The sequence below is a fragment of the Balaenoptera physalus genome (assembly GCF_965194825.1).
Source record: "Balaenoptera physalus genome assembly, chromosome: 17".
Lineage (NCBI taxonomy): Eukaryota > Metazoa > Chordata > Mammalia > Artiodactyla > Balaenopteridae > Balaenoptera > Balaenoptera physalus.
Window position 1 is genome coordinate 45,143,884 of NC_138895.1, and position 144,179 is coordinate 45,288,062.

At 36.9% G+C, this 144,179-nt stretch overlaps 2 pseudogenes across 2 annotated transcripts; both read right to left on the reverse strand.

Annotated features, from left to right (window-relative positions):
* Window positions 1–16,490: 16,490 nt before the first annotated feature.
* On the reverse strand, window positions 16,491–56,149 carry LOC309646738 (small ribosomal subunit protein uS10 pseudogene; annotated as a pseudogene). Its single transcript has 2 exons — window positions 56,070–56,149; window positions 16,491–20,589 (listed from the first exon to the last, which is right to left on the reverse strand). The product of its transcript is annotated as a small ribosomal subunit protein uS10 pseudogene (transcript).
* An 8,094-nt stretch (window positions 56,150–64,243) lies between these two features.
* On the reverse strand, window positions 64,244–92,551 carry LOC309646739 (protein Z-dependent protease inhibitor-like; annotated as a pseudogene). The gene is made up of 4 exons: window positions 92,490–92,551; window positions 92,309–92,375; window positions 65,975–66,449; window positions 64,244–65,391 (listed from the first exon to the last, which is right to left on the reverse strand). The product of its transcript is annotated as a protein Z-dependent protease inhibitor-like (transcript).
* Between the last annotated feature and the right edge of the window lie 51,628 nt (window positions 92,552–144,179).

Below are 144,179 nucleotides of genomic sequence, written 5' to 3' on the forward strand. Positions count from 1 at the left end.
CACAGTAATAGTGTGCCATAATATGTTATGACTGCATTACCCACATTATTTAATCCTGGATTAAAAAACATCATTTAAACTGATATGTACCCGTTAATTTTTCTGACACTGCCTTGGCTCGCTGGCACTTGTTATGACCATTCATGTGCCTTAGAAACAGCAGATCCCAGAGGGACTTCATATGTGAAAGGATTTTCCAAGGCCAAACTAATGGCATTTAGTCTTTATCCCAGATGAAGGAATGACTTTGATCTGTCAACTGTGAAAAGTAAACTGGGCATGACCTTCACTCATCACCAATCATCTCACTTAATGACATTTGTTAACTTTATTCTGATATTAGATCACGGTCTTTCTTTGTTCTGTCAGGGTTTTTTTTTTTTTTCATCCAAAGTCTAATTATTTCCATTTATATGTAAATGGAAAGCTCGGAAGTCTGAGTAGTGAATGTGGAGTTTATCTCTGTGTGGCTCAAACTTTGAAGACAATTCGTTGTATTTGCTAATATTTGCCCAATTAAGGGCAGAAAATAAAGAGATAAGCTTTAAAGTCAAATATACTTTAAAGTATTCACTTCATTGCCCTTGAGACCTTGAGCATTTCTTTTGTTGTGCAGATTATATGTTCTAGCTCCTTTGGTTCTGTTGTGCCTTTTCACCCGGAAGGCCCCCCAAATGACAATTATTGCTTCTTAGAGGATGCAACTTCAGAGAAGCTGTCACAGTGAATCAGGCTGAACCTGACTTGAAGAAACCTTCTGGGATGTGAAATGTTGCAAATGTTTTATGTGATTGAAACTCTTATTTGATTAAAAGATATCAGAGCACCAAAAGCAGGTTAATCTTTTCACAGCATGACAGAAGATAGGCTAATCAGTTTTCTCACGATCATTCTGAAATAAGATAAATATAATTAGTGGTGTAGCATTTTATAGTAATTCTCAAGTATCTCAGTACTTCTTAAAATACTTTCCTTTAAATTAATATTTAAATTTTATAATCCAAACTGATAGTTTATTTAAACATATTTGTACCATACATAGATAAGAACTAGAATAAATTAATCTTGAAAATATTTGTTCAAAATCATTGGTCTAGGTAAGAAAATTGTGTCTACCATAAAACTGAGATTGACTCCCTACTCATCCGCTGATTGTTGCCCTTGAATTCTGAGCCACATCGGTCAACCTCTGTCCCATCTCACATCAGAAGGCTGAAATAACTCGGACAGAGAGTACATGTAAAATTCCTTATTTCTCTTCTTTCTCCCAGGCTTCTCTGAATGAGTAGTGAAAGGGAACAAAAAGAGAAACAGTATGTGTTAAGTTTATTTTTTAAATTTATTAAAAAAATTCTTTGCCTCAGAGGGGTAAGAGGGCAGGTGATTATTTTCATAGCTACATTCCTGTTCATTGAATTAATTGAATCATTAAAGGAGAGTATAAATCAAATTAAGGTTTCTAATCAATTTTATTCCATTAAAGTATAAAATTATATTTAAAAAATTTAACAAAGGACTTGAAAGACCTGTACTCTGGAAACTATAAGACGTTGATGAAAGAAATTAAAGATGACACATATAAATGGAAAGTTGCATTGTATTTATGCATTGGAAAAATTAATAAATGTCCATACTCCCAAAGCAATCTACAAATTCAGTGCAATCCCTATCAAAAATTGTTAATATCCAAATAATTATAAAGAACTCACAACTCAATATCGAAAAAACCAAACTACCCAATTAAAAAAATGGGCAGAGGACCTGAATAGACACTTTTCAGAGGAAGACATATAGATGGCCAACAGACACATGAAAAGATGCTCAGTATCACTAGTCATCAGGAAAATGCAAATCAAAACCACAGTGAGATATCACCTCACACCTATGAGAATGGCTATTATCAAAAAGACAAGAAATAACAAGTGTTCTTGAGGATGTGGAGAAAAGGAAATCCTTGTGCACTGTTGTCAGTAGTGTCAATTGACACAGTCACTATGGAAAACAATATGGAGGTTCCTCAAAAAATTAAAAGTAGAACTACCATATGATCTAGAAATTCCACTTCTGGGTAGTTATCTGAAGAAAATGAAAACACTAACTTGAAAAGATATATGCATCTCCATGTTCATTGCTGCATTATTTACAAAGCCAAGATATGGAAATGACCTAAGTGTCCATTGATGGATGAATGGATAAAAAAAACTGTGGTATATACACACACACACACAAAATGGAATGTTACTCAGCCATAAAAAGAATGAAATCTTTCCATTTGCAACAACATGAATGAACCTAAAGGGTTTTATGCTAAGTGAAATTAGAGAAAGACAAATACCATATGGTTTCACTTATACGTAGAATCTAAAAAACAATAAATGGAACAAACAAAACAATGCATAGATAAAGAGAACAAACTGGTGGTCACTAAATAGGCAGGGTGTGGGGGGGTTGGGTGAAGTGGGTGAAGGGGATTAAGAGGTACAAACTTCCAGTTGTAAAAAAAAAAATCATAGGGATGTAATATACAGCATAAGGAATATAGTCAGAAATACTGTAATAATTTTGTATGGTGACAAAGGGTTACTAGACTTATCATGGTGATCAGTTCATAATGTATTTAAATGTCGAATCACTAAGTTGTACCTAAAACTAAAATAATATTGTGCATCAACTATACTGCAACAAAAAAGAAATGTAATGCCTATCAAATTGCTTTTGTTAGAATGTCTTTGAGAGTAAGTCCCTTTTATTTAATAAACATAAATTCAAATAAACTGCTAGAATTATTATCAGTTATATGCTAGAAATAATGATCTTCAGGGTTGGAGTTAATAACCTGTGGAAGTGACTGGATTTGATACCTCAGTTCTTAAATCCTCCCAGCATGTCACCAAGAATGACAACCATTTTAGACATTTTGACTTGAAATTAGGCTTGAAAATAGCTACTCTCTAGGGGTGAGTTAACGTTTAATGTTGGGCAAGTAGAAATGACTGCTGATTTTCATTCTTTGTATTAATTCCATGGGGAGGGTGAGCTAGTAAAACATTTGTGTGAGCTGGTCATTATTTGAAATTTATTTACCAAAGTGGCTTACGTAATAATCATCTCTGTGCTAAATCAGTCAGTCAACAAGTTTTTACTGAGTCCCCACTGGATTAGAGTAATGTACAGTAATGATGTATTCAGTAGTATACAGATGTTTGAAGCAAAGATTAGACATGAGCTCGACCCCCAAGGCCTTACAAGCCATTAGAGGAGACAAACAGACACATATCATCAACTGAAATGTAACCAGATGACTTAACTCCCAGAGCATGGAGGAGGAATGGCTGGGCTGGGATTGTTCTGGTGGGTGATGGGATGGCTTAAGTGTGGGAAACTTCCATGATGTAGGTGCCTTGGTCTGGGTTAGGTAAAAAACGGTTAGTGGCTTGGTAGATGAGAAAAGCAGTTTGGCTTAGTGAATACAGTATAATTCAGACAAAGACTGAAGTAGAGAATGGAAGTCTTTTTAATTTATCTGGAGGTATAGCAAGATAGACAAGCATACAAATAAGAGAGGTAATGGATAAAGTTATTTGAAACCAAAGTTTGAGCAGGGATGAGATTGGAAAGGTGTGAGTTGCATATCACAATGATAAGCTCCATTTTAACTTTGTTAAACTCAGGGCCCTTCATGAAAAGAAAAGTAATTAAACGAGAGGCTTTTATCTGGGGATTGCTCATGTGGGAATCCTCCCCGTGCTTACCATGTCTGGCTAATTTAAGACAGACCCAAACTTGATGAGCATCACAGAATGAAAAATTTGCTATCTGGAAGTTTCTGAACAAATGTCCCTTGCTCAAGCAAATATTCTGGTTTCTGACTGATCACCATCATTCAGCATCATGTGAACATTGTTGGTTGACTTTCCCTTTTATTATTAGTTCCTTCCCACACTTAAATACTGTCACCATAGCAGTATGTTCAGTTAGATTCCATTTTTCCTGGCATTCTACCTTTTATTATAATTTTAAGGAAATAGTCAATTTTAGTTAAGAATACATTCTAACTTGTTCAATTATGGAATGAATGATGACAGCTGCTCCTTTAGACAGCACAGGCTTCTCAGCACACTTTATGGTAAGGTCACCCAACCAAGGAGGGCAGGGTCAGCAACAAATACTACTTGTGGTAATGACAAATTTGCACTGATAACTGAGCCAGGCAACTCTAATCTGAGCCTCATGTCCTAACAAGGTTCAATAATCGCTATGCCTCTTTTTCTTTATTAGGTGTAAAATGGATATCAGTATGGCCCATGACAGTGCTAGTAAAATCATTCTCCAACTTCTTAATCTTCAATTCAGAGACTCTCTTCTGACTCTTAATGAGATCTATGATTTATGGGTCACTTAATATTAACAGGCAGCTTTCCTGGGCTTTACGTTTATTATCTCATTTAAACTACACAACAGGCCTATGAGGTATTATACATACTGTTAGCTCTGTCTTAGGATGAGAAAACTGAGGCTCAAAAGAGACGTGGGGGCTTCCCTGGTGGCGCAGTGGTTGAGAATCTGCCTGCCAATGCAGGGGACACGGGTTCGAGCCCTGGTCTGGGAAGATCCCACATGCCGCGGAGCAACTAGGCCCGTGAGCCACAACTACTGAGCCTGCGCGTCTGGAGCCTGTGCTCCGCAACAAGAGAGGCCGCGATAATGAGAGGCCCACGCACCGCGATGAAGAGTGGCCCCCGCTTGCCGCAACTAGAGAAAGCCCTCGCACAGAAACGAAGACCCAACACAGCCATAAATAAATAAATAAATAAACCCAAAGTTTAAAAAAAAAAAAAAAAAAGAGATGTGGTATTTCTGTGGTCACAGAGCTGGGCTTCAAACCCAGATTGGTTTGACTGCAGAGCTTACGCTCTTTCTGTTATGCCACAAGAGCTGTCCAGATTTTTATAAATGGTGGTCCTCATTCAACCACACCTGCCTATTCTAGCCCTGCTCTTGTCAATCTGAGTATGAGGACCAGAGAACATTACTGTCCCTTCTTGCTTATGATATTTATTCTAGTCTAATAAGCAATTATTTAGTGACAGTTAAATCACATGTGTTGAGAAGTGTGTACTGGAAGAGTGTAAATATTAAGGAAATAAGATCCTTGCTGTAGGAAGTTCCTAACTGGCACTGACATCCTCTAGTCACGTAGAACACATTCCCTTGGATCCTTAGCTGCTCCCTGTGCTTGGAGCCCCCTTTCCCACTTCTTTACCTAGTTAGTTTCCAAACTTTCTTCAGATACAGCTGGGGAGAAAACAAGTAAACCTCATCTTCCTGGGATATTTTCTCTGATTCCTCAGATTTATTGGGATGTCTATCTTCCAAGAACCAGCAATACTCAGTGCATAGTTCTGTTGCACCAAGTATGTTGTCATCGGTTTTTTTACTTCTCTGTCTTCCTCTCCACACTAAGTACCCATAAGCTAGTCTTATTCATCTTTGTATTCTTATCACTTATCAGAGCATTGAGTGAACAAGAGAAGGAGCCAAGACGATGCTGTCATTTGGGGGAGATGGTGAAGTAGAGGCTTCTAGATGGGAGAAGTCATTGAATTTCAGTCTTGCTGGAGAAGGAAGCATCTCCAAGGAGCTAGAACTTGTTCTGGACTTTGAAAGATGCTCTGGATTGGGAGGTGGTGAGGAAGGAGGAGGGCACAATCAGTGGGAGAGATGGAGAGTGCCTGTTCTCTCTAACTCTGAACCCAAATCTGCTTCTCTGTGGCTTCTACTTGTTGTTCCTGGCTGAATACCTACAGATCACACATAACCAATCTAATCCCCTTCCCTAAACAGCCTTGCAATGTCTGAAAATGTTAGGTTTCCATGAGGCTTCTTTTTCTATGGCAGGACTTCTCCAACACTCTAACCATGACCCACATCCTTTTCTGAGCTGCTCACCATTCAGGTGCCCACAGCATTGGGCAACACAGGAGGTCAGGACTAATACTTCCATGCTGAGATGGAGGCTTCTGTAAATACAGGCTGTACTGTACCACAGCTGGTAGGTGGTCACATCTACTCACTTGCTCATGTCAACCTTAGTGTCAATGAGGACCACTGAGTCTTCATACACGTGAAACCATGTCTGCCCTTCTATTAGTGTCACTTACCATTCATTCACTCTCTCCCTCAGTCATTCCACAAACATTTATTAAGCATTTACTATGTGCTGAGGACATAAGTTCTAGAAGAGTTCCTGACGTAAATGTAGGAGCTTACCTTTGCCGCTGCTTAATATTATCTTGTCACATTGCATCTGGCGCATCAATCTTTCTTTTTTCTCTCTCTCTACCTCTCTGTCTGCCCCCTACCCTTACCCTTGCATAGATAGATACATATATAGATAGATAATATATATAGAGAGAGATATAAAGTATATGTAGTATATATGTATGTGTGTGTATCAAGTGTTTGTGATGCTTTCCAGTTGTATATTGGTGAGGCTGATTATGGTATAGGGAAGAAAGCTTACAATGGACGTAAATTGTGGAGTATAATCTTAGATAACATTAAAAATCACAACTGCTCCAAGATGCTGAGATAGAGGAAAACAGTATATGTGGGGGGGGGGGGAAGAGGTGGGACCTGGGTAACAAATCTATGAAAAGTGTGGGCTTTGAATCAGACTCTCTGAGGTCAAATGTGGACTCCATCACTTAGCAGCTTCATGATTGACTGCAAAAAAGTTTAATTTCTCCATGTCTCAGTTCCTTCTGCATATATATCAGTATACTCAGGCATAAATAATAGTTTCTATTCAAAGGGTTATTGTGATAACTAAACAAGACGATGTATTTAAAGTTGTTGTGCCTGAGGCATATCAAAGACTCAATAGATGATAGAAAAAATATAGAAGAAAAATAGTTCTTTATATTGCCTGAAAAATATCAACCTTCAAGGAAGCAAAATGGGACACAATAATGTCAGAGTCCATTATAACCAAGTTTAGAGGTCGTTTGAACGCAAATTCTACTGGAATGTGACATTGAATTTTACTGGGCTTTAGCCAGTGTTGAGAAGTATTTTTAACAGAGTGAAATGGTTGTTGTAATAGCACTTGCTGCCATAGGATTTGACTTGGATTACTAAGTAGTTCAATTAAGAGTGAAAAAAATAATTAAGAATCTCTGAGTCTTACATATACATAAAAAAATACCATGAATCTTTTTCTCTAGGGTAAGATTAGAAAAAGAAAATATTATACATCTGCAAATTTTCCAGGACTAGGTGATTTAAAATTCGAGTTTAATATTAAAAAAAATTAATATTTAAAAGTTGAAAATTTATTAAGATTTAATTTTTCAGATTTATTTTCTAAACTCAAAACAGAACCAAAAGTGGACCTGGTATTTAATAAGCAGATTTGTCTCAGTAGCTACATGGTTAAGATATTACTAGTACCTACTCTAAGAAAAACTAGAAAGTAAGACACTTAGGTCCTTTAACAAATATTTTCAAGGACTGTAATGAAATTTGATTGCAAAGTATGCTGACAGAACACAAAACAGAATAAAATAAATCCAGACTTTCACTGAAAAAGCAAAACCAAACCAAACCAAACCAAAACAACAACAACAACAAAAAATCTCTGAGTCTTAAATGTATCTTCTTTACCTACTTTTTACACATTTCACTTTCCACACTAATTCAAAATAGAGGGCATTAGTTTTCTACAATATCTAAGAGGCTTATGCTTCTACCATATTATTCAAGTTAGTTAAATAGCTGTGCATAACTTGTAGATTATTGAAAATGGTTTGATTTGTTCTTGTATGCTCATTTGAAGGACTTTTAAATAAGCCATGGGAACAACAATTACTGGAAAATAACTGGCTGCCTCATCTTTGGCTCAGGTGGTTTCAGTATTGTCACTTTCTAGTCTGTTTCAGACTAAACCAAGGGAGAAATAACCGGCTGCCTCATCTTTGGCTCAGGTGGTTTCAGTATTGTCACTTTCTAGTCTGTTTCAGAGTAAACCAAGGGAGTCTACTGGAAATTAACTGGCTGCCTCATCTTTGGCTCAGGTGGTTTCAGTATTGTCAATTTCCAGTCTGTTTCAGAGTAAACCAAAGGAGTCTACCATTGATGCAAGATTTAAGGATATTGCCAAATTTGGTTTTGAAGGTGCTTGGGATATTATTTATAATTTCTTAATGAATTCCAGCAGCTCTTTTTGATAATTAGAGAATAAGCAAAGCCCTCAGCAGCATGCCAGTACAGTGGAGTAATGGCCGTTAAAGACATGAGCTTTGGGACTATTTGGAAACAAATGGTCATTTCACCAGAAAAGTAAAACAAACTGAGCAGTTTTACTCAGCTTTCCTTCTTCGGCTCCATGCCATATCTATAGGTCAACTCCAGCTAGTCAGTCCAGGTGAGTTTTTTATTTGTCAGCTGTAGGAACTTTCTCTATGGCAGAACCTAGCTCTGTTCTAACTCTCTACCCTGATATCAGGGACATGTTTATTTTCTTTACTTGAAGAAAGTGCCCCACTAATTTCTTTTATATAAGATAAAATTCAAACACAATTATGTAGAATCAAAGATAGTCAACTCCAGCTCACCCTGGATGAAGACGGCAAATAAACTCATGTGGATTTGTGTCTCCCTGTTTTGCCTTTTAAGTTTTAGTAGCATTTTGATCTAACACATTTATTTCATACTAAAGGAAGCATTGTAAGTAATTTTAAGTGATAGATATTAGTTCCTCTTCCTCATTCAGAACATCGCTTTCTGACTATTTTATAAAATTGATTGTCTCATGGTTCCATAAGAAAAAAGACTCATTTAATATCCCTCATAATAACCTACAAGATGTTGAAGGGTGATGAAAACAAAACAAGAAGGGGAAAAAAAATCTCAGTAAAAAAGACCTTTTTTCAGTTGAACAATTAGAGTGAATCTTTTTGCCTTTGTTGAAAATATGCTGAGTAATGAAATAATAAAGCTTTGACTAAAGAATTGGTGTGTGAGGAGGCAGGGAAAATAGAAAGTAGGTGGGCTGTGTCTGTGTTAGGTTTATACACTGAGATTGGTGAAATTAGTTTTCTTTTTTTGTGGGCTGTCTTAAATTGCTATTGCAATTTTTGGTTAACTCTAGCTGTTCTCAGTTACATAACTGCTCTTTTTGGCCTCTAAAAAGAAAGGACAGTCTAAGGTCAAGAAAGAATCATGGTGAAAAGAACAGAGCATGAAGTGACTAGGTTTAAAGATTCAGGTGATGGCAATACTCCAGGCACTGGTGCTAAGCCTGGGTCGGAAAACATCAAGAAAGGTGGCTGGAAAGAGGTCAAGAACTTGAATTAGGCATGCTTCCTTCATCATATTCTCATAGACCCTTAGGCTCATGAAACTGTGAAGAGTAAGGACCTTAGAGGTCCTCTTCATTTTGGAGATGAAGAAATTGAGTCTGCACATGAAAATGCTCAAGGCCAGAGGGGTGACATGAAGGCCATCCAGCAATTTAGGGAGAAAGCTGGTGTTACAATGTAGGTCTGAGCCTGGCTTTCTCACCATCACAGTGTAATAGCTGACATTTTAACTCCTACCACAGTGGGGTCCAGGAATACCTGTAGAGTTGTAGAGGCTGATGGTAAAAGAGACAAAACACAGACCACTGGACTTGGCAACAGAACACCTAGGTCAAAGTTGTTTCCCTGAATCTCTGGATAAGTCATCAATGCTCTAAACATCAGTTTTCTCATTTACAAACTGGGCACATGACTATTTTCCCAGTTACCTCAATGGATCAAGTGAAATGTTGTTTGTCTAAGTGCTATAAATTGGGAGATTGGGATTGACATATACACACTACTATATATAAAATAGATAACTAATAAGGACCTAATGTATAGCACAGGGGACTCTACTCAATATTCTGTAATGACCTACATGGGAAAAGAGTCTAAAAAAGAGCGGATATATGTATATGTATAACTGATTCACTTTGCTGTTCAGCAAAAACTAACACAACATTGTAAATCAACTGTACTCTAATAAAAATTAAAAAACAAAAAGTGCTATGACAACTAATGGCAATTCACATGTAAGGCATTACAGAATACCATTGGCCATTCTTTCCCTACAGACTTCTCAACAGCTACCCAGGGCTACCAAAATATCCCAATTGACTACCACCCAGAGGACATAGGGAATCACAAAAACTTATCTGGCATCTCATATGAACCTGCAGCTCACCCAGAGTGAAATCTCCAAGAAGCCGGCTTTTAACTCAGCAAGTTGTGAGCATTCATTTCATTTATTTATTCATGAACTCATTTACTGGATAAACGAGGCATATTTAGAATATTAGATGTAGTCCTCACCTTTCTCTAAAGGGGTCAACAGACAGATAAATAAAAGTGATTCAATATGGAAAATGTATTTTGAGGACTGGGGAAGACTAAAAGAGGAAGTAAAGGATTATGAAGAGGTTTTAAAAAAGAAGTGGTTTGAAGGTTGAGTAATACTGGGACCTGCTGAGAACATGAGGACATGCTGAGAAGATTTTTACAGGGGGAGGGACCTCAATGAAGTCATAAGAATGTGACAAAAGAGACATGTGTGGGAAATGTTGTGCTGTCAAGTGAACCAGAGGGTAGGGAATATGGGGAGACTGTTGAGAAATGGGTCTAGACAGGTAGGATGAGGTCAGATCATGAATGTCCTTGGTTAGCAGGCTAAGGAGATTGTTCTTTGTTCAAAAGACACAGGAGACACTAACATTTATTTTATAACTATTTTATTCCAGTTAAAAATGAGACAAGGTAATTATTGAAATATTCAAACAATTTGCACCTATACAAAGAAAGTTAAAAAAATCAATGAATCTGAATTTCTGGAAATAACAATCATTACCATCAGGTGAACATTGTTCTAGACTGCTTTCTATGCACACATACAAATAGTTTAAAAGAGAGAAATACTTTTTAACTAACAAACTCCACCCACTCTTCAATTCCACAGTTATGAAACCGTGAACATGCTAGATACAATGTATAAGAATAAAATCTAAATATATAAATTGATTTGTAAAAACATAATTTCTGGCATGATGACATGTCAGAAATAAAGGCAGTGTTAGGTTTGAGCAGTAAACTTTTGAGCAGACACTGTGATGGTTTTGGAAGATATTAGATTGGATAAGGGGATTAGAGACTGAGGTTTTATTGCCCATGTAAACATGGGAAATATGGCATTGGGCCCGAGTGAGGCAGAGATCTTTACTTAAAGCTGGAATCCTGGAAAGAAAAGGCTGCTTCCTTGGTAAAAGGAGCAAAAACCTACTTACTTGTTCAAGTAGGGTGACTAGAAAGTTTGTTATTTTTTGGAATTTTCGTTGGGAAGATAAGAGAGGAATTAAAGCCCTTGGCCACCAAAAATCATGTGAAGTTGGAATTTACATCACTGATTTAATGCTGGAATGTCCAAGCTGAGAAACAAATATCAAAACTAATTTCAGACCAAAAGCAAAAGTAAAATGATTTTGTAGCAAGACTTTTACACCTCAGAGTGCACAGGTATTTTGGGGGTAGAAGAAGGAAGGTGGGGGAAACAATTAAACCTTATAATTCGATGGGGAAATAATCTATCACAAGACAGTCAGTAGACATTATAAATAGGAAAACTACTATTCCCATGAACTTGATGTAATAGAGCAATCTAACAAAGAGTATAAAATAACTATGCTTCAAATGGCTAAAGTGATACAAGAAAAACTGGAAATTATAAGGAGAGAACAGCACACTGTGAAGAGATAGATTTGAAGAACAAATAGAGCTTCTAGAAATGTAGACATGTTATTGATATCTCTATGGATGAGTTAAACACTGGATTATATTATATACAGCTGAAGAAATAATTAGTGACTTTGAAGATAGAGCTGAGAAAATTACCTAGAATGCAGCAGAGAGAGAGATACACAGAGGTGGAAAAAATGGACAAGAGTTTAAGAGATATAGAAGACAGAAGAGAGAGAATGGAGAAGGGGAAATACTTGAAGAGATAATGGCTTTAAATTTTCCAAACAGATAAAAAAAACCACACCAGCTCTTAATTTGAAGAACTATATACTCATTGGTATACTGATAAATGTTTCACAACCAGTTGCCATGATAAAGTTAGCACTGATTTATAGTGTTTACTGGCTGCTGTGCTGTAAAAACAGTCATCATGGCTGCTTTCAGGTTACCAGCTGAATTTAGGTGAATTACCAGCTGAATTCAGGTTTCTTCATTGAATGTGGTATTGGGAAGAAATATGCATAACCGGCTTTTGTGAGCTGGTCTGAGCTGACTCCAGCACACAACTGCATATGCTGAATCCTTGTGATATATAAATAAAAATAAATCAGTACATAGGTGCATTGTACTGAAAATTCAAAATACTCATGAATAATATAATACCTTACTTATGAACACAGAAGACAGGTTCTCTTCCAAGAAAAAAATGTCTGACAGCAGACCTATTGGCAATGATAGCTGGAGGACAGTGGAATACCATCGTCAAAGTACTGACTCAAAAAATCAACCTAAAATTCTATACTTATGTTTATAATTTTTTAAGAAGTGAGGTTAAAGTAAAGAAAAATTTCAGGCAATGGTGTGAGAATTTACCAAGTACTTATCCTTAATGAAAGATCTAATTAAGGGATGTATTTAAGGAAAAGAACCAAACTCAGAAGGAAAGGTCTGGATGCCAGAGCAATGAAAAACAAAGAAACTCATATTCATGGGTAAATATAAATAAGCATTTTCTTACTTTATTATCTATAAAGTAAATAACCTGTTAAAATAATAATAATAATAATAATAATGACTAATTTGGAAGGAGATTTAACAACAAAGGTAGAATTTAAATATTATACTACAATTAAATGAAAGATGAGGAGATCATTGGAAAGCATTGTAATGATTGGTTGGAGTGCAGTCTAACAGAAAGCAGGAAAAGAGAAATAGGTGAAAACACCGATTTAAAATAGAAAAGGAAAGTAAATATAAAACAAAATAAGATACTAGAAATAAATTCAAATGTATCAGTAATCCCAATAAATGAAAACACTTTGAATTCACCAGAGATTCTCATATTGGATTTAAAATATCCAGCTATATGTAGCTTACAGAAAAATACAAATATATAACACAGATTTGAAAGCAAAGGGATAGGGAAAGATATACTACTATCTAATACTAAACATTAAAAACACAACATACACTCTCACAAACACAAAGCAACATTATAGTAGTAATATTGCTGTCAGACAAAATAAATATCAAGACACAAAGCATTATTATGAAAAAAGAGGTCCTTATACAATGGTAAAGGTATAAGGAACAATTCACTAGGAAAATATAACAATACTGAACCTGTATCCCCTTAATAACTCTGTGTTGCATAAAGCAAATTGAATGAACTGTATTTACCATTAATAACATGGATAAAATTTTTTTAAAGATGATTTAAAAAGACAGAGAAAGACAATAATAGTGACATGAGATTATATATATGTAAAAAATTTTTAATGCAAAAAATAACACTAAATTTTACTGTGGGTGATCAATTTATTGCCCCTTAGCTCCAAATTCATTCTTTTAGATTGTTCTGTGAAAATTGATCTGGACCCTTTAAACATTTTCCTTTGCCAGCTGGTCCTAAAGCTTTGTCAGTAGATGGTCTGGGCAGTCACTGGAGGAGAAGAGTTTTGCTTCCTGGTTCTGGTGGTCTCTTTGGCAGACTTTCTCTGGCACTGAGCTGTTGCAGTGCTGGTAGCTTCTCCAGGGCCCTACTCCTGCAGTGCTGGGTGGCAGCAGCACCCAGCTACCAGCAGCTATTCCACATACTCCCACCCTGCACAGCCACCTTGAGAAGTCTTGCAGTGGAGTGCTGTCAGTGTTACACCTACCTGTGAATAGCTTTCTCTGATATCCTAGAGCATGGATTTCCAGCAAGTTCCAAAAATATTTTGAAATATAAAGATTTAATTTAACATATACTAAATTTATCAGGAGAGAAAGTGAAGTGAAATGAAAGAATTGCTGTATATATTAATATATGTACATACATATGTATATATATGTATGTATATATATACATACACACACATTTATGGTAGATCTCACTGTAAGAAATATTTCTAAAAGTTCTCTCTAAAGTTCATATTCCCTGATATATAGAGTAATTTTTCTTCAACATTCCAAGCAAAAATCCTAAAATTTACCTGATTTGACGTATTTAGTTCCCATGCCCAGGCCTGAATCAACACCTGAGGCCAGGGCAGTGGAATTTGCAAGATTGGTCTAAACCAATCAGAACCGACCCTTGGCATTGGACACCAAAGCACAGGAGTCATGTGGAGGAAGGGTGGATATCTAAATGAAAACTTGTTATTCTTAGGAAGGGGGAAGGGAAATGGATATCGGATGGACATACTAGGTATATCCACAACATGGTGTATGTTTCTTAATCTGCAGACTCAAGGTTTTCTTCATTTGGGGGGAAATTTTTCTTCTCATAATCTTTGAGTGATCTTCTCTTCCATATTTTGGATTCTATACCTAAGGGACACCAAAAACTTGTCTTTATTCTGGGTTATCTTTGTCATTTTTATATATTTTACTGTTATTGTTTTAATCTCTGCCCTTTTCCTCTACATTGCCTGGGATTACCCAAAGCTTTTTATTTTTTGGCTAGTAATTTGATATTCAGCTGAATTGGTCTTCAATTTATTTTCTTAACCTTGCAGTCTCCCTTTCATCTTATTCACCTTGCCTTATTGAATTATCACACCTATGAAATTATTATATAGACTAAAGTGCTCATGGGGAACTCTCTTCTCTTCCATGGTTATGTTTTTGTGCAAGCTAGGCTCTTCACCTATCTTGCCTGTTGTGTTTCTTCCTTTCATTTCTTTCCTCTTTGTAATATGTTTGCATGGTTACCACACCATGTTTTCATCTTGATCATGTTCAACATAGGGAGTTCAGTTCAGATTTTTTTGCACTGATATATTATAGATGAATTATTTTGATTCATTCTTTTTTCATCACTCTATTCATTGTATCTAGTTGTAGGTGTATCCTCCTTCATTGAGGAAATACCCTTGGTCTTTGGAATATTTCCCCCAATCTAGTATAGAGCCCTAGAGTCTTCATTCCCACCAAAGAGAGCCAGCCTTGTTTATTTACTTCTTACCATTATCTCCCCAACAAGCACTTTTCCTCCTCACATCAGGAGTATCAGTAGAAATTCCTTTCCTCCTCACATCAGCAGTATCAGTAGAAATTTCCTACTCACATCAGGAGTATCAGTAGAAATTTTCAAGATTTTATTAAATCACCAGTACTATCTCTGGGAGACTTGGGCACATTTTGTGTCAGAATATTGTTGCTTCAACTTTTAGTTTTTGATAATTATAGCAGTAAGTTTTCCCCCTTTGTTTGCTTGGTTGGTGTTGATGTTTACCTTACACACTGGCCCTCATTATTGTTCATTTTTGTTAAGAGTTAGAGAATCGTGTGATCAGCTTTAGTACCCTCATTTTTAATCAGAAATCCATTGAAGGGTTTTAATCAGGGGAGACTCATGTTTTAAATCATGATGGCAGGCATATGGAGATTATTAGAAATGTTCATGAAATAATGAATGAATGAATGAACAGTAGAGGTACATAAATGAAAATGTGGGTGGAGTGGGAAGAGAAGACATAATGGGTGGGATGGGGAAAGAAATTGGTAACTTGACTTTGGAACTCTTTCCAGCTAGATGACATTCATTTAATCTGATCTCTACCTTTGGGTAGATAGTAATGATTTGCAGAAATTTGAGTCTTAACCCACAGAGCCAGTTGTTAGAGAAGGGAAACAACTAGTAATATAAATGGAAGCTCATGGACCTAGTCACACTTTCATTTTGTTAGTTGTATGATAGACCAAGTTCTGGCTTTGAGCAGGGCCCTTGGTTATGCCTTGCCTCCTCTCTCCCCACCCCGCATCCTTTCCTGTCCGACTGTCAGCACATGGACCTTGATTGACAGATCCACTCTGCACAGAAAAGAGCCTTAGGTTCTAATAAATTGCTCCCATAAATTTGGTGCTATGAATCTGACAAACCATAAAGAAATTAATTGGCTAGAAGTAGGCTTCGTTGAGTTGGAGAATCTTGTTCCCTCTCATCCTCCTGGATATTATTTGAATTTACTTGATGTCCAGCAGGTTGTAAAAATGCAGCCTTCAGAGTAGGTAGTGAATTGATCAGAACTCTTTTCCTTGAAAGTGTCAGAAATCCAATTTGAACTAGCATAAACAAAGTAAAACATAAAAGAGAGATGCCCTAGTTTATGCACTGAAATGATGGGCTGAGCAGAGGAGAGATTGGCCTCTACATGATTTGGTCTATCAGGCAAACCAGGGTTCCCTCATCTGCTTCTCTCTTTTAGCCTTTTTCTCTCCAGCTGATGGACTTCATGAGACTCCAGGAATCCAAGATCCTATATTCTTACAGTCTAGTGACCTGAGAGGAAGGGAAGCCCTTTCCCTCCAGATCTTGTGAGAAATCTGGAGGAAGATTCTGATTGGCTCGTATTGGTCATGTGTCCAACTGTGGGGTGAGATTGAGGGATAGTAAATTGGCAGCTCCCACCAGAAATAGATGTTCTCTAAGAAAGCAAGGGAGGAGGTGATAGTCTGAGCACATAAAATAACACATTTTCATTGAGGGGAGGAATTAAAGCCTCCGTATGCTTTACAGGAACTAAATTCACCCTTGCCGAGCTGTGAGGGGATATGACCCTTCAATCATGTCCAAATATATGAGTGCCATTTGATACCTTTACATTGCTCTCCTTTGCCAAGCCCAGAAAATGGCACCTGTTGAGTTTTAAATCTCAAATAAAAATGAACCCCAGGATGTTTCCAGATTCAGCTTAATTCCAACCAGTTGTCACTTCCTCAGCCCAGGAGCTGATATGGAAGTAGGTATTAGGCATCTGCTGCTTTGTGTTATGGCTAATGCATGAGAGAGATGCTTTTCTAGAACCAAAGAGCCCTAGCTACACCACTGAGGATGAAGGAAGTTTGCAGGGGACCAACTGGTTTTCGTTTGGACCATGATTAAGAGAAGGCTCACTTGCTCTAATGCTTTTAAAATCAGCTCCCCTCCAGAGCACTTGCGTTACGTATATGCCATCTTGCAGAAAGACTCAGCATTTGAGATTCAAACCAAATGCTTTTCAGCCCACTTAAAAAAGACACTGCTGCCTTGGGCCCTGCTGGCTGCAGGGGCTGACTGGGCTGGAAGCCAGCTTTGAGACTGACCATCATAGCTCTTGCCACTTAATACGAAGGGAAGATTGGTGACGTGGTTTATATTAGTAGCAATGCTAACCATTTACTGGATACCTTACACATGGCCCAGGCACTTTTTTTAAAAGCCAACTTTCTCTCATTATTAAATAGTAAAATCTGACATTTTAAAAGGCACAATTGCTTATATTATTTTGCTATTGAAAAAGTTGGTATGTAGCATATTGTTCTCCCAGATTCATAGATTAAAAATCAATGTCTGAGAGAAAATGTAACAAAATTATAATTGGGAAGATAGGGAGTGACTAATTCGGTGACTTTAAGTTTCATGAGGGAAGAACACTGTTTTCTTGTTTTATTTAATTTTGTTTTTCTATTTTCTGTCTAGTGTTAAACACAGTGCCTGGTGCATAGTAGGCACTCATCAGATATTTATTGAATGAATGAATAAGTGAATGAATATATGAAACCTTTTAGGAGGAAGAACTGACCAAACATTAAAATGAAAACTTCGGTAACACCAAGTGTAAATATGAGCTTCCTTACAACAACAGTTGATAACATGAGAGGAAAATCTATCTAGTTTTCTTTATACCCTATTTTAACTAGAGTAGAAAATGGATGTCCCAAAGTCTCAGACAAATGAATTGTCCTTCCAACATGTCTATCTTACCAGAAGTTCCTAGACATTGTATGACCTCAACTTGCCAGTTTTCCAGCTGTAGGTTCTTAAGTAAAGTGTTTCAAGATAAATTTGGTTAGTTTTTTGTCAAATGCATGACCCAAGTGACACTATGTAAAGAGTAACTTAGAATCCTCATGTCAGTTTTGGTATTTATAAAGTTGGACCAGTTACATAATTTGCGAGGACCAGTACAAACTGACAATGTGGGGCCCTTGTTCAAAAATTACTAAGAATTTCCAGACAGCAATAGCAGAGCATCACACCAAATGTAGGTCCTTCTAAACTGGGGACCTGTGTGACTACCTAAGTAGCATGCCCATGAAACCAATTCTATACAGATTGCTTGTCTTTTGGCGACTCCTGAAGCATTGGTGAGTTCATATTTGCAGCAAGAACGCATGGAAATTACAGGGTTATTTGATTATTTCAAACATGGAGATGAGAAGTAGGGAAAATGTAATGTATAGGTGGAACTAAAACCTAGGGCAGAGATTATGACAAAAAATTCCACATATGTAATTTGCTCCCATTCACTATTAAAATAATGTTCTTAGATCTTACAATATATTTTTAGCATTTTGCTTTTGAGTAACCTGAGAGTTATGATATCTAGGCAACTTAAAATGTCTTTGATAAGTTTCATTCATTCTAAGTGTAGTAATTACAGTCTTTGTAATATTGCCGTACTGTATGGCTTTACTTTCTAATATTAAACAACTCTACCATTATGGACCAGCTGAAACTAAGCTTGAAGTTACTTTTCTTAGATTTGGTCTCATTTGATCCTACCTTATAAAAGTTTATTGAAGAAGACTGAAGCATATCCTATTGGCCCAGAACTGAAGAGAAATGAGTTTTTTTAGGCCTGTAGGCTAGTAACACTCAAGAAATGTTTCTTGCATAATGAATGCTAATGTGTCACAGGCAATTACCATAGATGCTGATCAATGACAGTAATACTAAATGATGCCTCTCCTTTTAACAACTGTGGTGAATACTTTAGAAGTATGTATTCTATTAATCTGAAAATTTATCACTAAAACATTTCAAAAATTCAAATAATGCACTGAATTTTGCCCTGATTCAATTTGAGTAATTTCATTAAAATAATGATTCACAAGATGATTTATATGCCATTAATTTTGGATTTATTGTGGTGCTTGTTCTTTTGGTTTATTGAGATATAATTTACATATAGTAAAATTCACCCTTCTTTGGTGTACAGTTCAATGAATTTTGCCAAACTTACATAGTCATGTAATTGCCTCTACAATTAAGATAGAGAACATCTCCATCATCCCAAAAGTTTCCTTCAACTCCCTTTGTAGATAATTCCTTCTCTCCACTCCAGTCCCTACACACCACTGATATGATTTCTGTCCTTCTAGTTTTGCGTTTTATAGAATGTCATATAAAAGAAATGATTTGTATTATTTAAATTATTTTGAGTTTGTCTTCTTTTACTTATCATTATGCTTTCCTTGCTCCAGCAGTATTTGGTAATTATCTTTTTTTTAAAGCTCATCTAATAAGTATGTAGTGGTATCTCACTGTGGTTTTGGTATTAATTTCCCTAATAACGAATGATATTAAGCATTTTTTTCGTGTATTTGCTCCACGTATCTTCTTTGGTAAAGTATCTTGTTCAAATCTTTTCCTTGATAAATGGAGTATTTGTAAATGGAATGGAATATTTATAAATGGAATATTTCCTGCCGTATCAATAAACAAAGGATGCCATAGTCACCAATGATTGCAGCCCTCCAACGTGAGCTGGTGAGTCCTGAGGAAACTCAGGGCTGAAAAGAATACCTGCCACCTAGCAGCCATCAGACTGCAGCCACTCCCTGCGGCGAGCCCTGCAGCAACTCAGGGTGTGAAAATACAGGCCCCAGATAGCTAAGGTGCATATCAAAGGAATGATTTCAGTGAGCCTAGACTCTTGCATCTTCCCATACATAGAAAAGCACTAAATTCCTTAACCTGAGATATCTGGTTTTCTTTATTTAATAGTCATCTTTTTTTTTTTTTTTGACAACTGATTATCAGTTTATTAAAAATGTTGATTTAAGCCTCTGCAATGGTGACTTCAACCTCGATTCCTGGCTCAATACTGGTAGAAGTGATGTGCTTGACAATCTCAGAGGACTGTGCAGGTCAGTAAGTCGCTTGTGGATCCTCATCTGGAAACGATCCCAAATCTTAGAACCTTCACCACAAGGAGTTTTCCTTGCAGTTATTCTCAGAGTCTTGGTAGGCATCCGAACCTGTCCTTTCACCTTGAGATTCTTTTCCTTTGCGCCTCTGATGAGGTCAGCACATACCTTCTCCAAAGACTTCACGTTGCGGCTGATGAGGGTGATTCTAATCCGGTGAATCGCCACCTCGGGCTCCACGGGAGTCTTTCCAGTATCTGTAAAGCCATGGCTGCGGCACGGCTTCCTGACCGACTTGTTCCTCAGCGAGGGCGAACAGCAGTGAGTCAGGGGCAGGAGCGGGTGGCCCGAGGCTCCGCTGCAGCGGCGACCGCGTCTTCCTCCAAGAGCTAATAATAATCTTTTGACTTCCGATTACCTTGCTCTTTGCTGCAAAACTCCTATATATCCTGGCTCCTCCCCTCGCCTCCTCAGAGCAGTTTCTCAGAGTTATCTGATACGCTGTCTCCCAGGCTGCAGTCCTCATTTTGCCCCCAATGAAACTTAACTCGCAACTCTCATGTTGTGCATTTTCTTTAAGTCAACATCCTGTTACTTTCTTTTTATTTATTTATTAAAAATATTTTTTGAGTTTAAAATTTTTTTCCAGCTTTATTGAGAAGTTTAAGGTGTACAATATAAATAAATAATTGATATATAGCATTATATAAGTTTAAGGTATACAACATAATGATTTGATATACGTGCGTATTGCAGAATGATCACCACAATAAGTTTAATTACCATTCATTATCTCACACAGTTACAAAATTTTTTTTCCTATGATGAGAACTTTCAAGATCTACTCGCTTAGCAACTTTCAAATGTACAATACAGTACTGTTAGCGATAGTCATCACACTGTACATAACCTCATAACTGGAAGTTTGTACCTTTTGATCGCCTTCACTCAATTCTCCCACTCCCCACTCCTTGCCTCTGTTTTCTTTATTTCTGTGAAAAATGATATTGGAGTCTTGTTAGGGCTTGCATTGAATCTATAGGTGGCTTCAGGTTGTATGAACATTTTAACAATATCAATTGTTTCAATACATGAATATAGGATATCTTTTATTTGTGTCTTCAATTTCTTTCATTAACATCTTATAGTTATTAATGTAGAGATCTTTCACCTCCTTAGTTAAATTTATTCCTAGGTATTTTATTGTTTTTGATGCTATTGGGATTTTTAAAAATTTCTTTTTTAGCTAATTCGTTGTTAATGTATAGAAACACAACTGATTTTTGTATGTTGATTTTGCATCTTGCAACTTTACTAAATTCATTTATTAGTTTTAACAGTTTTCTTTTTGTAATGTCTTTAGGATTTTCTACATGTAAAATCATGTCATCTGAAAATAGAGATAATTCTGCTTATTTCCAATTGTGATGCTCTTTATTTTATTTATTTTATTTTATTTTTTGCCTGATTTTTCTGGCTAGGACTTCCAGTACTTGTTGAATAGGAGTGGTGAGAGTGGGTAACCTTGTCTTCTTCCCAATCTTAGAGGAAAAGGTTTCAGCCTTCACCAACTCTATGTTAGTTGTGGACATGTCATATATGGCCTTTATTATGTCGAGGCATGTTTCTTCTATATCAATTTGTTGAGAGAATTTTTCTTTTTTATCATGAGCAGATGTTGAATTTTGTCAAATGCTTTTTCTGAAACTATTGAGATGACCTTATGATTTTTATCTTTCATTTGATTAATGTGATGTATTACATTTATTGATTTGTGTATCTTGAACCATTCCTGCATCTCAAGGATCAATCCCTCTTAATCATGGTATGTGATCTTTTTAATCTGCTATTGAATTTGGTTAACTGGTATTTTGTTGAGAATTTTTGGATCTATATTCATCAGGGATATTGGCTGTCATTTTCTTTTCTTGTAGTATTCTTGTCTGGTTTTGGTATCAGGGTGATGGTGGCTTCATAGAATGACTTTGGGAATGTTGCCTCCTCTTCAGTTTTTTGGCAGAGTCTGAGAAGAATTGACATTAATTCTTCTGTAAATGTTTGGTAGAATTCACCAGTGAAACCATCTTGTCCTGGGCTTTTTCTTTTGTGAGCGTTTTGATTGCTATTTCACTCTCCTTACTCATTATTGGTCTGTTTGAATTTTCTATTCCTTCATGATTCAGACTTGGCATATTGTACGTTTCCAGGAATTTAGCCATTTCTTCTAGGTAGTCCAGTTTGTTGGCATATAGTTTTTCATAATAGTCTCTCATGATCCTTTGTATTTCTGTGGTATCAGTTATAATTTTATTTATCTTTCATTTATTATTTTATTTATTTTGGTCCTCTCTCTTTTTTTCTTGCTTAGTCTAGCTAAAGGTTTGTTTATTTTTTTAATCTTTCCAAAGAGCCAACTCTTGGTTTTGTTTTCCTTTTCTATTGTTTTCACATTCTCTATCTTTTTATTTCTGCTCTAATCTTTATTATTTCCTTCCTTCTGCTAACTTTGGGCTTAGTTGGTTCTTCTATTTCTAGTACCTTGAGGTGTAAAGTTAGCTTGTTTATTTGAGAACTCTCTTTTTTCTTAATGTATGTGTTTATCACTATAAATGTTCTTATTTCTGCTTTTGCTTCATCCAGTAAGTTTTGGTATATTGTGTTTCAATTTTTTAAAGTCTCAAGATGCTTTAAAATTTTTCCTTTTAATTTCTTCCTTGAGCTATTGGCTTTTCAAGAGTGTGTTAATTTCCATATTTTGTGATTTTTCCAGTTTTCCTCCTGTTATTGATCTCTAGGTTCATATTACTGTGGTCAGAAAAGATACTTGGTATGATTTCAGTATTCTTAAATTTGCTAAGATTTGATTGTGGCCTACCATGATCTATTCTAGAAAATATTCCACATATGCTTGAGAAGAATGTGTATTCTGCTGTTTGTAAGGTGGAATGTTCTGGATAGGTCCATTTGGTCTATAACATTGCTCAAATATACTGTTTCCTTATTGATTCTCCATCAGGATAATATATCCATTGTTGAGAGTGGGGTATTAAGGCCCCCAACTATTATTGTATTGCTGTTTATGTCTTCTTTTAGGTCTGTTTAATATTTGCTTTATATATTTAGGTGCTCCAATGTTGAGTGCTTAAATATTTAAAATTGTCATATATTCTTAATAAATTGGCCCCTTTTTCATTATATAATGATCTTCTTTGTCTCTTTTCACCATTTTTAGCTTAAAGTCTATTTTGTCTAATGGTGAATATAGCTACCCCTGCTTTCTTTTGGTTACCATTTGCTTGAAATATCATTTCAATCCCTTCACTCTCATGCTGTGTCTTAAAGCTAAAGTGTATCTTCAGTAGGAAACATATTGTTGGTTTTTTTAAAAAAATTATTCATCCATTCTATGTCTTTTGATGGCATAATTTAGTCCATTTACATTTAAAGTAACAATTGATAGCTAAGGATTTACTATTGTCATTTTGTTAATTGTTTTCTGAATGTTTTGTAGATCCTTTGTTCCTTGCTTCCTATTTGCTCTCTTCTTTTGTGATTTGATGATACCTTGTAGCAGTATGCTTTGACACCTTTATCATAATCTTTTGTGTAACTACTATAGGTTTTTCCTTTGTGGTGCTATGAGGCTCACATAAAATATATAACATCCTATTTTAAGCTGATAACAACTTAACTTTAATAGCATTTCTAAACTTTACATTTTTCTTTCCCCACCCTACTCACATTTTAGGTTAGTGTAGTTACAGTTTACACATTTTTATTTTGCATATCCAATGCAAAATTATTGCAGTTATGGTTATTTTTACATTTGTTTTTCTAACTCTTCAACTAGAGTTGCAAGTGAATTATGCACCACCATCATAGTATTAGAGAATCTGACTTTGAGTATATATTTACTATTACCAGTGAGTTTTACACCTGCATTCATATATTTTTATGTTAATTAGTATCCTTTTATGTCTGCCTGAAGAACTCCTTTTAGCATTTCTTTTGAGGCAGGTCTAGTGGTGATAAATTCCCTCAGCTTTTGTCTGTTTGGAAAAGTCTTTATCTCTCCTTAATTTCTGAAGGATAGCTTTGCCAGGTATTGTATTCTTGGTTGACAGTTTTTTATTTCAATATTTTGAATATATCCTTTCATTCTCTCCTGACCTGAAAATTTTCTGCTGAGAAATCCACACAGTCTTATTTGGGCTGGGGGGATGGGGATTGGTTTGTGGAATTTCTCTTGTATGTGACATGTCACTTTTCTCTTATACTTTCATATTTCTCTCTTTGTCTTTGACCTTTGACAATTTAATATGTCTTCCTATAGCCATCTTCAAGTTCAACCTATTTGGGGTTCTCTGGACCTCATGTATCTGGATGTCTATTACTCCCCCCAGGTTTGGAAAGTTTTCAGCCATTATTGATTTAAATATCTTTTTTGGTCCCTTTCTCTTACTCTTGTCCTTCTGGGATTCCCAAAATATGTATATTGTTTTCCTGATAGTGTTCCACAAGTCTCATAGGCTTGCATCACTCTTTTTCATTCTTTTTTCTCCTCTGACTGGATAATTTCAAATGATCTCTCTTCTAGTTCTCTGATTATTTCTTCTGCTTGGTCAATCTATTGTTGAAGCTCTCTATTCAAGTCTTCAAGTCAGTCATTGTATTTTTCAGCTCTTGTAGTTCACTAAACTTCTTAAGAGGATTTTTTGAATTCTTCATCAGACAGTTTATAGATCTTCATCTTTAGGGTCTGTTATTGGTGCTTTATTAGTTTCTTTTGGTGGTGTCATGTTTACCTGATTCTTTGTCATCCTTGATTCCTTGCATTGGTATCTGGGCATTTGGGTAAGTGCACCCCTTCTCCAGACCTTACAGGTTCACTTTGGCAGAGACAATCCTTCACTAGTCAGTTCTGCTTGGGGTTCTGGACTAGTCAGCTGGCAGTGTCTTTGGGTAGACGGGGCTTGCTATTGGTGGGGGGTGTCTCTATTTGGTGAGGTCACTGCCCACGCACTAAAGTCCAGGGAAGTGCTGCTGGCTGGGAATAGCTGGATAGGACTACTTTCTTAGTTCTCTGTCTTAGCTAGGCTATATGATGGACTCCATGGTTGCACGGATTCTCTGGTTGGGCTTCCTAGTCAGGTAGGACTGGATACTATACTTGGCAGTTGGGCAGGGCTATGAACTTGCTTTCCTGTGCAAGCAGGGCTGTAGAATATATTCCACGGATATTACTGCTCAATGGCTGGGGACCTGAATCTGACAGGGCTGCCCACCAAACTTTCTGGCAAGATGGGACCACTGGCTCAGCTCCGCCAATGGGTAGGGCCATTGGCTGGGCTCTCTGCTCAAGTGACAATGTTGGTGAGGCTATAGAGGGCTATACAGCTTCCAGGTGCTCTGGTTAGGATTTGTGGCCAGGTGGGACTGGAGGATATATTTAGCCCTAGGCAGAGCTTCAGATTTGTTTCCCAGCTCGAGTGGAGCCATGTAACAGATTCCATGGCTGGCGTGGCTCACTGGCTGGGGAACAGAATTAGGTAGAACTGTTCACTGGTCAGATAGGGCCAACAGCTAAGCTCTGCAGATGGGAAGAGCTTCTGGCTGGGCTCTCTGCTTGGGTGACTCTGCAGCTGGTTATAGGGTGCAGCCTCCTGGGTACCTGGTAAGGCTTCCTCATTGGGTGAGACTGAGGGCTATATTTAAAAGTAGGTAGGGCCATGAACCTAATTCTCTGCCTGGGCGGGGCAACAGAACATGCTCCAAGCCCAGCATGGCTTGCTGGCCAGGAACCCAAATCATGCAGAACTGTGCATTGAGCTCCCTGGCCAGACAGGGCCACCAGCTGAGCTCTGCAGACAGGCAGAACCACTGGCTGGGCTCTCTGCTCAAGTGCTGCTGGGCTACATTGCTTCCCAAGTTCCCCCCCAAGGTTTCCTGGTCAGTCAGGGTGAAGTCTGCACCTAGGGATGTGTGGGGCTATGAATTAGCTTCCTTGCCTGGGTGGTGTGACAGCATAGGCTCCAAGCCCAGATAGGCTCATTGTTTTGGATCCTGAATCAGACAGAACTGCACACCAATTTTCCTGGCCAAATGGGACCACTGGCTTGGCTCTGTAGATGAGCAGTTGGCTGGGATCTCTAATTGGGCACTGCTGTGAGAGGGAACTTGATCTACCAAGATCTGAGCCCTGGTTGCTGTAAGCCCTGCCCTCTAGTTCATCACAGTCTGATCTCCAGTGGTGAAGCCCTGCAGATTTCCCCTGTGATTCCTGTGAAGTGACACCCAAATGGGCCTCCTGGGAAAGGACCCACAACACATGGGGAGATGAATGTCCATCTTGGGCTCTCCTTTTCCCACTGGAGAAACCTTAGGCCTGGGGGGGGTCCTGTCAGTGAGTGCTATTCTGGCCTGGGTGAGGGGCAATGCAGTCAGAGTGTAGCTGCTCCTCCTACCCTTCTCAGTCTCTGTGGTCCAAGGGGGTGCTTCAGCCTCACTTCCATGGTCTGGGAGTTTTACAGTGGTGTCTTGTCTATGGACAGTTGCTAGTTGGTCTTCTTATGAGGGAGACTGAAGTTGGGAATAATCTGTGTTGCCATCTTGGTAATGTTACTCCTTTTTTAAAGAAATGGGACTGTTTTCTTCTTATTGAATTTTCTTATTAAGAATTCTTATATATTCTTATTATTAGTCCTTTATCAGACATATGTTTTGCAAATATTTTCTCCTAGTTTATGTCATTTTTTTTCATTTTCTTAACTTTATCTTTCAAAGAGAAGATGTTTTTGTTGGTGGTAATGTTAAGTTGGTGCAGCCACTGTGGAGAACAGTATGGATGTTGCTTTAAAAACTAAAAATAGAGCTACCATATGATCCAGCAATCCCACTCCTGGGTAAATATCCAGAAAAGATGAAAACTCTATTTAGAAAAGGTACATGCACCCCAATGTTCATAGCAGCGCTCTTTACAATAGCCAAGACATGGAAGCAACCTAAATGTCCATTGACAGATGAATGGATAAAGAAGATGTGTGTGTGTGTGTGTGTGTATATATATATATATATATATACACATACACACACACACTCATACATAATGGAATATCATGCAGTCATAAAAAAGAATGAAATAATGCCATTTGCAGCAACATGGATGGACCTAGAGATTATCATACTAAGTGAAGTATGTCAGGCAAAGACAAATATATATGATATCAATTATTTGTGGAATCCCCAAAAAATGATACAAATGAACTTATTTACAAAACTGAAATAGACTCACAGACATAGAAAACAATCTTATGGTTACCAAAGGGGAAAAGGGTGGCGTGGGGTGGGATAAATTAGGAGTTTGGGAGTAACATATACACACTATTATGTATAAAATAGGTAAAAAAACAAGGACCTACTGTATAGAACAGGGAACTATATTCAATATCTTGTAGTAACCTGTAATGGAAAAGAATCTGAAAAAGAATATATATATGTATGTGTGTGTGTGTATATATATATATATATATATATATATATATATATACATATATATATATATATATATATATATACATATATATATATATATATATACATATATACTCTCCTTAGCTGTACACCTGAAGCTACACAAATTGTAAATCAAATATAGGTCAATAAAAAAATTTAAAAAAACACAGAGTAGATGTTTTTAATTTTGATGAAAGCCAATTTATTAGTTTTTTTCTTCTTTTATGATTCATGGTTTTATTTTTATTTTTGGTTCTATGTAAGAAATCTTACATAAACCAAGGTCATAAATATTTTCCCTATGTTATCTCCTAGAAGTTGTATAGTCTCATGTTTTACACTTAAGCCTATGAATTTTTTTTTAAACATCTTTATTGTAGTATAATTGCTTTACAATGGTGTGTTAGTTTCTGCTTTATAACAAAGTGAATCAGTTATACATATACATATGTTCCCATATCTCTTCCTTCTTGCATCTCCCTCCCTCCCACCCCCTATGAATTTTTAAAGTTAATTTTTGTACATGGAGCAAAGTATGGGTCAAAGTTTATTTCTTTGCACTTGGATATCCGATTGTGCCAGGGCTGTTTGTTGAAGAGAGTGTTGTTTATCTACCAACACTTTGTAAAAACCAGTTGTCCATATATGTATGGGTCTATAGCTGGACTCTATTTTGTTCCATTGACCTATGTGTTCATCTTTTTTTTTTTTTTTTAACATCTTTATTGGAGTATAATTGCTTTACAACGGTGTGTTAGTTTGTGCTTTATAACAAAGTGAATCAGCTATACATATACATATATCCCCATATCCCCTCCCTCTTACGTCTCCCTCCTACCCTCCCTATTCCACCCCTCTAGGTGGTCACAGAGCACCGAGCTGATCTCCCTGTGCTATGTGGCTGCTTCCCACTAGCTATCTATTTTACATTTGGTAGTGTATATATGTCCATGCCACTCTCACTTCGTCCCAGCTTACCCTTCCTCCTCCCCATGTCCTCAAGTCCATTCTCTACATCTGCATCTTTATTCCTGTCCTGCCCCTAGGTTCTTCAGAACCTTTTTGGGGTTTTTTAGATTCCATATATATGTGTTAGCATACGGTATTTGTTTTTCACTTTCTGACTTACTTCACTCTGTATGACAGTCTCTAGGTCCATCCACCTCACTACAAATAACTCAACTTCAGTTCTTTTTATGGCTGAGTAATATTCCATTGTATATATGTGCCACATCTTCTTTATTATGTGTTTATCTTTTCACAAATATCATGATATCTTGGCTATTGTACCTTTATAGTAAGTCTTGAAATTAGGTCCTACAAGTCTCCCAACTTTGTTCTTCTTTTCCAAAATTATTTTGGCTGTACTAGGTCCTTTTGCTTTTCCTGACACATTTTTTTTTGGAATTAGTTTTGATTTCTAAAACATTCTGTTGAGATTTTGATTAGGATTGCTGAAATTCTTATTAGTTAGAGAAATTGTGTTGCCTCTCTTAAGAGACATTTTTGCAATTATTCCCTAGTGTTTGCTTCTTTTTCCCATTTATATTTACCCCTATACCCTGAAGCTAAAGCATAGTTGAGCCAGAATGACATTCAGCCTACAAAAGTAGCATGAAGGTCTTGCAATTGGGATTGTGGTCTCAGGACTCAGGCTGCCTTTAAATGTGGGGGAGTTAGTGCTGAATGGTAATTCTGGAGGCAGCCAGAGGTGGGAATGTGCAGGAGGGAAACCAACTTTGTGTTGTTTCTTTGAGCCTTGAGTAGATTGGAGCTAACTTCTTTGGCTTGTGCTACACTCCTCAGAGGAAAAGAATGACTGAAATGTGAGAAAGAGTAATAGTTTCTTTGATTATTTTAAAGTCTTCTCTTCTCCTTGTTTGTTGCTATTTTGGAAATCTCACTCATTCATCATTTATTCCAGTTGTCTCTTATTCTATCCCCTTTATCTTTTCCTTCCCTCACTCCAAATTCTTCCTTAAATTTCTGATGCTCGTTAAAAAGATGATCCTCCAGAGATTAGTAATGTAAAGTAAACATATTTTGGTAGAAATTTTGAGATAAAAAATTAAGCATAAAATTAATCAAAGTTATTGGGATGTGCTGATTATGATTAATTGTTGGATAAAATGTTCTGACAACCTAGGAATGTTTCCCCTGGTTTGACTCCAGTGTTAATCCACAACTTCATCCCCAAATAACAGTGTCTCTGTAGTGTATCTTTTACAACTTAGTGGAATTACTGAGTTTCAGATTTTCTTTCTTCTTCATGCCTGGCAGCCATGGACCAATTAATCTGAAAATATGAACATTTGAGGAGGATATTTTTCAGTGACTCAGCAAGGCAACAGATGGTAAAATGTTTAATGTTTATTTCAAATCCATTTCCATATTGGATTCACATCCAAGAGTGCTTAAAAACATTTTTATTTGGATAGAGACTGTTGTTCACTGTCAGACAACAATCTCTGTTGAAAAAACCATCATTTGAATTACAACTTATTTGATAAGTATGAGGCAGACATTGCAGCTTCAATGATTATGAATGTGGCACTCTATCTTTCCTACCTCACACTGTATTTTACTTACCATGGATATATTTACAAATGTTGGTTTTTAATAGCATTCATTAATTCATGTATTTGTTCATTCATTAATTTACAAAACTTGTATTGAGCACTTACTATATTATATGGGTATTTATCTACAGATGAAAAAACACAATAAAATGGTCTATAATCAAAGACTCTAAAGTCTATTGGGTTTAGTAGCTTCATCAATAAGATTTAATTCTATTAAAACATTTATTTTGCTAGATAACCCTGCTTTTGTTTTGTTGGGCATACCTTTCATTCTAGAGTGTCTTGAAGATTGTTTAGGGAAGCTGGTTTGGTGACTAACTGCCAGAGACAGATGTACCTAGAAGGGTATAAAACTTATATTTGAGTCCCTCTTGCTTGCACAGACCACTTCCAGGGCTCTGAGAGGGGACCTATAAGTGTGTTTATATGGTCATAGTTTTTGTAAAATTTGCAAAGGTAAGATATTTTAACTGCAATTGGTTAAGACGACTGCCTCTTTCCATTCTGAATTTCCCTCTGTCCTTCTTCTCACACTAGATGGTAATGGAGGGGCAATGGGCATTTTTTGGGATCCAGCTAAGCAGAAGTTGAGTTAAGGTTCACTTAGTTGGGGTTTTGTAAGATATGTTTATGGTTTGTAATCTATTCCATGAACAGTTTTCTAGCTGTCCCATGTAGGAATAACATAGAAATACTGCTCACTGAAATGATTCCCCCAGTGTTTTAACTTGAACCTGCAAGAAGAAAGTCATAGTGCCCAGCACTGCCTAACATGTTAGGCGGAGGAGGAGCAGTTTAAAATGTGAACAGCTAGAAGCTAGGGTGGAAAATTCTTTCACACTGTAGATGTGCAAAATCGTAAACCATAAATTTAATTCTCATCAATGCTTAAACAAAATGGAAGTTTTCTTTCTTGATGAAATTATATTCCTAAATGCAGTACCTGCAATTGTAAAAGCACTATACAACCTCTTCTTTTTATTAATGAGAACTACATGAAATAGAATTCATCAGAATTTCTATATTTGTAGGGCACAAGCTGAAGCTGTACTATAGACAACATTTATGTAGCATTGTACGTGCTATGCATTCTAGCATACTGAATAGCATCTTAGCATATCATTACCAGTAATAGTTATTAAGCCCAAATAAACTATATTAAGCTATCAAGTATGAAAAATAAATTTTGAACTATTATTCTAGTGGAATTTAAATTTTTTCTGAATTAAAAAAGTTTTATATAGAAAATAATATTACAATATTTTTGTCATATGAAGAGACAATCAAACTAACAGCCAAAAGATGTAGGACAAAAAGTATTGTACAGATGTGTGCAGCTCCATTTTTCTTTCTCAAGATTGCTTTGGCTATTCAGGGTCTTCTGTGTTTCCATACAAATTGTGAAATTTTTTGTTCTAGTTCTGTGAAAAATGCCATTGGTAGTTTGATAGAGATTGCGTTGAATCTGTAGATTGCTTTGGGTGGTAGAGTCATTTTCACAATGTTGATTCTTCCAATCCAAGAACATGGTATATCTCTCCATCTGTTTGTATCATCTTTAATTTCTTTCATCAGTGTCTTATAGTTTTCTGCATACAGGTCTTTTGTCTCCTTAGGTAAGTTTATTCCTAGGTATTTTATTCTTTTTGTTGCTGTGGTACATGGGAGTGTTTCCTTAATTTCTCTTTCAGATTTTTCATCATTAGTGTATAGGAATGCAAGAGATTTCTGTGCGTTAATTTTGTATCCTGCTACTTTACCAAATCCATTGATTAGCTCTAGTAGTTTTCTGGTAGCATCTTTAGGATTCTCTATGTATAGTATCATGTCATCTGCAAACAGTGACAGCTTTGCTTCTTCTTTTCTGATTTGGCTTCCTTTTATTTCTTTTTCTTCTCTGATTGCTGTGGCTAAAATTTCCAAAACTATGTTGAATAATAATGGTGAGAGTGGGCAACCTTGTCTTGTTCCTGATCTTAGAGGAAATGGTTTCAGTTTTTCACATTGAGAACGATGTTAGCTGTAGGTTTGTTATATATGGCCTTTATTATGTTGAGGTAAGTTCCCACTATGCCTGCTTTCTGGAGGGTCAGTTTCTTAGTTAATAAAAATATTATGTTGAATTTCTGGATTTTGTGATTTTTCCTAGCTTTGTAAATTTGTAGCTTGTTGTAATTTCTTTTCTCATTTTAAATAAATACTTATATGTCTGCCTAATTTTATATTAGTAATTTTGCATTATTTCTTTTAAAGATATCTCTCAGAATATATATGCTTCAGGCTTCCCCAAACCTGGGTCTGCTCTCTATCTGCTCCAGATTTAATTTTGTTCGTCCAGTGATTCCTCAAGGAAGAGTAAATTTGGGGAACTGAATTATCCCTATGGGAGGAAATGAAGAAAGGATTTGGGGAGGGGTTCAGTGAAGGGGAAAGTAGGATAAAAATGAAGAAAAAGGAAAGTTAATGTACTGAACACTTACATGGTTGACAAGATTGGTAGTGAATTGAGAGAAGGGGAACATGGGAAGAAGAATGGAAACAGGGACATAAGAGAAGACAAATGGGATAGCAAGTCTCTTTAGTTTAATAGCAATAACACAGAAATTGGAATCAAAAACAGTTTCCTTAATCTGTCCAGCTGTAGGTGTGACCTTGATCAATTCCCTTATTTCCTCTGGGCTTTCTGCTCCTTCTTTGTAAAGCAGAGATAATAATACATATCCTGCGGGTTATCAGGATTAAAAACAACTACATCAAACCCCCAGCTCACAGCAGGGTCTCATAGCTATTATCACTGTTGTTGATTCAATCAAACGTTGTGAAGGAGGCTCAGCAAAATCCCAGATCTCAAGAAAAACCTGAGGGATGAATGTGTAGGCATTGCCTGCTTATGAAGGGAAATATCAGGAAAGCTAAAGCATGAAAAGAGACACAGATTAAAGGAGGCAGAAGAATGATTTGGGATATATGAGGTTGAAAGAGGGGGACTGAGAAAACAGATTCCTCATAATCTAATCCCTACCTGATGGCAAGAAAAGAAAAACAGATGGCTCCTTGATGGAAGTGGTAGAAGAGGCACAGGAAGAAAATGGGCAAAGTCTTACAGGGCTCTTAGTTTAAAAAGTTTGAAATTGGTACTGACAGGTATGTGGCCACTTGGCCAAAATTGTGTTGTCAATGTATCTGCGTCTATTAGGCTGATGAATGGTCAACTCCAGGGCTCTTGGACCCTTACTGGGAATATCTATGGGACCAGGTCTAAAGGAAAACCCAGAGACTCCGTTCAGAAAATGAAGACTCTGGGTTACTATGGAATTTTCAATGAAATAATGGAGTTGGCAAATAAAAATTTCAGTTTGTATCTGATCAACTGTCATTTTGCTGGGTTAGGGGAAATAATACTAGACTTTAAAATAGTGAAAAAGAAAAAGAAAGAAGTTCATTACAGAAAAACAACACATGATCTTTGGAATTAAAAAAAATGTACTCCAGGTGGCTTCCACTTTAAGGAAAATTAAGTTTGAAATGTCGACTTCTCAGTCTATAAATTAGAACCTACATATTTACATGTTCCATTTACAAAGACATGGAAGGCTGAATTCCATCTTGCTTACAATGCTTAAAATGTCATTCAAATTCTGAAATTTCAGTTCATGGTTGGCTCTCTGGGTGACATGTGTTGCCTAAACTAGGGCCCAGGAAACATATATATATATATATATTTAAAGGGGGGTGGTGAGAAGTGACACAAGTATGGCCAAAAATAGACACCTGAGGAGAGCCACAGGCTAAAGCTGAGTGTTAGTTAGTAATGTGACAAAGACCCTCTCCTTGTCCAAATTTTAGTTGACGCCTCTGAACCCTATTCTCCATTAGACCTCAACTTTGGGCCCTGTCCCTATCCCTATCCCAGTCCTTCCTGGTCCTGTATAGCCCAGTTTTAGCAAGAATCCTGTTAAGTCAGTTTAGAGAGAATCCCCCATCTTCGATACCTTATCACCCTGACCTGCCTGCAGCAAGAATCCCCTTGGGTCAGTTAAGCAAGAATTCCCCCTATCCTTGATGTCTTCCCTTAGTAATTTTCCATCCATCAACCCTCCCAACCCTCTCCTTGGCTATAAATCCTCACTTGTTCTTGTTTTGGGAATTGAGCCCAGTTCTATACTGAGGTCTCTTTTCCTCTATTGCAATAGTTCCTGAATGAAATGTGTCTTTACCGCTTTAACTACTGTCTGGTTCTGGTTTTCTTTAACAGACATAAGATTGTGACTGGAAACCATCATTCTGCGCTGGTAACCACTGGGTGGGCAAGCAATCCGCTGTGTTCAGCAGTAAGTACACCCTACCTGAATAATTTTAGTAACACTCATAATTGCCACTTGTATACAACTAAGATTTTCAAAGGCTTTCACATATGTTATTTTAGTTTTTCCCTCACAGTGGCCCTTGTGAAATAGGCAGGGATCTTATGGAAGAGGAAACTGAGGCTCAGAGCAGTTGCTTACCTGGCAGGGGGTCACTCAACAAGCAGAACTAGAACTGAAGCTTTCAGAATCCTCACTCAGTGCTCTGAGTTCAGTTAGAATTTAAAACTTCAAAGAGAAATAGAGTACATTGTTCTAGCAGAAAATGGATTGTTATGAAGATAAAGAGTTTGCTGACTTTTAAGCAGGACAATTAAAGAATCAGGTGGTGAATAAATAACTTGTCTTAGACATTAGAATGAATAACCATTTCAAGGATATCTTTGAACAATTTACTTCTTTCATGTAGAGCCAGAGTTTCAATAGATGTAAACTATAGCAGAAAATACTTAGACACACCAGGAACAAATCTTGGCTGTAAAGCTGATTATAGGCTCAATGTACGGTATATTCATTATTCAACAAACTCATTGAAATATCCACGATTCTCAGACACTGGGTAAAATGCTAGAGGGAAAATGATGGCCAAGACGTGGTCCCTGCCATCTGAAGCTCTTGGCTAGTTTGTGTAGGAGAGACATGGTCAGACATCTAGTTACAGAACAGCGAGGAAAGGTGAGCTATTCCCGAGGGTGGAGCATGCTGATTGAAAGCAGTCCTTGGTCTGCTTAGCTGTATACCTGTCTATGACAGGAGGCTGGACCTGCAGTTCCCTGAAGTTCTTTTCAGTTCTTTTCTTTCAGTGAATCGTGAATCCTGTTTTCACAATGGCTGCTGTTTCTATTGCTATGGAAATGACAGTGATGTATATCACAAATTCAAATATGACATGACTACAGGACTCAAGAGGAGGAAAAGATGAGCTTTAAGGGGCACAGTTTTCCTCCAAGCCAAATAACTTTGCTAATGAGCAAGTATGTTAACAGAAAAAAAATTTGAAAAACCTGTGAGAAGGCCATCGGCTGGGAGAATAGGATATGTGAGTGAGGTTCTTCAACAGATGTGCCTGGGGTGAGCTCAGTAGATAAATCTTAACACCTCCACTGGAACATTTCTCAAGCCAAAATGCTACTCCCTGGACAATCCAACAGCTGCAGTCTCCTGTTCTGATGTAGGAGGCTGATAAGTCTCTCCCTGGATAAAGAGGGAGATTAGTTACCCTTTGCCCCCGGGCCATCTTCCCTCCAGGTGGAAGGTGATACCTAACTTTAGGAGAGGCTGAGTTGGCATCAAGACAAATGCTGGTGTGATGAGAAAGACCACCCTCTCTCTTAAGCATTTTCAGATGCATCCTCCTTGGCCTAGGTTTGGGGGGAAAACTGTCCAAGTACCACTGTGACCTGCTCTATCTTTGCCTGTCCCCTGTGAGAGAGTTTCAACCCCATTTCTGGAACCCCCCCCTTCCCCTGCCTGTGCAGAGAAATTCCCACGTGACTTGACTTTCTGTCTGAGATGGGTTTTGGGAGGTGGCCTGGGGATGAGGCTCTAAGGTCAGCAGCAGAGCTTTCACCGTGAAGCAGCAGCCTCTCTTTTGAGCAGAGTTGGCTGTACACTTTCATCTTCCCCACCCTCTGGCCTGGTCTTTGAGGATGTCATGGTAAAAGTAAAGGAAACTTTGTTTAGTCTGCACCACAGCCTTGAATAGGCCATAAAAACTCCCCAGGCTGTGACCGACCAGACTTGGAACGCAGACCTCCACTCGTCACTTATGCACCTTCTTTGTCACTTTGTATTTTGTGTGTTGTCTCTCTCTCCACCCTGGTGGCCTGTAAACACACACATACCCGCCATCTGGAAGTTGCTGTGCTGATGTTGTGTTCTCCAAAACCCCATGCACGTGTTGATGAAATTACAAGATATATGCTGTTACTTATATGGGATTAATATGGACATTTGGAACTCAAGAAATCAGGTGAAACATTTCTAAGATAAAATCCCCTCTCCTGAAAACTCACCCCTTCAAAAATGCTAGTGGCTGCTTCTACATCTTTATTATGATTCCAAGGACTGTGACACAGGCCTTGATTAGAAAAATCTTGATTTCTAATAGCTTCTGAAAAAAACCTCTCAATACCTGAGCATTAAAAAATGTGCTTCAATATGAAGTGGCTGGAAGGTTCCCTATGTGCAAGTCCTCCTTTAATTTAATTAATGTAGAGCAATGTTTTTAAAAAAACATTTTCACCATGGGAAGAAGAAGGAGAAGGAGGAAGAGGAGGAGATGATGGTGGCGGCAGACAGGAGAGGATGGAGATGGAGAAGATGGAGAAGGAAAAGGAAAAGGAGAAGAAGAAAAAAAAGAGTTTGCTGCTGAGCTGAGAATTCAACTACAAAGCCAAGGCCCAGCTTGGAGCAGAGTTTTATGGCTGAGTTATAAACTCTGAAAATAGGGCTTTATAATGGAAATGTTGACAGACTCTCTCCTATAACTGGGCTAGCGGATGCCCGCTGTAATGTACTGTGTAATTTATAGGAGTCACCTGTTAAGCCATCTGGGAGAGAAAATTTCCCTTCTTTTAAAATGTTAATAACTTGATTAACCTTTTGAACTTCATCATTATTCCAAGTGGAGTCCATGCAAGTCAATTGCTGCTAGCCATCCAATTTATATTTGTAGATAAAATTTGGGATAAAAAGATCCATACCAAGTGACTTTCTTATTTTTACCCTGTAGGAAAATGAGTTGTTAAGAGAGAAGCTGCAGCTTGATGGACTGGATTCTGCAAACTAAAGCCTGCCCCAAGTTAAAGCAACCATTGGGTCTCTTTGTACCTGAATCCATATATGTGTTTATCTTCCCTCCTTACCTTCCTCTCCCATTGGTTTTTCAGGCAAGAAACGAGGAACTGAGATCTCTCCTGCCCTTGGGGAGAATAGATATTATTCACTATGGGAACCTTGACTCTATAACTTTAAATGGTTGCTAAATGGCTTGTATATATGGTTTTATGTCTTCTACATTTGTAGAGTTGTAGGTCCCCATACATCAGCTCCCCTGTTTTTCTATTTCTTTCACTTTTAGTATTGCTCTTATTCCTTATCAAAACATTCTTATGGAATCTCTCTGTTCTCAACATTCATTCCACAAATGACCAGCGCCCAGGTTGGGCTCTACTAGCTTGCCTCTGTTATTCTTGGGATCTATCCACTGGGCTTTTGACCCTTTTGGAACAAATTATCTCACTGAACAAATCTAATAGGGTTAGAATTCCTTTAAACAGCAATGGGACACTTTAATGAATGCTAGATCTGTCTTTGTTGTAGGAAGATTCAGTACTTTCTGAAGATGAAATTGCTCAGTTGGAATTCTCTGATTTGAGAATGTCATTTTAAATATAGACCAAGGCCCTTGTATATATGTTTTTCCTGTTTAATTTCTCTGGACTGATTATTTTACTGTTAACCTGGATTACAAGTGCTTTTGTATGAGGGACACATCGTTGTCTATAACACATTGTACTCCCATGTGATTCTCATTGATTAAATCAGGAGATCCTTTTCTGTATTTCCCGAAGAACACTAAAGCAGTCGTACCCAAAGTAAGTCAAATAAAAATGATTATCCTAAGAAATGTAATCCTGGAGGAGCCAATCATGTTAAGCCACAATTTCCTCCAACCCTTTGATCTGAGAGACAATGCTTACCGAAAGGATATACTGCCCAAGAAGTTAGTTGTCTGATGGGAGAGTAAATATATGAAAACCTTTTGCACTTTCTGGTAAGTTCATCTCTATTTGTTCTTAATTAAGGCAACCAATCATCCTGGTTTTCCTGTGATGCTCCTGGTTTTAGCACCAAAAGCCCTGCATCCCAGGAGACCTTCAGTTCCAGGCAAACTACGACAGTTGGTCATCCTATTCTTACTGAACAATTTTTTAAAGTTTCCTTTATTACCAGATAGTAATAGCACGAAGAGAAGCTAGAACTGTGTAAGACTTCGTATAAAGAACCATTTTTTAATTGCTACAGTATTCACAAATGATTGGGCTTCCTAGAAATATAGTAAGCTCTCTGTCACTCAGAATGTTCATGCAGAAGTGGAATGGCTACCTGCAAGGAGTTTGTGGGGAGGATTCCTACTTTGGCAGGAAGACTGGACTTTATGATCTCTAAGCGTGTTTCCAACTCTAAATTTTAAAAATTCTAGATGGCTTCAAAAGACAGAAACATGACAGCTACAGGTAGACATCAGGAATCTTGAATTCTGGTGTCTTTATGTACTCTGTATAGCTTTTACATTTTTATGTTAACCTGGTTTTGTATCTTGCCTGATACAAAACTCTACTGTATGGGTGTGCATAATACTATTCTATTTTGTAACACAGTACACACCACTTGGATTCTAATGGTCTCTTCTGTGATTTTCAAACACTCACCCCTTGATGGGATGGAGCCTAAGTTCTTCGTTGGAATATAATGTTCATTAATTCCTTGAGCATTTCTCCACTGGAAACATGGTTCCTGCTTGCAGTTTGATGTCATCCACCCTTCACACGCTCTGACACTCATATACATTTCACAGATGTGTCAAGAGAGGTCTCAAGATGTTGAGAGGAAAAGTTTGCCAAGGCTATAGTGAGATTATGTGGCACAGCCAAAAATGAAAAAGTCAAAAGTCTGGCTCTGAGTACTGTTTTCTAATGACTAGACACCACTCCCTCTTTGGAACAGATTTGATTTTAATGCTTTAAAGGGGCATAGAGAGCTGGCTGGTTTACAAAACTGAGAAATATTCTTCTTGCTGAAGCAACACAGCTTTCCCTGCCACCATCTTGAGGGAGTTTTGACCTCCCATAATAGACAAAAAGTCCCTATCCTCCCCTGTACTTTCTTCCCATACCTCTTCCTCCCTAAATTCCTCCTGAATTCTCTAGATGGAAGCTTATTCTGATACTGGTTGTTTAAGAGCAACAGAAAATTCTAAAGTACACAAAAATGTTTACAAGTACATAGAATGGTACAGAATCTAGATTAGGAGGTGATTCTTAGGAGTTCATATCGCCTTGATGTCTCTATTGAGATCTCAGAGAAAAAGATCTGGAAACAAAATACTTTTATTCTTTCTATGTTTAAGTTGAGCTTGCCCTCCTTGAATTGTCAGAGGAATCTCTTGCTTTACTGAACCTAAAACTTCCTAAACTCAATTCTTTCTCTTTTTTCTCTTTGTCACCCTTTGTCTTCCCACCCTAGATCATGGGTTCTCTTTGATATTAGCGTAATCACTTTCATTTATTCATTAAGTATTTATTGAGCACCTACTACATTCTGTGTAGTATGCTGGTTTGAGAGAGTGAAATAAGTCATGTCCCTATTCTATCCTTGAAGAGCTCACTTTGTGTATAATGATGGTGAGAGATAGAAAAACCTCTCCAAACAACTAACAATAATATAATTAGATAAGTGTTCAAAGCTTTAAACTGAAAGGCATTTAGACTTTTCTAAAACAGGTGGAGAGGCAGCTGTTGTTTGTCCATTAACATGATCTACTGGTCTTTTAATATGTTGCATTGATGATACAAACTAAATTATGCAGTAGATGAGCACATTCAAGCTCATATCTGCCCTTCAACAAACCAGATCATCGGAAACACTTGTACTGGACTGTATCAGTATTGGCTTTCTTTTTTTTTAAACAATCACTTTTGTTATTTATTTATTTATGGCTGTGTTGGGTCTTCGTTCCTGTGCGAGGGCTTTCTCTAGTTGCAGCAAGCAGGGGCCACTCTTCATCGCGGTGCGCGGGGTCTCTCATTATCGCGGCCTCTCTTGTTGTGGAGCACAGGCTCCAGACGCGCAGGCTCAGCAGTTGTGGCTCACGGGCCCAGCTGCTCCGCGGCATGTGGGATCCTCCCAGACCAGGGCTCGAACCCGTGTCCCCTGCATTAGCAGGCAGACTCTCAACCACTGCGCCACCAGGGAAACCCAGTATTGGCTTTCTTTAGACCTGATTTTTGACCTTTGCTTTGGTGTGATGCCATGAGCTCATATTTTGGGACATCATTTTAAAAATCCCATGAAACTTGTCAGTGTGCTTAGTGTAATAAGGTCTTAAAAATACTTTATATAGTGTTTCTTCTATCAGAACCCATGGGAGAATGTTTTTCCAGGCTCAGGATTAGAAATAGTTACGTATTTTTTGAGAACTGATTTCTTTTTAGCTTATGGAGATTATGACCCTTTTAACAGACTGTTTTCCTTTTTGGGCTAGGTCTTAATAGTCATATAGTTCAATCACTCCTATCTGATTACATCCCCTCTGCTAGATGTCTAAGGCAGTGTTTTTCAACCTTTTAGACTGTAGCCCAGGCTAAAAACATGTTTTGCGTTGTGACCTAGTGCACACACATAATTAAAAATAAAGTTTCACAAAACAGTACTAATTTCTATTGCAATGCCCTATCTTTAATTTCTATTCTTTTCTGTTCCATCCTATTCCATCCCATTCCATTCCAATCCATTCCAATTTTTTAAAAAATGCTGGTTACAACTCACTAAATTGATTTCATAACTCTTTAGTGAGTTGTAACCCAGAGTTTAAGAAAGACTGATTCATTCCTTTCCTTGAACAATTCCAGCTACAGAAAACAATGCTTCCCGAGGAAGTCGATTTTATCATTGGAAAATTTGGAGAACCTCCTTCAACTGAGCTTAACCCTGACTTGTTGGTAGATCTTGCCAGTATCCTCCTAATTCTATTTTTCAGTTTCATGAAGAATAGTCCAATCCTTCTTATTCCTGACCACCTTTCCAATAGTTGAAGAGAATATGTCCCCCTGAAAACTCCTTACCCATTTATATTTGGTTGTGGCTCCTGCAAAAAGCTTGGTGGCCAGATGTCAACAGCTGAAGAAAAGTGTTAGGCTAGGGCAATTAGAAATGTTCCCTGAAGCGTCTGAGTAATTTGAAGGAAAGTGTTGCTTTTTAAAAATGTTCTCAATTTAACTGAACAATTGCCCCAATTCCCTATTTTACTTCAGCTTTGGAAAACCTGGCCCAACTTCTGCTGCACATTGATTTTGCTCAAAGGTGGCAAGTGACAACACAGCCATTACATAAATGACATGAGAAAACAGCCTTCTTCCCCTAAGGTATTTAGCACACTCCACAGATGGCGACGAGCTAATTCAGTCCAAAGAAGAAACAAGTGAAATCATTCACTCAATTACCTTCATTGGATAGAGGCAGTGTGGCTCTCTCAACTCCCCCAGAAGAAAAAAAAAACCTTCTGAAACTGCCATGCACGGGCAATTTCATTACAACAGAGTTCCAGTCACCTCTTGTTTTCTTAAACTTGTATTATTGAATGATTAGTCTTCTGCTTATGGTTACATTGCCAAGTATCCAAAGCAGAACTCTCTCCTTCATTCGAAGTTAATCGAACTGAAATGGACATGGCATTACCAAGGCCCATGGCCCTATGAGATCAGAAGAATTACTCAATCTGTACCACTTAGGATAGAAATTTTTGAAAGACATTAGGATAAATTGACAAAGATTACTTACCTCAGAATACAGAGTTCAAAATGCAATTCAGAAAGACTTTATTATAATTACATGCTGTAATGGGAAAGATTAAAATGTTGTGTGGCTGGATAATAGTACTCACTTAAGTGATGGCTAAATCCACAGTTGAGAGGTGATCAAGGGTAATCACTTTGTTCTTGATTCCTATGTACAAAAGTAAAGAGCAAATCTGTGTCCTTGAAGGGAAGCCTTGGAGTAATTGATTCCCTAAATTGATGGCAAATTCCTTAAAATCTGTTGATATTGAGAGGAACATCGTTGTCCTGTACAGTTGTTTAGCTAGATTTCATAACTAAAACTCAAGAATAAAGCATAAATATTTAAGCAAACTGATGAGGATGACCTAAGTTAAGAATTAGCCTATATTTTCTGTTTTCATAAGATTTCAGTTCTGTGATAGTTCTTTGGTATTTTCAGATGGCTTTATTTTAAGTTATTTTCATTCAGAAAACATGCTGAAAGAAAGAGCAATCATCCCATGAAAAATCTTTTCTTAGTAGTTCTCTGTTTCTCTTTCTCATTTCTAGTTTGCATCATATTTTAGTCTTTCTCAGTTTAGTCTATTCTTGGCTAAGATTTCCTATATTTAATTTCTTTATTAATTTGAATTTAGGCATTTCAACTTGGAGCTCTTGTGAAGAGTGGCAACCAAGAGCCTTGCTGAAGTCTTGCCTAAGGTCTAAGGCTTTTGACAGCAGAAGGCCAAGGAAGTGGGGGAAAGGTAGTAACTGGGAAAAGAATCAAAATATATGTTCTTTCCCTGATATTATTTAACATAGGGGAATGGTGTTCCTGGGAATGGCAACAGATGACTACCTTAGAAGGGGAGATACTGCTATTTGAACATAGAAGGTACAGTCAACTGCATGGCACTTTCAATAAACATGAAGGATAAAACCATATGGTAATTTAGGAAGGGTAATGAATATTATTAGCTTCCTCTGCAGTTACTAGCTTCTTTCATTCCATCTTCCCCTCTTGCTTTGAAATGGTTGGGAAAAATCAAGATTTGGACAAGATCGTTGTAGGGGTTGCAAGATGCTGACCTGGAAGCTGAAAATATCCTACAGATGGATTTTGTTTGTCATATGCAATGTTAAAAAAATAAATACACTCATTCCTAAAGTGTTTTTGTACATAAAGAACATGTACAAAAACCTACAGCTAACATTATACTTAATGGTGAAAGACTGAATGCTTTGCTCTTCAGATCAGGAAAAAGACAAGGATGTCCACTCTTACCACTGTTATTCAAGGGAGAACTGGGAGTTCTGGCTAGTTGAACAAGGCAAGAAAAGAAAATCAAAGACATACAGATTGGAAAGAAGAAGTAACACTGCCCCTATTTGCAGATGATGTGACTGTCTATGTAGAAAATCTAGAGAAATCTACTAAAGAACTCTTAGAACTAAGTTTACTTAGGTGATAGGATACAGGATAAACATACAGTAGCAGTGGACATGTGGATACTGAAATTAAAATACCTTTTACAATTGCTAAAAACTACTTAGGTGTAAATCCAACAAAACATAAACAGGACTTATAGGTTGAAAAGTAAAAAACATTGATGAAAGAAATATAATAAGGCCTAAATAAATGGAGATATAGTGTGTTCATGGATTGGAAGACTTAACATACTAACCATACCAGTTCTCCTCAAATTGACATACAGTTTTAATGCAATTCAAAATGCCAGCTTTATTTTTTTTTAAATATTTCACAAAAAATTTATTAGAACTAATAAACCAACTTAGCAAAGTTTGTTTGCAGAATATAAAATCAACATATACACATCACTTGCATTTCTATACATTAACAATGAACAATCTGAAAAAAGAAATTAGGAGAACAACTCCATTTACAATAGCATCAAAAAGAATAAAATACTTAGGAATAAGCTTAACCAAAGACAGCATTATTTTTTGAAGATGTAGAAAACATTATTTTAAAATTTTATGGAAAGGCAAATTGACTAGAATAGCTTAAATTCCTTGAAAAGAACACCACAGTAGGAGGAATCAGTCTACCCAATTTCAAGACTTATTGTATAGTGACAGTAATCATGACTGTGTGCTATTAGTTGTGGGATAGATACATCAATAAATGGAATAAAATATAGAACCTGGAAATAGACCCACATAGATATTCCCCAGTAAGTTTTTGACAAAGATGCAAAAACAAATGGTGCCAGAGCAAGTAGATATCCAGACACACAGAAATAAACCTCACCCTAAGACTCACAGTTTATATAAGAATTAACTCAAAAAGACTTAACTGTAACATATAAACATCCAATAAGCTTAGAAACAATATAGAAGAAATCGCTGGAGACTAAAGCTAGGCAAAAAGTTCTTAGACTTGACATCAAAAGCATGATCCTTAAAAGGCAAATTGGATAAATTGGACTTCATCAAAACTAAAACCTTATGCTCTGTGAAAGACTGTTAGGAGGATGAAAGATAAGCTAAAAATTGGCTGAAAAATATCTTCAAACTACATTTCTGACAAAGAACTAGTATCTAGAATATATTTTTTAAAATCTCAAAACTCAATATTTGTAGTGAGGTGGATGGACCTAGAGTCTGTCATACAGAGTGAAGTAAGTCAGAAAGAGAAAAACAAAATACGCTGTGCTAACACATATATATGGAATCTAAAAAAAAAAAAAAAAAAAGGTTCTAACAAACCTAGGGACAGGACAGGAATACAGACGCAGATGTAGAGAATGAACTTGAGGGCACGGGGAGGGAGAAAGGTAAGCTGGGACAAAGTGAGAGAGTAGCATTGCTATATATATATACACTACCAAATGTAAAATAGATAGCTAGTGGGAAGCAGCTGCATCACACAGGGAGATCAGCTCGGTGCTATGTGACCACCTAGAGGGGTGTGATAGGGAGGGTGGGAGGGAGATCCAAGAGGGAGGGGATATGGAAATATATGTATGCATATAGCTGATTCACTTTGTTATAGAGCAGAAACTAACACACCATCGTAAAGCAATTATACTCCAATAAAGATGTTATAAAAAAAAAAAGCATGGTGAATAAAAGTACAAAATAAAGTTGCAAAAAAAAAAAAACAAAACTCAAAACTCAACAGTCACAAAACAAAACACCAAAAGATCCAGCTGGAAAATGAGCAAAAGACACAAAGAGACATTTACCAAAGAGGATATACAGATATCAAAGAAGCACATTGAAAGATGTTCAACATCATTAGCCATTAGGGAAATGTAAATTAAAATTACAATGAGGTATCTCTACTTGTCAAAGTGGCTAAAATAAAAAATAGTGACATCAAATACTGACAGGATTACAGAGAAACTGGATCACTCATACATTGATGGTGGGAATGTAAAATGGTACAGCCATTCTGAAAAATAGTTTGGCAGTTTCTTAAAAATATAACCATACAACTAACATATAACCTGGCAATTGCACTCCTGGGCATTTATTCCAGAGAAATAAAAAATTTTGATCATACAAAAACCTGTACATGAATGTTTATGTAAGCTTTATTCAAACTTTAAATGGATGAATGGTTAAGCAAACTGTGGTACATCCATATCATGGAATACTACTCAGTAATAAAAAGAAACAAAAATATTGATAAATACAGTAACCTGGATAAATCTCCAGAGAATAATCCAGAGGTTTAAAAGAAACAATCCTAAAAGCTCATATGCTCTGATTCTATTTCTATAACATTTGTGACATGACAACATTATAGAAATGGAGAACAAAGTAAGAATTGCCAGGCATTCAGGAGAGAGTGGGAGCAGGAGGTGTGTGTGACTATAACAGGGTAACATGAGGGATCCTTGTGGAGATGGAAATGTAGTGTATTCTGACTATATCAATGAAACTATCCTGGTTGTGATGTGAAAAACCTTGTTTTTCAAGGTTACCTTTGTGGGAATCTAGGTAAAGGGTACATGGGATCTTTGTATCATTTCTTACAACTGTAAATGAATATATAATTGTCTCAAAAGAAAAAGAAAGCCTTTAGACAGGATATTCAGTTCACCAGAGACTCTACTATTTTCAGTTTAATCTATTAAATTAAATTAGCCCCCATTAACTTCAACTTAATTTCAACTATTTTCAATTTAATTTCAAATTTAATAGTTTGCTTTACATAGTTTTGTTTTCTGTCTGGCACATATAGGCATGAGAGAGAAAGAAAAAGAGAAAAGGATCTTGCTAACAAAATACACAGAAGAAATGTCATGTGGTATTCCTCTATTGGGGACAGATGAAAATTGGGTGGGCTTTAGCATTTGAAGACATTGTGTTCTTACACTAGTTCAAAGACCCACAGTAGATAATAGGACCCATTGTGCTATAAGGATCTCTTCGTGTCTCTCTCCTCCATTAAATTCCTTGAAGGCAGGGACCATGACTTGCTTGTTCTTTTTACTCCCTTCCCCTCTCCTTTCTTCCCTCCACCTAGCATAGAGACTTAATCTAGAATTTAATAGGGGAGAGAATAGATTTCTAAGTTGATTAGTAACACAGAATGATCACAATACTAACCACATATACCCATGATCTGGTAACTACCTTTCTAACCTTAATTTACTTCCCTCCAGGTGCCTAATGATTTAGCCAGCCTGAACTGCTCCAGCCTGCATACATGTTGGGGAGTTTTCACTGCCTTTGCCCACACCACTTCTTTTGTATGGTGTTCCCTCTTCCATCCCCACAGGTCCAAATCATATTGATCTTTTACTGTTCAGTCTAAAGGATGCCTATTCCAAAAAGTCTTCTGTGCTGCAAATATGATTTCACAGTTTGTCTGTACCTCTTGTCACTTTCAACCTTGTAAGAGTATTGGGCTTGCTCTATGCTACTGCAAGACACTTGGGACCCAGTATGTCCTGGTCCTTCTAGAACTTCCCACAGAAATGGGTTCAGTGAACTGCGTACAGCAGACCCAATAGGTGTGCATTAAAGGAGCAAAGAAAAGAAAAGTAAATAAAAGAAAAGCAAGAATTTGGAATGCTCAGGCTAATGTAAGGAGGCTCTTGGGGTAGCCAAATAAAAATGATAGGAAACTAGAAAGGAAACTTGAGAGTGCATCAGAAGCAATAGCAGACAATGCTAAAATGTTGCAAGACTGATTTTACATGGCATTGGTAGAGATTAGGCTGCTCACCACAGCCAGTTTCACTGTAAATCATGTAACAGACCTTGTAGAAATGCCAAGATAGTAGAAGTCCGCTTAAAATGCTGAGCTCCAAGACACACTCGACTTGAAACGTTGTTTACTTTCTTCATTAGGAACTAAAGGGAAGAAAGTACAAGGCAGCGGGTAGCAATTACCTAATATCTTTGCAGAAAGAGAGATTTTTCAAAATGTGCTTTTCTCACTAATCCTTGAGGGGAAATGAGGTTTATTTATGGTGTCAGGAGAGAACAAGGCATTAACAGTAAAAGATTTTATATGACTTCATGTTTTTAGGAAAGTCATTTGTTTACAAATCCGACTCAATCAAACCAAAAGGTATTTAATATAGTCCAGATTTGAATGTCACCTAATTTTGCACCCAAATTTCAGACTAAAGGAAGTAATTATGATAGAGCGTATACATTGATGTAAGAAGATATAGATTATAAATATTTCCTTACCATAGATGAAAACCTTAGAGTTAGACCATCCTATAGTCCAGGGAAAGAATGGAATAATTGAGTACAATTTCTTCCCTCTCTAGCTTTAAATAAAATTGTATGGGGTTAATGGAGATGTCTAAAGTTACTTAAGTACTTTGTTTGATAGTTCATGTCTTTTGACCAAGAAATAATTATGTAAATAATACAAGTGGTTTGAAGTCCAGTTATATGAAAATAATTATGGCCATGGACAACCTAGAAAAAAATGGATAAATTCGTAGAAACATACAATTGTCCAAAACTAAATCAGGAAGAAATAGATAATCTGAACAGACTGATTACTAGTAATGAAATTGAATCAGTAATCAAAAAAAAAAAAAAAAACCCCAAAGAAATTCTGGACTAGACAGTTTCACAGGGGAATTCTACCAAACATTTAAAAAAGAATTAATACCTGTCCTTCTCAAACTATTCCAAAAAATTGAAGAGGAGTGAACACTTCCAAATTCATTCTATGTGGTCAGCATCACCCTGATACCCAAACCAAACAAAGACACTACAAAAAAGGAAAATTACAGGCCAATATTCCTGATGATCATAATTGACAGAATCCTCAATAAAATATTAGCAAACTGAATTCATCAATACATAAAAAGGATCATACGTCATGTTCAAGTGGGATTTATTCTAGGGATGAAAGGATGGTTCAATATCCACAAATCAGTCAACATGATACACCACATTAACAATACAAAGAATTAAAAAATCACATGATCCTCTCAATAGATGCAGGAAAAGCATTTGACAAAATTCAACATCCATTCATGATAAAAACTCTCAACAAAGTGAGTATAGAGGGAACATAACATTAAAAAGGTCATTTATGACAAATCCACAGCTAACATCATACTCAATGGTGAAAAGCTGAAAGCTTTTCCTCTAAGATCAAGAACAAGACAAGGATGTCAACTTTCACCATTTCTATTTAACATAGTTTTGGAGTCCTAACCACAGCAATCAGAAAGGAAAAAGAAATGAAAGGCATTTAAATTGGAAGGGAAGAAGTAAAATTCACTATCTGTAGATGACATGATACTATATATAGAACACCCTAAAGACTCCACCAAAAAACTATTAGAGCTAATAAATGAATTCAGTAAGTTTGGAGGATACAAGATTAATATACAGAAACCTGTAGCATATCTATACGCTAATGATGAAAGAGAAATCAAGAAAACAATCCCATTTACAATAGAATCAAAAATAATTAAAATCCCTAGAAATAATATTAGCCAAGGAAGTGAAAGACCTGTACTTTGAAAACTATAAAGCACTGATGAAGGAAAGTGAAGATGTATAGATAACCAAGAAGGACCTACTATATAGCACAGGGAAATCTGCTCAATATTATGTAATAACCTAAATGGGAAAAGAATTTGAAGAAGAATAGATATATGTATATGTATAACTGAATTGTTTGCTGTACACTTGAAACTAACACAACATTGTAAATCAACTATAGTCTAATATAAAATAAAAATTGTAAAAAGTTAAGAAAAAAAAAGGAAATTGAAGATGATACAAATCGATGGAAAGATATCCCATGCTCAAGAATTGGAAGAATTAATATTGTTAAAATGTCCATACCACCCAAGGAAATCTACAGAGTCAATGTAATCCCATGACATTTTTCACAGAATTAGAGCAAAAAATCTTAAAATTTGTATGAAACCACAAAAGATCCTAAATAGCCAAAGCAGTCCTGAGAAAAATGAACAAAGCTGGAGATATCAAGCTGTCTTCAGACTATGCTACAATACAAAGCTACAGTAATCAAAATGATATGGTACTGGTACAAAAACAGACACATAGATAATGGAACAGAAGAGAGATTGCAGAAATGAACCCACACTAATATGGTAAATTAATCTATGACAAAAAGGCAAGGATATACAATGGGGTAAAAACAGTTTCTTCAATAAGTGGTGCTGGGAGAATTGGACAGCTGTATGTAATTATACAAAAATAAACTCAAAATGGATTAAAGACCTAAATGTAAGACCCAAAACCATAAAACTCCTAGAAGAAAACATAGGCAGTACACTCTTTGACACTGGTCTTAGCAATAATTGTTTTTTTGATCTGTCTCCTTAAGAAAGGGAAACTAGCAAAAATAAACAAATGGGACCTAATCAAATATAAAAGCTTTTGCATAGTGAAGGAAACCTTCAACAAACTGAAAAGGCAACCTACTGAATGGGAGAAGATATTTGCAAACTATATGTCTTATAAGGAGTTAACATCCAAAATATATAAAGAACTCATACAATTTAATATTTTAAAACCTCAAAACAATCGATCGGGTTATAAAACTAGCAGAGGACCTGAATAGGTATTTTTCCAAAGAAGACACACAGATGGATGACAGGCACATGAAAAGATGTTCAACATCACTAGTCATCAGGGAAATGCAAATCAAAACCACAACGACATACCTCATACCTGTCAGAATGGCTATCATCAAAAAGACAAGAAATAAAATGTGTTGGCAAGGATGTGGAGAAAAAGGACCCCTCGTGCACTGTTGGTGGAAATGTAAATTGGTACAGTCACTATGGAAAACTGTATGGAGGGTACTTCCCTGGTGGTCCAGTGGTTAAGACTCTGTGCATCCAATTCAGGGGGCACGGGTTCAATCCCTGGTCAGGGAACTAAGAGCCCGAATGCTGCGTGGCATGGCCAAAAAAAAAAAAAAATTAAAAATAGAACTATAGAACTACCAGATGATTCAGCAATTCCTATCCTGGGTATTTATCTGAAGAAAAAAAAAACCCCACTAATTTGAAAAGATATATGCATTCTAATATTCATAGCAGCATTATGTACAATAGCCAGGATATAGAAGCAACCTAAGTGTCCGTCAACAGGTGAATGAATAAAGAAGATATATACACACCTCTATATATAAAATAGATATCTAAAAAGAACCTACTGTATATCACAGGGAACTTTACTCAGTACTCTGTAATGACCTATATGGGAAAAGAATCTAAAAAAGAATGGATATAAGTATATGTATAACAGATTCACTTTGCTGTACAGCAGAAACTAACATGACATTGTAAATCAACTATACTCCAATAAAAATTAATAAAAAGAAGATATGGTATATATACATATATATACAAACACACATACAAATGCACACACAATGGAATATTCCTCAGCCATAAAAAATAATGAAATTTTGGCATTTGTGACAATATAGATGGAACTGCTCAGTGAAATAAGTCAGAGAGAGAAAGACAAATACTGTATTTTTTCACTTATCTGTGGAATTTAAAAAATAAAATAAATGAACAATTATAACAAAACAGAAACAGACTCACAGATACAGTTAACAAGCTAGTGGTTACCAGCAGGGGGTGGAGGGTTGGGAGGAAGGGCAAAATAGGTGAAAGGGATTAGGAAGTACAAACAACTAGGTATAAAATAAATAAATTACAAGGATGTAATGTATAGCATCGGGAATACAGTCAATATTTTATAATTTTATATCGAGTATAATCTATAAAAATATTGAATCACTATGTTGCACACCTGAAACTAATATAATATTGTAAGTCAACTATACTTCAATTAAAAAAAACACTTTGTACTTTTCAAAATATATTTGCATAGTTTATTTTATATAATCCTCTTTACAATAATCTTGTGATTCAAGCAGGGATTATTATTTTTGTTTTATGCAAGAGCAAACTAAGACTCAAACAAAGCAAAACACAACTCACCAGTAAATGATATATTAGATTTTAGAACTGGAAGGCATCTTATGAAATTACATCTGTGAAATTATTATCGTATACAGTATAATGTAGTTGATTCTGCAGGCTTTTGGTCTAACTACTTAGCTTTAAGCTGTGTGGAGTTACTCTCCTGTTTTGTAGATAAGGCATCTGAAGTATGACCGGATTGTGTCTTGGCCAAGGTCACATGGCTGAGACATTGTGGCAACAGTATACACACTGGACAATGGGCTAGGGAGCTGTTCACAGATTTTACTCTGCATCATTTAAGGTCCAGTTCCAGGACATCCAAATTCAATTGTGTATCACAACCTCCTATTTTTATCTATGGGACAATGTGACATGGGAAAAAGCACCTTGAACCTATAGCAAACAGCGATAACCTTGGATATCAGAAAAATGGTGATACATCATCGGGAAAGGAATTCTATGCACTAAAGCAGGTGACACAGCTTTGCATGAGATCCCAAGGCAGGGGAGCCACTGGATAACTCATTCATTAAGCAGGGGCCTCTACTATCAAAGATAGCACATCTTGACTGAGAATTCTTCGGGTGCTGATGAAGGTACCACAATTCACTGAGAGCAGAGACGTATCACAGAATCGCCTACAGAAAAGCTGGCACAGCAAGCTTAAGTATAAGTGAGGGGTAAAGAAAAGTGCATTCTTTTGGAGCAAAAGTCCTTCTTTTGAACAGGGAGCACCCAAGACAACAGATTTCTTCAGTGAATTTAAATCTTATTTTAAGAACAGAATCATCTAGTCAGAATTGCATGAGGGGTTTTTTTTCTACCATGATGACTGTAGCAAGAATGTTGGAAAGAGTTACTTTACATTTTGAACTAGGTGATCCCTCTCAAGGGTCCTTTTCAAATTCTTAAGCTATAGTTTTGGGAGTCATTTAAGAGAAAGCTTTCACAGGAATTGTAGTCAACTGCATTATAGTAGGTTTCCTATTATTCCTCTATCCTGATTATTGTTTTAATAATGATAAGGTGTCAGACTAATTTCAAGGGCTGTTAATGTTTGCTCTGTCCTTCTTTTGGCTTTAGGAAGGTAACCAGATCTTTGCGTTCCCTTGTCTCAGGGATCTTAGAAGTTGCTTGGAGACTTCTCTGTGAGGAGACTGTGCTACATTTGTTCAGAGAGGGAGAGAAGCATGCTGGCAGGGTGGAGATGGTGGTCAACTTGGGAAAGGAAGAACTATTTCCGAATCTGCCAATGGGTGCAAGCCTATGGGTTCTTGAGCTATGACCAGCATCCTGGCTCTTCACAGTGCTGCCAGGACCCTAGAAGGGAAAGCTTCATGGTCCACCTGGTCAGGCTGGCCTCCAGATGCCAGAGCTCCCAGCCGGGGCAAAACTGCATGTCCCAGATTGGCATGGAAGCACAGAGCCTCCTGTCTACATGGGGACCTCCTGGGCTTGGACCATAAGCATATTCACAGTGAGCGGTAGGAGCTGAAGACGAGAGGGTCCTCTTTAAATATGAAGACCAGGGAAAGGCGCTCGGCACTTCTGAATGATGCTGGGGGCAGTGGAAGGAAACACCAACAATAATGAAATTGAATTTCTTGCTCTTCAGTGGCAGCTGGTACAGATTAAATTTGATTTTGAGAAATAAATGTGACATTAAGCCTATCTATCTATCTAATAAAAATAACAATATATGTACAGTTCTTTGAAGTTTACACTATACATTCACGCCTGCTATCTCATTGGGTACTAATAACCCTGTAAAGGGGTTACTGTTTAGTTATATCCATTTTATAAGTGATTTTCCCAAGGTCCCAGAGCTTGTAAGGCAAGGCAGCTCCCATTGAGAGGGGATCCCCTCCTTCAGGTCTAAGCCATTTCATTCATTCCCCTCCTCCCCTGTCTGCAATTGAAGTGATCAACAACAAACATTAACAAACATTCCCTGAGGAACTATAACATATTGGACACTGTATAAGGCACAGGGATCCAAAATCTAGTAAGACATGGTCCCTGCCCTCAAGGAATCTTACCCTTGAAGAGAAGAACTCCTGGGGCAGAATGGGGGGCCATGGTGAGGGAAGCGGGGAGATGAAGCTGCAGAGAAAGCCAGGAAGCTGATGATGAATGAATGTGCTCCAAGCTTTTATTCCAGAAACTGTAAATAGCCATTATAGGAGTTTGACCTTTTAATTTCTTTTTTCAATTACAGAAACCATTGAATTATTAATTAATAAACCAATTCAATAAGTATTTTTTTTACCTTATTAACTTTATTTTATTTCGTTTTAAAATCTTTATTGGCATATCAGAAAGAGAAAAACAAATACCGTATGCCAACACATATATATGGAATCAATAAGTATTTTTAAGTGCCAGGCCCTGTAAGATGCTGAGGAGTTAGTGGTTACCAAGATGGGTATGGGTCTCTGTTCTCACAAAATTTATATTCTATTGGAAAGAGATAGACAAAGCCTATGTTAGAAGTAAACATAAGAAATTCGTTATGGACTGTGATGATGGCATGCTGTGAAGAAAATACACAGGGTCCTGGGATGAGGAGAAATGAGTGTTAAACAATCAGAGCTATATTTTAAAAAATCTCTCTTCTAGCCTCCACCTCCATTTCCCCCGTGGTATACATTCTTTCACATCTTGATTATAAAATAAATATGTGCAAATATATGACTGCTTAATTTTCACAAATACAAGATAAGGCTATACACATTGCTTTGTAACCTGCCTTTTTTAAACTTAATAATACATTATGGGTACCCTTCCACGATAATACATTTTGATCATTCATTTCTTTTAAATGGATGCATAATATTGTTCCATAATGTGAATGTATTTTATTTAACTTTGTTTTCTATTGAAGGTCATTCAGATTGTTTCTAGTTTTTCTGCTGTTACAAACAGTGCTGTAATAAACATTCATATACCAATATTCTTACATATTGGTACTTTTCTTTTTGTTGGAAAGAGTTCTAGGTGTGATAGCTGCCCCGAATGTTCCATTCCTTTTTAAATTTGAACGTATCCTGGCAAACTACTTTTCATAAAGCTTGTGGAAATATATGAGAATGCATAAGTCCTCACACCCTCTTCACATCTTCCTAGTTGTTCTCAAACTTAATTTGTGCCAATCTTATAAGGTGAAAAAGTAGAATCTCATTGTTCTTTTGATTTGCATTTGCTTGACAAAGAGAGCTCACACATTTTCACAGGTTTTTATTTTTATTATTATTTTTATTGGAGTATAGTTGATTTACAATATTGTGTTAGTTTCAGGTGTACAGCAAAGTGAATCAGTTATACATATACATATGTCCACTCTTTTTTTTTTAGATTCTTTTCCCATCTAGGCCATTATAGAGTATTGAGTAGAGTTCCCTATGCTATACAGCAGGTTCTTATCATAGGTTTGTTGATCATTTCATTCCTAGTGGATGAAAGGCCTGTTTATAGCCTTTGCCCATTTTTCTGTTTGTCTTCTCACCAATATATGGGTACTCTGAATATATTAGGGATGTTAACTCTTTATCATATGTGATGCATATATTTCCTCCCATTTTATCATTTGCCTTTTGACTTTGTTTTAGGCATCATCAAAGGGTTTTAAGCAGGGGAGTAACGGGATTATATATGCATTTCTGAAAGCTCATTCTGCGAGCATATGGAGAACTGATTGGAAGGAACAAGATTGGCAGCAGGGTAACTCTTGGGAGTTGGAGGTGGTGCACTACTCCAGGAAATGAATGGTGAGGGACTGAATTAATTCAGTGGTGGTGGGAACGGAGAGGGAAAAATAAATTTGCGACTGTAAGGAAATGTAGTCTATATGATGATGTGACTAATTGGATGGGGTTGTGATGAGGTTGAATTTCTGGTTTCGGAGGCAGGTGAGTGAAAGGGTGTTGGTGGCATATTCTGAGAGGACACAGGGCTTGTGTGAGCATGCAGATATCTAGTTTGGATTCAGATAAGATTTGGGGGTACCTAAAGGTGTGGAGAGGTACAGTAAGCTGCTGGGGTTTGGAGTATAGCCCACAGGAGAATGGTCTGGTCTGAGCAGCGGGTGAGGAGTTTTGGTGATACACAGATGGCAACTGACTACAGATGTGGGAGTTGGAACCTGCTCTGAGGAGCCCAGAAGTCTGAGAAAGCCTGTGGCACATCCACATTCAAAGGGTTCAACAAGCAGAGGAGCTGGCAATAGAGGCTCTTCCTTGCCTGGAGGCCCCAGAAGCCAGCCTGCACTCACCAGGGACAGAGGGGCCCCCAGGACTACTCCTTGCCCTTGGTAGGGGTGTCTCCAGTCCGAGAAGAGGGCTGTGATGTAGGCACACCTCCTTCTCCTGTAGACAGGTCTCTCCCTTCTCCTCTTTCCCCCACTGCAGCCTGGGCAGGATCCAAAGATTCTCACTAGCTCTTCTCCCACTGAAGGATGTAGGCCTGCAGTTTCACTGGCCACTTGTTTGATTCTCCCTGACTTCCAGCCAGGAAACCAACACACGCCATCGGGTCCCACTTCCTCCACATTCTCCAGAGGGCCCAGGTCTCTTTCTGACCTCCACTGCAGAGCTCAATTTACCATCTCAGTGAAAGGTGGTGGAATCTTTCATTCGCTCACTACAGCTTAATTTATGCCAAGGAAATGAAATGAATTCTCCTTAACAAAGTTCCAGTGAATGAGCTCACCCCACATTTGGTTTTTGAGTTAAAAGACCACTCTGAGATCTGGCCTGTCCTCCAAATACCAGAAAACTGGCTCCTGCCCATATGGAAATATTTGTTGTGTAAACTAGACTGATATGCAGCAATTTTTAAAATTACTTCTACCCAATTTTTGTCCAGTGGGATTAAAGGAGTTCCAGGTGACACAGAAATAGAAAACTTAAGTGTTTGTCTCAGTTGATAGTGACACGGTTTACAGAAGGACTTGTGAACGTAGACATGATCTAAGAAGCCAAAGTTTATGGAAGAACAACACACACTATGTAAAACACCTGGTCTCTTAAACAGGAACCTGATACTTTCTCATTTATCCAACTGTGGCTTGCCGATTAACTCATAGTCTCTGGCTCCGTGGCTGTTTGTCTCTCCACTTTGATGCAATGTAAATTTGGCATAAATCTAGGGCCATCCATAGTTGAAGACTGCCATGGCAAATGAGTCATAACCATTGAATGTTATGGTTGGAAGGGGCTTTAAAGACCATCTAGGCCCACCCCCTCATTTTTCAGATGAGGAGACTGAGAGTAAAAACTTGTCCACAATCACATGATTAGCTGATATACTGGATTTCACCTGGGTTTCCTGATCTCCGGACTTGTGGAGTTAGTACACCTCCATGCTATCACTCAGCAGCAGTCAGGAAGGCTGGCTTTTGACTCCTCCTCACCTGTTCCTCCCTACCTCCTATGCCTCTAAATAAACATATTAGTTAAACCCTTGCCCTTGCTAAGCAAATTCGTCCTTAGACAAGGCCTCTGATGTCTCCTCCAAGCAGATGGACACTTCTAAGAAAGCTCCTCTTATATACAAATTTTAGAGTCACTGCTGACTTTCACCATGAACATTTGGTTGACGGGTCTGACAGGAATATAAAGGGTAAATATGGAGTGAAGGGAAATACTTTAAAATGTTGGAAGCTATTATAATACACTAGATATTAGATAATAAAAAAGGTCGTCAGACCACAGGGCTGTCCACAATTCACTTCCAGTTTTATACCTGGCTTTTTATAACTGGCTTCAGTGATGTTTGTAGTATGTTTAAGACTCACAGAGGATTATTTAAAAAAAAAATCTTCCTTCTCTACGCTAAACTAATTAATGAGCTAAATAATAATACTAGCCAGAAAAGAAACACCGTGAAAATTTAATTCTCTTGATGTATATGTATATAATCATACTAGTGAAAATAAATATTACATACAGTACAAAAAGGAAAAAGTAATGGAGTAATACTTTTAACTATAGTAATATATTTTTTGGGGGAAGGGAAAAGGGAAGGGAAGGGAAAATCCTTATACCTGTGTTTTTCTGAAACTGTAATGAATAATAGTATTACGATTTCTATTTCTGAGCTACTTCTGCAAATTTGTCAATGGCAAGCTTATCTTCTTTGCATATTCACGTTCCAAAAATAGTATGACCAGATTTGCCATCCTATCTTAGGAAAGAACACTTTATTAATTTCAATTTCAATTTTTTTTTCATGTGAAACAACATGTATACAAATAGAAAAGTCTCACACATAAGGATAAATTTGGTAGAAATTCATAAAAATCCCAATCGCAATATTCTAGAAATTGCAATACTGTTCATTTTTTTTTCATTCAGACACATTTCTAGTGGCTTTCTTTTTTTTTTTTTTTTCTATTGGGGTATAGTTGTTTTACAATGTTGTGTTAGCTTCTACTGTACAGTGAAGTGAATCAGCCATTTGTATACATATATCTCCTCTTTTCTGGATTTCCTTCCCATTTAGGTCACCACAGAGCACTAAGTAGAGTTACCTGTGCTATACAGCAGGTTCTCATTAGTTATCTATTTCATACATATTAGTGTATATATGTCAATCCCAATCTCCCATTCCTCCCACCCCCCATTTCCCTCCTTGGCATCCATATGTTTGTTCTCTACGTCTGTGTCTCTATTCCTGCCTTGCAAACAGGTTCATCTGTACCATTTTTCTAGTTTGCACATATATATGTTAATATACAATATTTGTTTTTCTCTTTCTAACTTAACTTCACTCTGTATGACAGTCTCTAGATCCATCTAAGTCTCTACAAATGACCCAATTTCATTCCTTTTTATGGCTGAGTAATATTCCATTGTACATATGTACCACATCTTCTTTATCCATTCATCTGTCAATGGGCATTTAGGTTGCTTCCATGACCTGGCTATTATAAATAGTGCTGCAATGAACATTGGGGTGCATATGTCTTTTTGAATTATGGTTTTCTCTGAGTATATGCCTTTCAAATACCTCTCAGCAGAAACATCTCCACTAAAATATCTTCACTAGAAAATTTATCAGAGGACATATATACACTACCAAACATAAAATAGATAGCTATTTGGAAGCAGCCGCATAGCACAGGGAGATCAGTTCGGTGCTTTGTGACCACCTAGAGGGGTGGGATAGGGAGGGTGAGAGGGAGGGAGACACAAGAGGGAAGAGATATGGGAACATATGTATATGTATAACTGATTCACTTTGTTATAAAGCAGAAACTAACACACCATTGTAAAGCAATTATACTCCAATAAAGATGTTAAAAAAAAAAAAAGAAATCTCTATTATTTCTGGTAAGAACTTCCAAAGTTTTAATTCTTCTGCAAAAATCATTTAAAAGTAGCTAAGTGACAAAGGAAATGGATGTTTTTTTGACCAATGGCTTTAGAATAAGTGTCTTGTTCTTGGTGAAAATGATTGTGGGATTCATATATTATTGTTTAATTGCTTCTGGCAATGTAAGAGCTGCATTTTTTGTGGTTTCTCCTGGCATTCTTTGAAATTTCATTCTGTTTTCTAAGAAATGTCCCTTTCCCTATATTTTTTGTTGCGTGGTTAATATCCTTTCACGATCTGTGTTAGCTGTCTAAAAGAATCCATTTTAAAGCTTGATGTCTCACTATGCATTGTTCAAAGCTGATGCTGGTTGTTTGCAAATATTTTTGTGTTTGGTTAATCTCATCTAAAGCTTTACATCAGAAAAAAAATAACAGAGAAGAAAAACTGCATCAAAGAGAAAATAAAATTTGAACTGATTCTCTTGTACCATATTTTCTTTTGTGTCTTTCTGTGGACATAGCTTCCTCTTCCCTGGGAAAACCTTTTCACTGTTATACTTACATTCTGCAGCATTTTCCAACAAGGAAGTAATACTGGAATGAATGAATTGACTTTTTCTGAAAGTTCCAAAAAGTAAAAACTTCAAGTTCCCACACCGAATGCCAAATTAAAGTATTTCAAGTTCTCTTTCTTTGCCTTTACAACCACTGTGATGTCATTGTTTATTTTTATTTACTGCATAAACACAGGAATATGTAGTACCATGGGGTTGGAGAGGTGAACTGTGCCCAAAGTGAGTTTGAAAGATTGATTCTGAACTATTACCAACTTACTCTCAAATGTGTGTAGCTTAATCCACATGTGTTGAGAGCTGACTATATAACTAGGAGTTTTCAGAATTAACTTTATGCATGATACAATAACTACTAAAGACTAACAAAAATGTACTAATTTCAGGTTTGCATATTAATGGTAAAACTCAATGGAAACTATAATAATTGTTTAGAACTTAGACAAAAGATTTTGGGGGGAAACAGTAGCTTCTCATTGATATTATTTAGAGTTATCATCACATGGTGATAATAAAAAGCAGATCAGCTTTATTATTGTTTTTAAATTCTCTGCAGGAAATGTGCCCACAAAGTAGAGTATACTTCTCTGCCCTTCACATGCCACTCCTGGGGTTCCTTCTGATTCTAACTGTGGAAGTGACCTATGCTCCTGGCTGCCTTTGTCCTCCTGTCTCCATTCTTGACTTGCACTTCAGAGATCATGCTTATCCCCATTTCTTTGATTTCATGAGGAAATGGTGGGAAAGGAGAAAGAAGATCAAGTTGTCGAGGTAGGTAAGGCAGTCACACCATAGCACCTTCCGTCCTTCTACTCTTCTCCTCTGTACCAACTAAAGAAGATGTAATGATTAGGTGAGTTAATACAAGTCAAGTATCTAGAACTACATCTAGTACATAGTGCTCAATAGATGCTTGCCATTACTTGGAGGTAACCAGAATGAGAGGCAGGCTGGCAGGTCCTGGAATGGCAGCATAATTAGAGTTAGACCCTTCCTTATACCTTCTCCTCACAGGACTTTTTTGGGTGTTACAAGACTGAGCCTTCAGCAGAAGTTACTTTTTCTACCATGTCTAAGGAGTCATAACATTCTGTGTGTGAATACGAGGCATTTTGGAGGGGAGACATTGCAAGCCTTCACATTGGACATTCTTATCCTGAAGGTGGTGTCATCTCTGGACTTGGGTCATGAGTCACTAAGGTTTCTCTTTAGGAACCTCCATCATCAACACATAGTTACAGAGCCCAACTTGAAAATAAGACCTGTGCTTCTTTCAGTTTTGCCCAGGTAAATGGGTGTTCCATAGAGGGCAATAAAATCATGTCCCCCAAAGAGAATTTCCTAATGTGTATAGAGGCTATTTGCTCATTTAAAAAAATTGAGGTCTAATTTATATACAAAGAGAGCATAAGTATTAAGTATTTATTTCAATGAGTTTTGAAAAGTCTATAAACTCTTCTATCTACTGCTCAAAGCAAGAAATTGAATACTTCCATCATGGCAGAAAGTTCCCTCATTATTTGTTCATTTTAGAACTTGAATCCAGGTCTTCAGACCTTGGCTATTGTACAAGGAGTCTAGGGCAGAAGGGAGATGGTAGGACTGGGTCTGGTAGGAGGAGTAGTGGGGTGATATGGTATCTTAGCCCACAGAAGAACACTGAAGACTCCCTGACAGGTAGGTTCATGAATGGCCCTTGTAATCAAGGGGAAGAGTTTACTCCAAAAAGAAAACTCAGCTGAACTGAAAAGATTAAGAAATAAAAATGTTAATTAGGTGCAGAATTTTCACTGGTGTTGAAGAAATATTTTCATAGTCTCTTGTTAGAATAGGTAGTTTGAACTCTGAGTCTTCCAGATTATGTAAAGAAAGAGTATGTAAATATCATTACTTCTTTATCCCTGACTTGTGTATAGAACTCTGGACCTAAGTTCCCGGAAGCAAGGATTTGGGGTCTACCAACAGACCAAAGGTGCAGAAGCAGCTTTTGAGTAAAACGGGGGCTCCTTTAATGACACTTGTTACCCACTGAAAAGCTCACGACCTTGGAACATTTGCAGTTCACACTGATTATGATAAATCCTTATTGCCAAACTATTTAATGAGATACTGATTCAAGGGAAAACCTTTGAAAACCACACTGCTTGCCATGTATCAGTGAACTTCTGCTCAGCACCTTCTCTTTCATGTCTTTTTAAAAACATGCTGATGTTATACAGCTGTGAAATTGTGTAATCTGCATTTATGCAACCTTTGTTACTTGAATATGAACTAAGAGAATGTTCTATTTTGCCAAAAACTTTCAGCTCACTTAAATGCATTGAAATAGCACCACATTATTAACACCTTACGTGCTATGAGAAACTTGATGTTCAGCAGCCCAAAGGTTAAGCCTACAGTGTTGGACTCTTGCGTGTGAGTCTGTGTGAATGAGTGTGTGTGTGTGTATAGTAACTAATCATTTATTTTAACAGGGTGCTCCCTTGAGAGTGAGGCAGGCACTCTATATTTAACAACACTTTTAAGGAGAGGAGTCAGTGTGAGCATGTTAAGTTGCTCCTTTGGTTTACCAGAAGGCTTATTAAATCATTAACTGGAGGGAATTCTGACTGGGTAAGTTACAGTGGGCTGACAAGAAGGTGTGGGCTAGAGGGTACTACTCCTGGCGACCTTGTTTCAATTCAAAGTTAATTATGGAAGTAGTTTCAAAAATCTAGAATTAATTGTACTGAAAGAGAAGAGAAAACACAGGGTTGGGTTTCCATCCAAGGTATCATCCCTGGAGAGCTCCCTCACTATGTCAGACCAATATCAAGTCCCAAGTTTAACAAAGCAGTTAGAGAAATTAAACAGGGATTCTGCCACAGTGTACTCCCATATCCTGGGAAAGATTTGCAGTCATCACATTTTATCCACTAACTGGAAGAGGAAGAAAAGTACCATGTTGCCTCCAAAGTCAGCCACTTGGGACAGGCAGATGTATGCACAGGGCTGGACTGGGTGCTAAAGATGGGAGGACTTGGTGTGTAATATAGGACAACTCATTTTATCCCCAAATTTAAAAATTCCATGTTATGCTCTTTCCATGGACATGAGAATGAAATGATTCTCATTCAGGAGTGGTTTTCACAGGTCATATAGAGAATAAGTATGCAGGGCCAGCTGGAAGCAACACTGAAAGGTTAAATGTGTTTTCAGGCATGATAAGGATGCCTCAAAGAGAGAGGCAGAGCTCTGATGTTAGGATTTTAGACTACTTTGAAGTTAAGTTTCTATTGTTTGAGGGTCTTCATTTCCACTTGGGTGCTTTTTCTGCAATTAGAGGGTTCTAACACCAGATGGCACCTTTGTTATAATCATAAGATCTGAAGAGCTGGACTTATCCAATATGTGAGTGTGTGTGAATCAGTGAGTGTGTGTATGTGGTATAAATATGTGTATAAGTATATATGTGTGTGTAAAAGTATAAATGTATTTATACATATTATTAAGTGTATATTTACATATGTATATGCAAATCTTGACTGTCTAGAATCAAAGCCAAGCTCTGTTACCTATGTGCTTTGATTTTGGGCAAAAAAAAAAAAAAAAAAAAAAAAAAAACCAAACCTGCCTATGCCTCAGTTTCCTCATTTGTAAAGTGAGATTAATATAGTGCCTATTTTATGGTGTTGCTGTGAGTTAACTAATTTAATGAGTTAATTATATTTTTATTTTATATTTAAACACTTAGAATAGTGCCTGGTATATAGTAAGTGTCTGGTGTGTAAGTGTTAACACTTACTATTATATAATTTATTCAAAATTTGATCTGTGACTGTCCCTTCATCAATAATTCCACCTCTCCCCTGTTGTGGGACAGCCATATGGTGTGGGGAAGGATTTAACCTACCACCAGCTACAAGTGAGGGGCCTGACTTGTGTAATTTAATCAGATGGTCCCTTTTGCCATAGTGACTGGTCCAGGTTATGCAAACACAAGTCTATCAGTATATGGCATTTTCCCAAACACTGGAATTTGTGCAGGTACAAGAAGGGGAGTTCTGTCAGAATGGCCATCATCAAAAAATCTACAAACAATAAATGCTGGAGAGGGTGTGGAGAAAAGGGAACCCTCTTGCACTGTTGGTGGGAATGTAAATTGATACAGCCACTATGGAGAACAGTACGGAGGTTCCCTAAAAAACTCCAAATAGAACTACCATACGACCCAGCAATCCCACTACTGGGCATATACCCTGAGAAAACCATAATTCAAAAAGAGTCATGTACCAAAATGTTCATTGCAGCTCTATTTACAATAGCCAGGACATGGAAGCAACCTAAGTGCCCATCAACAGACAAATGGATAAAGAAGATGTGGCACATATATACAATGGAATATTACTCAGCCATAAAAAGAAATGAAATTGAGCTATTTGTAGTGAGGTGGATGGACCTAGAGTCTGTCCTACAGAGTGAAGTAAGTCAGAAAGAGAAAAACAAATACCGTATGCTAACACATATATATGGAATCTAAAAAAAAAAAAAAAAACGGTCATGAAGAACCTAGGGGCAAGATGAGAATAAAGATGCAGACCTACTAGAAAATGGACTTGAGGATACGGGGAGGGGGAATGGTAAGCTGGGACAAAGTGAGAGAGTTGCATGGACATATATACACTACGAAACGTTAAAATAGATAACTAGTGGGAAGCAGCCGCATAGCACAGGGAGATCAGCTCGGTGCTTTGTGACCACCTAGAGGGGTGGGATTTGGAGGGTGGGAGGGAGGGAGATGCAAGAGGGCAGAGATATGGGGACATATGTATATATATAACTGATTCACTTTGTTATAAAGCAGAAACTAACACAGCATTGTAAAGCAATTATACTCCAATAAAGATGTTAAAAAAGAAAAAAAAAGAAGGGGTGTTGACCTACATTAGATCAACAAAATGTGGGTGAAGTTTTCTTGGGGGAAATAAGTTCTCCTCTGATGTACGGATGCAAACCCTAGAACCACTGCAGTTCTTGCTACCACAATGGAAAGCAAACTGAAAATGCTGCTAATATCACAGGAGGAAGAACAGCAAGGCCAAAAGGCCTGTCCTTGAGGACATCATAGAGCAGTTGGAGCAAACCAGTACTAAGGTTTGTCCTGCCTCTGAGACCAATAAATCGCCTTCATTTGAGTTGCTCGTTCTGATAGAGTCCTAATAGATACAAGATCACAATAGGTATTTTTATTAAAGTAACTGAACAAGGCCATTATTAGTAATTACTATTCCTGTATAATGATTCCTTATATGAAAAGAGGAAAGTAAGGCAAAATTTAAAAAAATTAGAACCTTGTCACCACACTTGTCTCTTCTCACTAATCCTTAGTTTCTATATATGATTCTCGCTTTTTCCCCTCCTTTTACTTTATTTTTTTCTCCTTAAAAGTTTGAATTTAATACGCAGATTTATCTCAGAACGACTCAAACTAGCATTTGAGGACAAGGGGGGACACTCTCTCTTTTCAACACCCAGTGCCACTGTCCTGTGTAGGTTCAAACACCTTGCATTCAACATTTGCTATAGTTCTAAATACTCACGCATGTCATAGGTCACAGGAGAGTTGGATTCACCATCCTGCCCAGAAATAGCAGCATTCTAGAGGTTTCTTCACAGATCATGAAATGAAATGGTCGGTCCACTTTGATGATGGGAGGCATGGAATAAGCAGTGATTTCTGACAGGTTTCCCGCCACTGCTTCAGTTCCTTACTAACCTCAATCATTGCTCTTTGTAAAACCTTGGTTATTTTAATATTTCTCGCAGTAACTGAGAGTTCACTCAGGTCAGCCCACGGTGAGAAGATTCTGCTGATTCCCATCTCCTTCAGCAGTTCATGTACCTCATCCTTTTTTAGAAGATAAAGACTCTTTTTTAAAATTTTATATATATATATATTTATTTATTTGGTTGCACTGGGTCTTAGTTGTGGCAGGCGGGCTCCTTAGTTGCAGCTCGCTGGCTCCTTAGTTGTGGCATGCGAACTCTTAGTTGCTGCAGGCGGGATCTAATTCCCTGACCAGGGATTGAACCCGGGAACCTGCATTGGGAGCACGGAATCTTAACCACTGTGCCACCAGGGAAGTCCCTAAAGACTTTTTATGATCATAAATTCAATACAATTGTCAGATATTATTAAGAATACTTAATAGTATCCACTGTTAAATTATTCTCTCAAATATGTCATATTTCACTCTAGTTTGTTTGAATCATGGTCTAGATAAAGATGACACATTGCAAATGGCAGATATATTTCTTAAGGCTTTTTCAATACGTAGACCACTCCCACTTCCTTTTTTCCCTTATAACTAATTTGTCAAAGAAATGGAATATTTTTCTCTTGCAAATTATTCCCCACCACCTGGATTGTGCTGATCGCCTTTCCATGCTGTGTTTTACATATTCCTCAGTCCCTGTAGATGTACCTCATACTTCTGATCTAATTTGAACTTTGGAAAGAAAACTTCCGTTTTTCTGGTTTTCATGTTTTTGAGCTGTGTGTCCACCGGGTCTGTGGTCAGGTAGTCTTCAAGGGCAAGATGGTCACCTATCTTCTCCATGAGGACCACCAGCATGGTGGCATTTCCTCAGTAAGGCAGTTTGAGGATGTGGCAACGAAAATTCTTATCAACTGTGGAGGCAAACTTGCCTGCCCAGTACATCATGGGCACCTTGACTTCTTTGTACTTGTCCAAGTGGAAAATTTTCACCTTGATGAGAACAGGGTCAAAAGGGGTCAGTCACTTCCCTCTTGGAGAATTTGAAGAAGGTCTCTTTGACACCAAAGTCCTCGTGGATGAGGGCAAAGCTCCCCTGGGCCAGGCCCAGCTCCCAGTTGTGGGAGAGGCTGTCTCTGAGATGCTTCCTCAGAGACCATATACCTCTGTTCTCTGCACTCACCTAGTTAATTCTGCATTGGAATATCTAACATGGCTCTGTGGGTGAGTTTATAATTAAAATCCCTGGTGCTGTACATCCCCATAATCCTGGCCATAGTTTGTTTCTTAGTCCTTTCCTCTTCTACCTAGAATAAACTTCTCTTCTAGCTAGAATAAACTTCTAGAAGGCTAGAGGGAGTGAAGAAAGGCTTAGTGAGTCTTCCCTAAAGAAAGACATAGTTTTTCCCCAATAAAAAAACTAATAGTTCTACTAGCTAATAGTTGTTAAAGTAAAAACAAAACAAAACCATAAAGGTACTGTGATTAAATCAGTGGAAAAAATTGGGTTTAATAAAAGTAAATATGATTTTTTAACTGCAATACCTTTCAAACATTTAAGATGCAAAACATTTTATTAGTTAGGATAAATACCTAAAGTGTTGTAATAGGAAAAAATACTGAAATCTCAGTGGCTTAACATTATAAGATATATTTCTGGCTCATGACGTGGTCCAACAGTAGAGCTCTTGATTAGGTGGCTGCCTCCAAAAGGTAATTCATAAAGCCACTCACTGTCCATCAATTTCATCATCCTCAACTAAGAGGTCCTCAAATCACCCCAGATTTATTCCATTCCAGACATTTGGAAGGAGCAAAGAGCAAGGAAGATGGTGCATGGGAGGTTTTATGGGCCAATCCAGAGAGTAGAACACATGACTTCTACCCAGAAAGCACATCCCATTGTCTGGAACCCAGCACATGGCCACACCTAACTGCAAATGAATGCTGGGAAATGTGATCTGGAGAACAAGGAGATGGATTTTCATGAATATGCAATAGTCTCTGCCATACACATGTTTTAACCCTTTAAGAGAGACCTATGGTATAAAGCTTTTCTCAAACTTACTTATCTAAAGAACTCCCTCCCACTCATCACTCTAGCATCTATCCACTTAAGTATTCCATGGAACACACTTAGAGAAATACTTATGTTATGTTCCCTTGGATCCTCCTCTGAAAGAGTTGCTGCTGGGTTTCTTGCCTTCTAACCATGTTGTAGACACAGAAAAAGAAATGCTGCAGTTACAGATGTCTGTAGATCCTGACTCTTTGAGGATCATATTTTCAAATCAAAAGACGGTTTGTTTTCTTAGCTATTTTATACTTTATTTTCTGTTTCAAAAGACCTTACTTGTGTTATTTTCCTAGCTCTTAGAAGCAGAGTTTGACCCAACCAGCAACATTTCCCCCCATGCAGCTATGCCCCAGGAGGATTATAACTCCATTTAATTAGAAACTGTGAAGCTTCCATTGGCTTAATTGCCTTCCCTATATTTAAAATTGATAACTGACAAGGACCTACTGTATAGTACAGGGAACTCTGGTCAATATTATGTAATAATCTAAATGGGAAAAGAAGTTGAAAAAGAATAGATTCATGTATATGTATAGCTGAATCACTTTGCTGTACACCTGAAACCAACACAACATTGTTAATCAACTATACTCCAATATAAAATAAAAAGTTTAAAAAAATTGCCTTCCCTTCTCTCCCCGTGACCTCCCATAATTCCCAGTGCCTTCCAGAATCTTCCAGGGCCTTCTCTCTTTACTAGCGTTTCCTTTCCCATGACAGATGATTATTTCAAACTTTATTTATCTCTTCAATTAACAACTCATCACCATGAAGACAGAAATGACTGATAAGCTTCATATATTATTATTCTCTGTAGTATTTACATTTTAGCATGGGACAAAACATGAAAGGAGGATAATAATCTTCTAATGGTGGAATTTCAGGTACCAGTAACAGACACTGGAAAGATGTTTTGAGAAAGGCAGCATTGCTAGAGATTTCAGAACATACAGGTTAGGTAACTACCTGCTAGACTCATTTATGAAGTTAGTCCTTGACCAAAGGTGGCCTGGTATTTCTTCCAGGGAAGACAGATCAACCCTTAATTTGACACTCATGCCATTTCTCTGCACATATTGACTTTATTACAGGAGGTCAGAATTTTCTTCCTAGACAAATTTATGAGATGTTACTTCCCATTACAACGATTACAAAAAATTTGACAAGTTTAATTTCCTTACCTGTTTTATTCCACTTTGGCCTCAAAGCTAATTTATCAAAAGGTAGGAATATTCTTAGATTACTACCCTGAATAAAAATATGACCCCAGGTTTTCTCTTCTCTTTCCAATGCATCTATTCTAGATATTCAGATATATTTGTACCTGAATATTTGGGATATAACAGGAAATAAATTATTTCACATATCTAATGAATTGCCAATCAAAGTCTCCTTTTATCAATAAAAATGAATATTTTGGCAAATAAGCATTAAATTTTACATTGTCAAGTGGAGAAGTCACTTGTCATTCTGTAGACTCCATTTCAGTGGAGGAAGTTATTTTTTGGAAGTGTTTTCCTGTGGAGGGTTGCATTTGATTAATTTATTCCAGAAATTTTGCCAAGGAAAATTACAAAAGTGAGGTCAAAATTTGTACATGAATTTTTGGAAAGCAACATTTTATAAAAAGTTTTGGTTTATTTTAAAAAATGAAACAGAATTTTGATTTCATGATTGGCATACTCTGAGTAGAGTAAGTGAGAAAATTTTTTTTTTTTCATGTCTATACTACTTGATGCTGTATATGTTTATTTGAAGAAAAATTAAATTTGAGATCAAATTCAAGATAATTGATTTATAGTAAATATACACTTAAAAAAAAGATCAAATCATGTTTAACATATTATTTAATCTTAGAGAAAATGAGAGCTGTGGCAAAAAGATCGCTAATAGGTGGAGATTCAGATTATGCATTTTTCTATTTCTTGCCATTGTAAGAGCTATTTATTTTTAAATTGTATAATTTAAAAACTTAATTTACCCCCATATTTAGCAAATGGGTTTCATATCAGTTCAACTGGAAGTTTTCTTCCTATAGTTGCCTAGAGCTATTTATTTTTGAATACAGCTCCTGAGTAGTGAATTGCAAAAATAAAAAGAACAAACTTTTTCCATTTAATTCATGGACAATGGAAGCTTCAAACCCAGAAGTGACCATCACCATAGTGTATTGTGGTTTTATGGTTTTTTTTTTTTTTTACAAATTTATTTATTTTATTTATTTATTTTTGGCTGCATTGGGTCTTTGTTGCTGTGCACAGGCTTTCTCTAGTCTTCGTGAGCAGGGGCTACTCTTCATTGTGGTGCACGGGCTTCTCATTGCGGTGGCTTCTCTTGTTGCAGAGCACAGGGCTCTAGGCACATGGGCTTCAGTAGTTGTGGCTCGCGGGCTCAGTAGTTGTGGCTTATGGGCTCTAGAGCACAGGCTCAGTAGCTGTGGCACACGGGCTTAGCTGCTCTGTGGCATGTGGGATCTTCCCGGACCAGGGCTTGAACCCGTGCCCCCTGCACTAGCAGGCAGATTCTTAACCATTGCACCACCAGGGAAGCCCAATGTATTGTGGTTTTAATAGCAAAATATCTAGGATTCTGCAATCCGATTTTTAGGAAAAGCAGCAAGTGTCTATACTTTACTGTTGAATACCCTCCTCTTTCGTAATAACTCCAGCTATAGATTTTCAGTGAGTACACAGATCCATTCAAAAACCAGGGATGATAATCATAGAAGACTCATTATATTTTTAAAAATAACATGGATGCAAGACTTTTGGTAAATAATATCATTAAAAAAAATAATAAAACAAATTAAATTAGGCTCCCAATTTCCTGCCTGAATAACATTCTCTGTGCAGGTATACATGCATATAGCAACCTTGATGCCACCAGAATCTTGAATTTACATCTACTTTTCTATGTTTCACAGAACTTCTGTCCAGCATATAGATTACCTAACAACTGTCATGTTGGTGAGAGTTAGATTTTCCTACCATAATTTATTCATTTTTTAAAATGCCATGGCATCAAGAGTTAAAAGCTTACTGTGAAACCTATGAAAATACATTTGTTCATCTGGGCCCATGTTGACCCCTCTCTGCTTCCCTTGGACTCATCTGAATCTTGGTGAGCTTAAGGTGAGAGTGAGACACATCAATTCAACATAGAGTTGGGGTGTGCTGAAGGTTGCATAACTCTAATTAAAAAAAGCCACTGTGTTTTTATGGCAGGATTCTGGAGGGCTGCACTGATTCCCTGATGAATGTTGACAGGGCTATTAAAGCTGTGAAACATCGCTTGAATATGGCATTGAATGAAAAAACTAGCTTAGCTGTGCTGTTCTTGGGTGTTAGCTGATTAAACTAAGCCACAGGGAAAACCATCTTCAGACTATGCATTCATTTTCTCAACTGTTTTGTTTGTTTCTCAGCAGCTATTTAACAAGGTTGGTTAGCTAGGTTTCTTTATAGTGGCCTTTAGATTCTATCTATGACATAAAGGGTGAACCATTATGTCCATGACTCCTTTTGTTGCCCCAAGACATCTAGTGTGCTGCACAAAAGAGACCCCCTCTCCTGCTTTTTTGAGCCATAACTTTGACTAGTGTGTGTGTGTTTATATTTCTGTAGAGGAAGGCTTGACTTTGGCCAAATCCACTTCAACTCTGATCCCACCCTTTATTTTCCATGGGTCTTTAACCTCTCTGAGACTCAGTTTTCCTCAGATATCAAGAGGGCATGATGATACTTTGCAAGTTTATTATGGGAATTAGAGATCATGTAAAGTGCCTAACATGATTCCTGGCATAGATTAGGCGCCCAATAAAAAGTAGCTCTTATTATTGTTATTGAAACAATCTAGTGAGAAAAAAATGTATGAGTTATTGCCTTTTTTGTTACATAGAGAAGAATTTGGGAGAGAGGAACAAAATGGTGTTTCCACAAATGGAAATGAAATGAAATCTCGACACTTGCTTGGAACTAAATTTTAGGCCTTTGGTGAGAATTGGCATACCTCTTTGAAGAGTTAATTTAGGTAGATTTAAGTAATTTGACTTTTATAGTACTTTTGAAAAAATTCCTAAGGGAAGTTGGATGAGATTCTTTCAGTAATTACACAAAATGGGTGAGTATCTGGGAGATATTTAAACCGAGAATAGATAATATGAAAATGAGAACACATCGCAATAGGTGAGATGTAGGTTAGAGCTAAAGCATCACATGACTTTTCTAATGAGGTGTTGAAATACCAAATTGGAAACTGAGAGAGACTCCAAATATTCTATTCTGATATTTTACATCTGCAAGTGGGAGTGTAATTTGCTGGTAGATAATAAGATTCTTAAAAACTTTAAGCTTCTAAATCAGCAATTTCATTTCCATTTCTCCATTCTAAGAGAAAATACAAAATTCAGAAAATTGCTCTAGGCATAAAGATGTTCATGATAGCATTAGCTATATAAAAATGTGGAAACAATTTAAATGTCTGAAAATATGGAAATGATTAAAACAATTAGGCTAAATATCATGTATATAAGTATTGTATAAGCAAGCTATTGTGAGAAGTTTAATGGGGAAATGTTTCTACAAAGGGAAAAATATATAAGATTATATATAAATTATTATTTTAACTATATAACACAGTTATTGAAAAAAACACTGGAAGGAAATATTTATTTGAACCATGTAAAGTTAGTTTTGACCTATAGAAGGACTATTTTGAATGGTTTAACCTAATACATGAATATTTTGGGGAAGTGGTAAAATTTTCAACAATATTCTCTTTCTATGAAGTTTTTGTAATTCTCTGTTTTACAGAAACATATTTTTATTATAAGGAATTTTTAATAGAAAATGACTTAGTCATCTAAAAAAGGAACTGTTCTAATTTAGGCAAAATTTTAAAAGAATAAATTAGGTTTCCATTTCTGGAAGTTTTACAAACTTGATATTCTGCAAAGCCTTACACTACAGAATAATCCCAGATACTATATAAAGTGTTTGGAAAAACTATTCATTACATGGTTGAGCTGGCAACAGAGTAAGGAAATTCCCAGCACTCAAACATGAAACAAAAGCATAAATCCTGGGAGAAAAGTCCATTACTGCTTTCTGGGCACCTGTGGATTTCTGGTGATCCAGAGATTATGTTTTAATGGCCTCATAGGTAGCAGGGAACAAATATTGGTGTCCATATAATGTAAGGAGTCACATAAAACACCTGCATGTGAAGCCAAGACCTTACCTAACAAAAAGGGCCACATCTTCAGTGAACAGTGAACTAGAGGTAAATCCTAATTTACATGGGAAATTTGCTTATTTTATCTTAAAACAAAATTATTAGAAAATAATAGGTTTAAAGGTGGATTCCATAAGCAGGTATAAATCTTATGTGGGTGAAAGAACTCTCAACTTCATGCCTCTAAGAATTCATTCAGATAAAAGTATATCAGATAAACAACTCAACAGTTAAACATTACAAAACAGATGTGGGAACAAGAAACATGGCTGAGAATCAGCAGAAATACCCAATAGTTGAAACAAATAAACAAATATCAAACATACAAAGACTTATGATATTCAAATATTCAAATATATAATAGAAAAAGAGCATATTTTATAAGTTTAAAGGAACATAAAACAGTACTGAAAGTATGAGTTTAGAGACTCTCAGTGATGATAAGACACATTTGAAGAAGAAATTATAGACTTGAAAAGCATACTTGAAATAAACTCAGTTAGTTTTAAAAGCAGATTCCATACAACTCAAGAGAAGGACTGAATTATAGGATGACCCTACAGAAATGACCAGATGCATACCAATGTCAAAGATACGGTAACCATGAAGGAGACATCAAAAATCATGGATCATAAAATGAAAGCAAATATCCAACATACATGTAATCAGGGTTACAGAAGGAGTGGCCATGAAAATGAAAAATGGATAATATTCTAAGAGATAACAGTGAAAATTTTCCAAAACTGATAAAAGACACACATCCTATGATTTAGGAATCACTAAGTTCCAAGCAGGAAAGATGCAAACATTATATCTATTTCTATATCTATATATCTAGTTACATTGCAGTGAAGCTGCAAAATAACAAAGGAAAAGAAATTTAATGAGTAGTCAGAGAGAAAAAGCAGATTAGAAACAAATAACAATTAAAGACAAAAATGAAAAATAACATATAGTGTTATACTGTTTTCAAAGTCTGAGAGAAAATAAATGTAAACACACAGCAAAACTGTCTTTTAAGAATGTGAGTATAATGAAGACATTCTTGGAAAACAAAAAACTGTTTACCATCAAATATGGTGTTTATTACCATCAGTAGAGTAACTACTGAAGAATACACTTCAAGAAGAATGAAAATGATCCCAGAGGGAAGGTCTGAGAAGGAAGAAAGAGAAGATAGTGAAGAAAGGCGTGAACATGTGGGTAAATCTAGATAAATATTTATTGTATAAAACAATATTTAAAACAACAATGACAATAATAATGTTTCATTTGTGGAATACGAAAACAATTTTGAATACAAGTAAAATATTTCCTGATAATAGCATGTAAGTTGGAACAACTAACATTAAAGCATTTTAGACTTTAATATGTTTATATGTTAAAATTTCTAAACAGCTACTGAAATAATAGAAATACAGTGTAAACTTCCAAATGAATAAAGGTTAAAAAAAGAAAAATAACAAAAACCTTAAGCAATCCAAAAGATGACAATGAAAAATATAAACAAAAAAATCAGGGCAAATAAAAGGGCAAAAGTAAGGTGGTAAAGAGAAATTCAATACATCAACAATCTCAGTAAATATCAATGAACTAAACTTTTCAGTTAGAAGGTTAAGTTTGTCTGACTGTGTTAAAAAAAGATCTAACTCCATGTTGTTTATAAGAGACTTGACCAAAATATAAGGATATAAAAATTGAAAGTAAAATGCTGGAAGAAGATATACCAGAAAAAAATAATGAAAAGTAAATTGGTGTGGTTATGGGAACTTCAGACAAAACAAGACTTTAAGACAAGAATCACTACTAGAAATAAAAATATCCACTATATAATGGTAAAAGGTTGAATTCCCTTGGAATAACAGTTCAAAACACCCATGCACATAATTACATACCTTCAAAACATGTGAAGTAAATACTAAAAACTATAAGAAAAAGAGAAAAATCCACCATTATTATAACCAATATGAAAACAATTCTCAGCAATTGATAAATCAAGCAGAACAATCAATAACTTAGAATAAAGGACATTTGCCCACCACTATCAACAAACTTGATATATTGACTCCCACACCAAACAATTAGAGAAAACCATTCTTTTCAAGCATTCATTGAACATTTATGAAAACTAAAGAGAATTTAGACTCATCAAATTTTAGAGAATTCTTATCATGCAGACTATGTTCTGTGATAACAATGCAATTAAGTTAGAAATATTTTACAGAAAGATTACTAAACCACAGCATACATTTGAAAATGTAAAGGCTAAATAACTCATGGGTCAAATAAAGATCATAATGAAATTTGGGAAATACTTATAATTGATTGAAAATGAAAATATTACATATTAAGTTTTTGGAATGCAGATAAAGCAGTACTTAAATATTTGTATTAGAAAAGAATGATTGAAGATTAATAAGCTAACACTACAACTCAAAAATTAAATTAAAAATAGCAACAGAGAGACAAAGGGCATTACATAATTATGACAATCCAACAAGAGAATATAACACTTGTAAACATTTATGCACCCAACATAGGAGCACCTAAATATATAGAGCAAATATTAACAGAAATAAAAAAGATAAATTGACAGTAATAGTGGAGACTTTAATATCCCACTTATGGTAATGGATCCAGACAGAAAATCACTAAGAAAACACTGGCCTTAAGTGCCATATTAGACTAGATAGACTTAATAGATACATACAGAACATTCCATCCCCAACCAGCAGAATACACATTCTTTTCGAGTCCACAGGAAACATTCTCCAGAAGAGATCACAAGTTAGGCCACAAAACAAGTCTCAGTAAATTGAAGAAGACTGAAATCACATCAAGAATCTTTTCCAATTACAATGGTAGAAACTAGAAATCAACTACAAAAAGAAAACTGGATGAAATAAAAATATGTGGAGTCTAAACAATATGCTACTAGACAATTAATGGTCAATGAAGAAATCAGGAGGAAATTAAAATAACTTTGAAACAAACAAGAAGAGAAAATATACCCTTCCAAAACCTATGGGATGCAGCAAAAGCAGTTCTAAGAGGGAAGTTTATAGCAATACAGGCTGACCTCAAGAAGCATGAAAAATCTCAAAAAATCTAACCTTACCCCTAAGGGGACTAGAAAAAAAAAGAATAAACAAATCCCAAAGTTAGCAGAAGGAAGGAAATAAAAAAGGTCAGAGTGGAAATAAAAAACAGAGGCTAAAAAAACTAGAAAAGATCAATAGAACTAAAAGCTTGTTCTTTGAAAAGATAAGCAAAATTTTCAAACCTCTGGCCAGACTTATCAAGAAAAAAGAGTCAGAGCCCAAATAAAATCAGAAATGAAAGATGAAAAGTTACAGTTTATACCATAGAAAAAGTATCATAAGAGACTACTATGAGCAGTTATACACCAACAAATTGGAAAACCTAGAAGAAATGAATAAATTCCTGGAAACATACAACCTACCAAGACTGAATCAGGAAGAGACAGAAAATCTAAATAGACCAATTACTAGTAATGAAACTGAGTTAGTAACTCAAAAAATCCCAATAATCAAAAGTCCAGGAGCAGATGGCTTCACAGGTGAATTCTACCAAACATTTAAAGAAGAGTTAATACCTATCCTTCTCAAACTATTCTAAAAATAATTGAAGAGGAGGGAACAGTTCCAAAATCATTCCATGAGGCCAGAATTACCCTGATAGCAAAACCAGACGGACACCACACACAGAGAAAATTACAGGCCATAGGTACAAAAATCCTCAACAAAATATTAGCAAACAGAATTTAACAGTACATTAAAAGGATCATACATCATGATCAAGTGGGATTTATTCCAGAATGCAAGGATGGTTCAACAACCACAAATTAATCAACATAATACACAATATTAACAAAACAAATGATAAATATCATTGATCATCTCAATAGATGCAGAAAAAGCATTTGTCAAAATTTAACATAATTCATGATAAAAACTCTTAACAAAGTGGGTATAGTGGGAACATACTGCAACAAAATAAAGGCCGCACTCAACGATCAATGACTAACATCATACTCAATGACAAAAAGCTAAAAGCATTTCCTGTAAGGTCAGAAACAAGACAAAGATGCCCACTCTCACCACTTTTATTATAGAAGTCCTAGACACAGCAGTCAGACAAGAAAAAGAAACGACATCCAAATTGGAAAGAAAGAAGTAAAACTGTCAATATTTGCAGATGACATGATACTATAAACAGGAAACCCTAAAGATGCCACCAAAAACTATTGGAACTAATAAATGAATTCAGCAAAGTTGCAGGATACAGATTAGCATACAGAAATCTGTTGCATTTGTATACACTAACAATGAACTCTCAAAAATAGAAATTAAGAAAACAATTCCACTTACAATTGCACCAATTTAAATACCTCAGAGTAAATTTAACCAAGGAGGTGAAAGACCTGTACTCTGAAAGCTATGGCATTGATGAAAAAAATTAAAGATGACAAAAATAGTTGGAAATTTATACTGTTCTCATGGATTGGAAGAATTAATATTGTTAAAATGCCTATACTACCAAAAGCAATATAAAGATTCAATGCAATCCCTATCAAGATACCAACTGCATTTTTCATAGAAAAAACACAAATAGACCTAAAATTTGTATGGAACCACAAAAGACTCTGAATTGCTAAGGCAATCTTGAGAAAAAAGTACAAAATTGGAGGTATCACACTCCCTGACTTTGAACTATACTGCAAAACTATAGTAATCAAAACAGTATGGCACTGGCATAACAGCAGACACAGATCAATACAACAGAAATAAACCCATTCACATATGGAAAATTAATCTACAGCAAAGGTGGTAAGACTATACAATGGGGAAAATATAGTCTCTTCAATAAATGATGTTGGGAAAATAGGATAGCTACATGCAAAGGAATGAATCTGGACCACTATTTTACACCATATACAAAAATTAACTCAAAATGGAATAAAGACTTGAATGGAAAACCAGAAACTACTAAACTTCTAGAAGAAAACATAGGCAGTCAGATCTTTGACTTTGGTCTTAGCATATTTTTGGGGATCTATCTCCTTAGGCAAGGGCAACAAAAGCAAAAATAAGCAATGGGACTACATCAAACTGAATTTTTTTTTTTAAGCGAAGGAAACCAGCAGCAAAACAAAGAGGCAACCTTATGAATGGGAGAAAATATTTGCAAATCACATGTCTGATAAGAGGTTAATATCTGGAATATATAAAGAACTTATACAACTTAATATCAAAAAACCCAAACAATCCAATTAAAAAAATTGTCAAAAACCTGAACAGAAATTTTTCCAAAGAAGACATACAGCTGGCCAACAGGTACATGAAAAGGTCCTCAACATTATTAATCATCAGGGAAATGCATATCAAAATCACAATGAGATATCACCTCACAGCTGTGAGAATGGCTGCTATCAAAAAGACAAAAACAAAAAACAAGTGTTGGAGAGGATGTGGAGAAAAATGAACCCTCATTCACTGTTGGTGAGAATGGAAATTGGTGCAGCCACTATGGAAAACAATATGGAGATTCCTCAAAAAATTAAAAATAGAACTATCATATGATCCAGCAATTCCACTTCTGGGTATTTATTTGAAGAAAACGAAAATGATAATTTGAAAAAGAAAATGAAAATGCTAATTTAAAAATCCTAATTTATTTGAAGAAAATGAAAATGCTAATATGCAATGCTATGTTTATTGCACCATTATTTACAATAGCAAAGATATGAAAACAACCTAAGTGTCCATCAATAGGTGAATGGATAAAGAAGATATGGTACATGTATATAAAATAATGAAATATTAGTCAGCCATTATAAACATTTGTGAAAACATGAATAGACCTAAAGGGTATTATGCTAATTGAAATGAGTCAGACAGAGAAAGGCAAATACCATATATCACTTATATGTGGTATCTAAAAAAACAAAACAAATTAATAAATAAAACAAAACAGAAACAGATTCATAGATAGAGAGAACAAACTGAGATGGAGATGGAGGGAAGATGGGCAAAATAGGTGAAGGGCATTAAGAGGCACAAACTTCCAGTTATAAAGTAAATAAGTCACGGGGATTTAATATACAGGATAGGGAATATAGTCAATAATATTGTAATAACTTTAAATGGTGACAGATGGTAACTAGACTTACAATGGTGATCATCTCATAATGTATATAAATGTCAAATCACTATGTTGTACACCTGAAACTAACATAACATTGTATGTAAATTATACTTCAGTAAAAAAGAAACTAAAAATAGTAATAAAGTCAGAAGTGGAGAAAAAGAAATAATCAGGATAAATGTAGAAATGAAAGAAATAAATGAAATAGAAAGCAAGGAGAATCAACTAAGTTGGGTTTTTGTGAAGTGACAAAATTGCTCAATGGCCGGTAAGATTGATTAAAAAATGAGATAGTCATCAAAAAACCTATATTATAAATAAATAAAAAAGGAGGATGTAACTTCAGATGCAGAAGAACTTAAAAAGATAATGGGATATTATATACAACTTATGCCAATCCATTAAAAAATTAGATGAAATGGGCAAATTACTTGAAAAAATATAGCATATCAAAATCAACAGAAAAGAGAAAGCCTGAATAGTCACATTACCATAAAATAATTTTAATCAGTGTAAGTTTAAAATCTTCTCACAAAGAGAATGCTAGGGTCAGATGATTTTGCAAGCAAATTCTTTCATATACTTTCAAATATTTAAATAACAGGTATTTCTACAAAATTTTCTAGGAAATAAGAAAAGAGAGACTATTACCACCTTATTTTATGAGGCTATTAAACCTCATTATCAAAACCAGACAATGATGGTATGAAAAAGGTCAATTACAGGACAATCTCATTCACTAATATAGATACAAAAATTCTAAAGGAAGTAATAGGCAAATAAAATCCAATGAAATATACATCATTACTAAGATGGTTTCCTAATTATGAAGTTAATTCAATAATAGAAAATTAACAGATTAAAGAAGAAAATATAATCATCTTAATATATGGAAAATAAAAGAATAATTAAAATTCCCAGTCCATTAACTATTTTAAAATATCTCAGTAAACTAGAAATAAAAAAGAACATCTTTGATCTGCTAAGTGGTATCTACAAAAGAGCTACATAAGATTTATTTAAATCATGACATGTCAAAACATTCCCTTTAAAATCAGAAACAAAACGGTAGTTCACTGTCAGCCCTAACCAACACAGTAAAAGAAGAAAAATAAATAAAAGGTATACAATTTGGAAAGGAAGAAACAAAACTGTCATCACTGAGGTTGACAAAATTATCCACATAGAAGATACACTGACAATTTCTTTTGAATTAATAAGAGAGTTTAGCAAAGGTGCTGGATATATGTCAATATATGAGTCAATTGCATATATACAATCAGCAACAAGTAGTCAGAAAATATATATATTTAAAAGGTGTTATTTACAATGGCAACAAAAATAAAGTACTAGAAATAAATCTAATAGATGTGCAGAATCGTTAAAGAGATTATGATAATCTATTGAACGATATTAATAAGACCTAAATAAATTAAAAATATTATGACAATATACTGAAAGATATTAATAAGATCTAGACAAAAGACACTTCATCTTTTCATGGAGAGAAAGACTCAATATCACAAAAATACCAATTCTCAAATCTCTAGATTCAATGCAATTACAGTCAAAATTTCAGTAATATTTTTCATAGAACTTGACAAATGAGGTGTGAGGGACACTTCTTACTATATGGCCTCTGGTACACGTAAAATTTTTAACTATGAGAAGGTATTTTCTATTTTAAAAATTTACAGTTAAAATAAATTGTAGTAGACAGCCTCTAAGATGGCTGCCAATGATCCCCGCTTCCTCATATCTTGTGTGATCCCCTCCCCTTGGGGTGGACTGGACTTAATGACTCTTTTCTAATGGATAGAATATGGAAGACATGACGGGATGTCACTTCTGTGGCTTCTGCCTCAGGTGCTGGCTCTCACTCTCTCTGGATTGCTTGCTCTGGAGGAAGCCAGCTTCTACGTCTCCAGGCAGCCCTGTGGAGAGGCCGGAGTGACCGAACTTGGACATGGATCTTCCGAGGCTTGGCAACAGCCACATGAGGGAAATTGAAGGTGACTCCTCCCCAGGTCAAGTTTTGAGATGACTATCCAGCTCTTGCCCACAGCTTGAGCATGAGAGACCCTGAGCCAGAGGCCCCCAGCTAAGCCACTCCAGGATTCCTGACCCACAAAAACTGTGAGATAAGTATGAGTTGTTTCCAGCCACTAATGGAATAATTTGTTCTATAGCAATAGATACCTAAAACAAAGTACATTGATAAACATAAAAAATACATAAACAGAATAACAAAGGGCCATGAATAGCTGAGACACTTCTGAAGAAAAACAAAGTACGAAGACTTAGCCTAGCTGATATCAAGATTTATTACAAACCTATAGTTAATTACAGCAGTGTGTTTTTGGTGTAGAGAATTAGGTCAGTGGAATAGAATAGCAAAAATAGAAGCTGATTCACACCTGTTTGGAAGCTTAAATCTTATAAAGCTGGCACTGCAGCTAGGATGGCCAGGATGACAAGGGTGGGACTTGGGGATATTGGGGGCAATAGTTATTTCCCAAATGGTATAAAAATATTAATATTTAACAAAGAGTATGTCACACCTGTGTGAATCATCTGACTGACACCCTGGTTTCTTTCTACTCACCTAATTTGAGGTAAGTGGGTCTGCTCATTCAACTAGCTAAGGCAGTGATTCAATGTATTGACCCTGAGGTTAGCACAAGAAAGGGCTCAGCTCCTCCAAGAAAGTTTTCCTGAATTTCAGTTCTGGGCTCAGTTCTTGTCTTTGATTTGAGAGAGCACTTTATACATAACTCCACTACAGCACATACTTTGCCTATTAAGATGTTAAGATCATGAACTGGGAAACAAGATTGGCTGGATTTAAGTAATGAGCAAAAGACTTAATCTCAGTTTTCTCACAATAAAATAGGGATGATAATAAGAATTGTCTTCTACCTCCAAGTTCTTGTGAGAATTGAAAGGTTTGTTCATACAAAATGTTTGAAACAAAATGTTTGAAACACCCAAAATATTTGAAACATTTATTTCAAACATTATTTTCAAGTATTTGAAAAAAGAAGATAGTGGTGAAGCATAGCATTCCAGGTAGGAGAAATAATAATTTTCAACATTTCAAAGGTTGATTTGGGGGTATCTTCAGATAGTTCAGTGCAATTAGAGGATAAAGTGTGAGTTGGGAAAGGGGAGAGACAAAGCTGGATAGTAAGAATGGCTACATTATGGTAGTTCTTGCATGGCACACCATGGAATTTGGACTTTTTCTTGAGACTAGGTCATTGAAGGCATTTAAGCAGAGGAGTGATATAATCAGATCTGAATTTTAGAGAGCTCACTGGTCACAGTGGGAGGAATCATTTATAAGAGGGGAGTTAACCTGGGAGGGAAGATTACCAGGGAAATGCTCAGTCATTCTCTGCTTCAGCCACTTGGCTCGTAGTTATTCAGCTATTGCCTTTGTGCACCTTCTCCTATAGAGAAACATCATAGTGCTTTAAAAACCTTTTCAATTTTTTTCCCTTTCCCTCCCCACTTGGTGACTCTATGTGCTTTATGTGGGCATTCCATTATTTTCCTTAATTTTCAGAGTACATAGTCACTAAACTTTCCATAATTTACTCAAGTTTCTTTCCATTAGTGTCCAACCCAGTGTCTTTTGTTCAGTGGATCACACACATTTTTCCAAATTTTGCTTCACTGAAGTTTAATGCCTTATTTTTTCCATTTCTGGGACACTCCTTAGACTTAATGGGAAAAATGAAGCAGCACATTCAAAGACCCATTTGGCTGCCATGCAACCCTGTTGATTTATCATCAATAAGTAAACAGAAACTCTGCTTCTAAAAAAAAATCCATGCTGGAGATCTTTCTTTGTAAAACAACTCTCAGACGAAAATTGTACCATGTGCCTTTGCAGATCATCTTTGGAGCTTCCATTTACCTATTCTTGGTACCTCTAGTCCCAGCATGCAAACAAGAAGGGCTCAAAAGCACCATGACGCTCCCCTTCCCAACAGACATGGCCCACATCCCTCTCCATACACACACCTGCTACTCCCTAAGCTAACATCCTCTAACTGTAACCCTATTTGAGAAACTGTCTGTGTGAAACCAGTGGGTGTAGAAATAGCAGGTGACTCCATTTCAGCAGTTTTGGTGACCAGAGAAGAATTATTGCTTCCTTCACTTTGTGTCTCTGGTAAGTGCCCAAGAGGTGTAGTCAAAAAATCAACACATTAGTAATCCAGCAGGACTAACTCCAGCTGTTTAACATGGCCCAGCTCAAATGTCACATCCTCGGTGATGCCTTCCTTGACACCTTTCCTCTCCTAGTCACAGTTTCACTGTGCCCTTTGCACTCCCATAGCCCTTTGTTCAAACTACTAGTATAGCATTTATCACCACTGTTATTTTAACTTTTTGAAAATTGCATTTGAGTATGGTAGAGGGATGAGAGAATGGATTTTCAAGGAGAAAAAACTGTGGATGCCCATTGTATTATGCTACACTCAGGTTTGTGACTTTGGGTAAGTAAATACCCTCGTTGAACCTCAGTTTTCTTGTCTGTAAAAGAGACTGTAGGATTAAATAAAGAAGAGAAGATAATGCCTATATCACAGAACCTGGCCTCCAGCAGATATTTAACAAAAATCAGTTCTCTTTCTTTTCCCTTCCTGTTTAGATGTGGACCTGTCTGTCTCTCCCACTAGACCACAAAGCCTTCTGGGGAGACACTTTGACTTATGAATCTTTCTAGCACCTAGTACAGTGTCCAATCCAGGTGTTCAATGCAAGTGTGTTGGCTGCTGGATGAAAGGAATGCCATGTTGAACCCTGGAAAACTTGGCCCAACTTATTGGCCAGTGTCCTCTGACAATGCCTGTGGACCTCTGGTTTGGTTTACCTCATTATTGTATCCAAGCTCTTGATTTGTGGGTGATGAAATGAGACAGGAAAGCTTAAGTAAGTCCATATAGTCTTTGAACTTAAGATAGGTAAATGTAGACTCCTTGTTAAAGTTCCTACTCTTTGGAAAGCTGTGAGTTGTAAATTAGAGGACCTGCTTTACTTGGAGAAAAAATAATTGGGGCTAAACCTTGAAGACATTGGAGTTATTTGGAGAAAGTTTTTAGTATAATTGAGGTATTCCCTCAGGAATTGTCCTGCAGTACAAAAATGGATTCATGATCAAGGTCCCTTGGTGTTCTTCTGTGGAAAAGCACATGCTTTTGGCTGAAGAAAAAAAAACAAACAAACTTGGCAAGTACTGTACTACTTTAAAATCCTTTCAATATCTGAATTAATTCCATGTCACCACACTTAGCTTCAAACCAATGTTTCATGTGGCCTGTGTCCTGGTGCACTTACTGCACGTGGTATGACCAAGGTAAGTTGATGGCAATCCCAATGTAAGACATCAGTCATACAGATACATGATGTTGATGACTTGTGAATACTTTGTGCTTATTGGACATCTTTTTCTTTTGACCATTTCCTCCATGACACTTTCCAGGTCAGTGCCCTGTTTGGATCTCTATAAAAATCTGGCATTCCCCATCTTTCCAGTCAAGTCAACACCCACTATGAGCCAAACATTGTTCTAGGTATTGGGGATAGAGTGAGAAGCAAGATGGACAAAGCTCCTGTCCTCAGGGAGCTTACATCTTAGTGCACCTCTGAACTCGTTTTATTTACTCCCGTTTTTGGTGTTTTGGCTTTCATTTCCTCACCTTCAGTTTATCTATCTATGAATTCTATTATGTGCATCTGGCACACTCCATTTTGCTTTTTTAAGGTTTTTGACTTCTTCTTTCCCTTTGATGGTCTATTTATTTTTCAAGCTATGATACGATCATAAACTTTCAGAGCTAGGTGAGCTTTGAGCCCACATAGTCCAACAGTAAGCCACAGAGATGTATTGATTTGTCCTCTCACATAACGACCTGCTGGTGGGTGGAGCCCAGCACTGACTGCCAGTTCATTGCTTTTCATTATCCATTACACTGCCTCCCTGATTTCCTACCCAGTTTTCTCATGCCTACCCTTATGCAGATTTCCTTTATTCAGCAAAATTTATGAATTCCAATTTCATGCCAGGCCCCGCTCTATCTACTGGGGAGACAAAGACATAAATCATTTCTATAAGATCATAGTCTTCCTTCTCTTTGCTATTTCCTTTCACTTTATTGTAAATATTTTCATATTCTAAGAAGATTTGCTGGTTCCTTAAATACCCCTGCCAAATTTCTCATTTTTTATTTTAGATATTTTTCAACTTTAAATTTCACTTATTTTTATTTACACATAAATATGTCCTCTATTGATTCTCTTTTAGATTTGTCATTCTACATGGTAAATAGTTTTATATAAATAAGCATTCTTCAATTAGACTTCTCTTACAGATTGATCCTAAATCTTATATTTCAGACAGTCACCTTTCATGTTTCCTTGCTAACACAGATGCAATTCCTTCTTACCATCAAGTGACTCAGGGGCACGTAACAGTGGTTTCAACCTTGACCCCATAGTGGATTCCCCTGAAGGGGGCTTTTAAAAATACTGATGCTGGGACCTCACCCCAAACAAATTAATTTAGAATATCTGGAGCCAGGGTCTAGACAGGTACAGTTAAAAAAAGCTCCCATAGGATTCTAACATGCTGCCATGGAGAACCACTGGTTTATAGGATAAGTATAATTTCCTTCCATAATTGTCCTCTTTCCCGTTTCTTTTGGGACAGTAATATTTTATATACTAGCTCTTTTCCTACAATTCAAAGCCATAATTTGACCAGAAATGACATGATTTTCAAACTTTCATTAACCACTATACCCCATATACCTGTATTCCTAGACCGATCTGTACGGAGAGCCCCTAAAGCAGTGTCTTTTCAACATTTTTTCTTGTTCTGAAACATTGAGTCTTCTTTTCTCCTCTTGGGCTCTGTACATGTGCGCTATTTAAATCCCATTTCCAACTTGAAGGCACATTTTCTCCATATCTGTGCTCTTCACATTTTATTTAATCTTTTTGGCTCTGCTTTGAGTGGCCCCCTTCCTTCTGTACTTTGCTGTCTCAAGCTTAATATCACTGCTCTCTTTCTATAGATTTGGAATTTAGGTTTCCTACAGTGGGCTGCTGTTTTATTTTTATCATTTTAATTTTTGCCTCTTACATTCATTTTCCCAGAACTCTCCTGCCCCGTTTTCTTTTATTGAAATTCCTTCTTTTGAAGCCAGGATTTTTATCTCCATGGTTTTGATATCCAAAAAGAAATAGTTTCCTGATTTTCTTCACTGTTCTCTTGCTGCATGTTGTTTATTCCCAATAATTTTATATTTTCTTCTTAATTTCAAAACTTGAAATACACATTCATCTATATTCTCCCTTTTGTCTCATCTGAAACCCATTCTGCGGTCACCTTTCAATCTTACTTAACTACATAACTCTTCTTCCCTGTTTGTTACACTTGTATGACTTCTCCAGCTATGCATATAACACATGACCCCCTAAAATTCCTACATTCAAAATTCCTGGAAAATACCTAACTCTCTCCTCTCCTCATCACAGATCTCATCCACAATCATATTTTTTCTCATGCAAATTCCTAGTCTGTTACTTTCAGTGGGACTGTTCATTCATCACCTTATCTGTTTAATTATGCCACATATTTGCTTTTATTCACTCTCATTCATTCTTTAAGTAAGTGAGCTTGGGATTCAAAACTGCCTAGAAAACTACCACATAGTTATTTCCATGAGTGCAGATCCTTTCTCTCCTTGGTACAATTCTCTAAGCAAATCCTGGATCTCTGTTTCTCTGGGAGTCACTACTAAGTCCTAACTATAGGTGATTTGGTTACCGCAAATGCTCAGGCACATCCTGTAGTCCACCCTGTAAGATCACTACTGAAATAGACACTACATTTAATCTTGTCTACACCATCTTGTTCTTTATCTGGACTTATGTGGATTTCTCTCAATCAGTTTTTGGTTTCACAGGGTATCTTTCTCCTGCCCTTTGTCTGTGTTCCTCTATTGATGATTGCTTCCTGTGTGAAATTGGTGGGCTGGCTGCCACTGACTCCCAGCTGCACAAACTAATTCATCCCTGGAGCTTGGCATCCATGGGCACTTACACATTGTTTTTCCTGTTCACTCAACTCAGACCTGCCAATATGGCAGTTGCCTCGGATTCCTTCTGCTTTTCCTCACTAGCATATGGTATGGTTTGACCTGGTGAAGTTGAGTTTCAGTTTTACTGAGAAAAGACGTACTCTAATGTAAACTGAACACAGAGAGTGACAGAACAGAGACCTCCACTCTTATTTATTCAACAGCTCTTTGTGTTGAGCCCTTGATCTAAGCCAGGCACCTTACTAGTATATGCTGAAGTAAGATTTTAGCTCTGACCCCAAGGAACTTTCAAATTAATGGAAGAGCCAGTAAAGCATTCCCATAATTAAAGTATATCAGCAAATATACCTTAATTATTAGAAAAGGTAAAATAATCTATTGCTAAAGAGGACAGGCTTTGAAGTCAGGCAGACCTGCACTTGAATTTGGACCTCACCACCAGCTTGGCCTGGGGCATGTTCCTTAATGTTTCATCATCTCTTCCTCTTGTCTGTAAAAGGATTCTAACAGTTCTTTCAACATAAGATTGTCATGAGGATTAAATGAATTAATAGAGGTTATGTGCTTAACCCAATGCTTAACTCTTAATAAGTGCTCAGGAAATATTGGTTTTATGTGGTATTTACAGGCTGCTAGGGGAGCACAATGGGAAAGTCAAGGAAGATTTCCAGGAAGAAGTGACACGACTTGAGTTTTGAGAGACAAGCACTGGTGATAGCTAAATGAAGTGAAGAAAAGTAATTCTTTAAAAATATGTTTTTAAATTGAAGTATAGTTGATTTACAATGTTGTATTAGTTTCAGGTGTACAGCAAAGTGATTCAGTTATACATATATACATATATTCAGTTTTATATATACTTTTTCAGATTCTTTTCTCTTATAGGTTATTACAAAATATTTAGTATAGTTCTCTGTGCCATACAGTAGGCCCTTGTTGGTTACCTATTTTATATACAGTAGAGTGTATATGTTAATCCCAAATTCCTAATTTATCCACCCCCCCCCTTTCCCCCTTTGGCAACCATAAGTTTGTTTTCTATGTCTGTGGCTCTAAGGAAAAGGAATTCTAAGTAGAGGGGGCAGCACATGCAGAGGTATGGAAGTGTGAAATAATATGATGAATGCATGAACCCCAAGTAGTCCACTGTGTATGGCTGAAGCAGAATAATCCATGGCCGGAGGAAGGGAAAGATGATGACTGAAGCAAATAAAATGTTAGAACTCATTTCAGCAGAAGAAATTCTGCAAAAAAACCCATATATCACTCTCTACATAAGTGCCAAGATATATGAGGGAGATGCAACCTCAAACTCTCAAAGACATCTGAGAAGACCTTCCACTGAGATAGGAGGCAGAAAGAACTGCAGAATGAAAAAGAGATGGGGCAGAAATGATGGCATCCTGACACTCTGTTAGAAACGTGTCGTACAAAAGACAATGGTGTCTTGTCCCAAAGGGTCAGAAACTTGCAACCTGTACCTTTCCTACAGATCCATGACCTCAAAACCCATCTCCATCCACCACTACATTAAACTTTTCAGCAGTCCCTCTCCCTGTTTGTTATCAGACACATAAGTATGTAGCTTAAGATCTTAATGAAAGAGCAGAGCAACTTGGTGCTATGACACCTGAACCCAGCAGCTGTGGGTGAATGACCTGCAGACAGAAAAGCAATACTCCTTGTCCAAGCAACATAGACATGGCTGTGCTGTGTCCTGTAGACACCCAGGGTTGAATTTGTGCAGTCATTGCCAGAAAAGCACACCACACCCACATGTCAAAACAAACATGATATCCAGGGGAGGAAAATCAAGGTTTCAGTTGTTTCTTTTCTTCCCTCTCCAAATCCCAAGAATCCAGTGAGTTTTCATAACACTTCTAAAATGTCAGGAGAAAAAACTCTTACTTTTAAAAAAGTTGGAATCACCAAGGGGGTCTTTTGCGAGTCTAGTTTCACTCTAGGCCCCCTCGGGGATAGTATGGGGTGCAGGTGTGCCTTGCTTTAAGAAAATGCAATGAAAAAATATATCAAGCATAGATTAGAGACTTGAGGAGGTGATTATTCATATTGTAATATAGGTTTTTAATTTTATCTGAATCATAGGTTTGCTTTAAAACAGCAGTCACTCTCCTGTGAAGCAGTGCCCATTTTCATATTGCTAATTTGGTAGAGTTGGAGAGAGAGTGTTGAGAAATTTAGTGTTCAAGGATTAAATAATTATTTTTATTTATGGACGACATATCAAAAATAAAGACTAAGCATTTATGAAATGTTGGGAGCCATTGAGAAAGGAAATAATTATGTACTAAGTATTTATTATGTGTAAGGCACTTTACATATGTTATGGGGATAAAATTTATTAAAGCATAATTCCAATTTCACTTCCTTCTTTTCTCTGCCTGAGTTTTGCAACTTCTCTCATCCTCTCTCCTGTAAGAAGAGATCTGAATTTGTGGTCATTTTCTTATGATTTTTAAATAGAGCATCAGGAAAGTGGGTAGAGAGAGAAAAGACTGGATAGGTCAGGAGGAAGATGGAAAGGACTATGAGAACAAGAGCTTATATGGACCAAAGAGAGCTTGGTGATGTGTAAACTAATGGGGGACTTGAATGGGGATTCGCGAGAAGCTATGCGCTATGAGAAAACTGTATTTTATGAAGTCATACTTTAAGTTTTGAATTGAACTTCCTTTATGTTCTTCAAGAGATGCCTGGACTATGCTACTTTGAATGTGAAATTTTACTGACTCCATGCAATAGGAGGCATGTTTGATCTCATTCAATCTTGCAATAACCATATGAAGTGGGCATTTTATTTTCATTATACAGATGAGAAGACTGAGTTACAAAGATGTTCAGAGACTTGGCTAAACCACACAGCTAGACTATGCAGAGCTTGGATTTTAAAATAAGTTTGTTTCCAGTATTAGAAAGACAGGAGATAACAAGTGTTGGCAAGGGTGTGAAGAAAGGGAACCCTTGTACACTTGGTGGGAATGTAAATTGGTACAGCCATTATGGAAAATAGGAGGGAGGTTCCTCAAAAAATTAAAAATAGAACCTCCATACAATCTATACAATCTAGCAATCCTACTTCTGGGTATACATCCAAAGGAAGTGAAATCAGGATCTAGAAGAGGTTATCTGCACTCCCATGTTCACTGAAGCATTATTCACAAGAGCTGAGATATGTAAACAACCTAACTGTCTATGGATGGATGAATGGATAAAGAAAATGTGGCATATACATACAATGGAATATTATTTAGCCATAAAAAGAAGGAAATTTGCCATCTGGAGCAACATGGATGAACCTGGAAGGTGTTATGCTAAATGATATTAGCCAGACACCAAAAGACAAATACTGTATGATCTCATTTATATGTGAAATCTAAAAATATAAAACTCATAGAAGAGAGAATAGAATGGTAGTTACCAGGGGCTGGGGCCCGGGGAAATGGGGAAATGTCAGTCAAAGGGTACAAACTTTTGGATGAATAAGTTGTATGGAGCTAATGTACATCATGGGTCTATAGTTAATTATACTGTATTATATACTTGAAATTTGCCAAGAGAGTAGATCTTAAGTGTTCTCACCAAACACATACACACACAAATGGTAACCATGTGAGGTGATAGAGGTGTTAATTAACTTGCATCTGGTAATAATTTCACAATGTATACATATGTTAAGTCATCACATTGTACACCTTAAAACGTCATGTTGTATAACCTAAATAGATACAATTTTTATTTGTTAATTATACCTCAATAAAGCTGGGGGGGAAACTCTAGAACATTAAAAAAAAAAAACAAGTAAAAATAGGCCTTTTCTTATGTTATCTTTATGCACTCATGTCAACTACCCTTCCTTATTTTCTGGGATTTCTTCTTTTTTTTCTTTTCTCTATTCATTTAGGAAATAATAATCCTGATTTAATTCTGTTTGTGATTATCCTTAAGTTATTCAAAAGTATCTTTTCTGTTAAACAAAGCAGAAAATGTGTGTACTGTATTTTGATTCTTTTCTGTGTAAAATGAATATTTTAACATGTGTTTCCTCCTATCACCACCCCACATCTTCCTTTGCCTCCTCTTAAGTTTGTATAATTTTATGAGTATATTTGTTTTACCTATATTCTCTTTTAATAATCATTTTTGATATTCACATCAAATTTTATCAGCTGCAATTCTTAGTTCACCTAAGTAAATATAGAGCTGTTTCTTCCATATTCTGGCATTAAGCTGCTTGACAGTCAAATCACTGTCCTAACTTTCAGTGCTATATTTTTGTCTTTTAATGTGTTTTCATAACATTTTTAATGGAAGGGTGGTCAGAAGAAGAGGGAAATGTAATAGAGCTAAATATACATATTTCATAAGAGAAAAGTAATAGATAAATCAATAAATAGCAATATAATCTTATTGTAAAAGAAACGGCTAAAGTATTTAAAAGTAATAACTTGGAGGATGGTAAAGGTGAGATAAAAGCTACTGTTTTGCACTACATACATTTTAATATGATTTATAAAGTAGCCATGTGCATACATTTTTTAAATAAACAGTGATATATGTGCCAAAGTCCGGGTCTAGACAATAAACATGGAATAAAATTGGATGAATATGTGGTACATCTGGGCCGCTCTTTCCCCCCCTCTCCGAGAAGCATACAATCCTCGGATCTGGGGGTGGGGGAGAGTTAGAAAACACTAGGATCTGGTGAATGTCCTCAAGAACCAGTCCTTGTAACCTGCCCTCCCCCTACGCTGGACTGAATCCCAGGGGACGGCCATAGAAGCCCCAGACAGATTTGGGGATCCAAATATCGAGGAGTTCTATGTTCCACTTCTTGTCAGGGTCTTGGGAGGCAGCAAGACCCCATAGTTCCTTGTGCCACTACAGATTAGACAAACAGAAGCACCAAGGCAGACTGACTTGTGGCAAAACCACAGATCCTCCTTATCCCTTAATGCGGTGCAGGGACAGCAGATTCTTTCCATGGGACTGACATTGTTCAGCATCTGAGAATGAGGCTGGAAGACCTGCAGGATGGAGTTGCCCATAGTAGATGTGGTGTGAACCATAAGACGAGGGGCCGGATAGGAACAAGGGCATCTCAGGTGTGGCTGCTGTGGAGAGGGGATGATGACTAAAGACTAGATAAAACCACATGCATCTCCGCAGATGCCTGTGTGGAACTGATCATGAACGACATGCAGGAGACCCCTCTGGATAAGCTGCTGCCATGTAAATCCCTGTGGAGCTTGGGTGCCTCACCCCACAACCATCTCAGGGAGATTCCAGGAGAAATGCTTAAGCGAATTATCAGAATCCTCGGTTAGAAACAAAAAAACAACTCTGGTTAACATAAGCATTAAAGGAATTTACAGTAAGGATACCAGAGAGTTCTCAGAATTAGTGGGTTCAAGAAAAAGGGTGAATTACCTCCAGCCAAAACCACAGCACAGGAAGTTTCTGGTGAGATGTGGATGACACCACCACTGCATCACCCCTGTCAGAAATGGACACAGGACATCACTGCTGTCAACCTCTGCCACTCCCAGAATAGGACTTTGGACGCCATTGCTGTCGCTGCTGCCAGGATAAATTCTCTAGTGTCCCTCACTTCCTGTTCACTGCTGATTTGATGTACTGGGTGAGACTAGCCTGTTGGCCAACATCAGCCATGTGGCCATCTCCAGCTGCTTGGGTTTGATCCAGAGGGAATGGTCCCCATTCCCATTTATTGTAGCATCCCCCACCCCCTGTCCCACTCAAAGGAAAAAGGTTCACACTCATACTGTCAAGTATGACCACGTCCACCACTTTTGACTGAGAATACTTTGAATCAACCTGATTTACCTGGAACGGACTAGATTTAATTATACTGTCTAAATTCAACCATAGAAAAAGGTAAGCTTACATTTTCACACACCTGAGCTTTGGTCTGAGGAGTTCCTATCTACATCATTCAGTCACATGAATAACAATACCTTGCCTGTGCACATGAATATGCCGTTTAATCATCACAACCACCCTGGACTGCATTATTAGCCCACTAACCTGACTTGAAAGTTAGGAAGCTAAGGGTCAAGGAAGTTAAGAGAATTTTTCACACCAGTAAGTGGCAGAGCCAATATCCAATCTTGAGTCTTAGGTTTGCCTAAAGCCCTGAAGCCTTTCAAAACATTACACTGTGATTTATTCTCAAGAGGCTAGAGCCAGATGATTACTAAATTAGACTTTCTAGATCATTTTTTCTGAGCTCCTGTCCTTAGCATGATGTCGTTTTCCTCTTCTGTTAGACCTAAAAGAGGATTCTGTGCACATGTCCGAAATGCTGCATGTCTCCTCCAAATATGATACTGAAATCTAATAAAGCCTGCAGAATTCATCCTTTTTGGGTCACAGTCCTGTGCCACCAGAGAAACAGAATTAATCAGAAACAAAGAACGAGGTATTCTTTGCCTACTCACCACATTTTCCCACCCCAAGCTCCTTTCTTTCTCTTGCACTGCCTGAGTAGGAAGGGATGAGTAGAGACGAAGGCATTTTCCAGGTAATCTTGTCTGCTGTGCTTCATCCTGACTGCACTTGGAGACATCAGGGATTCCCCACTCCTCTACCTCCCCTTAGCTGAGCAGAGTATTTAGGGGTCAGGAAATGTTTAAGAGTAGAACTGTAATAGGTGTAAGTAAGAAACATATCTATTTTCCATTAAGGAGGTTCACTTCTCTGTTGGGGTTGTTATAGGACTAGGTCAGGAGGCTGCTTGGGTCTGTCTGGTATCTTTTCTGCCTGGGTGGGTATTGCCCATCCCCTTGCAGCTCCCCCTCTGGAGCAGGTAGTCTCTTCTTCCAAACCTGCCTTCCTCTGATGGAGTCAGGTTGATTGGACGCCTTGGTTTTAGGTAGTGACACAATAGAGTAATAATGGTGAATTTTTGTTTTCAGGACATTGGAAAATGGAGAAAGGAGCATTGTGCCCATGTATTTTACAGTTGTTCAATGAGGCTGTTCCCATGGTGAATTGCAGAGTAATTATATTTTATGGCAAAAATAACATCTTTGTGGGTTTACCACACAACCTGGTTATCTGTTACTCAATCAACCCAATCCTAGCATAGGGTCTCACCCAGGGTCACCATGTAGTAAACATTCGATGAATAGAAGAATGAAAACTCTAAAGACTTGGGAGCAGATGTAAATCCCTAGAGTATGACAAATTGGATTTAGAGTAGACTAAGAAGGTTCAGTGAGTAATGTCAATGAAAAATAGTTGGCAACCTGTTGCAACTCTTCACTTGTTTTCTGAGTGGCCTTCCTTCCTCCTTCCCTCCCTTCTTTCTCTCTCTTTTTCTCTTTCTTTCTTTCCTTTCATCACAGCAATTTTCAAGCACCAAGTAAAGAGAGTTATCTATTGAATCCCCATGCACGTATCACCCAGCTTTAATAACCATCCAATTTTCTGCTTCGTTATTCTCAACCCCCTCTTCCTTCACAGTTTTTTGGAAGTATTTTAAATCAAAACCAAGACATTTCACCCCAAATTACTCCACCCACCATTATTTTAGTATGTTTCTCCAACAGAAGATGTTTTAAAAATCTACAAAAACAGTCACACACAAGCCCCTCCCCCCAAATTAATAATCAGTCTGTAATGCCATCTAATAGTTAACTTGTGTTTGGCTTTTATCTTTTCTAGGCTTCCTGTAAGATTTTTTTATTAAATGTTAATTTGTGGCTTAAGACTGGTGCTTTCCTACTCTTCATGGTTACCTCTAACACCTTTCCCTTCAAACTCCAATTGAGCACTTATAATTGTTAACTGAATAATTTCTACCTCTATTAATTCACTCGAGGAGCGAGCACTTAAAATGCACTCACCATTATGAAAGGTTCTGGAGCTACCACGGTAAGATAGGGTCCTTGGCCACAAGGATCTTACAGTTCCAAGGGGTATATGGCCAGCTTGGATGTCCCTCGAACACTTCACACTCAGCATGATAAAATCAATCTCATCCTAAAAGGCCAACTCTAAGTTTCTGAAGTCTGATGGTGACCTCACCATTCTTCATGCTTCCCAAGCTCCACACTACTGACTCTTTTTCTTTATCCTGTCAGTTCCAAACCTGACTATTTGTCTTCTGAAGTGTTTTCTATATCCACTTTTTTTCCTCCAGGAAAGCATTTTTCTGTAATGAAGAAACTGTGATTGTGATGAACTGTGTAAGAATTTACAAGGGTCCTGCCTTCTCAGTTGGGGCAAACTGAGAGGGAGTTAGAAGAGCTCCAAGGGTCTGGAGTCCAATGTTTTGCCGGGAGAGGCTTCATATGAAGTGGGTCCAAGGATACGGTGTCAGGATGGAGACACAAGAGCACGGGGGAAGGAGCTTGAAAAACAGTACCATGCATCCCATATGACAGGCATGGCAAGTAGGGAATGGGCAAAAAGGACGTAAAGGTGTGACCAGGAGTTTTGGGAGTGAGATAGGGCAGGTTGGAGGAGTGACTCTTTTTGGTCCATGTGGAACTTCGTTTGGAAGCAGAGAATCAGTGTTTGATTGCCTGCTTTACCTAATTGCCATGTATCAAATTGCTGCAAATTTCACAGCTTCAAACAAAATTCTTTTATTATTTCACAGTTTTGCAGGTCAGAAGTCCAGGCAGCTTGGCTGTGTTCTCTGCTCAGGGTCTCACAAGGCTCATGTACAGCTAATGGCCACCAGGGGTCTTATTTGGAGGCTGGGGAAATCAGCCTTCATTTCTATAACCCTTCTCAGGCTATCAAATAGAGAAAAATACCATCTTCAAATGATGGGGATGATTTCTACTCTCTCTGCAGTTTTCTTCACTGTGGCATTGATCCTAACAACAGACATAATCCTTCTCCCTTTTTCCTCAGCTTGAACAATGGTTTAATCTTCTTACTTAAAAGCTCATGCCCTCTGTTTATGAAAACACACACACACACAATTTTTTTATAGGTTTGAAAAGACAAATGCTTTGCGTGTGTGTGAACATGTGTTTTTATTTAAATTAAATTCTTGTAACTTCATGACCTCACCCCACTGAAGATTGAGATGCTAAGACCCTTGCCTTTTCTCATTGATCTCAGGGTCATCTGAAATATTTAGTGTATTTCATACATGATCACATCAACAATGAACTATCTAATTGGTTTTCAAGAAGGCTTTTCTTACTTAGTTTACAAAAATTATAAAAAATAAATCTCCTACTATTAGACTCATCATATACTTCCCAGGCTCTCTTACTGACCACTTTTTCTCAAAAGACTCAGGAGTTTGCTAATTGTAATGTTTATTTCTGAGGTTAGGGTGTGAAAATAAGGATTTTCAACAGGCTATGTGATTATATCAACCATGGAAGTGGACATTCATTAACATACTGCTCAGAAGAAGAAAACAACACTCAATTTTCTTTCAAACCAATGGGGACTCTGTTATCTTTTCTTAATATGGGGTTGCAGTTAGTACCTATTTATTTCTTAGTATTTTAGGAAAAAAAATTCCCCTCAGCCTCTTTTAGAATCCAATAGTTTGCCTGTGTAAGATTTGAAAAATAATACGTTTGCTGGAAGTTAGAATCTGATCCAGTACCTTGAAAATCAATAGCAATCTTGGAGAAAGAGTTCTTAGAAAAACCATAGCAAATACTTGCATATATTAAAAGATAAGATTCACAGGGGTAAGTACTACTATCTGATCAAAGTGAGATGACCAAATTGACTTCTGTAATTTAAGGTTAATTTTCCAACCCGGAATCCATTTGACCTAGTGTTGACTTAAATAGATAGTGCCCTGAAGAAAACTCTTCACTCTAAAAATTATTTAACCTCAACCTTCTGCTATTTTAAAATTTATGTTCCATTTTCTCCAGTACTTGAATTGGCAAAGAAAGAGGGTGGGATGGAATTAGTGCACATGTGTTTCCATCTTTCCTCTCTTCCTCTTTCCCTTAGCAGATCCAGACAAGATAAAACAGTGTGGTAGGAATACCTGGCCTATAGTTGGTGCTCAGTAAGTAGTTTTTGAATACATAAATGAATGGATGAGTGAATGAAGGTAGCACAAAAGCAAGGAAGCTGAATTCTTATGGAGTGGGTTTTATCCTCTATAAGGCAGCAGGTGATTTGCAGGAGCCAAGAACAGAACAGCTGCTTCCCATCACCTTCCCCCAAACTCCAGCAGTGGGTGTTGCTGTGACCTCAGCCTTGCTGGCACTTACTGTACAGGGAGGACGTGCAAGTTCAGAAATTTTATGAAATAAAGTCAAGAAAATTTACAGGATGCCTGCGGGGTAGGGGGTACCAAAAAAGACCAAATGGGAGTTTATGTAGTGACTGTACCGGTAAAATGTTCCCCTGGTGGCTGGCTGTGAAGTCTAGAATTTGGCTCCTAATGTCATCAAGGGTGACACATGTTATTAATGGCACTGCCTTCTGGAATCTACTTGATTCTTGCCAAATTCTCTCTCTTTCTGTCTCTCTCCTTTTCTCCCCCCCCACCCCACTCTCTCACTTTCCCTTTCATTTTCCCTCCCTCCATTTCTTGCACACACTCTCCATCTTTCCATGGTGGTGATGGACAGGTTTAGAGAAGACAGCTTCATTTAGGGTCTGCTGAGGTGGAGGGCCAGTTTCTCCTGTGACAGGCACATTCATGAACTCAGAGTCACACTCCAAGAACATCTAAAGATGATTCAGCATCAACATGAGGTACTTTGGGTTTTTTGGCAATTTCTAAGCTACCAGGGAAGGGGGACAAAAAAGGTGGAAATGAATCACTTCATGTAAATAAAACTTCAATAGTACTTTTCTGGGAAAAAAACAGAAAAAACCCATCATAGAAATGACAGTCTCTGTGCCAAGAGGGAACTGAGTAAGGAGCAGTTTGAACATGAACCAAGTCACTTCCTGGAGTAGCCTGGTCTTGCCCATGGACAAAAAAGTGGGATTATTTATGCAGGAAAAGTGAGGAAGACAAATATTTGAATAAATATCATAATGAGAACTATAATCAAGAGTTATCATAAGGGTTGATAAAGCAGCTAGGCAGGAGGAGGTTAAGGAATGTCCTTCCTCCTAGAACTTTAAGATAAGGTTGTGGAATTATTGTTGTTATTATTATTATCATTTTCAGAGAAAATTTGCAGCGGCCAAGGTATGCTCCTTGTCCTGATAAGGCTGGTTGGGGTTTTGATTTGTTCAAACTCTTTTTTCACTTGAGCTATATTGTAAGACGATATTTCAAGGGCTGTCTTGAAATATTTGAAACTGACAAGGCCCCAAAGGCCTCACTGTGAGTTCTCCTGCTTTCACCAGATATGCCCCCCACCCAGCGGAAAAAACTCCTCACCTAGCTCATTCTTCCATCAGCCATATCAGTTGCGGTGCACTCAGTCCTCAAACTAACAGGCTTTGCTTCCCTGCTAGTTGGGAAAATTATTCTAATAGACCATGGGAACCAGGGGGCACCTCACCCTCTTGATACTACATAGCCTGTTTCCCACAGCCCCTGGTTCTTTAGCCTATTACCAAGTGCAACTCCTGCGTGGCCCCACCTGGCATGCAGTGTCCTCCCCCAGGCTGTGAGTACAAGTGATTAATCAACTGCTGTTGATCTCATCTATCCAATGTCAAGAATTGTTGTATGTTCAGCCATCTCACACCATTTAAGGTGTTGATCTCATCTATCCAATGCCAAGAATTGTTGTATGTTAAGCCATCTCACACCTTCTTCACCAACAGGGTGGCAATACTATGATTTATAAGAAATGTATTTGGTCATTCAGATGACCAAAATATATTTCTCATATATATTTGGTCTTCATCCACAGTTCCTGGTTTACAGCTCCCCAAACCCTTGGAATTTCCTGAGCAATAAGAACAAAGGGAACATCTCTTATTATAATAATTGGTCTCTTGTCTTCAATTCCTGAAATTGCTTTAGAACCATAAAGGTGAAATGAGTGTCTGGTTATTCATAACAAGTCCCTTTCCACCACAACTGGGTTTATGTTAATGGAGTGACTTTTGGAGAGCATCTAAGGATGGGGGCTGGTCACCAGGGCAACCAACCACAAATAGAGGGTTGGAACTTTCAGTCCCACCCCCTCCCTTGACTTCTGGGGTGGGGAGAAGGGGGCTGGAGGTTGAATCAATCACCATCGGCAATGATTAAATCAGCTATACCTATGTAATGAAGCCTCCATACAAACCCAAAAGGAGGGGATTTGAAGAGCTTCCAGGTTGGGGAACCAGAATGCTTCCATGTGTCACTGTGCAGGGTTCCAAACTCCACCCTCAGGACCACACCCAATGTATCTCTTCATCTGGCTATTGATTTGTATCCTTTAATAACGTATGTAATAAATTGGTAATCTAGTGAGTAAATGGGTTTCCTGAGTTCTGTGGGCCACTCTAGCAAATTAATTAAACCCTAAGAGGGGGTTGTGGGAACCTCTGATTTATAGCTGGTCCATACAGGTAAAACTTGGACTTGTGACTTGTATCTGAAGTCCAAGGAAGGGGTCATGGGAACCTCCAATAGGTAGCCAGTGAAGCAGAAGCACAGGTAACAACCTGGACTTGTGAATGACATCTGAAGCAGGGGGCAGTCTTGTAGGACTGAGCCCTTACTTAACCTGTGGGATCTGATGCTATTTTCTAGTAAATAGTGTCAGAATTGAGTTGAATTTAGAGAGACTCAGCTGGTGTTGGAGCATTGCTTGTTGATAATTGGGAAACCCCCACACTGCCCCCCACTACACACAGACATATTGAAATCGGGTGCAGTACCCTTTTTAAAGGTTAATAGGAGGTTATCAGAACTTGTACATTCATAACTCTTGTTTATTGGCCAGTACTTGGCTCATCCTGTGGTCAAATGTTTATTCAAATTCCTGGGGACCACCCACCTGCAGATGCATGGGAAGACAAAACATAATTAGAATAAGGAATTAGTAAGCATAGAACTGACTTGATCATTTGATTCTTGGAGCAAGCTTCATGATCCAGACACCAGGCAAAGATCATGAACCTGAACTTATCCAATGAAAAATGGACGCTATCTTACTTTGTCTTTACACATCTATCTTTCTCCATGGTGAAGCACGATCTTTAAGAATTACCATATTCTGAAGTTGGCTTTTTATGTCTGGGAAATATAGTCCTTGGTCTTTTGATTGCATTGCTTAAGATGAATTTAATATAGAAACATCAACATGGAAAAACAATGAAAATGTTAATTAAATTAAACTACAATTCAGAAATGAGGTACTGATTTAGATGTTTTCCTGTTAATAAAAACAGCCATAATACTAATCAGAGGTTAAGTTGCACTGACTGCAATTATTACTTTATATTTGGCTGTATTATTCTCAGTGTCAAAGAATATTTGGTTCTCTTTTTTCCTGTATAGAACCTCAGATGCCATCAGCCCATGGAATATTTTCTTTTTAACTGGTCAATTTTGTGGGGTAATTTATTTAAAATAAGTTTAAAAAAATATATAGTTTTCTCTTTATTTTACAAAATGAGTAATGCAAGCTGGGATGTGGAGCTATAATGTCATTGCAAAAAAAAAAAAAAATTACACAGCAAAACTGCTATTTTTGGCTTTTAATTCCTAGCAGTTTGCCAGCTTGTTGCAAGTTATACTTATCAAGGGATCCTACGCTTTTTCCATCTTGTTTCATCTTGAACCCTAAAATGGTAACAGAGACCATGGATGGTATTTGATTTAATTAGCTAGTGTTGCTATTGCTTGCTACATCTCCTAACTCTAAATATCTCTAAAAATAAACTTCCTTTGATTCCAGCTTTTAAGTGACACAAATTGTATTCACAGGAGAGAAAAACATTACTTAAGTTATCTATAACATATCTGTTTATAGTTCTAACTGGTATGCTTTATCACACAGTCCGTGGTTTATGTTATAAAAGGATGGATCTATAATAAGTTAGCAGAAACCACAGGCGTTCCTTCGAAATAACTCTTAATGGGAAATGTTTTTTAAAAGAATAAAGTTTACAAAAAATGAACTTTTAAAGAAGTAATTTTATTTTATTCACTCTCTGTGAAATCTGAGACATTGAAATTAAACATTATGATATATAGTACACAGGTGCAGTTGCTATTTTTTTTTAAATAGGAGGTATTTATTGAATATCATTTGGATCATTGAAATAAAACAATTTTAACCTATTTTATACAGAAAAAGACCTCCTCCAAACAAAGGGTAGATTTATGTAAAGAATGTTATTTAATTGTCAAGAGTCTTTATTGGCCAGAATTCAAGGGAAACAATTGCCAAATTCATATATGAAATTCAGCAGAGCATGTGGTAGGCAGAATTCTAAGATGGCCTCAAATATTCCCTCCTCCCCAACTCCCCATGGACATGGCCACATAATCCCTGGGTACGTGAACATGAGAGATTTTACTCTGTGATTAGGTTATATTACATGGCATAGTTGCACTTAATGTAGGGAGATTATCCGTGTGGGCTTGACCTAACCACATGGCTTAGGTCACAGAAGAGGAAGTCAGAGATTTGAAGCAGAAGGATTCCATGTATTGTTACTAGCTTAAAGATGAAAGAGACCAAGTGACAAAAAATTATGGGCAGAGTCTCGGAGCTGAAAGCAGGCTCTGGCTGATAGCCAGTAAGGAAACAGGGACCTTAGTCCTGCCATTGCAAAGAGCTAAATTCTGCTAACAATAAGAATGAGCTTAGGAGTTTACTTTTCCCTTTAGCCTCCAGCCAAGAACTCAGTCTAGCCAACACCTTGATTTTGGCCATGGGATACCCTAAGTAAAGAACACAGCCATGTGTGTCAGCCTTTTGACCTAAAGAACTGTGAGTGATAAATGGACATTGTTTTAAACTGCTAAGCTTGTGGCAATTTGCTATACAAAATACAAAACTGATACAGAGCATAAGATTATATTTTATGGAAAATGTAAATGGGAACATTTACATTTATTATGCATCATCATTCCTCATAGGAGAATTGGTGAGAAGATAGGAGAGGGCATAGATGTGTGCTCAAATATCTCAAACTACTTGCCGTGAAGCACTGTTTTGTTTATTTTCAATCTATCATGGACTGATTCTTTTACAAAGTATGATGAAAATGAATAAGTATAAAAGTGAAACAAAAACACAAAGACATACAAACATTAATCCCAAATTTGCTATTACTAGATTCAAATAAAGCTACATTGTCAAGTTGGTATAAATGTTTATAAACATTTATTCTCAATTTTTATGCTTTTTACAGATCTATAACAAACAGTCCATGAGCCAGGGCTGGTCTGCAGACCATGTTTTGTGTAGCATTGATTTAGACCACATTAATTTTGAAGGTTTCCAAGGCTAAAACATTTACCAGTTCTAAGACTCGAAAGAAAATTTAGCCATTTATGTGTTCTCAGCTGCTTTTAAATCAGAATAACTAATATTTTGGCCTCAAAACCCTTTATCACCAAAGCACTAAACTAAATGAAAGTGGAAAAGTGGTTTATATGAGCTTGACAGAAACAGACTAAAAAAATACTGTTATGAGATCTGAGTGTGCATCTTGAGAGTCTACAGAATGACACTAATTTACAGATCCTTTCAAATGAATGAAAATTATTCCTCAAGTTGACCACTTACAGTAATATGGACTGGTTGCCTGTCCCCACCCCAGTTATTCCTGAATTTAGATATGTGAATGGAAAACTACATGGGCACAAAATTGGCATGTACAGACACATTATGCCCCAGGAATCACTTTTATTCTATTCATCGTCATTACTTGATATATTTAGGCTTTCCTTGCAAAATCTTCATTGATTTTTCTGGTTCTTCCAACTTGATTATTTGATAGAATGAAAAGCATGAGAGTAAAGAAGATGTCAAGGGAGGCAGCACACTTTAACTTCAGGAAGTTTTTATAATATAAACTGTATGACATGCTAATCAAAACTTCTTGAACTTTAAACAACTATTTAAGCTAAATGAGAGATGATTTCTGGAACGGTGAAATAATGAGCTTTGTAAACTTTCTCTGCCCAATGAAACAACCATAACTGGAAAAAGTCACTGAAAAAAGTTAATCTGTTTGGAAACTCACTTAAGGACATACAATTAGAAATGTATTTGAAAGAAGTACATTTATATTTAATGAATAAATAAACATTTATTCAAGAAACTATACCTCAATAAGAAGAGCAAGAGTTTGTGGCATTTGAGCCACAACCCACGTCCTTCTTCCCTGCTCCCAGCTCATCATGATGGAAGCTCTACTCCAGGTGGGTACAGCCAAAAGCACAGGTCTCCCTCGCCCCCTCAGCTCCCAGTTGAGGGCTGTGCTATGACCCTGCACCTCCCACACTGCGCAGTCTCTCATTTCACGCCTCAAAGGATACAGTCCGCTTCCTGAATCTACTTTACAGAGCCTCTTTTCCCAGAAAGAGTGACTGAGGGTTTTGAATCTCTCCTCCTCTACCCATCCCTTGCCCATAAGGTGGAAATTACCCTAGGCATGGTAGGCAAAGAATACTGGGGTCCTGACGAACCTTGTCCAATCTTGCTTATAGAGTGGAGGTTACACACTAGAAAAGGCATGCTGAGAAGACTAGAGGCTGCTTCCTTAGGCTAGGATACTGCTCACGAGGCAGTGGTGTCATTTTAAAGAAGTGGGTCACTGTTCCCCCACACCCAATCTGGAACAGTGGTGCAGAGGTTGTGTCAGGGAGAGGACAGGCCATAGAGCAGAGAGCTATGAGTTCTCCCCAAAGTAACTGACTCTATTTAACACAGAGAATGGGGAAATTCATGCCTAACTGTATTCTCATAAACAATGGAGGTTGTGGTGGTAACCAATTAAAAGAAATTTGGTAGCTCCATGAAAGCATCAAGCTAAACTGTAAGCCAGTTAGAAGCTCACCAGAGAGAATCAAGGAAAGAAAAAATTAAAAAGATCTCTCAAACCTGACCCTGTTCACCAGTGGGCCAGCAGCCACTGCATGATACACAGACAGGCAGCTAATGGGCTGGGGCCAGCCCTGCCCACTGGCAGCTCAGCACAAGCCCCCGGATGTGCAGGGCTATGCAACAAGCCATGCTGGGACCAAGCCCTGCCCACCAGCACACCCACAGTAGTTGGCCTTACCATAACAGAAGGGCCCACACAGTTTACGTAGGGGCTAGCTCTAGAACATACAGCTCTGGTGACCAGAGAGAAATGTGCTGTTGGGCCCCATAGGATGTCTCCTACATAAAGCCGCTTCTCTGCGATCAGGAAATACAACTGACCTAACTAATATATAAAAATAAAAATAAACAGAGACTTAAGTACAATGATGACATAGAGAAACATGCTACAAAAGAAGGAACAAGACAAAATCCCAGAAAAAGAACTAAGCAAAATGGAGATAAACAATTTACCTGATAAAGAGTTCAAGTTAATGATCATAAAGATGCTCAATGAACTTGGGAGAAGAATAGATAAACACAGTGAGAAGTTTAACAGAGAGTTAGAAAATACAAAGAAGAATCAAACAGCTGAAGAATACAATAACTGAAATAAAACTACACTAGAAGAAATTAACAGTAGATTAGATGATACAGAGGAATGGATGACTGAACTGGAAGACAGAGTAGTGGAGATCACCCAAGCTGAAGAGGAAAAAGAAAAAAGAATTTTAAAAAAGAGGATACTTTAAGAGATCTCTGAGACAACATCAAGCATACTAACATTCCCATTATAGGAATCCCAAAAGGAGAAGAGAGAGAGAGAAAAGGAAGAGAACTTATCTGAAGAAATAATAAATGAAAACTTCCCTGACCTGGGAAAGCAAACAGATATCCAGGTCCAGGAAACACAGAGAGCCTTCCTCTGTTTGGACACAATGAACCCCAAAAGAGGTCCACACCAAGACAGATTATAATTAAAATGGCAAAAGTTAGATAAAGATAGAATCTTAAAAGCAGCAAGAGAAAAACAACTAGATACATACAAGGGAACTCCTATAAGACTATCAGCTGACTTTTAGCAGAAACTTTGCCGGCCAGAAGGCAATGGCATTGTCATTGATCTATTCAAAAACAATAGAGAAAATCAATGATACCAGAAAGAGAAGAATCAAATCAAAAAATCAAGAATGGAAGAAGGACATCACTACTGATCTTGCACAAATAAAGAGAATTTTGAGCAACTCTATGCCAAAAATTAAATTCCTAGAAACCCATAATTTTCTGGAACTGCTAAAGAAGAAATAGTATAATTGACAAAAGAAAAAATAGATTAACTGATATTCCTCAAAATTTTTAAAAAATTGTGCTTCAGATGACACCATAGAGAAGTGCAAAAAACAATCCACAGAATGAGAGAAAATATTTTCAAATCATATATCGGCTAAGTGACCTGTACACAGAATATATAAAGAGCTTGCACAACTCAACAATAAAAAGACAACCCAATTAAAAATGATGAAAGGATCTTAATAGACATTTCTCCAAGGAAGATATACAAATGGGCAATACACATATGAAAAGATTCTCAACATCATTAGCTATCAAAGAAATGTAAATCAAAACCACAATGAGATGTAGCTTCACATCCACTAGGAAGCCTATGATCAAAAGGCATAGTAACAAGTGTTGGTGAGGGGATGGAGAAATCAGAACCCTCATAAATTGCTGCTGGGAATGTAGAATGGTGCAGCCACTTTGGAAAATAGTCTCATAGTTCTGCAAAAGGTTAAACATAGAGTTGCCGTAAGACCCAGCAATTCCATTCCTAGGTATATGCTCAAGAGAAATGAAAACATTCATTCATAAAAAACAAAACAAAACAAACTATTACCTAAATATTCATAGTGGCATTATTCATAATAGCAAAAAAAGTGGAAACAACTCAAATATTCATCACCTGATGAATGAATAAATAAAATATGATATACTCATACAAGTAAATGTCATTTGGCCAAAGAAAGGAATGATTCATTGACTAGTGCTACAACATGGACAAACCTTGAAAATATTATGCTAACTGAAAGAAGCCAGTTATAAAGAGCACGTATTTTATGATTCCATTTATATGAAATGTCCAGAAGAGACAAATTTATTGGAACCAAAAGTAGATTAGTGTTGGCCCACGGCTGGGGGTAGGAGGTGGATGGAGAGTGATTGCTAATGGGTATCAGGGTTTTGGAGGAAGAATTTTAAAAAGTTCTAAAATTGGATTGTGGTAATGGTTTTACAGCTAATGTAGATATACTAAAAAGCATTGAACTGTACACTTTAAGTGGGTAAATAGTATAGTGTATAAAATATAACTCAACTAAACTTTAAAAAAGTAAATAGAAATAAAGGTACAATTAGAGCAGTTTAGCTGAGCAGTTCTTAGTGAAAGTGTTGGTTTAGAAAAAGGAGAAAACTTATGGATCAGTTGAAAAGAGGAAACATAATCAGAGGGAGTTCAATTGAGTGGTAGTCCTTGATCTGGTTATGTTTCATTCAACAAAGAATTAAAGAAATATTTGTTCATTCATAATTAATTAACTTAATTCATCCATTCATAATTTATTCATTCATTCAACCAACCTTCAGTAAGTATCTGCCATATATTAATATCATGCTTAGGTCCAGAGACTATACCTGGCCACAATCCTGCTTATTTGTCTTATATTTACTGAATCATAGAATTTGAGATCTGGAAACACTTTGGGGATCTTATTGCCCTCAGATGCCTCATTTCATGGGTGGTAAAAATGACACCAGTGGATATCTAAAGACATGTTGTAACTGAGTAGCAGAGCTGGTTTTCTAACTTCAGTTTGAAGAGTAACATTTTATTTAATGTTGGTAGTTTATTTAGCTAGGACCTTGGGTAAATGGATTCACAGTGGGCAAGTAGGCTTGTTCCTAACTCTGGGGCAAGCTCTTCTCTTAAGAATTGCTGTTACTTCACCTAAATATGGGGATGAAGATGTTATTGAAGACTTTTTTGCGGTAAGAGAAAAGGATATTTGCCTTCCTTTTAGTTTTTTTCTATGCAGTCATTAATGAAGAAAGAACGTTCTAATTGGTGTAAAGTGGATGAATGCATCTGGCTTTTCAAATAGTGGCTGTGGTCTCAGTGCATGGGAATAAATAGGACTGTGGATATTTGGCCAAACAGTAGATCAAAGCCACATGTGTGTACACTATAACGACCACTTGTAATTCTGTATTGAATTTCATTGCCTAAAACAGACATTTGCCATTTATTTTGGTTCTCCAATTATCCTGATTCAACACCTAAACCCTTAACAAAAGGCCAAGGGAATATTTACTTAATTCCCCATACTACGTATCTTTGTACAGAACAAAGACTGTCTTTTACTGTAGTTGCTGAAAATGCCAGATGTTTGCTTTTCCAACCTTCTCTACAGTAGAACACAAGCACCCAGAATATCAGTCAGGGATATCTACATCAGAATTTGATTCAGGAACTCGTAACTCAAGAAGTAAAGAATAAGAACCTTCTCTTCATGGCTGCAGGGCCAATCAGCTAAAGCTGTTTCCTCACTGAATAAGGTTCTAGATTTGGGGGGATTTTCCATGGCTGCTTAGCTTCAAGATCTTCCAATGATTCTGGGAGTTACCTGATATCTTCTTAATTCCTTTTTCTTCTTAACTCAGCCAGAATCTACCTCCGTTGCTTGCAGTCAAAAGCCCTGACTGATGCAACTGTCATAGCACATCATGTAGTTAATCTCAGGGCTAATCAGTCACCAGAATGGGTTGCTTTACTGGAATGTGAAGGGAAATGATATTAGATGAAGGACATGTAACATGTAACACTGTGAATCCATCCAAGAAGGAAAGGCATTTACAATTCTTCAAACACGTTTAAAAATAAAAATTATTTTTAATAAATTAATTTAAAACTAAGTAATTAAAATAAATTGTTTACACACATTACTATATCAGTTTGTTTCCCAATGGAAAATTAAAAATACTACATTAGAGCAAACTGGAGAAAATTTTAAATAAATTGGAAAAATAAAGGAAATTAAAAATTAAGATAGGAAAATAAAATGGAGGCTTTTGTTGATGTTTGTGTGCAAAATGCATACTATGAAGTCTCATATATTTGCTAGAAACATGCAGTTGCTCTGTTATGACTGTACAATTTGTTGTGTAAACTGAGACACTTCTGACAATGAAAGGCAACTTTGTGATACTCCAGGGCAATAGATGTTAACGTGAACTCTGCTGGACAAACAAGAACATAATTATACTAAATAGTGCTTAAGGACCCATTTAATAAACTTCACATACACACACACACACACACACACACACACACACACACACAGTCCAGTCAAATAAACTTGGATTCCGCCATTCTATCTAAAGTCCTGGCATGTTGCATCAGTATATGCTCAATTATGCTGTGGGAAAAAGCAGCCCTCAAATTTCGGTGGCTTGAAAGATAAAGGTTCATATCACACTGCATGTCCATCGATGGTCAGCTGGGACTTTGCTCTGCTCCTTTGTCGTCATTGCTCAAGACCCAGGGTGGTGGAACATCCACTAGCTAGAACATTCTCAATCACTGTGCCAGAGAGAAAGCAGTGTCTTATAACAGCACCTAACTGCAATGCCAGGAAGTACTTCTGGCCCCAATTCATTGACAAGAGGTGGTCATATGGCCCTAGTAACTTCAGGGGTCCAGAAAGTGCAATCTTACCATGTGCCTGGAGTTTGAAGAACTGCAAATATTTGTTTAGCAGCGTTATAGCTAGCACAAAGAGTGTTTATAATTTTTTAAAAAATACACTGTGTTGACATTAGAGTTGTGAGTTAAGTTTTATTTGGGGCAAAACGAGGACTATAGCCCAGAGGCAGCATTTCAGATAGCTCTGAGAAACTGCTCCAAAGACGTAGGGGGGAAGGTCAGTATATATGTAATTTTGGTGAAGGGGTAGTACATGCAACCAAGCACATATTTTTTGCAGAAGGTTACTGCTAGTCACGAGGAGCAGATGTCACCATGAAGGATTTTAGTGCTTTTCTAGATAAGAGGAGATGCAAGAATTGGGCTCATAAAATCTTCTGAAAATATCTAACTATCTGAAAACCTGTTCTGCCAGTTTTCCCCGGGCATAGAGTGCCTCATTCCTGATCTCCACCCTGAAATTTTTTCAGGGGGTGTTGAAGGTCAGTAGCTGCAGCAGCTCATGATTTAATCCTTGTAGAGGTAGATGGCGAGTACCAATTTGTAGTTGGCAACTGTCCTTTTTTTAAAATAAACTTTTTACTTTAGAATAGTTTTAGATTTGCAGAAAAGTTGCAAAGACAGTACGACCATGTCTTTTTAAAAATATGTCTTTATACCTGAGGAAATGATGATGCTTAGTCCAAAGATACCAGGAAGGAAAACAAAATCTGAGCATGTTGTTGCCTAAACCCTCTATTTTCTATTTTAAGTCCCTACATTCTGCCAACCAGTGTTAAAAATGGCATTAGTCAATTCTAGGCTTGCCCTGCTACTTGAAGCTCTGTCAGTAGCTGCCTCTATTACCTTCTAGATATTGGAGGAAGAATTATATCATATCCTTACACCGACCAGAGACTAAGTTGCCAGATGCCATTTGGAGTGAAAGCTTTCTGTGGCTGCAGAACCAATAAAACTGACCTAAATAAAGGAACAGGAGGGAGATACTAGTTACAGGAATAAACTCCCCAATCAACTCCTGATCATAACATAAGCCATTGTTTTTTTTTTTTTTTCTTAACTGCACTCTGGGAGTACCTCATTAATATAGCAATGGTAAGACATGGGCTGTTTGAAGAGTGACCTGACAAATACAATGTATGCTGGCTGACACCTATAACATTATTATGGTAATATGTATCTTTTGGAAAACATTGTTTAATGGTGGGTGGTTGGAATGATATTTCTGCTACTTTTAAACCTTTAAAATGAAAAACAAGTATTTGCAGTTTGAAGGGAAGGTAAAACATTAGGTCTAAATTTTAGACCTAATACTTTATCTCCCAGAACTCTAGGGCCATGATTGGACTGAAGGTGAATATCATGGTTGGCTCCAAGCATCTAGCAATGTCTGAATGCAAAGTGGGAAACAGGACCAGTTCTACAGTTGAGTCCAGGAGACAAAACTACACCAGATACTCAGGAGAAACATAGCTACACTGTCAATGAGTCCAGAGAGAAATGCCTCTCATGAGTTCTCAAAGAGAAGCACAACATAATATAATGGACAGCACCCTTGGCAAATACTGTAATGACTTACATTGAGCTATTTCTTTTTTTTTTTCCATGTATGTACTCATCTATAGAAAATCTTTTCACTATTGTTTTCAAGGCAATTTCATGTACATTTTATTAGCCTGCATTACATGACTTCAAATTAATCTCCTTTTTAGGTTTCACATTCTTAAATGCCTTGTGGCAAACAGACATTACTAGAAGTAAATCAAAGTATTATGGTAAAGGACCTTAGTCAGTAATGAGATAGGAGAATATAAAACAGCTTTGAAGTAAATATACAGCATGTATGGGGATATGTATGTACACACACAAAACACACACACATACACACATATATTTAGGTGAGGGAGATAATTAGACATAAGCAATGCGTATATGTATTGATTCCAAAATAAAATGTATATTAGTTTGACTACATCTGTTATTAATTTTATTTTATTATTTTTTTTACATCTTTATTGGAGTATAATTACAATGTGTTAGTTTCTGCTGTATAACAAAGTGAGTCATCTATATGTATACATATATCCCCATATCCCTTCCCTCTTGAGCCTCCCTCCCAGCCTCCCTATCCCACCCCTCTAGGTGGTCACAAAGCACTGTAATAAAGGCCATATATGACAAACCCACAGCCAACATCATTCTCAATGGTGAATAACTGAAACCATTTCCTCTAAGATCAGGAACAAGACAAGGGTGCCCACTGTCACCACTATTATTCAACATAGTTTTGGAAGTTTTAGCCACAGCAATCAGAGAAGAAAAAGAAATAAAAGGAAGCCAAATTGGAAAAGAAGAAAACTGTCACTGTTTGCAGGTGACATGATACTATACATAGAGAATCCTAAAGTTGCTACCAGAAAACTACTAGAGCAAATCAATGAATTTGATAAAGTAGCAGGATGCAAAATTAATGCACAGAAATCTCTTGCATTCCTATACACTAACAATGAAAAATCTGAAAGAGAAATTAAGGAAACACTCCCATTTACCATTTCAACAAAAAGAATAAAATACCTAGGAATAAACCTACCTGAGGAGAGCTATTTCATTTAATGCTCTTCAATACGTTCCATTGCGTTAAAACACCATTTAATTAAAATGAGTGGAATTTATTTACTTAAAATAAATGGGTCATTAGGATGACATATAATTTATCATCCAAATAATGGGGAAGTTTTGACAACAAATTAAACATTTATACCCAGACAATAAGAGTAAACCAGGACTGTCTCAGGCAGAATGGGGAGAATGATCACCCTAGTTTCAGTAGACTACAGGTACACACTTCTTTGTGAGCCCAGAAGGTCTCCCTGGTTGCGAATGTCTACCAATATTTCCAGGCAGTCAGTTTCTGTGGAGCCAATCAGGCATGTTGAAGTCTCAGAGATCTGGAACTGACATGATCTTAATGTAAAGGTTTTTTCATTGACTTTAAACCTTAATCCCTTATTGGTCTTTCATATAAACTAGCCTCAATCAGGGCCATCCTTATGTTTTTGTTTTGTTTTTTAAACAACTTTGAATGTCTGGCCCCAGCATTCCTGTGGAAATGTGTGAATGAAAATAGTTGTAAGAAACAAGATTCTTTACCTACTGACTTTATGTCCTGACACTGACTTGCCTACATATTTCCATTAAAAAATCTAACCTTTCCTACAAATTATGCTAGTATGATGAGCATCTTTGTATCCACACCTCTGCATAATTTCTTTTATTGTCCCAGGACTAATGTCCAACATTTGAATATCTAGGTCAAAAAAATGTGACATTTGTAAGGCTCTTGATACATGTTTCTGATTGTTTTTCAGAAATTACCAATTTAAACAATCAGTAGTAATGAATGGTATTTTTACAGTATTTTTACATCACCATCAACATTGTACTTTCTTTAATATTTGTAAATTTAGTAGGTGAAAAATTGCATCTCATTTTAATTTTTCTTTGAAATACTGGTTTTTAGACTATACCCACTGATTCTTAGGTTATACATATTTTGTATGTTTATGGACCAATTTAATGTGGTTTCTTATGAATTTCCTATAGATATTCTTTACCAGCTTTTGATTGGTATGTTAATTTTCTCCTGTTTGATTTATAAAAACCATTTACATATTAACTATAATGTATACATACATATATCCATTGCCATTATATATGCTATAGATACTTCTGTTTTTGTTGGTTTGTCTTTTGTCAATATATTTTGTTTGTGGTAATTTTGACATCCATAAGTTTATTTATTCTCACCCTCCTGAAGTCATACATAACCAGCTCATCTTTTTTATATTTTGAGTATAATTTTTGCTTATAAAGACTGAGTTAAGCAAAAAAAAAAAGAAATTCCCTTTTATTGTTTTGTAAAAAATTAACTCTATAAAGTATTTTAGTGTATGCTGTGAGATAACTTTTTCTTTGGATAAACAAATATTCCAATTTGAGTTTTAACCCTTAATATTTATTACATTCTTATGTTTTCTTGGATTTTTAAAAAATTTCATAGTCCATCTACTGAATTCTATGTTAAGACAGAAATGTTCTCCTTGTTATAGCTTTTTTATGCTTTTAAGTTATATCAGTATTTCCCTCACCCCAAATTTTATTGAGTGTTTTCACTTGCTTAATTTACCGTGGATTTTAGAATCATTACATTTAGAAAGACACTTTGGGATTTAATGCAATCACAAAATTACAATTGCGATTGCTCTAAATGTAATTATTAATTTGAGGAGATAGCAGCTTATATTTTGAAAAGAGAATTAGGTTTAAGTTTTGAAATTTCCCTGGTTGAAATTCTTCATGCAAGGAGAGATACTATAGAGAAAACTATTTTAACTTATTACAAGAATCCCCAAACCATAAAATAGGAGTGATACACTATAACTCCATCAATCCATGGTGTTGTGAGGCACATGGTAAAGGGAAGAGTAGTTAAAAGGGTGTTTAGGACACCCTAAAGGGATGTCAAGGGATGGTGGAACCATGTTAAGAGTGCTATCCAGGGGGGCTGGCAATGGACAGAGACCAAGACTAAACTGGCCATGTCAGAGGAACTTTTCACCATTAGTATGGCCCCAGGATTTTTATCTTCCCTCTGGGTTGTGGTGATCAACATTAGGGAATTGTAGACCTGGAACTCAGGAAAGGAGACATCACCCCGGGCTTGGGGAGGATAACCAACACAAACACACAGTAAGGCTGGCCCTCCAGATCCTCCAGTTTGGGAAGGCAGTACATGTTCCTGGCTGGGGGTAGCTTGGAGCGGCCAGCAGAATCCTTTGCCAAAACTCACAAATTAAGATTGAATTTTGGCAGAATTTACAGGAAATTTGAGCCAAATTGTGAAGAGACCTGGACGCTGTGGAATGTCAGGTAGGAGACATGAGAAAATCATTTAATTCAGAATCATTTGTTTGATCCAAAACTGTAAAGCGGGAGCAGTCTAGGATATATAAATTCATGAGAATTCCTCCCAAACAAGATCTTCCCGATATCTGCTTTATCTGTCAGTCTAGGGTTTTGCAAGACATTGGTCTGTTTGTACCCTCACATATTCTTGAATGCAAGAGGGCAAGACCCATGAGTTCACCCAGAATGCAAAGAACAACATCATACCTTTTTTGTATTGTTGATTGCAAAGAAGAGTTAATTTCCTTGTTAAGCTAAGAGTGTTAGAAAGTTGGAGATGGTGTAGAGTTCCTTTCCAAGTAATTTTTTGAGAAAAGGGAACTCTTCACCCTGACTTCCTCATTTTTCTATCATGGAAACTGGGATAGGAATAAATTGATGCCATCTGGAATTAACTTTAGCTCTATTTTAAAAAGAAATTTTACTTACATTTTGCTAAGTCATTAGGAAATCACATTTATTTAAATGTTTTACAAATATGTATGCTAATTTTTTATCTTTATGCTCCAATTCTGTCTTTTTTTAAAACATTTTTTATTGGAGTATAGTTGATTTACAATATTGTGTTAGTTTCTGCTGTACAGCAAAGTGAATCAGTTAAACATATACCCACTCTTTTTAAGATTCTTTTCCCATATAGGTCATTACAGAGTACTGAGTAGAGTTATCTTTGCTATACAGTAGGTGCTTATTAGTTATCTATTTTATATATAGTAGTGTGTATATGTTGATCCCAATCTCCCAGTTTATCCCTCTCCCTGTTTCCCCCCGGTAACCATGATTGTTTTCTACATCTGTAAATCTATTTCTGTTTTGTAAATAAGTTCATTTGTACAATTTTTATTAGATTCCACATATAAGCGATATCACACGATATTTTTCCTTCTCTGTCTGACTTACTTCACTCAATATGAAAATCTCTAGGTCCATCTATGTTGCTGCAAATGGCATTATTTTGTTCTTTTTTTAATGGCTGAGTAATATTCCACTCTATAGATGTACCACATATTCTTTATCCATTCCTGTCAGTAGACATTTAGGTTGCTTCCATGTCCTGTCTGTTGTAAATAGTGCTGCAAAGAATGTTGGGGAGCATGTATCTTTTTAAATTGTGGTTTTCTCTGGATATATGCCCAGGAGTGGGATTGCTGGATCATATGGTAGCTCTCTTTTTAGTTCTTTAAGGAACCTCCATACTGCTGTCCATAGTAGTGGCTGTACCAATTTACATTCCCACCAACAGTGTGGGAGGGTTCCCTTTTATCCACACCGTCTCCAGCATTTATTGTTTGTAGATTTTTTGATAATGGCTATTCTGACCAGTGTGAGGTGATACCTCATTGTAGGTTTGATTTGCATTTCTCCAATAATTAGTGATTTTGAGCATATTTTCATGTGTTTTTTGGCCATCTGTATGTCTTCTTTGGAGAAATGTCTAGGTCTTCCGTCCACTTTTTAATTGGGTTGTTTGTGTTTTTGTTATTGAGCGGCATGAGCTGTTTGTATATTTTGGAGATTAATGCTTTGTTGGTCGCTTCGTTTGCAAATATTTTCTCCCATTCTGAGGGCTGTCTTTCCATTTTGTTTATGGTTTCCTTTGCTGTGCAAAAGCTTTGAGTTTAATTAGTTCCCATTTGTTTATTTTTGTTTTTCTTTTCATTACTCTAGGAGATGGGTCAAAAAAGATCTTGCTGCAATTTATGTCAGAGAGTGTTCTGCCTGTGTTTTCCTCTAAGAGTTTTATAGTATCCGACCTTACATTTAGGTCTTTAGTTCCCTTTGAGTTTATTTTTGTGTATGGTGTTAGGGAGTGTTTTAATTTCATTCTTTTACATGTAGCTGTCCAGTTTTCCCAGCACCAATTATTGAAGAGACTGTCTCTTCTCCACTGTATATTCTTGCCTCCTTTGTCATAATGATCAGAAAGAGAAATTAAGGAAACAATCCCATTTGCAATCACATCAAAAAGAGTAAAATACATAGGAATAAATTTACCTGAGGAGACAAAAGACCTGTACTCAAAATACTATAAGATACTGATGAAAGAAATCAAAGCTTACAGAAACAGATGGTGAGATATACCTACCATGTTCTTGGATTGGAAGAATCAATATTATCAGAATGACTATACCACCCAAATCAATCTACAGATCCAATGCAATCCCTATCAAATTATTAATGGCATTTTTCACAGAATTAGAACAAAAAATTTTACAATCTATATGGAAAAACAAAAGACCCCAAATAGCCAAAGGAATCTTGAGAAAGAAAAACAGAGCTGGAGGAATCAGGCTTCCTGACTTCAGACTATACTACAAAGCTGCAGTAATCAAAACAGTATGGTACTGGCACAAAAACAGAAATATAGATGAATGGAACAGGATAGAAAGTCCAGAGATAAACCCATGCACCTATGGTCAATAATCCAATTCTATCTTTTAACCGTTATGGGACACAGGATGATATGGTAAATTGATCAGTGGAGATATATCCATCAGTGGTTCTAGATCCAACTCTGCCGCTAATTACAGAAGGGACTTGGGACAGGTCACTTAACTGGTGTGGACCTCAATTTCTTAAATTTGGAAAATGAGGTTGTTGGACTAGATAGCTGAACCATCAGCTTTAAATTTGTAAGATTATATATATCTGCTTAGAGGTAAGAGAAAGGTGTATGCGAATAGAAAGATTTCCTGCATTTATGCTGCAAAATAAGAAAGATGCTGTTGCATATGTACACTGCTTATTAAATAATATCCCAATTAGCTTATCATTATTGTTTTATTATCAATGCCAATAATTTTTGCCCCTCTCACCAGATGTTTAAATGCAGAATTGTGTAAACCCATACCTAAACCTTAGTGACATCAGCTGAAAATGTATTGAGCATGCTTTTGTGTGTGCATGGGTGTGTTTTCCCACAGGAACCAAATCATCATCTTCAACTGAGGATGTGATTCTTCAACAATTCGAAGGTGTTACGTTAGTTACCAGGTAAAGTAAAATGTTCTTAACCGATTTACAGCAGTATCACTTCAGCTCTGCTTTCTGCCTCACTCTGGAGCAGTTGGGTTTGGGGTGTTCCTTAAAAAAACACTTTGTAATCTAAAATAATTGCGTGGTGTGTCTCTTCATTTTCCTCTGAAACTTCTTTTAAGTTTAATTAAGTCTATTACTCTTAGTTCAAACCAAAAAAAAAAAAATGAAATTTACGTGGAATACAGAAAATAAATAAGCTCTCTAGAGAAAAGCAAATGCTTTATATAAGATATACCTCATATATATACGAGGTAGGAAAAAGAAGTGCTGCAGAACTTCAGGAATATCCACTTTTCTTTGGATAAGTATAAGTAAAATGTTAGGTTGACCAAAAAGAAGTTTATAGAATTTTATTTTTCTTTCATCATTAAAACCTGAGTCTACCTATTATTATTGAAGAGATATGTTATCCTTATAAAGGGTCACAGCTGAATTTTTCCTTTAGCTACATCTGGGATAGAGAGTGTTAAGAAAAGAATTAGGATGATCTAATACAAGTCCCTAATTTAAAAAGAATTAGGATGATCTAGTACAATCCCTAATTTAATGAAAAATTTATAGCCAAAGGAAAGGATCCATAATGAAGTAACATTACATCCACTAGAATGGTTAAAATTAGAAAATCTAACAATGCCAAGTACCTACTAAAATGTGAAGCAACTAGAACTCTTATACATTGCTAATGGGAATACAGAATGGTACCACTTTGGAAAACAGTTTAGCAGTTCTTGTAAAGTTCAACATACCCTTAGCTTATGATACATCAATTTTAGCAGCCCTAGGATTTTACCCTCCAAAAGTAAAAATCATGTCTACACAAAAATTTGTTCAAATTAGCTTTATTTACGATAGCCTTAAACTGGAATCATCTCAAATGTTCATCAACAGGTGAACAGATAAACAACTGTGGCACATCTATACAATGGCATACTGCTCAGGATTAAAATGGTTGAACTACTGATTTGTGCAACAATGTGGATGAATCTCAAGAACAGTATGCTGAGTGAAAGAAGCCAGACAAAAAAGAATATATATGATTCCATTTATATGAAACTCTAGATAAGACAAATCAAATCTATAGTGATAGAAAACTGATCAGTGGCCAGGGGTGGAGATTGGGGAAGGGGCACAGAGAACCATTTGCTGATGAATATGTTTCGTATTTTGATTGTGGTGGTGGCTTCATGGATGTATATATTTGTCAAAGCTCCTTTTGAACTGCAGTTTGGTTGTCCACAAGAGGCATCCCAAAGGTAGAGTGATTGGAGTGCTCCACTGGAAAGTAGAGGCAATAAGGGCATTTATAATCTGGAGAGAATTTACAATAATAATAAAACTGACTAAAAGTCAGTCTGATTTTTATCATCTCTATGCATTGGCAATCCTAACAGTGTCAATGATAAAATACTTCTCTCTGAAAAAATCTTTTGTTAGTCTAAGTTCTAAACAATTGTTGCTGTTGTTACTGATTTTTAAAATAACATATATCCAAACTACAGGTTAGCATCTGTAGTTCAGGCTTTCACTAACTATATGCTAGATTAATGCAGTAGCTTCCAAAGGCAGTTGTTCTCATTTCATTCTCTTCTTATTCCAGTCTGTCCTTCATACTGCCACCAACAGCTCTAAAAATCTCTACTGGTTAAAGGTACCAATTATTTCTCTTCCCAAAAGTGTGAGGACAATTCTCTAGCTAGGAAAACTGGGACCTTCAGGTTCTGGATCCAGCCCTTCCTTTCTAGAGCCTCACTAGTTCCTTCTCCTCGCACTTTCTATTTTAGTATATCTCATGGTGTGGTCCTTGGACCTCCTTCCCTGGAATCACAGAAAGATATAGAGGGTAGAGATGGATGTATCTAGGTCCTGCTCAAAATCTGCAGAATCAGTATATCTGAGGATGGGGCCCCAAGCTCCTCAGGAGACTCCTAAGCATAATACAATTTAAGCATTGCTGCTCTATCTTCCCCAACTACTTCCTTGCTGTCCTGAATGTGCAGGAGACCTTCACGGCAGGAGCCTGTTTTGTAGTTCTCTTCCCTCTCCTGGAATACACTTTTCTTTAAAAAGCGAATCCTTCCAGTATTTTAAGGGCAAATCTAAGTGTCACCTCTTGTATGGAATCTTCTCTGCTCCTCCTTCTCTATGCTCCCACAGCACTTTTACACACTTAGACTGCAGCTCACATGACTCAGTGTTGTAGTTATTGCGGTAACCATTAGTATGATTTCTCAAATGTTTCTGGTTTCCTCTCTTCCATGATAAGATTGAATTCTTGGCCCCTGGTGTTAGTGGTCATATGATCAATTTTTATCAATGAGTTGTGAGTGAAAGTCATCTGTGCCACTTTCAGGACAGAAAGTTTAATAGAACCCTATTTCTATCTGCTGTGGTGACTTGGTTATATCCAGGAAAGTGATGATGGACCTCAATCTGAAGGGTCAATTGATGGGGTGGTTTTGTGAGCCCTTATGCCTTCTGCCCATAGACATATGTTACTTAGAGATATCAGTAATGCCTATGAGTGGTTAAAGGATTTTATCTTAGTCCGTTCAGGCTACTATAATAAATAACATGGATGGGGTGACTTAAAAAACATACATTATTTCCCATGGTTCTGAAGTCTGGAAGTCCAAGATCAAAGTGTTGGCAGATTTGGCCTCTGGTGTGGGACTACTTCCTGGTTCATAGATGACCATCTTCTCATTGTGTCTTCACATGGAGGAATGGATGAGGGACCTCTCTGGGGTCTCTTTAATAAGGACACTAATCCTATTCACGAAGACTTCATCTTCATGACCTAATCATCCCCAAAGCCCCACCTCTTAATACCATTACACTGGGGATTAGGTTTCAACATATGAATTTGGGGGTGGGGGCACAAGCATTCAATTCATAAAAGACCTTATAGAACAATTTCATCCCATTACTTTGGCTTTTCCTTTACTCTTCATTAAGCTAGAGCATGTGAGAGAGCATGGAGGCAGCATACAGTATTGGCTAAGAGCACAGGCTTAGACCTGGATTCACAGCCCATTTCCACCATTTATTGGCTGCATATCCATAGTCAAGTCACTTAAGCTCCCCACATCTCTATTTTCTTATTCTTAAAATGAATATAAGAATTTCTACTCTAAAGGATTGTGGTGAGAATCAAATAAGATAATGTGTGACTCTACATTAGCTCTTTGCTGGGTATCAAACTGTACTATCTATGGTAATCGTGGAGAACCCCCTGCATCCATGCGACCATCTTGCCTAAGGGATTTTGCTTTCTGAGGCCGCACATCAGATAACATAGTTCTTTCATCAGAGCTAATACTTCTGGTTCAATTGGGTAGTTGAGCAGACAAATTACTTAAATTATACGGAGAAAAAAATCAAAGTGATGCCATTTATACAAAATCTAAGAGTTAAAAAAATGGCTAAAGCCTTTGTTTAACCATTTTTTATGTTTTAAATACCAAACTATCTAACTTTCCTTAACAGACACAGAGAATTAGTACTATAAATGTCTCCATACATTGAGAATATACTATTTATTGTAGCTGTTTTACTGGCATTCTCACGAAAACATAAAACTTAATCCTAAAGTCAAAGACATTTATAATTCAAAACTCCTTCAGAAATAATCAGATTCATTATTTTCATTTCACAGGTGAAGAAATTGAAACCTATTTGGAATATGAGATTATTAGGACTAAACGTCCAAGTGTCTTGAATCAAATGATTTTACCCTAACACCATACTGCCCTAGACCTGGTACTTTAGTTATTGTTTACTAACGCCTGTATTCTTTTTTTATTTTTTCATTTTTAATTGTATAAGTATAGCTGATGTACAATATTATATGTTACAGATGTACAACATAGTGATTCACAATTTTTAAAGGTTATATTCCATTTATAGTTATAAAATATTGGCAATATTTTCTGTATTGTGCAATATATTCTTGTAGCTTATTTATTTTATACATAATAGTTTGTCCTTCTTAATCCCCTACCCCATCTTGCCCATCCTCCCTTCCCTCTCCCCACTGGTAATCACTAGTGTGTTTTCTGTATCTGTGTGTCTATTTCTTGTTTTGTTATATTCACTAGTTTGTTTTATTTTTCAGATTCCATGTATAAGTGATATCATACAGTATTTGTCTATCTCTGTATGACTTATTTCACTTAGAATAATACCCTGCAAGTCCATCCATGTTATTGTAAATGGCAAAATTCTGTTCCTTTTTATTGCTGAGTAGTATTCCTTTATATATATATACACTTCGGTTGCTTCCATATCTTGATAATTGTAAATAAGGCCTGTATTCTTTTTTTTTTAATATTTATTTTATTTATTTATTTTCCTTAATTTTTTGGCTGTGTCAGGTCTTAGTTGTGGCATATGGGATATTTGTTGAGGCACGTGGGATCTTTTTTGTTATGGTGCGTGGTCTGCTCGAGTTTCTCTCTAGTTGTGGTCCCCGGGCTTCTCTCTAGCTGAGGCGTGTGGGTTTTTTTCTCTAGTTTTTGCACACGGGCTCTGTAATTTGTGGCGCGCGGGCTCTCTAGTTGAGGCATGAGAGCTCAATAGTTGTGGCATGTGGGATTAGTTGCCCCGAGGCATGTGGGATCTTAGTTCCCCCACCAGGGATCGAACCCGTGTCCCCTGCATTGGAAGGTGGATTCTTTACCACTGGATCACCAGGGAAGTCCCAAGGCCTGTATTCTTAATTGGAATTTACTCTTTTATAAGAACTCTTCAAAGGTATAAGAAAGTACTATTACATTATGGGTGAACACCAAAATAGTTGATATTTATCATCATTAAATTTCACATCATTGCAGTTTATTCACTCAGGTGATTCATTCATCTCAGTGCTTAGAATTCAAATCTTATTCATCATAAGTTGATATCCCCTACAAACTTCTATTTTTCAAAAGTTTTATAATGCATTTTACATTATTTAAAAATAACTCTATTGGGGAATTCCCTGACCATCCAGTGGTTAGGACTCTGCACTTCCACTGAAGGGGGCATGAGTTTGATCCCTCGTCAGGGAACTAAGATCCTGCATGCTTTGTGGAGTGAAAGAAAAAACCCCACATACTCTATTTAAATCAAATTATACTATTTAGACATTAAGCACCTTGATTACTACTTAAAATTACATGACATTCCTTCATCTCTTCCCTTCTTTGCCCCCTTCCTTCCTATTTTCCTTCCTTCATCCTCCCTCCCTCCAAAAATATTTATTTAGCACTTACAGTGTCAGGCAAAGTTCCAGTGGCCGGAAATACAGTGGTGAACAAAACCAACAAGGACCCTGGCCTCATAGAGCATAGCTCCTGGAAAAGAAGAAGGACATTAAGCATGTAAATTAAATAAAGTGTGATCAATGTTACAGTAGGGGGATACTAAAATGAGTAAACTTTTCAATGAGGGATATTATCATTTGTGATTTTTTCAAATACAGTTGTTACACAGTGATGTTTAGCGGAACCCCTGAAGTAGCAGTGACTAATAATACATTTACATTTCCTCCTATTTCTGACCTTAGACATGCCATTATTATGTTCTGTTTGCTTCTTGTTCTTCCCTCATTTTCCTCTCTCAACACTATTCTGTGCTACTGTTCATCTGCATAGAACCTGCTATTGTTTCTCTTCAACATCTCAGAATCACCACTGACGTTTCATCACATGGAGTGCTTTTACTATACCCCAATTTAAAATGAAAAATCAACTTAAAAAAAAAAAAAAGGAACTGCCCCAGTCAGACTTTATCAATCCAACAAGGCAAAGGCACATCAGGAAAGTTCAGAGAGCTTTCCTGAATTGGCCCCAACTCCTCCCTTTAATCTGTACCTTTCCCGGCCTCCCAGTTTACTGAAGTGTAATTGGCAAATAAAAATGTAAAATACTTTAAAAAATTTCTAAATTATACTGAAGGGCAGATATTTATACCTTGAGAAGTTCTAAAAGCACATCTCCTGACATTCTTGCCTTTCTCCTACGCTGTCATGTAACTTCTTGTTTCTAAGTATGTGGAGATACTGATGTTAATTTATGTGAGCTCATGTATGTCTGTGTTGTTCTGAAAAAAAAGATGTTATGAACAATGTGTATTAGCACATGAAATTTTTGCTTGACCTCAGAAACTACTATTTTGAGTCTACTTCTCTTCTGTCTCCCACTTTGTAACTGAAAGCTGTGTTTCTTAATTAGGTATACAAATTGTCAATTATTAGTTTTCTCCTCATGGCAAGAGCTGTGGATCCTGTATTGGGTTCATAGGAGCCCACTGACACTGAAACAAAACATTCAGATAAAATTATCTGGTACCTGATTCCTTCCATGTTCTATATCAGATCACCCACTGGCTTCAAATTAACCTTATCTTTGCACTTTTTCCTCTGAAGGCTCTCAAGGTCCCCTCGTGTGCATGTCTATTGTGGGACTCAGGCCTCACCTCACCTCACCTCATCCTGGCACCTGCTCCCCTTTATCAACCTAGTCTGTCCCTGGTATCTGTTACACCTTGTTCTATCACAGCTCCCATAACCAAAAAGAGGCATCTCCTTTTTGTTGCCTCCCTTCCCCTACTGTATTCAAGATTTAGATAAGTGAACATCACTCCCTCTTAATTACTTCCCTCACCTGCTTAAGGTCTGCTGAAAATAACATCCAAGTGTGAAACGTATGGTCCAAAGTGCCCTTTCATGCAGGAAGGTAGAGTTTGCACTTAGTTGACTCTGGAAAGCAAACTTTATTTTGGCTGTTGTTTAATCAGCCACACAATTCTAAAATCTTTCATCTTCCTTTCCCTTTGCTTCTTAGTTAAAGGCTCTGCACAACAATTTTACACATAATTATCTCTTTACATTTTGGCAATGTGTATAGGCTAGAATAAAATGTGGCTCTGGTGGGATTTAATCTTTTCTTATATATTTACCTAGGCAAGGCTTCAAGTAAGAAAGCAGTGCCACTCTTCTGCATGAGAATGTTTAGATAAATAATTGCTTAGATTCTCATTTGCGGCAAGGCCGGTTTGTTCTTCACAGTCCTTGAAAGTCTTTTTCTCCCCCTGGTCACAGTCAATTTAAGCTGACCTGGCAAATGACCAGATTGCTTCTATGAAGATTACAAGTTATTGGTGTCACTGCCTCTTCCACTGTACAAATGGTTGCTATGTTTTGAACAGCAACACTTAGACCCAACCAGCCTTTCTAAATATCTTTTAAGGAAGAGGGTCATGTACAATACATTTGACTTCAAGATCTGAATCTCCTCCCTGGGTTTTCTGAGTGAACTAACTTTACTTTTGCCCTCAAATTCCCAAGTCAATAGAAAACTGCCAAAGAAAACCTAGGTCAGAAGAGGATCTGTGTGCAAATCTAGCTACTGTTCCCCAGGAGCTTCACCAAGATGGGCATTCTTTCCCTACCCTTGAGTCATACGAGGGATAGAGGCTCTGCTGGTTTTCAATTGGGCTTTTCCCTGTGACCAAGTGGTGCTAAGACCCAGTGAAAATAACTCCCATCTTGGATCTACACCACATTGCCTTTAGTCTTCCAGCTGCCTTCTTCTGCCAGACTCAGTGTCCTTGGCCACTTGACTTTTCTATCATAGGCATTATAAGTTATGGGAAAGAACTAGTGACGCTAACTGAATTTTTTATATTCTATGCAGAGTGATTTTTAGTAGTGCAAAGCAGATGATTATGCAATAACTGGTGATTTGGGCAGCCCAATTAAGTTGGGGATATCATAGAATTGGAAATGTTATCTTGACATATCTACTCAATAATGATTTCTTACTATGGTCTATAAAAAAGGCAGAGCTCTTCATGACTGAGGTTATGTTTTCTGGAACTGTGAGACTTGTGGAAATAAGTGGTTTTACCAGAAAGTAAAGTCAGAATCATGCCTTCAGGAATGCCAGGGGTATTACAGTTACTCTTCTCTCACCACCTCTAGTTATTATAAAAGTATTGCAAAGATTTTAGGATATTCTGAAATGAATGAGAACTTGCTGCCTGAGAAACTATCTTTGTTTCTTCTCTAAGATGGGTGGAGTATCCTAAAGTGGGTGGGATAAGAGATTTCCTTTAAAACACATGTGCCTCAGGCAGGAGAGCTCTAGATTTCAGGGCTGACAGATTGTGCAACTTGAGGTTCATGACTTAACTTTCCTGTTCCTTATTTCCTTTTCTTGTAAAATGGACAAAATAATCTTTGCATCTATGAGAAATTATGTAAAATGACTGCGGTATTGTACTTTTTACAAACATATCCAAAAATTGTGCCAAAAAGATTTCCCTCAATTAAAATGGACAGTAGTGTAATAACTGTAGGGTACTTGAGTAGTTATTTAATTCTTTAGTGGGGTGGATTTTGTTACAAACACCTAAATCAAAAAAGGATTTAAAAGAAAATTCTACTTCTTCTAATAATGATTCTAAGTTCACCATTACTAATATGTTGCGATATTGTGTGCATGTGTGATCTGGAATCCCTCAGCCAAGGACTGGAAAATATTGCTAGTGATTAAGTGAAAATGAATCTCACTTTGGGAATAAAGGAAATAAGTGTGTTTGAGAATACCTTCAACATTCTTGCATGGGTTTGGAGCAGGACTGCTTTGATGTTGTAATCCTTTAAAAAAGGTTCTAAGTGAAGTAGATAACGAATTTGTCTTGCAGAAAGCCTTCTCAGATGACTTTCTCTGTGCACATGGTGGTTCCAACCACACTTGAGGATTTTATTGTTCAATGCTGTGCTCATCACCCCACTAGGACTCGAGCCGAGTGGAATGAAGGAAGGTTAAATGGGAGAGCTTTCTGTTTTTGTACAGTTCTTATGTTTCTAGGAAAGTTAATTAGGAAGTGAAACCTTTAGCAGTTGGCAGTGTGCTTTGTTGGCTACTAGGGCATGGTGACAAATAGCCCTGAAAGGTCTTCACTTTCTTTTGTAAACACCAAGGTAAGGAATTTGCACAAAAATGCACTGGTGAAGATCTGCTTTTCATCATGATCTAACCACATAGTAAACAACAGAAATAACTTGTTTTAATAAAGTGTGGTGTTGAAACATTTATCAGCAAGTCTTTTCTACTGGCTTCAAAGGTATATTTGGATAAGAGAAATCCTTGCCCATAAGAACACAATCTGAAATTTAAGTTATAACATTTTCTTCATGTCAAGGTCAAGAAACATAAGGGAAAAGTTTGACTTTCGTGTAATCATGAATTTATCTCTTATTAGCCTGAGACAGTACAATTAAGTACTTATTATTTGGGGTAGATGTGGTTGGCAGAGAGGAAAAGACTGCAAAATGTTTGCTCTGGAATGGTTTAATGAATTCTATTATTTTAAGTGCCCACTTCTTTCCTTTTCTGCTGGATAGCAGCATATTGGATTTCATGAGAAGAATCTTTCCAAATGAAAAAGCATATTGTTATGATGAGAAAATATAGCAAAATCTGGACTGATTTGGTAGAAGTGACCCAGGGGAAATGGTAAAATGAGATGCAAAACTTAAGGAAGTGGGATTTAGCGGTACAGGTAGCCAAACTTGAAATGAAAGAAAAAGAGAAGAAGGGAGAAAGTTAACATATTTCTGATTTTGGGATGAGTACTGAAAGCTTCCAGGAATTATGGAGAAGCAAATATAATTGTTTTTTAATCCAACAGGATTTGTTGCAGTCTCGTTTTCTCTCCTCCAAGTAAGGAGCAGAACTTCCTAGGAAGGTTGTACAGCACTGACCAATGGAACATTCTGAGATGATGAAAAATGAGCTTCTGCACTGCCTAAGACTGTGGCCACTAGCCACATATGGCTATTGAACACTTGAAATGTGGCTAATGTGACTAACTGAATTCTAAATTTTATTTATTTCTTTTTTTAAAATTTATTTTATAGAAGTATAGTTGATTTACAATGTTGTGTTAATTTCTGCTATATAGCAAAGTGATTCAGATATATATTTATATATATATCCTTTTTCATATTTTTTTCCATTATGGTTTATCACAGGATATTGAATATAGTTCCCTGTGCTATACAGTAGGACTTTGTTGTTTATCCATCCTATATATAATAGTTTGCAACTGCTAGTCTCAAACTCCCAATCCATCCCCACCCACACCCTCCCCCTTGGCAACCACAAGTCTATTCTCTATGTCTGTGAGTCTATTTCTGTTTCATAGATAAGTTCATTTGTGTCATATTTTAGATTCCATATATAACTGATATCATATGGTATTTGTCTTTCTCCTTCTGACTTATTTCACTTAGTATGATACTCCCTAAGTCCATCCATGTTGCTGCAAATGGCATCACTCATTTTTATAGCTGAGTAGAATTCCATTGTATATATGTATCACGTCATTGTTCTCCATTCATCTGTCAATGGACCTAAATTTTATTTATTTCTAACTGATCTTAATTTTAATAGCCACATATGGTTAATAGCTATTGTACTGCACAACACAGCTAGGCTTCACCTTTTCAGACTTCTATATGTCATGATCAAGTGATGGGCTTTGTTGTAGATCAGAAGATAGTTTTGAGAAACTTCGTGGGCTGTGCTGAGGAAGGGCAACTTGTCTTAAATCTGTGACTGTGCCAAGCCCCTCAATTTGCACTAATGAAAATATTCCTTAATTTTAAGTGTTTCTTAGCTGTTAATCCTATTTGTGTACTCAGGATTGGTGGTGGACAAAACCACACTTGCCTGGACTGGCTGCAATGGCCAAAGGAATAGAAAGGGAGATGCTCCAGCAGAGAATTAAAGGGCATGTTTTTAAACTGAATTAGATGAAATCTCAGAGCTTCCAACTATTTTGGCCTTTGAATGACTGCTGAATTACCCAGAGGACACAAAGAGTAGAATTTGTTGACTATTAAAAAAATACAGTTTTTTTGCTACTGGACTGTTAAGACATTTGTTATAATATGTTATTTTGGTTGACTTTCATGATGGATTTTTGTTTTTGCTCTTAGAATGCCTTCTGGGTTCCTGGACAATCCATGAAATATAGAATTTCTGCATGAATAAATATATTCACAAGTTGATATGCTTAGGTAAAGCAAAATTTTAGTAAAGGGACAATATACATAGAGGGACAACAGAGGGACAAGAGGGAAACATGTGTGAACTAAAGGCTTCATACAAATAACATCTAAGGGGACTTCGCTGGTAGTCCAGTGGTTAAGAATTCGCCTCCCAATGCAGGGGATGCAGGTTTGATCCCTGGTTGGGGAACTAGGATCCCACATGCCATGGAGCAACTAAGCCCACACACTGCAACTACTGAGCACCTGTGCCACAACTAGAGAGAGAATCCCGCACGCCACATGGAAAGATCCCATGTGCCACAACAAAGATCCCGCATGCCACAACTAAGACCCAATGCAGCTAAAAAAAAATAAAAATAAATAAATAAATAAATAAATATTTAAAAATTAACATCTACGGATTAATTATCTCTAAGCATGTTTGGCAAAAATTTGCATGATGAGACTTGGAGAATCATTAAATTGCCATCTAATGTGGAACCCAATCACATCCTGAACTAGGATGAAAGAATTATTTTTGGTGGATACCTAGATACTTGAAAGGTTTTCCATACCATCAGTATAATTCACTCTACCTTGAAAAAATCAACCAACCAACCAATTCAAGCAATTAACATCTATCTTTCCATCTTTTCACTGCCCTTTCCTTTGTTTTCTGTTTCACCAACCATGAGCATAAGAGATTGAAGGATTATAGCAGAGAATCAGTGAGGAAAATCCTAGTTTCCATTTTGATAAAATGCTTAATTAATCACTTTACCCCATTTTCTTTAGCCCTGATGACTTATGCAATCTTAATTCCTTTAATAACGAATTTACAATTTACAACTATAATTCTTGTTCTTAATATATGGAACAAAATGTTACTGAAAACAAGAAAAGTTGCTCTGACCTCACTACCCTGTCCCTGGTACAATTCCATCCCCTCTAATCCTTGTTTGGAACTCTCTTCATGCTTTTTTATTATCAGCTTCTTACTCTATGAAAGCATGTATTACAAATGCCTTATTTAGTGTGGTATCCCCAGTACCCAGACTATGATTGGAAAACAATTGTTGCTAAATAGATATTTATTGTTTCTTTAAAGTATAAATATCTTTCTTTTTTTTCCTGTAATCTTTTGGAGTTGTGTTGTTTAGTAGAGTGACTGATTCATTTCTGTCTGCTCATGAATATAGCTATACTCAGACTTTATATTTTATATAATTCCCAATGAAGCAGTATTAAATATTTTATATAATCAATTTGAAAGAATATCTGGGATTCTAAAGGGCAGCTTTAACTACTTCTTTGCAAAGAATTTCACAAAATATGACTTTCAATATTGTTTATGGGATGATTGGGTCCTATATTAAGAGTCTTTGGTATTCTTTATCCCTTCCTAATTTCCATAGAACTCTTCCAGACAAAGGAAGCAAGCTGAACTTGGTACATTAATCGATCAACTAACCAACAGGTCTTGAGTTCCTCATATGTGCAAATGACTATTTGAAGTGATTTGATGTTGGTGCGCCTGCCTTTGAACTGAAGGCCATGTTACTATACAAGTGTAAATCCCTGTGCCTCCTTTTTCAACACACCTGTTTGGTTTAAAAACAAATATTAGATCCACAGTCCACAAGAACAGAAATTTACTCCACTTTTTAATGGCTTCCCAAACGTCTGGAGAATTTCACAGTGTTAGTGAATATCATGAAAGAGAATAGGTAGGTTAAAAAAAGTGAGAAAAGAAAGTTTACTGCTTCAAAAACAGTGGCAAGTCTCCTTAAGTGGTAAATGGACCATCTGTGCGCTCTGGCACCAGAAAATGTATAATTTATTTTAAAGCACCAGGTATATATCTGTCCTTCTAAATGTCTATCTGAAATAATGTGTGTATTGTATATGAAAATGAAGCACGGAAACAGAGTGGACTTTTTAAGCTCAGTATGCTTATTTATTTCAAAGCTATTATTCTTCCTGTCAACAAGGATAAAATTTATTCACTCAGGTAAGTATAAAGAGTCAGGCATTTTCTTGCAATAAAGAGAGTAAGTAGATCACACCTTGAAAACCTGTCTGCTCCCATTTGGAAAAGCACTGCCTTGAATCCTAAAAATTTTATTTGGAAGTCTACAAACATTGCAGTGGGAAAGGGAAAGCTTAAGTTCAGATGGAAACCACTTACCCTCTCAGTAGTCCTAGGATTTGTATCTCTGGGAAGACCCAAGCCCACAAATAGTTTATCTAGGTGTTCAGCATTAAACACAGAGTTAAGGGAAAGGATTTATTTCCCCTGGCTAATCCCCAATCCCTTCCTTCTTTTTAGTACTAGTTTATTATTTATGAGATTTACAGAAACACAGAAATTAGAGATGGGAAATCTGTATGGAATTAAAATACCTTTTCCCTACAAATGCAAATCTCCTGTTCCTCTCAAAACTGTGTGTGTGCGGGGGAGGTGCGGGGCATTTATCAGAGTTGATGGAACAGAGTAGAGATTCACCCAGTAACACTTTAGCAAAACCCAAGTTTCTGAAATCTCTTTTCTCCCACACTTGCTCTTCAGACAGTGTTCCTTCAGTAATTGCCGTTACATTTCTGTCAAGATGGTCTTCTTTTAGTTCTTGGAATGAGTTAGGGCCTTTTGCACCGCTGAACCTTCCCATTTGCTATTCCCTCAGCCCACAACACTCTTCAGTAGGCTAATTTCTGGTTATCTTCGGGTCACAGCTTAAATATCTCCTCCTCACAGGAATTGTTTGTCCTTTGATTTATGTAGTGTGTATTTTTGTTCTAAAAGATATTTGTAAGAGTTGGAATTTTGAAGTTGGACCAAGGAGAAATTATTGTCACTTATGACTAAAACCACAAGTTAGCTGTTAATTTATTGTTGATTTAAAACAATCAACTCTCTGCTACTGAATGATATTTAAGACATTATAATATTTTCATTTTCAATAATGGCTCTTCTTTATCTCTGGTATTGAATTTCTTCTCTTCATTTTGTAGTGATATTTACTCTTATTTCCCCAGTTTTCTTAATTTTAACTTGGTTGCTAGATATATTATTTAAATCTATCATTTTTCTCTTTTTCACATTTCTGTTGTATATGTAATAAATTATATATATAATTACAATATATAATGAAATTTATATTACATATAAAAATATAATTTATATGCTGAAAAGTGCATGAAGTATACAGATACAGTTTAACAACTCATTATAGAACAAACATCTGTGAAACCACCAACCACTTCTTGAAGTAAGCGTTATCTTGAGTATTTTTATGTTTTCTTTGCTTTTTAAAAACTATATATTTTTGCATACCTAAACAATATAACTTAGTTTTGCTTATCTTTGAAATTTATTTACACAGGACAATACTATATGTATTGTTTGTGGCTTGCTTCTTTCATTCAATGTTACATTTGTGAGACTTATCAACATTTTTGCATGTAGCTGTAGATCATTTTCAAAATTTATTTATCCGCTCTACTATTAATGAATAAATCTTCCAAGTGCTTATTTTTGGGTATACATCCCAGCATACAGTACATGAGTTCCTCTTGGATATATATACTTAATTTTGTTAGCTAATTGAGTGTCTATATCTTCATTTTTATTAAGTAATGACAAACTGTTTTGCAAAGTGGTTGCACCAATGTACACTTCCACCAGAAATATATGAGTTCTCATTGCTCTGCATTTTTGCCAATGTTTGACATTATTAGATTTTACCATTTTTGTCCATCTGGTGAGTATGAAACATGATTTAAATTTTTATATCCCTGATTACTAAAGAGGTGTCATGCCTTATAACCTGATTATTTCCCATTTAGCTGTCTTCTTCTGTTTAACTGATTGTCCATTTTTCCTTTTGGTTCTCTATTTTTTCTTATTGATCCTTACATTATAGAGTGCTGGGAGTGGGGAGAGACTCTGTGCCATGTGGTCATTCAGAGACCCAGGCTCCAACACCTTGTAGGACCTTGGAGTCCTCCACATATCCTCTGCATTTGCCAAGAAGATGAGGGAAGAGAGACATAATGTGGGAGAAGGAGGATCATGTGGGTAGTTTTATAGGAGCCAGGCCAGGCAGTGTTGATTATCAGTCACTTCTGCCTATATTCCAATAATCAGATGTCAGTTATGTGGTCCCTAGGAAATACAAATGAGGCTAGGAAGTGTGCTCTCAGAGTGCCCACAATGAAAAATATACTGGATTTGGTGAACACAAAGCACTGTGTTTGCCATGTATCCCATGGTCATGATGACATTTTCCTATATTATATTCTAAAAGCTTTATAGTTTTTTCATTTTATATTCAAATGTTTAACCAATTTGGAGTTGGTTTCTGTGTACAATGTGAAGTAGAGGCATCCAATTAAATTTTTAAAAAATAGTATGGATGGCCAATTTTTCTAGCATCATCTTAAAAAGTCCATCCTTCCCCCTGATCTATGGCGGCACTTGTCATAGACCAAGAGTGGGTCTATACATACAGTAACAAAAGAGACCCACCATATAGGTGGGTCTGTTTTGTTACTCTATATGTCTCTCACAGTATCAATACCACACACTTCACATTGTAGTCATATACAATTTGTATACAATTTTTCAAAATGAAGTGAGTTGTTGTACATTGTTATCTTAGTTTCAGGTGTATAACACAGTGATTCAATACTTTTATAGCTTATATTTATTTAAAGTTGTCACAAAATATTTGTTGTATTCCCTGTGCTGTACATTACATCCTTGTATCTTATTTATTTTATACCTAGTAGTTTATACCTCTTAATCCTCTTCCCTTATCTTGCCCGTCCCCTCCCCACCTCCCCACTGGTAAACACTAGTTTGTTCTTCTGTATCTATTAGTCTGTTTCGGTTTGTTATACTCATTTGTTTGTTTATTTTTAAAATTCCACATATAAGTGAAACATACAGTATTTGTCTTTCTCTGACTTATTCACTAAGCATACTACCCTCCAGGTTGTCCATATTGTTATAAATGGAAAAATTTTATTCTTTATGTGGCTGAGTTATATATATCCATATATATGTGTGTGTGTGTATATATATATATATATATATATATATATATATATATATATATATCTATATATCAGAGCTTCTTTATCCATTCATTTTTGACACTTTGATTGCTTTCATATCTTGGCTATTATGAATAATGCTGCTATGAACAGTGGGGTGCATATATCCTTTCAAGTTAGTGTTTTAGTATTCATTGCATTTATACCAAGGAGTGGAATTGCTGGATCATATGGTAGTTCTATTTTTAATTTTTTGAGGAACTTTTATACTGTTTTCCATAGTGGCTGCATCAATCAATTTACATTTCCACCAACAGTAAACTAGGGTTGAAGTTTCTCCATATCCTCTCCAAAATTTATTATTTGTTGTCTTTTTATGATAACCATTCTGACAGTGTGAGGTGATATCTTGTTGTGGTTTTGACTTACTTTTACCTGATGATTAGTGGTGTTGAGCACCTTTTCATGTGCCTATTGTCTATTTGTATGTCTTCTTTGGAAAAATGTCTATTCAGGTTTTCTGCCCATTTTTAAAATGAGTTGTTTGTTTTTTTGATATTGAGTTGTATGAGCTCTTTATATATTTTGGATATTAACCCCTAATCAGACATGTCATTTGCAAATATCTTCTCCCATTCAGAAGGTTGTCTTTTTGTTTTGTTGATAGTTTCCTTTGCTATGCAAAGGCTGTTAAGTTTAATTAGGCCTCATTTGTTTATTTTTGCTTTTGTTTCTGTCGTTCTGTCTCCTGAGGAGACATATCCAAAAAAAAAAAAGACTTATGCTAAAGGGTGTACTGCCTGTTTTTTTTTTTCTAGGAGTTTAAGTTTCTGGTCTTAATTTAGGTTTTCAATTTTGAGTTTATTTTTGCATATGGTGTGAGAAAATGTTTTAATTTCTTTCTTTTATATACAGCTGTCTAGTTTTGCCAACACCACTTATTAAAGAGACTCTTTTTCCCATTGTATATTTTTGCCTTCTTTGTTGTAGATTAATTGACCATATGTGCATGGGTTTATTTCTGGGCTCGTTATTCTGTTCCATTGATCTATGTCTGTTTTTGTGCCAGTACCACATACTGTTTTGAATACTGTAGCTTTGTAGTATAATCTGAAGTCAGAGAGCATGACACCTCCAGCTCTGTTCTTTTTTCTTAAGATTGCTTTGGCTATTCATGGTCTTTTGTCATTCCATACAAATTTTACAGTTATTTGTTCTAGTTCTGGAAAAATATCCTGGGAATTTTGATGGAGAGTTAATTAAATCTGTAGATTGCCTTGGGTAGTATGGACATTTTAACAATATTAATTCTTCCAGTCGATGAACATGGGGTATCTTTACATTTCTTTGTATCATCTTCGATTTCCTTCATCAGTGTCTATAAAACTTATAAAACTATAAGTTTTCAGAGTACAGTAAGTCCCCTACATACGAACCTTCAAGTTGCGAACTTTCAAAGATGTGAATGTGCTTTTGCATGTCCAATCACATAAGTTAGTTCACATGTCTGGCATACATTGTCACGTGCATGCATCCTCTACAAGTGGTTGTGCTTTAGTGTACTTTACTGTACAGTACTGCATAGAGTACAGTAGTACAGTATCTTTATTTCAAGCTAGATCTGCAAGAGGATGACTTCATTGAACTCCTTTGTGTGCAACACGGGAAGCTTACTAATAAAGACCTTATGGAATTGGAGCCCCAGAGAAAGGATGAAGAGAGACAAGAGGAAGAAGTAACTGAAGAACTGAAGAGATTCATGATGTAGGAAATGGCAAGGGGATTTTCTTTATTTGAGGAGACACTGTTAGTTTTGAGGCACAGGACCCGAAAGTAGAACGGTACACAAAGGCTGCAGCAGCCGTTCAGAATGCAATCCAGTGCTACTGTGTCATCTATGATGAGGAAAAAAAAGCTACGACCCAGATATCACTGGATCAGTTTTTCAAGAGGGTAGATAGAATTGAATCCAGCAAGGAACCAGAACCTGTGTCAAGCATGAGTGTAATTGCAGCTTGCCCTCCATCTATTGCTGATGATCTTTCAGCTTTACCATCTCCCACCTCCTCTCCCTCCTCCAGTCAGTAACTCTTCTTTCCTGTTCACTCGATGCCAGCCCCTGTATGCCAGCTGTTGTACTATACTACAGTACTTTTCAAGGTACTGTACTGTAAGATTAAAAAATTTTTCTTTATTTCTTGTGTTTGTTTGTTTATGTATTATTTGTGTGAAAAGCATTATAAACCTATTACAGTACAGTACTATATGGCTGATTGTGTTAGTTGGGTACCTAGGCTAACTTTGTTGGACTTATGAACTAATTGGACTTATGAAAACACTCTCAGAATGGAACTCGTTCATATGTAGGGGACTTACTGTATAGGTCTTTCACCTCCTTGGTTAGTTTATTCCTAGATATTTTATTCTTTTTGATGTAATTGTAAATTGATAGTTTTCTTGCTTTCTCTTTCTGTTAGTATGTTATTAGTGTATAGAAATGCAACAGGTTTCTGAATATTAATCTTGTATGCTGCAACTTTACTGGATTCATTTATTAGTTATAGTAGTTTTTTTTGGTAGAGTCTTTAGGGTTTTCTATATCCACATAGGTCATGTTATCTGCAAATAGTGACAGTTTTACTTCTTTCATTACAATTTGGATACCTTTTATTTCTTTTTCTTGTCTGCTGTGGCTAGAATTTCCAATACTATTTAAATAGGAATAGTAAGGGGGACATCCTTGTCTCGCTCCTGATTTTAGAGGAAAAGCTTTCAGTTTTTCACCATTAAGTATAATACTAACTGTGGGTTTGTCATAAATGGCCTTCATCATGTTGAGATATGTTCCCTCTATATCAACTTTGTTGAGAGTTTTTATCATAAATGGTGTTGAATTTTGTCAAATGCTTTTTCTGCATCTATTGAGATGATCATGTGATTTTTATCCTTCATTTTGTTAATGTGGTGTATCAAATTGACTGATTTGAAGATACTGAAACATCCTTGCATCTCTGGGATAAATCCCACTTGATCATGGTGTATGATTCTTTTCACATATTGTCAAATTTGGTTTGCTAATATTTTGTTGAGGATTTTTGCATATATATTCATCAGGGATATTGGCCTGTAATTTTCTCTTTTTGTTTGTAGTGTCTTTGTCTGGTTTTGGTATCAGAGTAATGGTGGCATTGTTGAATGAATTTCGAAGTGTTCCCTTCTCTTCAATTGCTTGGAATTGTTTCAGAAGGATAGGTATTAACTTTCTTTAAATGTTTGGTGGAATTCCCCTGTGAAACTGTCTGGTCTTGGACTTCTGTTCAGAGTTTTTTGCTTACTGATTCACTTTCTTTTCTTTTCTTTCTTTCTTTTTTTTTTTTTACTTGTCAAAGTTTTTCTGTTTATTAGTGAGAAATATGCATTGCCTTGCCTAGTAAACAATTGGACCACAGCATGTTCTGTGAGAGTGTTAGGTGTATAACAAACTTAACATTTTACAATCAAAGTTAGGTTTCTTGCATGCTGGGGAAATAAGGACTCTCCTTTAGTTAAACTTTCTAATTAACTGAGAGTTGGCTCATACTGGTTTATCCCTTATCACTCCTAAAATATATGAAAATTATACATAAACTCAGCAAACCCTGAAGAACAATGGTGACCTGCATCAGAAGAAGAAATAAGGCTTGACGCCCTTACTTTGCCCTTGTTCACAACCTGGGGCCAGTGTACGTAGATGTGCAGAACTTAAATTGTTGTGTGGGATGCAATGGCTTGTGCTCCAGGTTCTGTTTCCTTTGACCTCCTGTTAACTCCAGACCCAACCCCCAGCATGACCTCAGTGAACTCTGTAGCCAGCATTCTTGCTTGACCTTCCAAGCTAATTTATATTCTTCTAGACCTGATCCTTTTTTGTTGTTTGTTTTTTAATCTGAAAACCAAGTGTTACTGTTTTTACTTCTTGTTTCTGGAAATTTTCTTTTAGCAAAAATTACACTTCTGGGTTTGGAAGTTTGGGGACTCTTCCAGGCTAAAAATAAGATACTAATATATGCTTCCCCTAAAATTTGTCCCACCCTCTACATTCTGGGATATTGTCAATCTTCTCTGTCTACCTGATTCTTTTTATTTCTGTTTTTCTCTTTTATCATATATACTCTTTTTTTCTTTTTGACATCTTTATTGGAGTATAATTGCTTTACAATGGTGTGTTAGTTTCTGCCATATAACAAAGTGAATCAGCTATACATATACATATATCCCCATATCTCCTCCCTCTTGTGTCTCCCTCTCACCCTCCCTATCCCACCCCTCTAGTTGGACACAAAGCCCCAAGCTGATCTCCCTGTGCTATGCTTCTGCTTCCCACTAGCTATCTAATTTACATTTGGTAGTGTATATATGTCCATGCCACTCTCTCACTTTGTCCCAGATTACCCTTCCCACTCCCCATGTCCTCAAGTCCATTCTCTACATCTGCATCTTTATTCCTGTCCTGCCCCTAGGTTCTTCATAACTTTTTTTTTTTTTTTTAGATTCCATATATATGTGTTAGCATACAGTATTTGCTTTTCTTTCTGACTTACTTCACTCTGTATGATAGTCTCTAGGTCCATCTGCCTCACTACAAATAACTCAGTTTCGTTTCTTTTTATGGCTGAGTAATATTCCATTGTATATATGTGCTACATCTTCTTTATCCATTCATCTGTCAATGGACACTAAAGTTGCTTCCATGTCCTGGGTATTGGAAATAGAGCTGCAATGAATTCTGTTCAGATTATCTTTTTTCTTCCTTATTCAGTCTTGGAAGATTGTATGTTTCAAGGAATTTATCCATTTCTTTTAGGTTTTCCAATTTGTTTGTCTATAACTATTCATAGTAGTCCCTTATGATTGCATTTTTTTCTGTGATTTTGGTTGTCATTTCAATCTTTCATTTCTTATTTTGTTTATTTGAGTCCTCTCTCTTTTATTCTTAATTAACCTGGCTGAAGGCTTATCACTTTTTTAATATTTTCAAGAGACCGTCTCTTGGTTTCATTGATCTTTTCTTTTCTTTTCTTTTTGGCCTGCATTTTATTTATTTCCACTTTGATCTTTATTATTTCCTTCCTTCTGCAGGCTTTGGGCTTTGTTTGTTTTACTTTTGCTAATTTTAAGAATAGTAGGTTAGGTTGTTTATTTGAGATTTTTCTTGTTTCTTGAGGTAGGCCTGTATTACTATAAACTTCCCTAGAACTGCTTTTGCTGTGTCCCATAGATTTTGGAAAGTTGTGCTTTTATTTTTGTTAGTCTCAAGGTATTTTGTACTTTCTTCTTTGGTTTCTTTGTTGACTCATTGGTTTTTTAGTAGCATGTTGTTTAGTCTCCTCATGCTTGTGTTTTCTCATTTTATTTCCTGTAATTGATTTTTAGTTTCATACCATTGTAGTCAGAAAAGTTGCTTAATGTAATTTCTATTCTCTTAAATTTCTTGAGACTTGTTTTGTGGCCTAGCATGTGATCTATCCCAGAGATATTCCATGTGCACTTGAAAAGAATGTGTATTCTGCTGTTTTCAGATGGAATGTCCTGTAGATATCTATTAAGTCCAACTAGCCTAATGTGTCATTTAAGGCCACTGTTTCCTTATTGATCTTCTGTCTGGATGATCTGTCCATTGATATAAGTAGGGTGTTAAAGTTACCTACTACTACTGCATTATTGTCAGTTTCTCCCTTTTTGTCTGTTAATATTTGCTTTATATATTTAGATGCTCTTATATTAGATGCATTTATGTTTACAAATGTTATATCCTCTTCTTGTATTGATCCGTTTATCATTATATCATGCCCTTCTTTGTCTCTTATTATAGACTTTGTTTTAAAGTCTACTCTGTCTGATATGAGTATTGCTACCTCAGCATTCTTTTTTATTTAAAAAATGTATTGAAGCATATTTGATTTAAAATATTATATTAGTTTCAGGTGTACAGCATAGTTATTTAGTATTTTTACAGATTATACTCCACTGAATGTTATTACAAAATAATGGCTATCACCTCAGCTTTCTTTTCCTCTCCATTTGCATGAAATATCTTTTTCCATCTCCTCACTTTCAGTCTGTGTGTGTCATTAGCTCTGAAGTGAGTCTCTTGTAGGCAGCATATAGATGAGTCTTATTTTTTAATCCAATCAGCTACTTATGTCTTTGGATTGGAGCATTTAGTCCATTGACATTTAGAGTGATTATTGATAGGTATGTACTTATTGACATTTTGCTGTTTGTTTTCTGGTTGTTTATGTTGTTCTTCTTTGTTCTTTTCTTATTCTTTTAATCTCTTACCATGTGGTTTGATGATTTTCTTTAGTGTTATGTGTGTATTCTTTTTTCTCTAGCTTTTGTATATCTATTGTAGGTTTTTTTTTTTAATTAATTAATTAATTTATTTATTTTTGGCTGTGTTGGGTCTTCGTTTCTGTGTGAGGGCTTTCTCCAGTTGCGGCAAATGGGGGCCACTCTTCATCGTGGTGCATGGGCCTCTCACTATCGCAGCCTCTCTTGTTGCAGAGCACAGGCTCCAGACGCGCAGGCTCAGTAGTTGTGGCTCATGGGCCTAGTTGCTCTGCGGCATGTGGGATCTTCCCAGACCAGGGCTTGAACCCGTGTCCCCTGCATTGGCAGGCAGATTCTCAACCACTGCGCCACCAGGGAAGCCCTATTGTAGGTTTTTGATTTGTGGTTATCATGGAGTTCATATATGTTGACCTATAACTATATCTTTTTATTTTAAACTGATGGTCATTTAAGTTCAAATTCTAAAAGCTCTACATTTTTTACTCCTCCCTCACCACGTTTTGTGTTTTTTTATGTCATATTTTACATTTTCATGTCTATCCTTTAACTGTTTATTGTAGTTATAGTTGTTTTTACAGTTTTTGTTTTTCAACCTTCCTACTATCTTATTTAAGTGGTTGATTCACAGCCTTTACTATATATTTGCCTTTATTAGTGGGAATTTTCCCTTACTATAATTTCTTATTTCTTGATAAAGCCTTTTCTTTTTCACTTAAAGAAGACCCTTTAACACTTCTTGTAAGTTCGGTTTATTATTGATAAACTTTTTCAGTTTTTGCTTGTTTGAGAAGTTCTTTATCTCTCCTTTGATTCTGAATGAAAACCTTGTTGGGTAGAGTATCCTAGGTGGTAGTTCTTTTTCCTTTCATCACTTTAAATATATCATGCCACTCCCTTCTGGTTGGCAAATTTTCTGCTGAAAAATCAGCTGATATCCTTGTGAGGTTTCCTTTGTATATGACTCTTTGTTTTTCTCTTGCTGACTTTAGAATTCTCTATCTTTAACTTTTGCCATTTTAATTTTGATATGTCTTGGCTTGGGTATTTTCAAGTACATCTTGTTTGGGACACTCTGTGATTCTTGTACCTAGATATCTGTTTCCTTCTTCAGGTCTGGGAAGTTTTCAGCCACAATTTTATCAAATACATTTTCCACCCCCCCTTTCTCTCTCCTCTCTTTCTTCACCACTATAATGTGAATGTTAGGATGCTTGATGTTGTCCAGAGGTCCCTTAAACTATTCCCATTTTTTTACATTTATTTTTCTTTTTGTTGTTCTGGTTGGGTGATTTGCATTATTCTATCTTTCAGATTGCTTATGCATTCTTCTGGATCACCTCATATGCTCTTAATTCCCTCTTTTCCTCAGTTCAGTTAGAATCATTATTACTATTGCTTTGAACTCTTGGCAAGATAAATTATAGTATTTATCTGTTTCATTAAGGGGTTTTTTTCATGTTTTTTTTCTTGTTCCTTCATTTGAAACATATTATTCTGTGTTCTCATTTTGTTTAACTTTCTCTGTCTCTAATAAAATTAGGTGAAACAGTTACCTATCCCTGTTTTGAAGGTGTGTCCTTGTGTGGGAACATCCTTATGCAGTCTGCATGTGTACAGTAGCTTTGGTGGGAGAGTGGGATCTGAAGTGAGCATTGTGTGTGTCTTCCCCTGGAGTGAGCTGGCAGCCAGTGTTTTGGTGGGTGGTAGGGCTGGAGTTGGAGGGGCTAGAGGCAGAACTGGGTGAAAGCTAGGGTTTCTTCTATGCTCAATGAATGTCACTGCCTTACCAGGGGTGGTGTTGGGGCCTAAGTGGCTGGAGCAGGAGTCCTGAGGGAGTTAGGTTTCTCCTGGTTGTGATGGCAGTCTCCCCCTAGGTTTAGGAATGGCTGGGCCCAGAGGGCTTGGGTCTGCACTTCTGTGCTGGTTTCACTTTTTCCTGGAGGGTTCACCTTGGTTAGAGGCTGGGTTGTGGCCGGAGGGGTTTGCGTCACACCACCGAGCTGGCCCCACTCCCTCCCAAGTGTGCGCTCTGGCAGTGGCAGTCTCCTCCATTGTGCTAGCCTCACTCCCTTCCAGGTATGCACAGGGACAGTCACTCTGGTGATGGCAGCCTCCTCCTTGCAGTTAGCCTCACTCCCTTCTGAGTATGTGCACAATGGCTCCCTCTGTCCTGGTCAGAGGCAGGACCAGGTCCTCACTGGCTCCAGTCCCTCTAAGTATGTGCAGTCTGGTGGGCAACAGCAGCCTCTGCCTTAGAGGGGAGCAGCACCAGAGCAAGAAGGGCTGGGGCTGGAGCAGGAGTCCTGTGCAGGCTGGGGAGCAAGCCAGCCAGAGCACCAGGCAGTTTTCAATCTGCTACCTCTGTAGTGATACTGGGAGTAAGCAAACCTGTGTGTGAATTTTAAGAGCGGAATCTCACCTTCTTATAACCCTCCAGTAAGCCCCACTGATCTTCAAATCAGCTAAGGGGACTTGTCTTTCTGGTGTTGGACTGCAGGGCTAGGATGCTTAACATGTAGCTTGAACCACTTGCTCCCCAGGGAGCATCCACAAGCCTGTGAAATCCTCCTCCTCTTCTGTGTCTCCAACTAGGAGTGCAGGCCCCAGACCAGACTGCTTCTCCTCCCTTCCTACCAGATTCTGAGTGAATACTTATTTCCAGCCTTGATTATAAGAGAGCTGCTCTGCTAGTCCCCAGGTCAATTTCATCGAGAGTTATTCTACATGTCTTTGTAGTTCTGATGTGTTCGTGAAGGGAAGTTAGCCCAGCAGCTTCCTACTCTACCGTCTTGATCTCCTAACTCACAATGACTACAATTTCTTTTCTAAAATGAGAAACTGAGGGATAAACCTGTCCATAACTACCACACTTGGGCCTTGATCAATGTGTTTAACTATTGTCTGTCTCATGTCCCTACAATGGAGAGAATAAATAGAATAATAAAAGGGTTGATGAGTTAACTTTAATTTAAAAATTACCTTTTTACATTAAATAGACATCACAATATTTGAACCCACAGAGTATTTATACTTCAGTTGATCATTTAATTTTTTCTTCTAAATATTAAAACAACAATTTTAATGAACAATTTAGTATCTCTGGTTTATGATATAGGGTCTTAGGCCTCCTTCTGCTGCATTAACTAATGATTTTATTTTATTGGGAAAATTATTTAACATGAGACACTTCCTCTTACAAGAACCTTTTGGTTTGTTTATATTCCTACACATATTATTTCTGGAAATCTTAATTTCTCTTAAGAATTTGAATAGTGTTAATTTATTTAGAATGATCTTCAGCCCTTTTTGCTAAAAACTCCTTTCCCTTTTCTATTTAATTTAAAAAATTGGGTTCTTTTTGCTTTCACATCTTTGAAGAGTCCCCCCTGAATCCACAGAATCTATTTCTTGGTGCTTACATTTATTTCTTTTTCAATGAAACTATAGCTTATTTTGTCTTTTTGCTGTACCAACTCTCTTCTACACATGCATTTTTATTGCTTCCTCCCCACACCAGCGGTTCCCCACCTGTTCCCTCATGAGCCATGAGTGGCTCACAAAGCTGTTTCAAGTGGCCTATAAGTTGCCCAGCAGCTCCCCGCTCCTGCCTTCACAAGCAAAGTGGTCACCATTGAGGCCTTCGTATGCTTCCTAGTCACTGTCAGAGCCGATGCCCACTTTTTCCACGGTTTCTCCCTCCACCACAGAAATAAATCTTTCAAGTTTATGACTTATAATGCTATAGTTGGGGTGTATCAGAGTACTTTGAATAATAAAAAAGAATTCCCTAACAAGTCATACCATACCAACAGGAAGTCCACACTTCTTTAAGAAATGGAACTGAGTATGGAACTTAGGAACTGAGTATGAATTTTACATAGTAACAAGCTCAGGGTATACCAGAAAAACATAATGGATTTTTTTCTGTCTATAACTAAACTCATACTAGATTTAAAAATCCATGCTGGCTTCATAGTAGAGAATTTAATCTTGTCAGTTCTAGAAAATTCACTAACTTCTAATCTAACACTTAATCCCTTAGTGTGGAGGGAGTGGTAATTAATCACCCAAATCAAGATTCTCCCCTCTATCTAGATTTTTCTCTTCTTCCTGGGTTGGAGGAGGGTGTAAATCACAGACGGCATACACAGTGGGTGTGTGGGGAGGTTGGCGTGTGTCCTTGATCACCTCCTGTCCTTGTTGGCCTGTTCCAGACATAACCATCCCATCAGGCCTTGGGCATTGCTGTCTAAGGCTGCATCACTCACTGTTGGTGTCCGCAGCTCCTCCAAGGTCCCAGGTGTAGGCCTCTCTCACTCTGTTCTCTCTTGACTCTGTGCTGTTCTCATACCAACCAGGAGACCTCTTCTGGCCTATTTATTATCTGTCAGTCCCTCCAGCCACACTTGTGTGCATGATTGGGTAAGGGGAGGAAGGGGGTGAGTAAGAGAGTGGGGTTGGAAGTTTTCCCCACAACACTTTGGAATGTTCAGGATTCTCTGAGGCTGCCTCTTGGTGGTCTGTCTTCCTAGAAATCTTCTTCAGTCATTGCTCATTTACTGCTTAGGGACCATATGGGAGGGAGAGGTTCCCTATGTGGCTTGCAGTCTTCTAGTTTATTGTCTGGGAAGTAGCCAGGAAATGGTCTATTCTGGTGGAGACCCCTCAGACTACCCTGAAGTTTCTGTGATCATACTGCTTCTGGGGTCCAGCTTGGGGTGGTGGTTCTGCTGCTCTCTTTCCTCTCTTATAAGGTGATGGAGCCCTCTTTTCCTTTTGGGTGGGTGGAGAGCATTATGTCACTCCACATTTGTCCCCACTTTATGGTATAAATTATCTATTCTGGGTCTCCCACGATTTGGCCCTTGGTACTGAAATCAACCTCTTGAATTTCAAAAAAAATTTTTCTCTTTCAATTACCTGACTCTTATAACTGAAATCAACTGCTTTTAAGACTGTTGTTTCTGCCATGGATTTACGAAAATTGATTTCAGAGCTAAAAAGCCAACAGTGTAGGGTTTGTTTCTCTCTCTACAGTACCTTCCCTAAGGGGAATGCATATTGAGAGACCTTACTGCCACTTGAATGGGAGTGGATATGGGGAATAGGACCACCCCCACATGGTTTAATATTAAA